Source organism: Amblyomma americanum, chromosome 3, assembly GCF_052857255.1.
Source record: "Amblyomma americanum isolate KBUSLIRL-KWMA chromosome 3, ASM5285725v1, whole genome shotgun sequence".
NCBI classification, from domain to species: Eukaryota; Metazoa; Arthropoda; class Arachnida; order Ixodida; family Ixodidae; genus Amblyomma; species Amblyomma americanum.
The window spans coordinates 147,929,473-148,073,651 of NC_135499.1; the positions used below are offsets into that span (position 1 = coordinate 147,929,473).

The 144,179-nt window shown below is 45.7% G+C and overlaps 3 protein-coding genes across 4 annotated transcripts in view; all 3 read left to right on the forward strand.

The window, feature by feature from the left end:
• Window positions 1-6,157: 6,157 nt before the first annotated feature.
• Window positions 6,158-71,952, forward strand: Polr1B (RNA polymerase I subunit Rpl135). Its single transcript, XM_077658255.1, has 26 exons — window positions 6,158-6,268; window positions 6,608-6,685; window positions 6,766-6,825; window positions 9,091-9,165; window positions 14,819-14,938; window positions 17,571-17,636; window positions 18,171-18,245; window positions 22,982-23,080; window positions 27,813-27,985; window positions 29,553-29,699; window positions 30,829-30,882; window positions 30,987-31,104; window positions 31,228-31,315; window positions 32,768-33,010; window positions 35,124-35,197; window positions 40,221-40,424; window positions 42,178-42,375; window positions 43,545-43,652; window positions 45,572-45,748; window positions 47,034-47,272; window positions 51,853-51,994; window positions 54,114-54,270; window positions 56,189-56,314; window positions 61,967-62,094; window positions 64,219-64,383; window positions 71,669-71,952. Exons 1-26 carry the CDS (start codon window positions 6,179-6,181, stop codon window positions 71,864-71,866), a joined length of 3,402 nt encoding a protein of 1,133 aa, XP_077514381.1. The 5' UTR covers window positions 6,158-6,178; the 3' UTR covers window positions 71,867-71,952.
• Window positions 71,953-73,619: 1,667 nt separating this feature from the next.
• CSN4 (COP9 signalosome subunit 4) lies at window positions 73,620-89,516 on the forward strand. The gene is made up of 11 exons (XM_077658256.1): window positions 73,620-73,765; window positions 75,789-75,868; window positions 77,145-77,296; window positions 78,458-78,561; window positions 79,054-79,207; window positions 79,821-79,971; window positions 80,987-81,071; window positions 84,544-84,629; window positions 88,535-88,650; window positions 88,766-88,850; window positions 89,237-89,516. Exons 1-11 carry the CDS (start codon window positions 73,689-73,691, stop codon window positions 89,368-89,370), a joined length of 1,224 nt encoding a protein of 407 aa, XP_077514382.1. The 5' UTR covers window positions 73,620-73,688; the 3' UTR covers window positions 89,371-89,516.
• Window positions 89,517-105,486: 15,970 nt separating this feature from the next.
• Window positions 105,487-144,179, forward strand: part of LOC144125140 (sodium/potassium/calcium exchanger 5-like) — a 49,120-nt gene continuing 10,427 nt past the window's right edge. Inside the window, exons 1-8 of one of the 2 annotated variants that reach the window (XM_077658257.1) lie at window positions 105,487-106,038; window positions 125,805-125,997; window positions 131,823-132,116; window positions 136,238-136,321; window positions 139,326-139,432; window positions 140,222-140,322; window positions 141,677-141,767; window positions 142,853-143,156. In XM_077658257.1, the coding sequence (XP_077514383.1) occupies window positions 125,817-125,997; window positions 131,823-132,116; window positions 136,238-136,321; window positions 139,326-139,432; window positions 140,222-140,322; window positions 141,677-141,767; window positions 142,853-143,156 (1,162 nt within the window). In that variant the 5' untranslated portion in view covers window positions 105,487-106,038; window positions 125,805-125,816. The remainder of the gene's footprint in view (window positions 106,039-125,804; window positions 125,998-131,822; window positions 132,117-136,237; window positions 136,322-139,325; window positions 139,433-140,221; window positions 140,323-141,676; window positions 141,768-142,852; window positions 143,157-144,179) is intronic. The other variant, XM_077658258.1, reaches the window with a different exon arrangement.

Below are 144,179 nucleotides of genomic sequence, written 5' to 3' on the forward strand. Positions count from 1 at the left end.
TCTCCAGCGTCGAGAAAGGTGCAGCGACAGAAAACCAAAACAAAGACGATGCTGATAGTTTCTTTTGATGCCAGAGGTGTCATACACCAACGAGTTCTTCCCACAATGGCAGACGGTGAATCAGAAGTTTTATATCCGCGTGCTTCCACACATGCGTGATGCACTGCGACGCCATCGCCCTGACTTATGGGCATCTGGACAATGGAGCCTTCTCCACGATAACGCAAGGCCGCACACTGCTCTCAGCATGACAAAATTTCTTGCCAAGCACAGCATTATTGTACTTCCCCATTCGCCTGACCTCCTGTTTCCTCGTCTGAAGAGAGCCCTAAAAGGTCGCTGGATGGGGAGTGTGGAGGCCATTCAAGACGCCACGACAAAGGAGCTGACAGCCCTGCCAAAAGAAGCGTTTTCCAACTGTTTCCAAGACCTCAAGAAGCGTTGGAAGCTGTGTATAGACTGCAAGGGAGACTTTCGAAGGGTTGCTGCACAAATGATTTCAGTGTTAAACGCATTTTTTTTAATGGACTCAGTCTTGGAACTTTACGGACAATGGTTGTATTATTGCCTAACGCATCATTTCTCTTCTAAACGGAGTAGATTCTGTATGTATCAATTTTTAGTTAACAGTGCAAAAATAAAAAAGCCTGGAGTTTCAGAACGGCAAAATGTGGGCTTTTACCACGATAATGAAAACTCCCTACTCTAAGTAAAACTGCACAGCCTTTAATGTTTTCTAACCAAAAGCATTACAAAGGCATCGTCTTGTGCTAGTTTTGCGAAATAGAAGCGCACAGCGCAGGAGCTTCTTGTCTGTCGATTCTTGTGTCATAAAATTCTTGCATCTGCTCTGAAGCACTTTCTAAGGAGAGCACATCAACTCTCAATCACTGCATCGTGTTGTCATGACCAGCTGAGCCAAGTAATACGCTTCTACTTGTAGCAGAGAACGTACAGTCATGGGTGAAAGTTGGCGAGCCCTTTGCATAGACTACTTCATGCTCGCACTCTCTCCCGTTGCACTGCTGCTGCCTATACCAGTTCGGAGGTGGCTATTGGTTAGATTCTTTGAGGCCTAAGGCAGCTACCATGGCTGCGGCCAATAACCAGCGTAGCTCCGGCGAGTCAGGAAGCTCTACACCCAGCGGTGGTGTCGGCGGGGGCAGCGGGGAGCGCCGACCTTTCAGCATGCAAAAAGTGAGGAGAGAGGAGAGAAAAATGCACGAGGACGGCGAAATTCAAATTTTGACCGCAAATAACCACCCGGCGTGGTGGCTCAGTGGTTAGAGCACTCGGCTACTCATCCGGTATGCCCGGGTTCGAACCTGAGCGCAACGGCCGCGTTTCGATGTAGGCGAAATGCAAATTAAAGGTACCCTTGTGCTGTGCGATGTCAGTGCACGTTAAAGATCCCCAGGTGGTCGAAATTATTCCGGAGCCCTCCACTACGGCACCTCTAGCTTTCTTCCTTTTTTCTCTTCCCTCATTTATCCCCTCCCGTACAGCGCAGTTCAGGTGTTTGCCGAGATGCGACACAGATACTGCGCCATTTCCTTTCCCAACAGACAATTTTCCAATTTTCAGTTTCGAAAATAACCCAGCTTCTACAAAGTACATGAAAAAATTATTTCTAGAGGATATTCGTGAAGTGGTGTCCTTTAACATCACAGGCATACCGCAACCTTAATAGATCTCGAGCCCTTTTCAGAGGGCGGAAATTTGGGCGAGTTGGTAAGTGTTCATTTTCGCTCTCAGCGGTTTTCAGAGGCCCTTTAATCAAAATTAATTATGTGATCAGTCGCTGCAAGGAATGCGGCCTTATCGCCATCGCCTTTTTGCTGTGTGTCGGAGCAGGTTTCGACGTGTTATACATGGCTAAAGGGGAGGTCCAGTCCCCAAAGCTCCCTGTCCTGCTGTACGCTGACGATTGCTGGCTGACTCGAGGGAGGGACTGCAAAAGCTCCTGCAAGCCGGACATCTGAGACTCCGGTTCAGCGCCCGCAAGAGTGCCGTAATGACCTGTGGAGCCCTCGAGACGCAAGATGTTGGGCAACCACATGCAACCACTTACACTGCAAAGCAGGGCGATCCCATCAGTATCTTCGTACCGCTACCTTTAGTGTGCAGCTTACCGCGGGCGTTGAGCATGAAAAACCTGTACGTGAGAAGGCGCTGAGAGGCCAGCGGGCTTTAGAGGCTTGTGCATAGTGGGTTTTCAGCCGCATTGAAGTTTTTCGAGGCCTGTGGAAGGCGGCAATGGTCCCCGGACTCACCTGTGGCAATGCGATGCTATGTCTGTCGTCTGCTACCCAGGAGTTCTCAGAGTGGCGGCAATGGGAGGTGGGAAGACAAGCGCTGGGCGCCCCCCGATCGATACCCAACGAGGCAGTACAGGGCAAGGTGGGGTGGTCTGCATTTGAAGCCCGAGAGGCGGTCGCGAATCTAGGCTATGAAATCCGGTCCTGGGCCCTTTGTCAGGAGCGATGGGTGAATCGGATACAATGCTACGTCGTATATTACTCTGGGATGTCCACAAGATGGAAGAAAAGAGTGAACGGCTTAGCGCCAAAGTTCGAGGTCCCTTTGCAGACTTTGGGCGAACTGAAGGGAACAAGCTTGAGCCGAGGTCAACTGAAAAAGCAGGTGTCAGTGGCTAAGACGCAGCACTGGTGGACGACCGGGGAGAAGAAGCCGGCCCTCCACATATATTGCGCGGGGAAGACACAGATCGAGCAAGAACTATTTTGCAAGAGCTCCGTAGGAAGTTCGCTGTTTTTTGAGGCGCGCGCTGGGGCGCAACGGACAAAGCTTTGGTGCAATTGTGTGAATGTTACCTATGTGTTGCATATGTTGTATGTGTTTATGTGCAAATGTTGCGTATTAAGTGCTCGCCTGGACAGGGTTGACCAAGAGAACACCAAACTAGCGTCACGTATGGATGCTCTAGAAAGAGAGCTGAAGGTAGAGAATGCAGAAAAGCAAAAACTTCTAAAGCAGTTTGGTCAATTGGAAGCAAAAATGGCTGACACCGTCATCGGAAGCGACATTGGCGGACATTCCAACACCAGCCACGTGGATGGGGCCGGTCTGCACTGGCATAGACAGCGGTAAGAAAGAAGGTCAAGCAGGTTCGGACAGGAACAGCTATGCACAGGTGGCAGCTAAGTTTGGAGGTGATGGAGAGAAGGGGAACAGGGTAAACCCGAGAAATGAGGTCACAGTCACTGATAACAGGCAGCAGAATCCAAAGTTAGGAGTGAGTACTCTAGTGCTCATCGCTGGTGGCTCAAGCATGAGGAGGTGCCAAAGAGCTACAGCGGAGCGCATCAAGGGTGGGAGGCGGATGGCAGTCGGGGTATTCTCGGAGAGGGCAATGAACGTGGTGCTGAGAGATGAAAAGAGAACTTTCTGAGAATGTTGCAGGGCACAGTTTGGTAATGGTAGTGGTGGGGCTAAATGATGTCCTGAATGGTGATGCCGCACAAGTAATGGAAAAATTAGCTGAGAGAGTTGACTGTGTACGGGCAATAGCCCATGCAAGTGCAGATTGTGGTGTGCACAGCACTGGAAGTGCAAGGACGGAATGGAGAAGTTGACTGTTAATCGAGAGATAAGGAAGTTAAGCCTGGAGAAAGGCGAAGTTGAAATGGCAGACATGAACAGGGAAGTGCATGGAGCAGGCTTTGGCAGAGGGTTTACTTGAGATGACATCCATATTAGTGGAAGGGTAGGAGCAGAGAATGGCTGGTACCTTGCAGGCTGGGCAGTATCTATTTTAGGGCGTTCACTGTGGCTTAGGGCATAGGGGTAGGTGGAAACTAAGTAAAAAGTGTTATAATGGGGGCTGAGCTGGACAAAATGGCCACTGGTAGGTCCAGGCAGAAAACTGCTAAAAAGAAATTTAACACCAACTTGAGTTACATAAACATGCAAGGGGGCAGAAAAAGAGCAAAATGGTTAAAAATAGAACAGCAGTTAAAGGACGAAGAAATAGGTGTGTACGCTCTATGCGAGATTGAGACGCATTTCAAGGATCTAGAAGATCCACCGTTCTTTGATGGTATATATGGGAAGGGTGCAACAGAACATCAACAGAGAAGAAGGGAGAAGGGGTAGGTATGCTGATACATCAAGAAATAAATTGGCAAAGAACAAAATCAGCTTGCAAAGAGCATGTCTGGGACGTACAATTGCCAGTAAAAGGACATGGCTAGGGGAAGTTTATTTAGGTATTTAGAGAGAGGGGACAGATGCAGCCAAGAAAACAAGGACCTAGCTAAGTGTCTCAATGACGATATAAAGCAGTTTGGAGACTGTGCTGATATTATTTTGCTGGGTGACATGAATGGCCACACCGAGGATCTGGATGGATACGCAGATTGAAACGGAAAGTTGATGCTAGACTTCTGTGAGTGGCACAACCTAGTTACTGTTGTGAGCGGCACAACCTAGCGAAACTAAATGTGAGGGACAAATCATGTAGGAATTCTGAAACAGGGAGACGACCATTTAATACTGTCTAATATCACAGGAGATCTATATAGCAAGCTCGCAATAATGAAAATAGACGAAGAGGGGAAGCAGAGTCTGGGAAGTGATTGTAAGCGTATTAGTCTGTAGTTGGGAGCGCTGATCAAAAGAGAAATGCGAAGAAGTCAAAAAGAGAGCATAGAATTAAACGACAAACATATAGCGTTAATAGCAGCTGGCATAGAGGAAACAATAGAGAAACGCCTCATGGAAAAGTGGGATTATAATCAGAACTACTCATCAGTACAAAAATGAAACAAGTAAAAGGGGTAAACCACTGGAGAAGAAAGAGGAAGCCACGAAGCTGGTGGAATAAGGAAATTAGGGAGGCTACCGAACAACGATCAGTGGCTTCAAGGGAACACAGAGAAGCAAAGGAGGCGCAGTTGTCTCGAGCAGAAATCGACCAAAAATGAGAATCTTTTCGACAAAAGAAACAGCAAGTGCAGATCCTCGTTCAGGCTAAAATAATGCAGTCCTCGCTGACTGGCTGAAGTTTGTGATTCAACTAGGGGGGAGGTGGGGGGGGGGGGGGGGGGGTGCAAGAAAATTTTGGCACCATATATGCTGGCTGGGTAAAACGAATCAATTGAAGAAAGCAGGAACAGATTCAAGATGCTGAGGGAAGATGTTTAGAGGGAGATGACACTGTCAACTACATTACATAGCTTATATCTGAGTCATTTAGGAGCGCCAATAGGATAATCTCCCCAAATGAGGGAGCGACACAGGGCAGCACATTAGAAAGCAATTGACCAGTTTTAACTGGAAAAAGGAGGAAGCAAATATCCCTAAATGCACATCTGCAGGGATAGATGAAATTCCAATTAAGCTGAATAATGAACCTGGTCCAAGAAGCAAGGAAACATTAAAAGCATTGGAGACAGTCATAACTAATAAGCGAATTCTGCTCAGCTGGAGACAGAGCAAAAAAAAAAAATAAGGGAAGGAGATAAGATGCACAAAATCCTTCCCACTGATAATCTGTTATGCTGGGTTTTCAGTGACCACTTTCAAAAATTCTTATAGGCTACTTCAGAAAGAAAGGATAACTCTTCAGAAGAACAATGTTACAAGCAGCGGGCATCAGTAAGTGTGAAAGACGAACTAATTAGTTACTGTGGTTAATTAAAATTTACTAGACTTTTTATTTAGCGAAGTTGAAAAATGAAAATGGTTTTTTGGGAAAAGGAAATTGCGCAGTATCTGTCTCACATCTCGGCGGACTCCTGAACTGCGCCGTATTTAGGAAAGGGATAAAGGAGGCACCGAGAGAAGGAAAAGGTGCCGTAGTGGACGGCTCCGGAATAATTTCGACCACCTGGGGATCTTTAACATGTACTGACATCGCACAGCACACAGGTGCCTTTGCGTTTCGCCTCTATTGAAACGCGGCCGCCGCGGTCGGGATTCGAACCCGGGTGCGGTGGAAAAATGGAAACAGCCAAAAGTCGACTGACGTTGTAGAGAGAAATTTCTGTGGAGCCTCCTACAAAGTAGGCTAGAACACTTACGGAGCTTTTTTTTTTTTTTTTTCGTAAGGAGCGCTCGAAACAAAAAGAAAGCCACATATCCAAATCCAAAGTTCATGCTAAATTTGGGGCTCGTCCACTGCTCAGTTAGCAACATTGAAGCGGTTGTTTTCAAGATGGATGCGTTTGTAGAGTTTCCCGAGAAACCGTCTCTAAAAGGCACATTATCTGATGGTTTTGGGAGACTGAAAAGCAAACAGCACAAGGTAAGCTGGCGGAGAGAAGATTCACCATCTGCGCGATTCACGCATATTGTTTGTCAGTTAGGAGAACGCTACGAAAATCTTGTGTAGTTTACTCTCATGCCGGCAACGTGCTTGTCACGTGGAGTACCCTTACTTGTTTTGAATGAATTTATCTTTCCTCTATGCGTATAATATCCTTTACCAGCTGTGTGGCGGTTGCCAATGTAGTCCGGGGTCCCGCGCTGATATTTTTGCCTGTGTATGCCTTGATCTGTTACAACCTTTCATGAAGCAACTTTGACACCTGTTTGCCAGAGTCGGACGGAAACCAAATGAAAGTTTTCTTTTCCTGTTTGGTAGGTCATACAAGATGTGAGCAAAGCGCATATAGAATCTTTTAACTACGTGCTAAGAGAAGGCCTGTCAAGAGCTGTAGCGGTAAGTCGCACTTTAAGGTAATGCTGCTTGCCAAGAAAATATCATTATGGTGATATCAAATACCCACTGTCATGTTTCAGGACATTCCACCATGCGAATTTGGGTTGCCCAACGGAGATCGGGTCAAGTTGGAACTCAAAGTACGGCTTTCTTTTACTTTATTTCGTATTCGTTATATGTTTTTGTGTCCTGGATGGATCCACTCAACAAACATTATAGTAGGATACAACCAAAGTCTGCAGTGAAGCTCCGTCCTCATTCAGGACCGCCGCACAGAATTCCTCCACGACAACAAATGTAGTTCATTGTTAAAACTTTTCTTGTTACTTAAACAAGGCTTTAATCACCAGAAAAAAAATTATAAGCTCTAGAATTCTCATACCTGGCTTGCTTATTATCAAACATTAAAAAGCTGATATCGTTTACTGTTGTGATTGGCTAGCGGAGGATACCGTGGCCCAGTGTTAACAACTGCTGTTTTTTTTTTCTTAAGTTGTATCCTACTATAGCACACATTCTGTACCATGTTTTGAAGGAATTGTAACTATCAGACCTAATCACTATACTCTGTTTCATACATAGCATGCAACGCTGCCGAAGCTAGCGCATCTCGTCGCATTGCCTACGTCCGCGCCCGAAAAATAGTTCATATGTCCAACGTATGGGCAAGGATCTGTCGCTGTGACGTATCTCAAATACCGCGTATTGCAATGCCCAGCACTTCGTTTTATCTCTGAACTACGTTATCGTCCAGCCCATCATCGAGACGTCAAGGAGTAAGAGTGACATGTGGCAGAGTGATACATGGCTGGCACACCGAATTGCACTGACTACATCCATGCCCTAAAAGTAGTTTGCTATCCCTAAAAGTTATAACAAAAGGGTCCAGTAACTGAAAGCCTACCTGCCTAATCCATAATTTGCAATGCCAAGTATGTCGTCTTATACTGTTCCATGTTTCCGTCAGAACCCTCACCGAGGTTTTGAGAAGTAAGAGTGAATATGCGACGGAGTATGATGGTTTTGCAGGCGCGCTACTTGCATAGCCTCTGCAGTGTTGCATGCTTATTGTGAAATGGAGTGTAAGCATTGTGAACAGAACTTGCGCGTGTGAGGCAAAACATATTAAAAATTTTTGCCATCCACATGCAAGTTCTGCTTTCAAATATGTGTGGCATAGGAATTCCAAAAACATACTGCATGGAATTCTCACATATTGACGAAAGATTCATGGTTGAAAACTTGTGTTAAGTTTTCTTGTGAAAGCGCAGTGTGTAGGGCACATGGTTTTGATAATTTGGCCACTTGTTGCTGTACGCGTCATGAGAGCCCACAAAATTCATACAAAAGACTGTACACATTCTTATGCAGCAGTGTCGATGTCTGCTGAGGATGTTGACTAACACTGGTGTTGTTGTGTACATGTGCCTTGGCCATCATGCTTAAAACATGCTGCCATTGGACACGAGGAAATCTGCAGAATCTAGCGGTGCTAGCCAACACACAGTGCACAAAACAATTGCAGACAGGAGTGGGAGCCTGCCATTTGATGAGAATTAACAAAATAAGCACATGTTTATGAACTGCGGTCCCAAATACATTCAGAGTCTTGTAAAAGCCTTTTATTGGGTGGGACAAGGCCAAAAACAAGAGAAGGGCAAGGAAGTGCACATCGGGTAGTTTTATTGCTTCAAGAACTGGTAGCTTGGCAAATCCTCCATTTTTTTGCTAAAGAGTTTTGCAGAAATTTTTTTGTGGTTAATGCCTTGGAGTCACATATTAGGAATAAGTGTTTAGACTGGATAGGTTTTCACAAGCTCCTCAAGCAGTTTGAAAATTGATTAAGTTGAGTTTAACAAATCAAATTTTACATGCAGATTTCAAAGCCACACTGATTGGTTTAAAGGCACCATGAAAAGCATCCCTCAGATGCTGACATTTCTAGCATGCTGGAAGGTAGAGTGCGAACTTGAGTCTGGGATGGAGCCCATGCTTGTGTGCAACCCAGTGCTGTAAATGCAACACTGTTGATGTTTAGCCTATCATGTGTTGGCCCCCATTTTTTATCTGTTTCTTGGTGGAACATTTGTCAGTACGCACTTCTTTGCTCTTGCATAAGGAATTGGCCGGTGGCGACATTCTATATCATTCTGACAGAGTATTAGTTAATTCCGATTAAGTAATTAAATTAGGAGAAGAAACTGAATGGAATGCAGGGAAAAGCTGAGAGTCATGGCTTCAGGGCCCCTTTAACATTGGTCTGCTCATATGTCCCAGATCATTGCCATGGACTATTTGCATCACATCTGTAGTATCACTTGTTTGCTGCAGTTAAATGGGGCCAGTATTTTGGGTTTACTTGTGTTATTATGTTGGTAACCTTCATTTTTCTGTATTATGTGCAGGACCCTTACATTGGCAGTCCTATGATCAGCAAAAACACTATTGGTGTAGTGACACCACAGGTTTACCCTGCTGAAGTAAGTAGCACCCAACCTGAGACCAAACCTGTGGCGCCTTTCGTTTGCTTTGTAATTAATTGTGTAATTGTTGCCATTCATGGGTAGTTCATAATGCAAAAAAAAATTTTTTACTACTATAGATGCCTAATTTTATTGCATGTTTTCTTCTTTAAGTGATGCTTTGGACATTAGAATACATGGATCATCACGTGGCATTTGCCTACGACTGTTAACTAATTTATAATTGAATTTCTTCTCTCATGCTCTTTTGGTTGCATCATCCAAACAATGGCTGTTACATGTAGTTGAACTTCATTTCATATGTATTTCACACTTATCTAACAATATACCGTATTTACTCGAATGTAACGCGAGTTTTTTTGCCGAAAGTAGAAAGGAAATGTCACCCCCCGCGTTGCAATCGAATACTAGGTTTAAAAACGCTATGAAGCGCACAAAACACACACTATTAAAATCATTTCATGTGTCAAACGTGTGCGTTGATCGTACTGGTCATTCGAAATCACGCACTCCAACTCGCCGGTCAACCACAGGTCACCACAGGTGGTCACCACAGGTCACAACTACTAGGACAAAGCGGCAACCTAATCGCAAACGCAAAAAAAAAACGACGCCAGTGAGAACATGCCAACAAGAGTCGACGCCAGCTAGAGTCACTGGCGTGATGAGAGGGCGCCACCTCTTGACGAATGCTCGCAACCTGTAGCGAGGTTGTGTGGCCTCCGTGACCGCAAAATGAAACAGCCATCTCGGAGGCACCGAGCGCTCGCAATCGCCGCCAAGACGCCAGCAAAGGAGCGAGCGATCCCACCGCCATTAGTCTGTTAATCCTTGCAACTGATGCAAAACGTGGCCACGTGACTAACAGGCAGCAGGGCATGGAGCAGCGCGCTTTGTTCGCTCTTTCTCGTGTTTGGTGCCAGTGCGTGTAGTTGTGCGTTCTGTGCTTCGAGTCTTAGGCCTATCCCCATCAAACGGTCGAGTTGTCTTCAAGCGGAATCGTGATAACGCGCTCAGTATACAGCTGGCTTCAAGTGAAACGCTATTCTGCTTGCTGAGAAAGTGGGAAATTCAGCGGCTGCAAGACGTCTGGATGTCAACGAATCGACGATCAGGGGATGGAGGAAGCATCGCAAGGAATTGTTTTACTGCAACAGCCTGCGAAAAGGCTTTCGGGGGCCCAAGAAAGGCTGCTTCCTGGAATTGAAGCGTCGCCTTGCTGAGTTCATTAGCGAGCAACGTTCCCGACTACTTGATATGCTTCAGTGCAAAGCACAGGAGCTTGCGCGGGACACGGGTTTGACCCAAAACCAGTTTAAGGCATCATGAGGCTGGGTGCAGAAGCTTATGCGAAGGGCCGGGTTCTCCTTTCGACGCACGACTTCTATTTGCCAGAACCTGCCCGGGGACTTCGAATCAAAACTTCGAGAGTTCCAGCGCTACGTCATCGATCTTCGTCGCTCTACCAACATGCCACTTGGACATATCGGCAATGCCGACCAGACCCCCGTGTATCTGGACATGCCTATGTCCGGAACAGTGCACAAGTCTGGTGAGCATGAAGTTCGCCTTAGAAGCACAGGCAACGAAAAAAATCGGATTACCGTTATGCTGGCATGTTTGGCTGACGGCCGCAAGCTCCCTCCATTCATCATTTTTCGCCGGAAGACGATCCGAAGGAAACTTTCCCGAAAGACATTATCGTGCGCTGTCACGAAAAAGGTTGGATGGACTCGAATCTTGTCATAGATTGGATTCAAAGCGTGTGGGACCGAAGGCCAGGCGCATTGCTGCATCCGGAAGCAATATTGGTTCTGGACTCTTTCCGAGGTCACCTGACACCCGGCGTCATACAAAAGCTACAGCGTGACCGAACGCATCTCGTTGTTATACTGGGTGGCATGACCTCCATTCTCCAGCCTTTGGACGTTTGCATGAACAAGCCCTTCAAGGATCGCTTGCGGCAATTATACTGGGAGTGGATTGAAAGCGGATCAACAACAACACATGCAGGTAGGCTGAAATGCCCAAGCACGTCTACCGTTGCCCACTGGGTTTCGGCAGCCTGGTACGGGCTGCCTCATGATTTGGGCTACTGCGCATTTAAGAAAGGCTCAATTTCAAATGCTCTAGACGGAAGTGAGGACGACCTGCTGTGGGAGGCAGCTAGTGACAAAGAAGAGTCAAGCTGTGATGATGACAGTGACGGTGACAACTGCAGTAAGGATGAGGGTGTATAAGAATGCCTCTTTGGCTTGTATTTCAATAAAGTTGTCTCTGACCCTCAGAACTGTGCGATGTCGGTTCCTCGCGTCACATTCGGGTTCTTTCGGTTTTTCTGTCGCACGCCCGAAGTCTACCCTCGCGTTACAATCGTATTTTTTTTCCCCCTTTTCACACCCGAAAATTCGACCCTCGCGTTGCAATTGTGGTCGCGTTACATTCGAGTAAATACGGTAAAGTGCTTTTTGTTATACTGGCCAGCAGACACAGTAATCAGTATTTCTCAAAACACTCAGCTTGACAGCATGTCCTTTGACATAGTCATGTGGACAGGTTTTGTCATTCGTAAAACCACCCTTTAATATGGGTATCCAGTGCCATGTTTGCATTCAAGAAATGGAATTCCACGATCCTTCGAGCACCTGTTCGATCAATGCTAGTTTTTTTTTGTCTTATAACCCCTTCAGGCACCAATTAAATCTGCGGAAAGGAAAAATCTTTTGAATAAATGACAGTCAGTAGACTAAGTAGAAGGTATGTGCAGAAAATTGCACAAAAATATTCATATTTAAGCATATTTTATTCGCGTCCACATTTGTGAACATAGCGCCTTAAACCTGATACATGAACATAAACACTGCTACATTTCCCTGCCTTTTCTAACTGATCGTTAGACATGAATAAATGTTTAGCTGTGAGAATGTACACTTAAGGAAATTATTCTGTAGTTCATGACTTATAAAACAGATCAAAGGAGTCATTTTGTGATGACAGGCAGAGGAAAATTCGGTATTTGGAGCCCGGGAGAAAGATAGCATCTTGTGGCTTGTATTACACATGGTTTTTGCAAAAATGAGAAATCATATTTAAAGGTCGTTGTTCGCTCAGTTTATGTCAGTGACCTGAAACAAACTGTCTCCTCGCTCTACCAATGTGCAGATTGTTGTTTTGTAGCCTTTGAGCTTAGCGGCCAGCTCTGAACTGACCATTGTGTGAGGGATCGGGTTCCCCTTTTTCATCCCTCCTTGCATAGTGCTGCCACTTTGTATTTTTCTCCATCTCGGGTTTCATACAAAATGTAATGATTCTTGCTAAAAACCTAACCAAACCAGACCAAACCAAACCTAAACCAAACCTAAACCTAACCTAACCTAACCTAACCTAGCCTAGCCTAACCTAACCTAACCTAACCTAACCTAACCTAACCTAACCTAACCTAACCTAACCTAACCTAACCTAACCTAACCTAACCTAACCTAACCTAACCTAACCTAACCTAACCTAACCTAACCTAACCTAACCTAACCTAACCTAACCTAACCTAACCTAACCTAACCTAACCTAACCTAACCTAACCTAACCTAACCTAACCTAACCTAACCTAACCTAACCTAACCTAACCTAACCTAACCTAACCTAACCTAACCTAACCTAACCTAACCTAACCTAACCTAACCTAACCTAACCTAACCTAACCTAACCTAACCTAACCTAACCTAACCTAACCTAACCTAACCTAACCTAACCTAACCTAACCTAACCTAACCTAACCTAACCTAACCTAACCTAACCTAACCTAACCTAACCTAACCTAACCTAACCTAACCTAACCTAACCTAACCTAACCTAACCTAACCTAACCTAACCTAACCTAACCTAACCTAACCTAACCTAACCTAACCTAACCTAACCTAACCTAACCTAACCTAACCTAACCTAACCTAACCTAACCTAACCTAACCTAACCTAACCTAACCTAACCTAACCTAACCTAACCTAACCTAACCTAACCTAACCTAACCTAACCTAACCTAACCTAACCTAACCTAACCTAACCTAACCTAACCTAACCTAACCTAACCTAACCTAACCTAACCTAACCTAACCTAACCTAACCTAACCTAACCTAACCTAACCTAACCTAACCTAACCTAACCTAACCTAACCTAACCTAACCTAACCTAACCTAACCTAACCTAACCTAACCTAACCTAACCTAACCTAACCTAACCTAACCTAACCTAACCTAACCTAACCTAACCTAACCTAACCTAACCTAACCTAACCTAACCTAACCTAACCTAACCTAACCTAACCTAACCTAACCTAACCTAACCTAACCTAACCTAACCTAACCTAACCTAACCTAACCTAACCTAACCTAACCTAACCTAACCTAACCTAACCTAACCTAACCTAACCTAACCTAACCTAACCTAACCTAACCTAACCTAACCTAACCTAACCTAACCTAACCTAACCTAACCTAACCTAACCTAACCTAACCTAACCTAACCTAACCTAACCTAACCTAACCTAACCTAACCTAACCTAACCTAACCTAACCTAACCTAACCTAACCTAACCTAACCTAACCTAACCTAACCTAACCTAACCTAACCTAACCTAACCTAACCTAACCTAACCTAACCTAACCTAACCTAACCTAACCTAACCTAACCTAACCTAACCTAACCTAACCTAACCTAACCTAACCTAACCTAACCTAGAAAGAATGTTGCGACCATCTGCGGATCTTCATTGCTCGGTGGCCGCACTTGTTTGGAGGTGCTTCTCCATCGTCTATTTTCATGAAAAACGCTTCAGCGCTAGAGTCGTCCAATGTTCTCTTTGTACAAGCATAGTTTTCAATGCCCGTAAGGAGTAAGCCCATTTCATACCACACGTGCACAAAAAAAACGGGGCGTTGTGGGGAGAAAACGCCACTTTGATGTTTTTGGCATTAAGTCACCATGTTCACATTTGTGGACGCGACACTCTGAACGTCCACTGCAGCATTTTTTTCTTCGTCTATGACAATGAAAATTGGTTTGCCGTTTCTACATTAACCTATCGACACATTCCGAGCCCTAAATTGCACTGTTCACGATAATTTGTAAAGACAGAATGCAAAAAGAAAAGCGATTTACTCTTCCCGCCAAAAAACGACATGATGCACTTTTTTTTTTTTACAAACGCATTTCGCTGTAGCCGCAAGAGATGACGCCACGAACTTGATATGAGGAGGCTTAGGTCGCGTTCACATATGTGGACACAGCGCCTGAAGGGGATAACTGTACTGTCCTGATACTTCGTTCAGAATTCTGTGCATAGCTGCAGAAAATAGACAGGTGGTTTTGTTTTACACTTAAAAACTAAATTATTTTCTTTAGGCAAACTGTCGAGGCAAACAAATTTTTTTTTTTTTGAGCAAGAATAGTCAGCGTCATTCGAAAGGGTTGAAAGAGTTCTTAAAAGCATGTTTTGGGTTAGTATGCTGGTGTAAAAAATGAAAGGAGGGTCCTTGTGGCTGACGTGTTTCATGATTCAGTTGGTGTGGCAAACTGTCAATGTAGTTTACTACTCACTGTATATGATACAGCTGGCAACCATCTGACATGTTTGTATTGATTGTGCTTGAATACAGTGCAGAAATCGAGGCACCACATACAGAGGCAAGTTGGATGTGACAGTCGTGTGGAGCATGAATGGCATTCAGCAGGACACTGTCAAGAAGACTGTTGGAGAGGTTCCTATAATGGTCAAGGTAAAAAAAAAGTTTTGTTTGGAATTGCATTTAGTACTTGTTTTAGTTAGAACTTTTGCCACATGAGTGCTGCAGTTTCTTTGGCACTTAGTGCAGTTGTTATCCCAAACGACAGTGGCCTGCTTGAGTTATATACCATTTTATACGCAAACTAGGTGTAACAGAAGCGCTGCATCATGCTCTTTTTTTCCTCCTACCTTTGTGCTCAATTACTGATTGATAGGTTTTTATTCAGTTTGCTTTGAAGGGAGCAGCAGAAGACGCATTTGTTATTGACAGAGTTGCTTTTAAAAAATTTTCCTGCCACTCGAGTCAAACTTGTGGTGTTTACACCGAAAAGAACTCCGTGATTGCCATTTCGAAGTGAATGTTTGCATAGGCTAGTGTCAGAAATCCCCCCCCCCCCCCCCCCCCCCAAAAAAAAAGGAAACTGTTGACGTAGTGCAGGCTACTTCGAAATCGGCCAGTGATTATTTTTTGGCTTTTTTTGGTTTATGAAAGGTCTTTTAGTACCTTTCTCGTTACAGTGCAGTAATCTATCGACACAGGTTAACTTCAGTTTATTCCCAGTGTACCTACAGGGCTCGGGTCATTCTCTGTCCTTTGTGTGGAATATTGCTTTCTTACTGTGACTTGTATGTTCTGCACCACGTATTATCATGGGTCAAGAATAGGGACGCTTTATCTGGCTACTGTCTTAGCTGCTTATTTTGTCAGGCATCTGTATTTTAATTAGGACAAACCATTTTTTGTTTTTGTTTTTCAACTTTACATGATCTAGCATTGAAAACCATGTTTATGTTATTTGATGTGCCATTTTTTTTTCTCCTGTATTCTGCTCGTTTCCTGGTATTCAGATGTGTTTCCTTGTGGCGAATTATGTCGGGCTGCGTCTCTTATCATAGTGATCTGGAACGAAAGCGCTGGCACCAATCAAATTCACAGCCAGTTTTTGACTGCCTAATGGCACGATGCAGTGACGTGCTGCGTGGTGCTGCACTCCGTTTTCTGACCCTGCAAGCGTGCCACGGTGGCTCTGTGTGGCCATCAGCGCATTGATTTTATGCAAGGTCTAGCACTGCACATGGACTTTGCCTCATGCTGGCAGTGGATTCTATGAGGAAAGAGCAAGTACTCCAAGATACTACTGTTTGGAAATGCCACGCTCTTTCACCAAGAGTTGAAAGGCGCTGTGGTGGCTCAGTGGCTGCTGACCCCAAGGACTGGTTCGATCCTGGCGTTGTGAATCGAATTGAATAGCAAATACTATATGTAAGCTGTTCGAAGTTTCATATATTTGTGCACCCCTAGTTGCAAGTGGTGTTGCATGCTTCAGAAGGCACAGAGGCCTGTAGAAAAGAGCAGTGAGGAAAGTCGTAGAGGAAGAACTGTTGGAGCTACAGCTGCAAAATTTTTTTTGTCGCCATTTTGTGCAGACTTGAGAAATCTGTTTGGATTACTGCTGATAAGCCGAATTTTTGCTTTAGTGAGGATATACAGTAGACCCCACTGTTACGGTTTTCACAGGACCGCGGAAGAGGATGTAGTAGCCAGGAAGCGTGCATGAAAAAAAAGAGGCTTTCCTTTTTTTTTTTCGCTTCTTGCAAGTGCAGCATGGTTCTCTGGCATTTGCAAGGTTTTGTTAGTCTTGTGATCATTAGCATGCACAGAATGATCTAAACGACTTGTGACCTGCATGAACAACTGTTGGTGGGAGGGAGGCAGCAGCGAAGTGGAAGAGCTTGTGAAGCTTGGGCACGCATGTACACTTCTGTGCTTTTTTCGCAGTGACCACTTTAATCGTACACAGTCTTCGTCTATTCCAACCTAGACATTGTGTTTTTAAGCTGCCCGCAACAAGAAAACGTGGATGACAGAAACATGCTCCGGTGCTGCCTGCACGGGGGTGTTACCGCTGCATATTTTCGTTTTCATGCTTCGTCTGTACGCGCTTGCACCGCAGCGGTGAAGGACTTGTGCTAACGGAACTGCCTAACAAGACAAACACCACCCAGAAGCGTGCTTAGCTTCGGTGTGAGTGCTACATGCCGAAAGCCACCGAACAAAGTGGCGGCCAAGCAGCAGTGGAGTCTAGAGCGCCGCTGCCGCTGTTCCGCGAGTGCTTTTACATAACCTGTCGAAACACCGACTAAATGTAGCGAAGTCGCGAAGTGACATTCGCGACACAGCATGTGGCGAAGCTGCCACAGTTGAGACATATGTATTACATGCGTTTCTGGGCCCGCCTTCACGGTACTGGCTCATGGAAGTATAGCAGCCACGAAAAAACACTGGACCTGGGACTATAATAGCATGGTTCTACTGTACAAGCTTCACTGCCCACATAGAAGTGACCACCAAACGGAAGCGCTCGGTCAAAACCTGACCTGTTTTTTGCGATGAAACAGCGAGTTCAAGTTTTGTTTTGTCTGTATCAGAGTGCGTTTTTTTAAAGTAAATATTTTGCCTTGGAATTCTAAGAAACAGTCATCACTCTTACATCAGGGTTATGCTGTCCTTAATTAACTTGACTTAACTGCATCTTGTGCTTTGTCTGCCAAAGTGGTCGCAAATATTGTTCTGCTTTGTACGAATTCTGTGAATATATTTTGTCTCTCTCCTCATTGTTCAGTCCCAGGCTTGCAACATCGCTAAACTGTCCCCTGCAGAACTTGTGAAACGAGGAGAGGAGGAGGGTGTGAGTATTGCAATTTCTTCGAGTTATGCGGTGCCTCACACTGTTTAAGATGTGTCTGTCGACTTACTGGAAGTTTCCAAAATTACAAGGTCTTTAAGAGCATGTAGGCAGTATTAATAAGCTGGAAAGGCCGCCAACAAAATGGAGAAGAAATTTTTTAGGAGATCTTTCGAAACGTTTCTGACAGAAGTCTTTCTGAAGTTTGACACAGGATTTTAAAATAGCTTGTTTGCAGTCAACAGTTCAGCTGCTGCGAGTTTCCCTTCTAGAGGTGCTCTTTCGTCATGTGGGAGAGCACCTGCCTAATAATTTTAGAGCTATCAAAACTGAAATTTCAATGCTTTATAAAATGTGCACATACTTATACAACACTTGCTTGAACAACAGTGTGCATGTTTTCCTGTATTTAATTCATGAAGCCATGACTGAGCAAGGTGAAAAGTACGTGTGAAAAAAAAGAAATCTTGGTGTTAATGTGGTTATGTATTGCTGCATTTTAAATAATTGTTGCATATTAACTCTTGTCTTTTTCAGGAATTCGGTGGTTACTTTATCGTCAATGGCAACGAGAAGATCATCAGAATGCTCATCATGACAAGGAGAAATTATGTATGTCAGCCCAGCATTATGTCCTATAATTTATGAGCGGTATTTCAGAACACTAACTTGCTCAGGCACTTTCAGTGTTGAATTTGTGAGAACTGCAGTGGAGAATCTTAAGTCCGTTTTTTTTTTTTGCACCTTTTGCACTAGGCTATATATTCTACTCTGTCAGGTGCTGATGTAATTGAGAGCCAGAACTACTTTAAAGAAAATAAGATGTTGCTCTTCTTGCAGCATACCATACTTGTTTATAATACGGACCATTTATAATAAATGTGTAATTTGAGGATAGTAGAAACCGAAAAATATGTGTATAATGTGAGTGAGGAACGCTCACCGAAAGCATTTATGTACTATTTGCACTGCATTTCACGTTTGTCTCGGTAACACGATGGAGCCATATGTGCCACATGCTTGTTCGTCAAGCACCTCCTCGTGCCAGGCACCTCCATGTACCTAGAGCTGGCTCGCTCCCCCTCTTGCACTGACAGGCTTGATCAGAAAATCACGCTTTGAAGAAAAGAGTAGCTCACACTCGCTCTCGCGGGAGCCATGTAGCCTTCCAATTGTAAAATGGTGTGCTCCGCTTCCGGTGCACATGTGGGACGGCAACTGGGTGCCAATATCTGGCATGTTGCAGATCATGGCACTGCACTTTGCAAGCATGCAGTGTGTGCACCCAGAAAGTATCCTTGAGTCGAGGCTTTAGTGATCATCACTGCCGGGAGTACCGTCCTCTGAGAGTCCCTTCTGAGAGAAATCTTCTCACAGAAACTCTTCTGTAGTATCGTTGAACACGTCGGAAGCACGACCGGCGAGCTCCTCGGAAATGCTGGCCCAAGTGTCCGTGATTCAACTGAGGGGTGTGGCTGGAGAGGCCCGTTTCAGCTGTCCAACAACTGTAACTATAGGCTGTCCCTATCTCATCTAGTCCACGTAGGAGCACTTGACGCGTTGGTGTTGATTTGGTAGCTACGATTACTTTCCTTTTAAAAGCAGCCAAGTTCAGACATACAGTGGAACCTCGTTAATTCGAAGTCCGTCGGACCGCGAAAAATCAACGAATTAACCGGGTTTTCGAATTATCAAAAATGGACGAAAAACGAGAAATAAACGTACAAAACGTGGCTGTATCAATACTGCGCCTTTATTTCGCCTGAAAAACGGTCACTTGAAGTAGTCATCGATGCGCGACTGCTTGGCGCGGTAGTTAGCCGCACCGTAGGCTGCGTCCTCCAGTCTGCTTACAGTGCGCAGCAATTCGCTGTTACCGCCGCTACACTCCACAAAACTGTGCACAACGTTCAGCGACTCGACGACTGCAGCTAAAGCTGGTGCTCGGGCGGGCTCAACATCGCCTTCAACTTCGCTGGAAGGCCCGTTGTCACATATTTCTCCTTCCAAGTCGGCATACGACGTTTGGGCATCAAGTTCGGCGCTCAAATAGTCCGCAAAGGTCAATTCGTTGCTCCCGTCGCCGCTTTCTTCGTCGAAGTCGGTCATGCGCGCACACAATAACTCTCCTTCATCATCCAGTGTGCAGCTGGCATCAGATGCATCCTCGGGACTGACATCTTGTTGCTTGGAAAAACCGGCGTGCATAAAGCAACGCCTGATCATATCTCCCTCCACCTGCTTCCAGGCGTACACGATTAGGCAAATGGCACCCAGTAGGTCCACGGAATATTGCTTACTGTTGTCGTAGCACAACAAGCTCCTTTTAAGTAAATGGCAGCGATAAATCTTCCTCGCTTGCAGAATAACGCCTTGGTCCATAGGCTGCGACAGAGCTGTAACATTCGGCGGCAGGAAGACAAGCCTAACTGCTGTCAAGTTCTGGATGTCGGCGTGGGCTGGGCAGTTGTCAACAACAAAAACAACTTTTCGTCCCGCGGCAGCAAACTTACGGTCAAGGTGCCTCACGTACTCCTCGAACAGCGCTGCCGTCATCCAAGCCTTTTTGTTGCTTCTGTACAGCACGTCATCTTTAGGAGGAAGTCGTGCGTTCTTGAAGCACCGAGGCTTCTCCACTTTTCCTATGATCAGCAGCGGCAGTTTGTGACTGCCGGACATATTCGCACCAAACAGAATGGTTATTCTGTCCTTGGGTTGTTTTTTTCCCGTGACTACCGCATTCTTTGGGGCAAACGTCTTCGTAGGCAGCATTTTGTAAAACAATGCGGCCTCGTCCATGTTGTAAACATCGTCCTCCGCGTACTGCTGAAGCAGCGGAGCCAATGTATGCCTTTTCCAATTCTCGACAACATTTGGGTCGACGCTCCCGCTTTCGCCGCACACTGTCACGAATTTGAGGTTATTGCGGTCTTTAAATCTGGACAACCAGCCGTTGCTGCACTTAAATGCTTCATGGCCCAGCCGCAGTGCAAGCTCATCGGCCTTTTCGCGCAGCAGCGTGCCGTTCACAGGCAGGTGTGATGCATTTGCATGCTGAAGCCACTTTATCAAGGCGTCTTCAACGTCCGGATACGTAGGAAAACGAATCCTTGTCCGCTTCGTCGAATGCGTCTTCCCGTAGGCCTCGAGGATCTTCGTCTTATTTTTCAATATAGTCGAAAGGGTCGATAAAGGCACCTTGTGCTTTTCCGCCAACTGCGTTTTGGAGCTCGTCCATTTTTCAGCCTCCTCAATTAGGCACACTTTCTGGCAGAGAGTCAGAGTTCTGTACTTCGGCATTTTCTTAACACCAACACCGCGCACGTGGTCAAGAACTAGCAGAGCACAGTACTCGCCTGGTCGCGGCACCGAACAATAAAGAACAACGAGCAGTGCCTGCCACAAGCGAGACAAACAACAAAAACGGAAACGGAACCAGAAAATTTTCGACCTAGTGGCACCTGCTTGTTGCTTTGTCAACTAAAGCTAGCCCCCAAAACCGGTGCAGATCACTGAGGCACAACAAAGCACCGGAAACAGGAAGTTGATTTAAAGTGCCGCCTGGCTTCTACTCCGGCAACTATACTGGCCTCAGAGACTGGCAATATGGAAAAATCACGGAGGCCATGGCTTAAATTGACGTATTATCCGGATGAGGGCGCGCTGGCTGTTCAAATTATCCGGCAAAATTTGCATACAAACTGTTGGGACCGCCGAAAACCTTCGAATTACGCGGGATTTCGAATAAACAGAGTTCGAATTAACGAGGTTTTACTGTACCTCTATAATTCGGCCCCCAGTTAATTCGGATAATTCGGCCTCCCTGCTCCCTCCTGTCAAAAATGTACTTAAGTCAATGGCACCACACACTTGTTAATTTGGAGTATAATCACGTGCGCATCGGTTAATTTGCACTGAAGGCATGCCAGGAATGGCGCTGAAGTCAGTTTTCGAGACGCGTATCGCTACTGTCATCATCCGGAAACCAGTGCCAGGCCAGAAACCTCCCTCCATTCTGAAACTAAAAACGTACGAGGGGCAGCCGTGCTGGAGTAAAACCTCATTTATTTGGCCCCCATTAATTCAGAATTTCAGACTGCCGCCGGAGTCCCGCGAAACGCCCAAGCAAGTCTATGGCTTCAAAAGCTCGTTTATTTGGACGCCGCGGGGCTTGCATCGGTCAATTCAGAATTCAGACAGGCCCCCAAAGGGCCGCCATGTCGAGACATGACGTGCTGGACAGGCAATCATCCAGATATTCATTGCATATTACATATTCTCTTGCACCCCTCTGATCTATGCGCAGAGGCAGGCATGTGGACGGCCGGCATGTTTACGTCAATAGGCTGAGAGAGAGTCCGGCTGCATAGTTTCGTTTTCGGAACTTCGTCGCCAGTCTTGTTGCTGATCTTTTTTTTTTGTTAGTTTTTCGAAGGCGTCATTTTTGAAGGCGCTTCCATCCACGTGGTATTTCCGTTCTTCCAGCGCACCGAAACTCCACGCTCGTCACGTGCTGTTCGCAGTTTGTGCGGTGAAGCCTCATCACTTGTGACGCCACACGCGAAGAAGCTCCAGCACTATCATTTTGGACACTGAAAAAGCCGCGGAGGACCTTACCATTGTGGAGCAGTTCTGCTTCCGCCACTCCTGATAGCATGTACAATTTAAAACTGTTGATGGAAATGCGAGAAATCGCTGTTTTCGTGCAGTTTTCGTTGCCCAAGTTTCCACAAAATCAATGTCGCTTTCACGTGAATGTTTTTTGGCAGCTTTGGGGGGGCCATTCGATAATACATTATATTCGGAAAATTCAGATGTTTTTTCCGCTTGCTTGATGTTTGAATTAACGGGGTTTTACTGTACTGTTTTCATGGTTCTGTTATCACGCACAGTGCAATTGTCCTGCTTCCAATAGTGTGGGTGTCACGAGGTCAGCATGGTAAAATGGCATCGAAGTTGAAACAGTCAACCGATGCCACCACAAGATAGTGCTTCCTCTCGCTGGAAGCCTGACAGTGATCGTGCTGAACAACAATGAGACTGGAACTGCGAATTTGGGCTGAAGATTGTTTGGATCTGCATATAATGCAAGTGGAAATTTGACATGCTAAAATCTGGAAAAAAAAAAACAATATACGAGGATTTTTGTGGTACTTGCATAGCATTGAAGTGCTTTTTATCATCCCAAGCGTTAAACTTTTACTGTGTTCAATCATAGGCTTATTGTTCTCATTGCATGACTCATTTTGAAAATTTTCTCGTCTTTTGCTGATGTGCATTTTTTCATGTTGTGAGCGGTATTTTTGGATATCTTGGGTAATACAGTGCCATTTTCATTTTTCCTCTAGCCCATTGCAATGGTGCGCCAATCCTGGAAAAACAGGGGCAAAATGTTTTCAGAGTATGGTGTCTCACTTCGCTCAGTGAAACCGGACCAGATAGGCACGGTGAGTCAATTTCTGCTCTTAGAAGCAACATTATCCTGCTAGTTAGATTTTATTGTTTTGAGCTGCTGATTCTGTTGTTGCGTTTGCCAGTCATTGCTATAGTGTAGTGTATTGTCATTTATAAATACAGTAGAACTCCGCTATAGTAAACTCGGATATAGTAAAGTGAAACTACGGTCCCATTTCACCTCCCATAGACGACCGTACATTTTTTTTCGGTTATAGTAAAGATTTTTTTCAAATAAAACGGCTATAGTAAAGAGGATCTGGCCGTGGCGACGTAGCTCCCACGGAATAATGACAACGGACATGCGTGAGGCTGATTTTTGGTGGTAAATGCATATCAAAGATTTTAAAACGGCGCTCTTTGAAATAGTTCCACCACCAAGCTCTGAAGCCGTGAGAGGAAGCCAACTCCTTGAAGCTCTTGGGGCTGTGAGGCAAAGCGCGCGGCGCGTATGGAAAAAAAGTAAAGGGCCTGTGAACGCAGAAAGGAGGAGGCGCGGGCAGGTCGGTGAAAAAGGAAAGACATTAAAAATACAGTGAAGGGAAAAAAAGCGCGAACATTCGCTGTATGGCAGTGCGAAACACAGGGAAACGGCGGCAAGAAACGGACGCGTGGTGGCTCTGCGTGAGCGGTACTGCCGTTCCTCAGCTGTCATGCGTTTAACTGTTGCCTCTTAAATGACTCTGAGGCTGCGGAAAATGGTGCCATGTTCGCGCTAAATTTTTTTTTTCACATGAAATTAACCTTGCGCTATATTCATAGCTGCATTGTATTCGTGCAAATGCGGTACTTCTTCAAGACGTAAAAAAAATCGAAAACGTGATGACATGAAATGTGATAATCAAAATAAATAATTATCACATTAAGGGGCAGTAAGAGCAGGATGGAAGGTATTTGTGAGTGTTTCTTTTATAAACCAACAGTGTGGTTAGTAAGTAGTCAATGAGTTACCAGAGAGCATCCTCAGAGCCATTCCATCATCAACAACTGATATAGTAGAGACCCTGATATAGTTAAGGTTTTTGCTGGTCCGAGTCACTTTGCTGTAGAGGGGTTCTACTGTATCATTACAGTAATCTGACAGAGACAAACTTGTGAGCATTGTTTAGAAACTACTGGTGGTCGGGGCCAGTGCCTCAAAGTATTAGTATTTTTATTAGTTTTCTGTGTGTTTCCTTGCAAAGCATAACACTTTGCTTTGGATGTTTGAAAAGAGTTGAAAGGGCATAACTCGAGATTCAACATCAGCTGTGTGGATATGGGGAATGTGAAGAATGCGTCTGGGGGTCCAGTTTTCAGTTTATATAACCACTGTGACGGCAGTTTATCAATAGGTCACTCAACTCGTTAATGTGATCCATTTAAGGGGGACGTGGGTTTAGAAAACATCAGATTTTTATCTTTGTGGTCTTTCCAGTTATATCTTGAAAAATATTCCTTGCAAACAGCACAGAAGTGACTTAAAGATTGTTTTTGTGACCGTAGGTGACAAAAAACTGGCTGAAACCTCTGTGAAATGGCCAATTTTCTCAGATGTTTTTTTACCTGGCTGCCCTGCTTGCACAAAGCATAGCATGACAATGGCTTCATGGATTTTCATGCGATTCATTTCATAGTGCTTCTTGATAAATTCTTTATGCAGTGATGTTCCTGTAGTTTTAATTACTTTCTCACTTTTTCACTGCCATTAATTTGACATGACGATAATGAGTGCATTGTGCAAGTGTGGACATCCTGTGTAGAAAAAAATCGGGCTGCTAAAAATATTTTGAGAATCTCACTTCATCAACCATTCCTTTGGGTAAAACTTGGGCGGGGACACTACCCTAAAAAGTGAACTTTTGAGCCGCTTGTTTGGTGTCATTGAAACTTGCGGGGCTGGTTTGTAACATTGCTGGGACCATCTCTGCCAAATTTCATTATTCGGCTGGGGGATCTTTTTTTAACACTGGAGTGCTGAAATAAAGTGGCATGATGTTCAATCTTGTAAGTCCATTTTTTTCTCATTTCCTGTTTTTTTTTTCAGTAAACTGCCAGCTCAGGAAAACTATCGTTCCTATATTACTTGATAATACTAGTATTGCAGCAGGCTTTCTGGAGCAAAATTTTGTGACTAATACAACTGTGCGCTCAGTTTGTCTATTTTTGTTTTTGCTTTCTTCGTACTAAAATGAGTTTAAAAAATGGTGCTAAATGAAAAACCAATGCCATTATATATATGGTAGCATTCTTTTAAAATAAAGCTAGACCGAGCAAAATAATTTCACAGTTGTATACTCTGGAAATTCCTAAGGCCACATAAAATAAAAAATTGGAAAGATTACCTTAATTTTTCGAACTATAGTTTTCTTAAGCAAGCATAGTCATCGTTGTCATAAAGGTTGCACAGCGTGCTTCATACTTATTCTCGAATAATGAAATTTGGCAGAGATGGTCCTAGAACCAATGTAAACTGTCCCCAAAGTTTCAATTAAACTGAGCAAGTGGTTCAAAAGTTCACTCGTTAGAGTAGCGTCCCCCCATAAGAATGACTGCAGGCTCCTACCATGTTTTGTTCTCAGACCAGGCTTTCTGCAAGTTTGGTATAGCAGTGAAGCATATAAAAATTTATAACATCAGAACTACTTGAGATATTTCAGTAAATTTTGTATTTAAGCATTCAATGGGCTTTTCAATTAGCATCCCAAATTTCATTGATACACTGCAAAAAAATAAAAAATTTCATCTTCACTTCCCCCTCCCCCTTTTCTTTAAACAGATCATGTGACTGATGGCAGTCGGTCACGTGTAGTTGCTGTGTGATGTCATTTCATGCAGATAGCAACCGCACAGTCTCAGCAGAGTCTGGTTGCTACAGTTGACACTGTAAAATAAATATTCATAGTGCTGACACAGCAAAAACTCGAGGAACTTCAAGGAACCGGAAAAGATGTGAATTATCTAATGACACTGAAGAAGGGCCGCTTGCATCATGGCAAATTTATTAATGAAATTGAAGTTCAGTTTTACTGAATTTTTGATTAAGGGTAAATTTATTTTGTGAAAGGCTGGGCAGTGGTTGCCCGCTTTTGAGAAGAGAACAGTGAGTGTGACTGCTTTTCGTCTTCCCTATAATAATCTACTTCGTGCTTTACTGTTAGAAGTGTAGAATTAGAACTACTACAAAATTATAAGGGCTTCTCCTGAATCCTTCACGTTGCGATAGGGTAGCGGTGAAGCCCCTTCACAAGCAGAAATGTCGCATATGAGGAGGCTTATTGCACAAGCAGAAAATTTTATTGGATGCGCGCGGGCAGTTTAGGTGCACTGGAAGAGCCATGAGGACGGATGTGAGGGAAACGTGCAGTGGCACTAAAGTGGTGTGAAAAAAAAAGGGGGAGGGGGGGAGGAGGACCAGGAGACATGCCAATCAGCGTGTGAAACGTGCAGCTGGGCTTGATTGGCTGGCTGATGTGCAGCTGATACTAGCCATCATCGCTGCAAACTGGAATGAAACTAACGAACTGGAATGATACTAAGTGGTTGGCCTATTGTTGTAGACGGGGCTATCCGTTCGTCATTACGCCCGTTGCTGCACGCACGGTACAGGTTCGCGAACGACTTGCCATGTCAGTCATGCTGAACATGGCCTTCCTTCAGGAGCCAGTTTGATTAACCGGTGCGAGACCCGTAGTGTTCAAACTAGTGAGCGTCTAACACCATAGACTTACTTCGGCATTCATCAGGACAATGCCGGCAGTTGAAATTATCCAGATCTCCGAATTAATGAGGCCCGTGTACTGTGCGATGTCAGTGCACGTTAAAGAACCTCAGGTGGTCGAAATTTCCGGAGCCCTTCACTATGGCGCCCCTCATAGCCTGAGTTGCTTTGGGACATTAAAACCTCATAAACCAATCCGAATTAGCGAGGGTTCAATGAATGAGGTTTTACTGCAGTTCTTAATTCGGAATCATTTTGATGCAGCACGTTATGAATTCAGAAATGAGTGTGATGGGACAAGTGCTGATCTCACGTTTTCAGGGCTTGTGCTTTTTTCCTTAAAGCTAACCTTCAATTGGGCTTGAGATAAAGGAGTGGGTTAGATGGAAAGCATTTTTACATTTGCAGTTATTGTGCGTCTGTTGGACTATTTCCATGCTGTTCTAAATATTTTCGGCTTTTGTTGGAAGAAAAAAAAAGTTTACCAGCAATTCATACGGTAATGAGTACACGTAATGGCTACCCTTTTTTGCAAACTGTGGGGCAAAGAATGCTGAATTCTTTTGTCTCTGTGACATTTTTGATTAGCTTTCAAAAGTGTTGTGATGTCATCTTCAAGTTTGATGTTATAAATGACTGCTGAGGACTGCCGAGTTTAGTGGAACATACAGCGGAAAATCAGTGGCACCAGCAGACATCTGTTGCTATAGTAAGCCACAAATATTTGTGCTGTCTCAAGCTTTAAAAAAAAGTATTAAAAAGGAATCGGCTCTTAGTCACGTAGCAGATTATGCACTAAATTTCATGCATGCATGCCAGTGCATTCCAGTCATGCATTCCAGTGCAGCCTTGCTTGTGCCTGTGAAAGTACAATATGCCATGCACTGCACTTTTTGGCATGGAGAATAACTCATGGCTCATACACTTCTAGGTTTTCAGTGTGCTCGTCATTTGGTTTGTTGAATGGGAACATTAATATGGGGTGATGTGGCAGATGTATACGTGTTTTTGCCCTCTCTGTGCAGAACATGGTGCTCCACTACCTGACCAATGGCACAGTGCAAGTCATGTTCTCATACATGAAGGAACTGTTCTTCATGCCGGTCATGATGCTGCTCAAGGCTCTCTGTGATGTCACCGACTACCACATCTACAGTGAGCTCACTGCAGGGAAGGAAAAAGACTCATTCTTCAAAGGGTGAGCAGACTTAAAGGAAGTTCAGAAACATACAGTCGAAACTTAATACATTGGGCACAGATATTAAAAACTATCAGATATATCGAACTCTAAATGTATACCGAACGCGGTTGACCGCAAAAGAAATATTGTCAAGCGCAAAGCAGAGCCCGCTCGGATGTCAGGCGGCAGGCTTTGCTGCACTACACAAGTGACTGGTGGCGGTGCGGCAGGCGTTTTGCACCACGGTTTGCGCTTTTTCTCGCGCTCGTCAACATCACACTGAAAATACGGAAACGTGTTTGGTTGTAAGAAGTTGTAGCCTTGCAGTAACCGTGCTGCGCTCCTGCCAGCTGTCGTGGAGGTGGTGAAGACAAAAATTGTTGCGAGACTGTAAAAAGAATGAAAATTAAAGTGTCCCTGCCCAAGGTGGTGAAGACGGCAATAACTTTCGCTGTGGTGTACCCTTTTCCACAGTGATATAGCTGTGATGCAGGAAGCCACTTTAGCTGGTGTTTGGCCTACTGCTGCTGCGTGCTTGCATCTCGTTGCCGGGAAGTCTACCTATCCTGACGGTCAGTTTTTAGTGGCATTGGGGATATCCGCGAGCACCTTCAAAATGGTGCAAAAACTTTGGATAAGATCTCCCTCTTCCTCTAGTAAGGATCACCTGAGTTGTTCCATCACTGAGTGAAATGCGTTGCTGTTTTCTGCAATTTTAACAAAATTTTGTATTACGAATTTCGGTTGCATTGAGCGAGCTATTTTCGATTTTTTACCTGTTCGCTATAATAAGGTTCAGCTGTATAATTCGTCATCAGCCACACTGTGTCCAGTGCAGGCTAAAAGCCTCTCTCAATGATCTGTAATGAATCCTGCCCTGCCCCAATCAATAACTTCCTAACCTCATCTACTGACCTCACTGTCTTTCACTGCCTGCTACGTTTGTTACACTGAAGGCTCATGCAAGTGAGTTAAAGCAGAAATAATTAACCAGAATAGGAGTTGACCCTTCCCATTTCTTCCTGCTTTGAAAAAGAAAGGAAAGTTAGAAATTATTAATCTTACCATTTTACTAAGCTGTCACTTTATTTGGTGCTTTTATCATGCAAAAGTCTAGTCTGAAGCATTTCAAAATGAGCTGGTTGTACAGTGTATTTTGTTATACTATCTTGATGGTTTAGGCAACTGGGAAAGCAAGCGAAGCACCCCAGAAAGCTTTGTCAGTTCATCATCATCCACCTCCTCATTGTAATTTATTTTACCCTTAAAGGCCTCTATTGAGGCATTACATAAGATGGGGGGACAAAGCTAATACAATAGGTTATTCTGAGCTGTTAAGCTGACTGAAATGCTAGGACTAGTGTGAAATTGAATCAGTGATCATTTTCAAGCTGTACAGCAAGCTCTGCAAGTCCCACCATATTTCAGCCCATTCAAGTTTCTAACAAACTTTGAAATGGTTGCACATTCTCGTGCACTTTGCTGACTTTAACACTTAAGGAGGGTGCCATTTGCCTTAGATTGGCTTGTTGAACAATAGGTCATGTTCCAAAGCCAGCCTTTCGTTTCTCATTTTCTCTTCCAGCTGTATCATCGCCATGCTGAGGCAGGTGCAGAACGAAGGCCTGCTAACTCGAGACCAGGTGCGAGCGTACATTGGGGAGAAGTTCCGCATCTGCATGAGACTGCCTGAGTGGTACAGTGACGAGGAAGTGGCCGTCTTCCTGCTCAAGTAATAGCTTTCCCATTAGAGCCTTTCTTATTTGGGGATATAAGACATAAATAATCCAGGGGTTCTCAAACTGAGGTTCTGTGGGCTGCATTAGTGAGGGCTGCATTAATGAGTTTTGCGAGCACCCATACTGGCCTGTCCTCACTTTCGGTACACTTCCGACCGGTGTGGGCAAAGCAGACATAGTACCTGGTTCATTTCGCAGCGTCAGCTCGTCTTAGCTTGTTGCGCAGTTTCGAAGTACTGTCTATGGAGCCATCCGCAGCAGAGACCTCGGCAGTGTGCCAAGATGCTGTGTGCCAGTAACGGCGGTGCACGTTTATGTTTTGATGAGAGCAGCGGTGGCGGTGGCTGCTCGCCTGGCAAACTGGGCAATGTGCCGAGACACTGCTGCACCAATGCAATGTATGTTTAGGACGTTGGCAGTCGTTCGCATGGCAACTGAGAGTGTGGGCTACACCGCCGAGCTAGCCAAGCCCAGACAAGACAAAAAAAAAAGCTTGCATGTCTCATCAGGTGTTTTTCCAGACGTTTCAATGGTGTCGGCTGCGCTGGGGCAAAGTTTTGCTGCCAGTGAGCTATTTGCGCCGAAAAGCCAGTATCTGTCGAAATCAGAAAAAAAAGAAAACGACACCGGAGCAGGGAGCAGCAGATAGCCGATGAAAACTAGATGAGGTGTCATGTGATTCCGTGAGCAGCTCAGCCAGTCAAGTGCGTGGATATGGGGGAATGTTTGTCTTGTGACTAGTTTTCTGCGTCCTTGTCTTGGGCTGAGAGGTCCAAGCATAGTGAGAGCTGGGCATTTGATAAAAAACTTGATTGCTGAAAGCAAGAAAACAAACAAATACGTTCAAAATTCATGAAACAACAAAAAAAAGCATGAATGGTCCATTCACAATATTTTTCGAGATTTTGATAAGGAAGGGCGGGGTGTGCGGGGTGTCCTTGGGACATTTTGAAGGTTGTTGGGGTTCCTTGAGGCAAATAGGTTTGAGAACCCCTGAAATGATCTAATATTATGGGTTGCTTATACTATTTCATTAGCTGTCATTACTGTTAAGTGACTCCACTAAGATTCCTTTGCTTGTGTGTCATTTGTTGAATGTAATTTTATCATTCTGCTTTTTAGGCATTGCATTTGTGTGCACACGGAGTCAAATGTAGACAAGTTCAACATAATATTGTAAGTATTCATCTCAAAAGCGTTTCAGTGCTTTGCACCTCAGCTGTGGTGCAAGACTGTTAGGAAACTTCAGCTGGCTCATGCTTTTTTTTTTTTTTTTGAAGACTGATGATAAAGAAGCTGTTTGCTGTTGCAAAAGGAGAGTGTGCTATCGAGTCTCCGGACAACCCAATGAACCATGAAGTTCTGCTTGCCGGGCACTTGTATCTTATGGTGCTCAAGGTATGACTCCATTTGTGATTTCGAAGGTTTGATATGGAGGCTGCTGTTTTTATTGTGGATTGGGAGATGCTAGTGCAGGTGAGAACTGTTTGTCACTGTGTTTTTTCTTATTTACTTTCACAGGAAAAGCTGGCTGGGTTTTTGTACTCCATAAGACAAAACATAGAAAAGAAAATTAAGACAACTGGACCGTCATACAAACTCACTGTGGGTGAGTGCTTTCACTAGTGCTCTTTCGCATGTCTTACTTCAGATATATTGATTTGATTTGATAAAGGAAGTGCTGTCTTAGTAATTGGGATAATATTTGATTTACATTCATTTGCATTCTCTTGATGTAATCATAGAAGTGCCATGTAAATGCTAGGAAGTGAAGAGTCTTTATGCTGCACTTATATCGCATGTGATAACACTGCAAGCAACGACTGCCTTTTGGTATGATGTGTCATTTGACAAAGGTTACCTCAGGTCATTATGGAAGTGTAGAAATTTCTTGTACAATTTAATGTTGGGTGGTATGCATTTAGTGTAATACAATATCCTCATGCTGTTATAGATAGTTCTGAGGAATTTGAGCTATATGCAGAGCCGTGATATAACATCTCTCACGTAAGCAGGCAGTAAATTGGCTACACTTTTCTGTTTTAATGACCTTACTGCTAAAGCAAGAAGGTCTTTTTCGTGACCGTGGCAATCATTCAAGCACACCAGTAAAATCTAAGGAAGTATACAAAGGAAACCAGTGAAGTTTAGAGAGAGGTAGAAAGTTTTAACTAGAATTTCATCTACATCTGTAAAAGTGCTTGGAGCCATTTGTATACTCGGAAATGAGATCTTAGTTTGTGCTGTTTCTCGTGTGAAACTTATGAAGCTTTCTGCCAAAAAAAAAGCAATTGTATATGTTAGGTAATACATTATGTGCACCAAAGTACTTGTGTGAGGACAGTGACCCATTTGGATACATATAACACACCAGATATTATGACATACACCCTTTTTTTTTGTTTTGGGGGGTTGGGGCATTAGCGCAGTTTGTATACAAGTGTGTACAGTCGGGTCTTGGTATAGGGAACAGATAAAAAATCATAAGTTAGTTTGATATAGCTGAAATTCGTAACATAACATTACTTTGCAAATCCATGCAAGAGTAACCCACGCAAGAGTAGTGCAGCGACGGTGACTCGGGCGGTCTCGAATAGAAGAACAGGGAGACTTTTTCCAAAGTTTTAGCGTCGGTTCGAAGGTGCTTGTGGTGATTCCGGAGGCCACAAAAACCAAGCATCAGTTAGGTCAGCTTCCCTGCACTGTGCTCCCATAATATGATGTGGACAGGCCAAGCACCAGTCAAGGTGCTTAACTAACAAATTAACTAACAAATTTCTTAACTATTACCTCTTAAATGACACTGAGGTCATAGAAGGCGGCACCATGTTCACATGAAGTTTTGGTTTTCTTTTGAAATCTAACTCCCCTCTCCCCTCATTCGCATTATATTTGTGCAGTTGTGGTATTCCCACAAGACTTCGACGAAATCGAAAATATGATAACATAAAATGTGCAGAGTCTAAACATTTTTGTTGGTCCACGCAATTTTTCTATAGAGGGGTTCTACTGTATGTGCGTACCACACACATTCTCAGGACATTTTGCCATTTCCATGTAGCCAACTTCAGCCGGGCACTGGCGACCACTTGGGACATCACGTCTGCCATGAACTACTTCCTGGCCACCGGCAACGTGATTACAAAGTCGGGCCTGGGCCTCATGCAGTTCACGGGCACTACAGTCATTGCTGAGAAGCTCAACTACTGGCGATACCTATCCCACTTTCGTTGCGTCCATCGGGGTGCCTTTTTTGCTGAGATGCGCACCACCACTGTACGAAAGTTGCTACCAGAGGCCTGGGGTGAGCCAGTACTGCGCTTTGTAGCCTTTTTATTACCTTTACTCATATTGTCTTGAAAGAGTAGGGACATCAGACTTTTGAGCGTTCTTTTTATTTTTAAACTAACAGCTGCTAATTAAACATAAATGCCTGGATACAATGTTCATGTAATACGTCCACACAGTGAAGGGATGGGGAAGCGGGAGAGGATTGGGGATCTGGGAGGGTAGTGGGGGGAGGGTTTTACGTGTGGGATGTTGCTTCCTTTTAGAATTGGCATTTTTTTCATCGCGCATTGAGCATAATGCGACTGATATAGCTGGGATTTTTCACTCGGGATTTCGGAGCAATTATCAAGGATTTTGTGAGCATCATGAAGAAACCTAGGGTTGTAGTAGAGTATAATGCAACTGGTGTAGCTGTGTTGCCTGTGAGAGGTTTCATTATGAGTGTATGAATGAAATTCTAATCTTGTAATGGTAGGGTAGAGTTTACATCGGTATTCCGACATCTAACAATCAGCATACAGTTTAGAAACTGTAAATTTTTAAAATAATGCGGAGAAGATCTGAACAGCTCTATTTCTAGTGCTTGCGGAATTTGGTCTCCCCTTTTTGTTGTCTTTGAGTGCAAGAAACTTCACAACGCATCCAGTCTGCTGATGGCAATGGTGAAAGTAGCCGGTATCTCTTCCGCGTTGTTTTAGGGTGGTTTGCCCCCTTGCACCAATACACTGCAGGACAGCCGTCACAGCGGCTAACTGTCACTCTTCATTCTGTATTCCTTAGACCTGACTTGCTTCTGTGTAAGCGCATAATTATAGTTCTCAGATGCTTCGCCCCCTTGCCTTTAGGTACTAAGAAGCAGCAGGCTTGTTTCTCCTATTTAAATTTCCTCTTTTTTTTTTTCGGCTGCTTTGCCTTTTTGCACCCGAGCTGTACACAGAGAGGCCACCGTGGCAGGCGACTGCCGCCACATCCTTGCTCATGCCTTGTGTCCCCAGATTCGGCCCACATGTTTGGTTGGCCGCTAAACATGCTACACAACCAGAATTGGTCGAAATCTCGAACATAGTAACCAAGAAATCGTTTCATGCAGGAACATATTAACCAGAAGACAAGTGTAATTCTAAGGGACTTTTTTATTGCCCAAGATGTTGAGCATATTAACTGCAAGCATATCTTCGAGGTTCTGCTGTACCCATAAAATATGCTTCATGCATGGATGGTTTGTCTGAAATATCTGTTAGCTTTGCACATTTCTGTCATGAGCTTATGGTCTTATGGCCTTGCAAAACCATTCATAGTAGCTCGTCCCCCTGAAGAGCCTTGTGGTAACCATGTCAAGCACAGTGTCAAGATGATTACACATACAAAAACATACAAGGGCATCATGTGGCTCCATTTTTTTTAGCTTTCTTTTCAGCTTTCCATATTTGGACTGTTCTCGAAAAGGTACATCATTAATTGATAATAATTTGTTGAAGTTGTGTACCTGTTAAGAATATTAAGGAATTCTAATTCTTGCACTCTAAATGATTGAGGTGCATTTTTTATCATACATATAAGGCTGTTAGAACTGGAAGAGCTTTGTGGATATAGATTTAATGCCATGCATAAAAGGCAGATAATAATAGTTATTTCATATATATAATGGCTGAGAATTAGTATGTTGTGATGACCTTTGCATTTAGATCAGACTTTTACGTAAAAGATAAAAATGGCGAAGTAAGAAGATGAGTTAAGACTATGAGGACATGTTTGTTTTACTATAGCGGGATCAATATATAATGACAAATACTGGCCTTATTGTAAAAGCAATATTCTGCTATTAAAACTCAAGCATGGCTGCCATAAAAGCCCATCCAATATGTAAAAAATAACTGCCTTTGAGATGTGAGTCTTTAAATGTGGAAAGCTTATAACAATCATTCTCAGAATTTTTAGATGAGGTTGGGGCACTGTTATCCTCATGGAACATGCTTATTAGTGCTGATTACTGCAGTTTAAAGGATGTGCAAGACAGCGTGGAAGCCAGGTACGAAGTAACCATGGGGTAAAGGTTATTGGTCAAGCTCATCATACTGTTTTGGTTAGGCAGGAAGTTTCATTGCTGTGGCTTTCTTTCGTTACAGGTTTCCTGTGCCCTGTACACACACCTGATGGTTCTCCCTGCGGCCTGTTGAACCACATGACAGCCCTGGCTGAGGTAATGTGTTTTGGCTTCCTGATTAGTTTCTCGTGGCACACATCAGCAAGTTTTATGCATGTCTTGGGATTTCTTAAAGGTGCACTAAAGAGGAATCTGGACTCCTCTTTTTACCACGGGAATTCTATCTACACATTCCAGTCATTCTTAGAAACTTCGAATTATTGTCCTGTGCGGCCGATTGCCCTAATTAAATTAGATTTAATGACCCGGCTCCAACCTCTTTTTTTTTTTTTTTTAATTCAGTGCGGTAGGTAGGAGGAGTCAACCAACGCATCAGCAAGACCCGTGGCGGCTTGCCGCTCTGCCATCGGCGGAGTGATATGTAAATCAAAGAGTCCACATGTATTTTCATTTCTGTCGGCCTAATTTGCAGCTATGTTGTCTGTGACTGAAACTGTTTATTCACAGAAACCTAAAAAACAAGACAAAAGCGAAAGCGAAGCCGCCACTGGACTGGCGAAAGGCACTCTACGCGCTGCTTGACTCTGCCTACCCACCGCGGTTAGTTAAAAAAAATAGGTGGGAGCCGGGACGTTAAATCCGATTTATTTAGGGCAGTCGGCCGCACAGGACAATAATCCGGAGTTTCTAAGAATGCCCGGAACGTGTAGATGGAGTTCTCGCGGTAAAAAGACGAGTTCAGATTCCTCTTTAGTGCACCTCTAATACCCCTGTCACACGGGCACTTTCGATCCTCATTGAGTCAATGCTCATTGAACTCAATGCAGATCGACGGTTGTCACACGGCCACTTTCAAGCGCAATCGAGCTCGATCCTGCTTGACTCGATGCCGATTCCTCAAGAGTGCTTGAGGTTCCAAGCACAATCGAGAACACTCTCGTTCTCATGAACCTATAAAAATAAACACTAGTTAACAAAAACAAACCACAATTGTTGTTGTTGTAATTGATTAAAATGTAATACAGAACATTTTTCAGGTACTATGCCTGCTTGTATGCAAACATTTGAAAATAATCTCTACACCACGCTCCAAGCTTCGCCGTCAGTGTAAACAAAGATGGAGTCCTCCTGCTCGTCGGCGCGGAAACTGTGGAGCGAGCGCGAGACAGCCGCTCTCATCGGCTGCTGGCAGGGCCGCCTAAATAATTTGCGGCGCCAGAAGAGAAACGCCGCTGTCTATGCAGAAATCGCGGAGGCGTTGCGGGCCCTTGGGTTGCATCGCACAGCAGCAGAGGTGCACCACAAAAACCTGGCGCAGATATGCAATGTACCGATTTGGCTACGGATTTGGCTGCCGCTGCCCTCGACTGCACAGTGTTGCCGGACATCGCCATGTTATAGCTGTCGGCGGAACATTTGGCGCCACCTAACACACATGAGGGAAACTTCTCAATGAGCATTGAAAATGCCCGTGTAGCATCGGATGTTTCGAGCATGCTCGAAAATCTCGATGCAGATCGAGCTCAATGAGGATCGAAAGTGCCCGTGTGACAGGGGTATAAGGAGGGAAGAGGGTCCTAGAAAAAAAATTTTGTTAAGTGGGAATTTCGTTTAACTAATTTCTGGTTACTGAGGTTGTTCTGTGTAGGCAAAATAAAAAGAATTGCGAGGGTGGTCTTCCTGCTTTAAGAATTTAACTCAGGTCTTCAGAAATGGCCCAGTACATTAATACTACTGTAAAAACTGGACTTTAGGTCGGACTGGAACATAGGTCGACCCCCCAGCTAACCACTTCTAAAAATAAAAAAAATCTTTTTCAATGGAAAAAGTACCGAAAGACACCCTTACCTTGATACAAATGCTACTCAGGTTGCACAATGGTGACAGTGTTTATTTTCATTTAAATGATGCTCGTATGTACATCCGGCCAATTTTTTAACAGTATCGCGTGCCCATCGACCCGCGTGTTTGTTTCTGGCACACAGAAGTACGGCGCCCTAGAGCAAAGCCCTACCTCTTCATGAATCGCCGCACCCAGCATGGCGAGCCCTTGATTTGCGCCCTCGTGAGTCTAGAGGCACACGCGATCTCTACCGCTTTCACGCGGATGCATTCAGCAGTCACAGGCAGCGATCTTGCACGCAGCGCAACCATTCCTTTCAATTCTGGATATGCTGTGGTCCGCCCATGAAATGATGTTTTCTTCTGGTTGCTGCAAGTTGTAATACGCAGCTTCTGCCTCCACCAATACTGAATGCTCTTTTCAGATACTCCAAATTCGCGCTGTGCCGCCAGGCTTCCGTGAGCTCCCACATACTCAATCGCGCTTTTCTTGAAGGCGATAGTGAATTGCCGTTGGCTTCCACTCATTTCGAAACAAAAAGTGAAAAAGCAGCCTTTAACCAAAATAGCTTTGCAACTACGGAAACGCAAAATGGCGGCACTGCTGTTGATGGCGATGATGATGGAGGCTGTTGAGTTCAGCTGCCCATTGTTGCAAGACTTCCATAGTTTTTCTGCCAGTTACCGGTATATAAGACGGGGGTCGACTTTTCACCGTGTATTTTTGAAGAAAAGTTCGTCCTATATTCCGGTTTTTACGGTAATTATATCATTCTTAGCTTTGTCAACAATCGCCTTTCTGTATGACAAGTGAACCATTTCAGGCAGTGCCAAGACCAATTAAGCACAGTGTGGCTGGATGCGGCTGGATGCCCACTGCCTCAGGAATAGAGAATATTTATGTTCTCTCTCAAACTTCATGCCAGCCCACACAAAAAAACTCAGCTGGTGCTTGATATTTGCTTCACAGGAAATCACAAGAAATCATCTAGGAAGTCAGTATTGCTAAACTGGAATAAAATAAGCCAGAAATGCAATGATAGACAAGCACTACTATTTTTCTGAAAAATATTGTGGCTTTATATATGTACTGACATGGCAAAGTAATGACTGTGCCAAAATGATGCAACTGACTCAGCAAAACAATATATTCACCCAACACACAATGGTGCCGTTAAGGGGAGATGCAGGCTTTGAAATGAAAATTTTTTTATTAGTGATGTAATGAAATTAGACGTATATATGTATTTCTTTCTCCTGTTTTCAAAATGTAATTAATTTTAGTATATCTCGATTAGCTCTCATATTATGGGAAAATAACTGAAGCCTAATTACCGTATTTACTCGAATGTAATGCGAGGGGTGACTTTACATGCTGCCCAGAGGGAAAAAATAAAACCACGAATGTAACGCGAGGCTTAAGGCCGCAAAAGAAAGTACCTTTAACAGACATCGTGGCCAACGTGTTTACTCATCTTCCTCGCTTTCGGAGGCCGAGTTCTCGGAAACGGAATCCTCCTTTTTTTTCTTTTTCCGGTAACTTCTGCCGTATCGATGTTGTTCGCCGCAGAGAGAATCCATTGCTCTTCATGAACGCTTGGGCCCACCCACCAGATGCCCGAAACTTACCATCTCTTGAGCAACTTGCCAACGGATCAGCTCGACACTGACCCCCATGAGACGGTTGCGCTGCTCGATAATAAAGTCCGCCACTTTTTCTCCAGCTCGACGTGATGGCCATGGTAAGGCCCACGAAATCCTTTGTGGTCGGGCTCACGTTTAAAAAGCCCCTCCTACTGCAGCCGCCATCCGTGTATGGTTGACTCGTTGAGGTCAAGTCTTCAAGCTGCCGCAGAATTCCCGACCTCTTCAGCTAACAGGATCGCTTTTCTCTTAAAACGAGCGTCATACTGAGCACGACGCGATGCCATCGTGTGCACTGAATTAGAGCGACGCCACAAGAACACGACGAGACGACGCGTTCAGTGCGAGGTAGCAACGAACACAAAAAAATGACAGAGAACAACGCTTTGACTTTGAATGGATGAGGATTTGGCTTCCGTGGTACCCATATTGCCAGCATAAGATTGCAAAACTGCAGAAACCGAAAACAAGTTGATTGCTTTGAAATGGCTGCACCGCGGCACTGCTTTAGGGCAATCGAAGTGCGGTATTCGATTATAACGCGAGGGTAGACTTTAAGGGGGAAAAAATCCGGGAAAAAACTCGCGCTACATTTGAGTAAATATGGTAGCTAATTTCTTGCGGGTCCTTAAAACACTTTCCATCAATCTTTTTTGGTTCCAGTCGAAATCGAGCTGTAGTAGTAGACCTGCCATGCGCATCTATGCTATTTATATTCTTTTTGAGGTATATCATTGTATAAGTATTTTCAATTATGTTGAAGCTCCGTAATTACCAAATATAATTAGGTGACATTATTTTTCGAAAAATTTGATATGTTCAACTCAGCCATAAAAAATTATCACAGCTCCATAGTTCTGTTCTTTTTGAATTCAGCAGCATAAGATTAGTTGAAATTGCGCTATAAAATTATTACGTAAACTTCTGTAAGGCTAGTCATGTTGGCAAAAAACGCGAAGCTGAGAAAATGTTATTTGAAATGTGTGCGCCAGTCATTCGGAGGTCGTTGCAGAGGCCTCGGAAAACGGCGAAATGCGGACGTTACAACAGGATTTCTCAATAAATGAGTACTACCAGTATGTAGGGAAGGAATACAGCTTTTGAATAAGACCAGGATGACAGCCATCGGGGACGCGGTTGCGGGAAGCGAAGGGCGCGAAGTGCTGCCGCATTTTGCTCCGTCCTCGCCGTTTTGTCGCTTTGGAGGCGTCAAACATATCGATTTTTTAGTAGTTAGAAGTTGAACGAGACCTTGAAGCTTTGCAGGTAGGTACTTTAGAGTATACTGAATCCGAATATGCCATTTCTGAAAAATAAAAATTTTCGCATTTTTTCATTATTTCAAGACCCACGTCTCCCTTTAAACCCCATGAAACCATAAAAACAAACCGTTCTCTTTGTTAACTGAATTCCTGATAATCGGAACATATTTACCTCATCCCTTGAGGTTCCATTTAAAGAGTGTCTACTGTACTATAAGTTTCAATGGAACCATGCAGTTATGTTCATTTAGCTGAGTATTGTGTCTTCAAATGTATCTCACCTGCATTCTTATCTCGCTCCTGTGCTGTTCACTGAGAACACTGAACCTTTCATAGCTTTTGGTGTCATGCTTTCTACTGTTGTGTCACAGGTGGTGAACCAGCAGTACTCAACCAGCCACCTGCCCTCTCTCCTTGTCAGCTTGGGTATGGCACCACTGGATGGCATCAAGCCAAACGTTGCCAAGTCATATGTCATTGTCCTTGATGGCCGCGTCCTGGGATATGTTGAGGATGATAAGGCAGAAGTCCTGGTGACTAGCCTCCGCACTCTCAAGGCCTGTGGACTGGAAAAGGCAAGTACCGTGTAAACGCGTGTAAGGGCCGCACTTTTTTTTTTTTCAAGATTTGAGGGCGAATTTTCGGGGTGCGGCCCATATACGCGATTTGCGAAAAAAAAAATTTTTTTTAAGTAAAAATACACCAATCAGGAAATCAGCGGCATTTATTCTACGTTCAATCGCCACTCGCGGTGTACTCTGACTCCGAGCTGGTGCTGTGCTTTCGTTGCTCTGGTGCACGCTCATCCCACAAAAAGTCGCGCAACACGTCTGCTTTCAACTCGTAGCCGTTGAGCAGCTCTTCGTCCAGTTCGGGAAACTTGCATGGCTTGCCTCGGAAAGCGCGCTTTTTGCAGCTTGTGTTCCTCAATGCATCCTTTTGGTTGCACCATCGTTGGACGCGCTTCTCGGCCACGTCGAATTTCGTGCCTGCCGCACGCTTGCCGCGTTCTACAGCAAACTCCCAGCCATATAGCTATTAAGGTGCTTGCCCATCCTGCTAAAACTGCTAAAACTACAACGCTCGGCGGCAGCACGCAAAAGCCACAACTATGGTGAACCACAACTCCCATGCCTTTGACAGCCACAAAACGCTGCAGCTGGTGATACTGACGCCGATATGAATAGCGGGAGCTCGTGGCGGAGGAAAAAGTTGACAATGATGATCATGAGCTGCGGCCTCTGGCGCCTTCTGTGTGTGGGCAGCGCGATCAAGTACGCTGTTGCTCGCAGCTGGAGCTGATCGCGGAGGCCACGGTGCGAGCATTTCGAAGGCTATTTTTGGGTCGTGTGGAAAGTTTGGGTGTGGCCCTTACACGGATATTATATTTTTCTAATATTCCCTTCCGGAAAACAGGGTGCAGCCCTTACACGTGTTTATACGGTAGTTTGGTTTTAGATTTCACTGATGTGTGTTCTTTGATACCACTCACATCTGGTCAGGATGGAGAGCTGTTCCGAATTCTTATATGCTTACAAGCAAATGAACATGGACATCTTTAAAATGTGCGAGTGCACATGCTTTTCATCTTTTTTTATAAGATAATGTAAAACATGAGCCACAGTAACAGTAAAACACTATTTCGGATATAACAATGAATAACTGTGGCACAATCAGCTTTACCTCATGCCCTGTGGTGAAATAAACCGCTTAGCAATGCTGTCATAGCACATTTATTGGTTATAACTAGGTGTGTGCGAATATTCGAAATTTCGAATACGAATAGAATATTTTTGTTATTCGTTTTGTATTCTTTTCGAGAAATCAGTATTCGGAGTTTTCCGAATATTCGAAAATTACCAAATACATCAAGGTTGTGCAAGTACAGTTGCCGACCGATTTTCCAGACTTGCCACTTGGAGCGCCACTTGCAGGGGTGCAGCGCTGTGTGATCTGTCGAATGTTCTGACGAAGGGAGTTCGGTAAACGTGCGCGACAGTGCTATACTTTTGCATGGTATTTTCCAAGGAATGTTCTCACTGTTCGACATAAGCAATAATTCAATACATCTGGGTGTGGCTGTAATCTCTGAAAAAAGTAAAGCAGACAAAATGTGTCTTCCAGGGCATCATGCTTCTGCTAGCATTTGGCTGTAGATGAAAAAATGGAAAGATTGCCAGCCGTTTTTTTTCGTGCTGAATTCTTTTGCCTGTGCACCTGGGGTTGGCTGCATTGCTTTTCTGCCTTTTTTTTTTATTGGTTTGCTGTGTGAAACAGCACCTTGCAGCTGTGTGTTACATGTAGGTCTCTCCTCGTAATCGCTTCCAGGTGCCCCCGACACTGGAAATTGGCTTCGTACCCAAAACAAACCAGCCATCTCAGTACCCAGGGGTGTTCCTCTTCACAAGTGTTGCACGCATGATGCGCCCCGTTCTCAACTTGGCAACCAACACGACTGAGTGGATAGGCACATTTGAGCAGGTGCACCTGAGCATCTGTGTGGTGCCTGAAGAAGCCTATGAAGGGGTGAGTAGGCTTCAAAGAAAAAATTTAATGTAGCATAGCTGGTGCCTGTCTTATGTACCATATTTACACTATTATAAGTCGACCCGCGCTTGTCGCATATCAGGAAAAAAAAAAGAAGGGCGTGCCCGTCGGCGCATTCCGAAATGAAAATGTATTGTTCACTGGACTACTCATCCACACTTGCATCATCGTCCTCACTAGTGCTGCCATCTTCATCATTGCTGGACTTAGTCGTCCAGCGAAATCCCGCATTTCACAAAAAAAGCATTTCACGACATCGTGTGGAACAGACGAAGATTTTGCCTCGCTGCAGCTGCCTCACCTGCATCACCCGTTCCTAAACACCAAACTTGCGGCCCAGTGTGCAGTTGTTCGTTTCTTCGGCATAAAGAATGACAGCCGTCTTGAATGCAGCCGTGAACGAGCACAAACGTATACCGGCCCCAGAACACGACGGTTGGCGAAGTAATACATTAAAAATACATTAAAAACTGTTAAAACATGGCCGGTGACCAAGTCAAAAGTGTTGAACAGAGCCGAAGAGAAACTGCGTGTGCGGCATCGGCGCTTCCATCAGCTCGTTCCGAGTGGTAGTGCCCGCCAGGATTGGAACAGCGGCCCTTCCATCAACTTTCGACACACCCATAAGCGCCGAGTATGCATATAAAAGTAAAGAAAAAATGAAAAATGAAAAATCTTTCCAAACAGGTCTGCAGAACAGCCAAATGTTACGGGTAGAGCTGCAGAGCAAACATAAAATTGCAGCCACATCTTTATTTATGGTGCCATGCTTTGGTATTGATTGTAAGTCACACACCCCCCAACTTCAGATTTTCAAATAAAAAAAAAAAGGTCGACTTACAATCGTGTAAATACGGCATGCTGTGAGTTTGCATCAAGATTTTTGTGTGCTTGTTTGAACGGTGTCGATGTTTTCTTTATGGGAATGCTAAACATTGCAGAACTGAAAAATCGAAGAGCCCTTAAACTGTGTAAATGTGCTGTCTTTCCCAACAGAGGAAGGCAAAATCGGGCACCAGGTTCTTCACTTTGAATTAAGTGATGAGGCAAAGTACTTACAGATGTTGTATGTGCCTTCTGTAGATGTTTCCTATGGGCATGATTGTGGTACTCGTATGGCATCTTAACTTTATATTTTTTTCTTTCAGGTAACCACTCACCAAGAGCTGAGGCAGACTAGCATGTTGAGTGTTCTAGCTAACATGATCCCATACTCTGATTTCAACCAGAGTCCTCGAAACATGTACCAGTGCCAGGTAAGCATTTTCCTTTGAAGTGCTCCTCTCAGAACAGTCCTTTTCTGTGATGTAGTCGGAGTGTCTGGCCTATTTCGTTGACGCCACACCTGCTTAGAGAGTGAATGAGTGAAGTCCGTCAGCGCTACACCACCAATGTGATACTGTGCAATCCAACGATACCAGATAAAACGATACATCGCTTAGATTCTTAGCTTTATCAATTCTCCCGTTGCCCCCGTGTAAAAGTAAGCCACATGTGTAATGATACAAGTAACGGCGAAATAACGAATACAACGATAGAATTCTGGCCGGCCAGAAGGTTGTTTACTTGTCTTAAGTGCCGCAAACAGATCGGCGTCGAGAAATCCGTGAGGGGGTCAATCCTTGCGGCCTTAGGAACCAAACTCTATCTTCGTCGCAGTCGCTGGCGGGAGGAGGGAAGAGTTTGTTTGGCCGCTGCCACTTTTCTGGGTGTATTGCTCGGTTTCGCGCTGTCCACAGCGCTTACTTTGGCAGCGCGCCAAGCTGCTTTGCGCCGATAAATCATGGCATGTTTATCTTTCGATGGGAGCTTTGGTGGTGGTGGCTTGCTCGGCATGCTTAGTGAAGCGCCAAGGCGTTGTACATCCTTGACAGGAGCGCCGGTGGTGGTGGCTGCATGCATGGGGGAATAAGTGAGTTTTTTTTGCCTGTCCACATATAACAATAATTGGTTAATTTTCCGGTTCTCTCAATATCGTTGTAAGTGGATTGCATTGTACAGCCCTTGTTTGACATACATGCTGACTTGTGCTGCCTTAGATGATCAGATGTTGCCCATTACTCAACTAGTTTATTGGCTTATCGTATCACTTGTAAATTAAGATTTGTGGGCTTTAACATCCTGAAGCGACAAATGGGTTATGAGGGACGCTGTAGTGGAGGGCTCCAGATTAGTTTATTTAGACCACTTGGGGTTAGAGGCGTGTGAATACAGTCGCCGACCAATTTTTCGGACTCGAAAGGACCCGAAAATTGGTCCGAAAATTTATGAAGTACAAAAAAATCACTTTATTGTGATGAAATCGGCTTTAAAATGTCAGATTTTACCTTGCGGAAAATTTCTCTTGCTGGCGACGATTTGCGCCTGTATTTGTGCCAAAGTTGTGCTTTCACTGTACACGCTAGACAGCAAGGTCACGGCATTTAGTTGAATACTTCCCACGCTTCTTTGATGGACCCGGCGGCACCGGCGGCGCCATGTTGTCCACAACCCGAGTGTGCACCACACCGCTCGTCAAACACACACAAAGACAAGGCACTTTTCGTTCAAAGTAGTGGAACCGCCGGACGCAATCACAAAAAACGGCGAACGGATGTAACTTCGTGAAGACTGAGCGCCACTCTGTCGATGCAGTCGGAGAAACCCAAGTGACGAAACGCCGAATGGCGAACGTATGAGACCTGTCGCGGTGGCTCAGTGGTCAAGGCGCTCGGCTACTGATCCGGAGTACCCGGGTTGTATCCCGACCGCGGTGGCCGCATTTCGATGGAGGCGAGGCACTTCCTTCTTCATCTTCGTCCCTGGACGTGGATTCACTCTCTCCCTTCTTCTCCACTCCTCCCCCACTCGTTTTCACCGGCGCGTCGCTTAATGTGCTCAGTTTAACAAGCTAAACCATACTTACTCATGTAATTTATGCTGTCGCATAATTTCCGCACCCCTAATTTAGTGCCTAGGTTTATTAAAAAAAAAACTTACACATTTTGCACTCCCTGCTGCATCAGACCACCAGCATACAAGCGGGCAAGCTTGGAAAGATTGGCGCAGCCATGTTGTCGCGTGCAGCTGCAAGAGGTGCATGTGGCAAGGAGGGGAAAATTGCGCACCGTTTACCCAGCTTGCTCATGCTCCACAGTGAAGCTTTGTCAAATGACATACCTTTTTCTACCTTCAGATGGGCAAGCAGACCATGGGCACACCGTGCCAAGCACTTCGATACCGCTCCGACAACAAGCTGTACCGTATCCAGACACCACAGACTCCTCTTGTGCGGCCAACAGCCTACGATCACTATCATATGGATGACTTCCCTACTGGCACCAATGCTATAGTGGCAGTTATCTCCTACACGGTGGGTGCTGCTTGGGTGTGAACAATTCGAAGTTAGGTTATGGTGCGTAAATGCAACAGCATATAATTCGGAGATTTTTTTTCTTGATTTTTGCCATCAAGCAGTTCCCCCAGTACACACTGGATATAGCGTCCTGTTGGTACACAAAGTGTTACTGCAACAAATGCGTCACCTTGCCTAGCTTTCATACACTCAGCGATCGGCATCGCCCAGCCCTGCTCTTTTACTGAAAAAGCAACAACAAAATTCTCCTGTTGCTTGCTGATGGGTCTTGAGACAGGTGGCAGCACATAAAACAAAGGCAGTCATTTTTATTGATGTTGATTTAGCATTCTGCTACTTCGCTGTTTCTGTTTCTTGTAAAAATGGATACTGTGTCAACACCTACAGTAAGGTTTTGGTCTTTCTTTATTTTGTTCTCCACTGGATGTTGGCATAAGTCTATACTACTCATGTCTTAGCATAGAATTGGTTCCTTCTCAGGAATGTACTAAACTGTTTTTGCTATCCAATGTTGTGAGAACTTCATTAAACACTATCCTTCATAACTAGAAAAACTGAATAGGTATCTATAAAATGGTTTTTCATAGTTGCTTATGCAGCCAGATTTAAACTACGTTTGGTATGTAAGTAGCCGTATAATTTTGAATACCCGTATCACATATTGAAGGGTTTTTTCCCCCATTTTTAAATGTCATATTGCAAACTATTGCAAAGTCCGAGAACTATGAAGAGACCACGTTATCACTGGAAGGCAGAAAAAAGGTTGATTTAATGTTTTATTAATGGAATCTGGCCTGGCTTTGCTATTTCTTTATTAAAAAGTCTGCCTAAACTCTTCTATTTCTAGCACTATCCACTGCACATTTAATTCAAGTGCAGCACGTGGAAATGTACTGACAAGTCTGGGTGTGTCTCCGTCTTCCATGCTTGTTTTTCAAGTGGTGCTTAACTCTTTTGTTAAAATAAATGCTGTAGACATAGCAGAATTGCGTGCAACGGGACTGTTTCGATTGCGCGCTGTCCCCGACTTTGACGCCTTGCTCGGAGCGTTCGTCGTCACACCCTCAACTTCAAGCGCATTAAAAAAATTACCCTACTTGTGGCAAAAATACAAGTTATGCAGAAAATGAAAGTTCAGTGCATGAACAACAAACCAGATGACTCAGCAAGTCGTAACAGCCGTGGTCGTGCTGTCGTAGCATTTTCCGATCGCTGGTGAGCAATACCTAGTGCCGTGGTAACGATTTCGAGTTCAAATGCTTTTCTTTCTACTGCATCACAGGGCTATGACATGGAGGATGCTATGGTGTTGAATAAGTCATCGGTGGAGCGGGGTTTCAAGCATGGCTCCATCTACAAGAGTGAGGTGGTGAACCTCCGGGTGTTGGCTGGTGACACGGGCAGGCAGGTGTCACTTGTCTTTGGTCGCAAGATGAGTGACCGGCATTTGGAGGATCACATTGACCTTGATGGCTTGCCCTACATAGGCACCAAGGTGGAACACAACCAGCCTGTGTGCAGGTGAATAGTCTACCTAATTTGTCAAAGGAGTTCTTACTCTATGTGTGTGCTTACTAGCAATTGAGTTTTGAAGCATTTTAAGCTTATGCTGCCTTTATAGTTTTATAGTTAATAGCTATATAGTTGCAAAGTACTGTCACATAGTGGTGGCAGTCATTTGAAGTACAGTGAAGTCGAAACATGAACTGCTAATTTCACAGGTATACGCCTGCAAAAGAAAAAAAACACTCAGTGACAAGGTTTCCTCCATAACAAACATATCTGGGCGTTTCTCCGTAAACTGTGAAGAAATTTGTGTGTTGCAATGGCATGGTATGCAGCTCGTGATGTCATGTTGTGCCACCTTTTTACATTACTGCGGGAACTACCATGCGTGCTACGTGTTCCTCGTATCCCGAGTCAGTTTGGGACGTTAAACCCATAAACTAAAGCAAACATCACAGTATTTCAGCTCGCTTTGTTCTGTGGTGGTGTGAAATGTCGTAGGACATGTAGTGTCTGATATGTGTTGACATAAAAATGTGCTCCAAAAAGAAGATTAAAAGCGTAATAAATATGTTGCAGCGCAGTAGTTGCAAGAATTTTTCTAAGTTGTAGCAGCTAGAGATGACAAAAGTAGGCATATGTGAATAGTGAGTTTTCAATTTTAAGTGAATGCAAAGCAAATAGTAATTGCTTTGTTTGAATAGTTTCGAAGTGAGGGGAATATTTTCAATTCGCTTGGAACTGGACATGTAGTATTGAAATAAAGAGGCAGCTTATTAGAGCTGAATACCACGTGCCGAAATACATGGTTTGCAGAATGCAGTAAGGGTACTGAAATAAAAATAAAATGAAATAAAAATGATAAATGCTCTTAAACTTGCATTAGGCAATGATCAAACAGCAGCAAACCAAAGTGCACTAAATATCATAATCTCAATCCTTTATCATACAATTCTTTATATGCTACAGTCAAAACTCGATTTAACGAAACCCGATTTAACGAAAATATCGATTTAACGAAGGTATCCTAATTCCCCCTCAGACGCCCATAGGGTTCAATGCTTTGACTAACCCGAAATAACGAAACCGATTCCGTGATCTGTCTCGATTTAACGAACCTTTTTTCGAGAAATAAAGGTGAAAAAGTGTTAATTTTTGGTCTGTTTTGTAGACAGCACCCCAAAATTTATTGATTGCAAGTCAGCGGTAACAGCGCGGAGCATCTTCATCCCGTCGCTTTTTTCAAACTGCGCGGCGCAAAACGAGTTTTAATTGAGTCGAGCTCACGAGATGGCGCCAGCAGTAGAAAAAGTTTCGTGCCACATTTCATAGATGGCGCTGTTGCAGTTCGCGTTTTTTTTTTGTGTGTGTTTGTGTGTTGTGCTCTGTGTTCGCTCTTGTGCGGATTTCCCCGTGCCTTTGAACGCACGTCTTTGTCAAGCTCAGCTTGTTAGGCCTCCATCAGTCTAGCCTTGCTATCGTGAACGCGGACATGGTGTGTGCGAGCAAGCGCGCCGCTAACCCTCCTGACCTAACCCTCCTGGCACACACGAGGGGATGGAAGACGCGCTGGACGCACTTCAGACCTACGAGAAATCGGTGCGGCCGTTGCTCACAAAGCGCACGCAGGCAAAGATCACCGACTTCTTTGGCGGAAAATAAATTTGTAGTCCCCTCGGGCCTTTCTTGTCGAGTAAGAATTTTTGTTGTTTCTTTTCATACACGCTAGCGGCGCCGGTCGTGGTGTTGGCGCTACCCACTCGAAAGTAGCGTGGGGGGTCATGACGATGACCATACGGACCCCCAAAGATTGCGCTAGTTGTATGATTACCAACTTTGGCGCCAATTTGTCATTAGCTGTGTGGCTTGCCGTCCCGTCGGCGGTATTTAGGGAAGATTGTTGCGCCGCTAGCCGAACCGTCCTTTGGGTCGGTGCTACCGGCGTGAATTCGTCACGCGCGAGTGCGACGAAAAGTGAAAATGGTACGTGCTAACCGATACGACCGCGATAAGCTGGTACGGTTTATGCGGATGCAAAATGCATTATGTTCAATGGGTGCTCAGTCGGGGACTTGACTTTACTACTTTTAAAACGAAAGTACTGTTTAAGCGGGTACGTTTTAACGAGGTTTTACTGTAATCGAATGTACTGAATTATGTGCCCAAGAAATGCCTCATTCAATTTAACGAAGTTCTCGATTTAACAAAATAATTCACGGCTCCCCTCAACTTCGTTAAATCGAGTTTTAACTGTACTGATTTTAAATTTATAAGTTAAGTTGCTGCCATATTTTCTGGAAGCTGAAATTTTGAACACAATTCATGCTTGCATGGCACTGAGTCGTGCACCCCACAGAGTCCAGTGTACAACTGTGGTTGAAATTTCGGACACATTGCATCTGACTCCGCAATTTCTCTGACCTTCGCACAATACGTAAAAGCTCGTTAATTCGAACTTGGTTAATTAGAACTTACGGTTAATTCGAACTGACGCCCAGGTCCCGGCACAGCCTTGTGTATTTCAATGGGGGAAAAAAACCCGATAATTTGAACAAGTCTGCATCCGCTACGGTTGATTCGAACTGGGAGCCACTTGTTCACACTGCTCCTCGTAGATAGAAGTTGACCCATAGTGAGTAAAACACGCTCCAAATTTACCAGAGATGTAAAACAATGGAAAAGAAAAAAAAGCCGGGTGCACGAGGCTCACGGAGCCCGCGTTCCGGTGCATGCCGTAGCAGGTTTTCGCTGCCGGAGCACTCACCTGTGCTGCTGAGCCGTTCCAGGTTTCCGTTGTGCCACGGTCGCAATCACGTGATGTAAACAACGTAGTATGGTGGTTCGGGTGCTGATGGATTTTGTTGGTGCCGCGAGCGCGAGCTACGTGGACAGCAGCGGGGAAATGTTGGAGCCCTTGAGTGACGCCTGTATGAGGCTGTCTGCTCCCAGCAGACGTCGCAGGGCTCACATGCGGTGAGAACAGCCGACAGTGATGAGTCCGACGGCGGCGACGAGACTATGTCACCGCCAAGTGCACATGAAATAGCGTCGGCACTTGATGTTGCAGCATGCCACTTCTCTGTCAATGTGAACTCTGACGTTGCGCAGGAGCTTTGGGCAAGCTGCAGATGATGCTGTTGGAGTCTCGACAGAAGAAATGCAAGCAAATACAAATCACTGATTACTTTTAATTTTGACAACCCTTCTCCATAAATAGCGTCATATATTCCAGCACTAAAGCTCGCTACTCAAGCGAATGCATTCCAGTACTTGTTTCTGGTGCATAACTGGCCGATCAATTTATTTCATTTTTCATTAGGACCGGATCGATTTAATTATCAGAATACGCCCGCCACTAACGTGTAGTAGCGCCTAGCTAGCGGTAACGAGTCTAGATGTGAATGCTTCGGGTTCTGCCCGCGCATCGGGGCGCTATAACTGCTCATTCTAGCGCCCATTCGATAATTCGAACTTCTCATAATTCGAACAATTTTCCGCTCCCTTTCGAGTTCGAATTAACGAGCTTTTACTGTATACGGTCACGTGACCACACTGCACGTGCACTTGTGCCGCTGCCGGAGGAGGCTATGGCTACGGCCCGAGTATTCAGTCATGTGAAAGTCGTATGCGATAAAGCACCATGCATGTTGCAATGCGCCAATCAGAGGACGCGGTACCCATGATTCTGGGATGGCCTTTTCCTTAGACCAACCTCGAAGCGTTGCATGTAAGCTGCTTCGGGTGGAGACGCGTCAGCAGCACGGGCCAGCACGAGATGCGAGCATGGCTCTTTCACCCCTCGCATATGCGCTGCTGCGCAAAGGTGCGAGGTGCACCTGTCTATGGAGAGCAGGTTTAAATTAAGCTTTTCTGAGAAGAGCCTTTTTGTCTAAACGCTGTGAAAAGGAGAAGCGTGTGAGGCGCACCTCTACTCTAAGATCACGAACGCAAGAAAATGGCGATGCTCTTTGAAGTGGAGACTGTGCACCCATGTCAGAATGCTTCGCCATCCTGGCTTTCTCATCACAGTACCTACAATAACTGGCATTTCATTTCTCGTCTAATTTTAACCGTTGAAAGCTGTAAATAATAGGGTATCACCTACTTCAAAGTTGGTATCTGACACAGCAGCTACGAAAGCCAACGCCGATGGAGCGCTCACCTTGGTCATGTTGGTAATTCTGCATTCTTATCTTTTTTGCCATCTTTGTTTTTATGGCATGCCATGTGGTGGTCTTGCTTTTGCATCTGGAAGTTGTCCCGTCATGTGCGCTTGTCGGCGATGTGCTGAACTGTGCAGCTGTCGAAGGCCAAGCTTTGGACAAGTGCCAACATCCAGCATGGTGCAATCACACGGAAGTGTGAGAGCATACATAAGTCCACCGACTGCTTCTCCAGCAGCTTCATTTTTTTAAATCTTTGAACTTCAAAAAACTTCAAAATTATTCGAGGTTTTTGACTATTGCTATTCACTTCGAAGCCTGAATCGAATACTGCATTATTTGCTTCGATATTCAGTACGGTCGAATATTCGCACAACCCTAGACAAGAGGCAGCAAAATGATCACCTGGAACTGTTTATTGTTTTCTTGCAGCTTCATCAATGTTGTGACTGGAGAGACCAAAGTGCATAAGTACAAGAACATGGAGCCTGGCTATGTGCATGAGGTCAAGCTTCTTGGAAATGACACTGGCACGGATGTTTTGCAGAACATCTGCATCACCTATTGGATACAGGTAGAATTGCACTCCTATTGAGATCATTTAGTTGTACGGTGAAACCTTGTTGTACCTCACAGGACTGCGGAAAAACTATGCGCAAAGCTGTCGTACGCTGTTAACGAAATCAGCTTATATATAGCTTCTGCCCTGCCAAAGGTTGATACCTGAGGTATTCCATGAAGGAAGGTACAGCTGGAAACTTTCATTCGCATAGGACCACACAAATCTATTTTGTCTGCTACTTGTGTGGCCTCACAGTTTTAGAAGTATTTCCGATTTCCTGTCGGCAAAGCATATAAGGCAGTGCAATAATTTCCCCCCGCAACGAACAGTTTTTGGAGCGAGGTTACACACCAACAAAGCTAATTGACCTGGGCTCCGTCTTATCTTGGCAGAAATCTCACTTGCCATCTTGTAAAATGACATGCCAAAGTGTCAACTGTTTGAAATGCAGTAAACACTGAACAAGCATTGTGGGAGCTTGATGTGCATGCGCAGTACAGGCAGGAATGTTGTGAGCCAGGTTTCCCCCTAACACGAGATTCATGTGATTAGTGATAGGTGAACTCGCTGTAATTTGTCATACTCATGCCTGCGCATTTACCTGAGTCTTTGTGTTTTAGCACCAGGGGAACACGTAGCAGTTGCGCATTTACCATGTTATGCTGACCTGTGGTAATTTGTGGTGGTCATTGGATTATGCATGCAGCTCTCAGAAATAAATGGCCATCTCAATTGATTAGTTTTAGAAAGTAATTTGCCAACTGCGGTGATAAACTACTCCCCGTTAATTCAGATAATTCGAACAAGGAGCGCAGTCCTGGCCGGCATCCGTGTAGGACTACAGTGTCGGGCACTCGTTAATTCAGGCGGGGGTTGCGTCAAGGTACAACCCGCGCAGCCAGCGGTCAATCAGTTACCGTATCTACACGATTGTAAGCCAACATATAATTTTAGGTTTGAAAATTCGAAGTTTTGTTTTGTGTTCTCATCAAGAAAATATCGACCGAATTCAAATAGGCACACAAAATGTGCAAATCTTGATGCAGACTTACAGCACACTGTATTTACACAATTGTAAGTCGACCCATTTTTAAAAATTTGAAAATCTGAAGTCGGTAGGGTGTTTGACTTACAATCAATACCAAAGCATGGCACCATTAATGAAGACGAAACACAAGATATCAGGGATGCTACTGCGTGGTTGCAATTTTATGTTTGCTCTATGGCTCTACCCAATAGCATTCGGCATTATGCACGCTTGTCCAGATGGATTTTTCATTCCTTTTTTTACTTCTAACTGTGCACTTGGCACTTATTGGAGTGTCGATAGTTGATGGAAGGGCCACTGTTCCAACCGCAGCAGCACTGCCACTCGAAATGGCAGCGCTTCTGGTGAGTGTTGGTAGCTCATGCAAGGGCCAATGCCACTCGCACATAGTTTTTTTTTTGGCTCTGCTTGACGCATTTTACTTGATTGCCGGCCACATTTTACCGCTTTTTAATGTAGTGCTTCGTCAATCATCATCTGTGCTGCAGGGCCGTTAAGCATTTGGGACTCATTCATTTCATTTCATTTCATGGCTACATTCAAGATGGCTGTCATTCTTTATGCCAAAGAAAACAACTACTGCATGTTGGACCGCAAGTTCCGTGTTTCAGAATGGGGGATGCAGGTGTGGCTGCATCAGCAAGGCAAAATTTTCAGCTGTTTCATGGGATGTTGTGGTGTGGTTTTATGCAAAGTGCGGGATTTTGCTGGACGATGACTTGCTGTGGTCCTTTGCGACATGGGGCATTTCGCTGGACGATGACGCTAGAAAGACGAGCTGTGGGACTACAGCAGTGATGACAATGGCAGCACTAGTGAGGACAATGGCGCAAGTGTGGACGAGTAGTCGAGCGACTGATACATTTTTATTGTGGATGGTGCCCACGGGTGCCCCCTCCCCCTTTTTTTTCCTGATGTGCAATATGGGGGATTACATTCGAGTAGACTTACAATCGTGTAAATATGGTAGACCTCCCCGAACCTGAATCGCATGGAATAGTGGTGCCTGCACTGTTGCCTGCAGATTTACTGGCAACTGAATTTGTCCTACATTTACACTCATGCTGAACATTTTGCTTTCAGAGGAATCCAATGATTGGAGACAAGTTTGCCAGCCGTCATGGCCAGAAGGGTGTGTGCAGCCAAATGTGGCCTGTGGAGAACCTTCCATTCACTGAAAGTGGCATGACGCCCGACATCATCTTCAATCCCCACGGCTTTCCCTCTCGAATGACCATCGGTGAGAAGCAGCTAGTGTGGTTTTCCTGGTTAAGGTTGTGTCATGCTTTCAACATTTGTAAGAATCCACGCAGAGCTGAAGGCAAATGAGACGAGACTCAATAAAAAGGAAAACCAGTTTAATATTTAACTTAAACTACTGGTGCCGGTGTGGCTCGCCAGACAAGATGCAGTGCAGCAATTCAGCCGGCTAGTCTTTGCTGGAGCGGGTGCTCAAACCATGTGATGTTCTGCGCTGGGTTCAGGAGATGGCTGGCAGTTGCCTAATTGGGAGACGGTCAGGATTTGCAGGAGGTAGCGAAATCCCTTTGCTGTTGCCTTGTCCTTGACGAAATTGGGGACCAATTTCAGATCTCTCCTATTGCTTGTCCGCATCAAAGTGGGGTGGAGTTGGAGTGGGCTGCGAGCTGCTCGTGGTGCAGGCACTCGCCTTTTATCCCCACTCCCAAGGTCTTCGCTTTCTTCCCTCTGTCCTTTCTGAGGTGTTCTGGCATTGGTTATGTACGTAACTTAAATTTACAAGAGGCTAACATACGTGCAGGCTTTAGGAATGTCCTTTTTTTTTTTACCGCAGTGATAACAGCCACTGGCCACCGCAGCGGTGGCCTCCTAGTCGTTTGAGCATCCGCCTCGCATGTAGGAGGTGCAGGGTTTGATCCCCAGAGCTGCCGGGTACCCACCGGTGATACGATTGGTACAAGCTTTCCCCCGCTTGGTGCTCGGCTTCTTTACGATGAAATGCTAGGGAATCATGAATCATGTCTTTGACCTCACCTTGAGTAAAAAAAAAAAACCTTGTGCCATGGCACTCTTTGGCCACAGATGCCCTTGCACCATAAAAATTCATCATCAGCAGCAGTAGCCATTGTAGAATGGGCATACCGTCAAAAGTTTCTACAGTGTACAGATGGGTGTGGGAAGGAGGGAGGGTGCTGCATGTTATGTTCAGAATGTAATGTAAAGGCTTACACTTTGTTGTAAATGCAGTCAAGCCTCGATATGACGAACACGGATATTACGAATTATTGGCTGTATCGAACTATTCGTAATTAATTTTAACAAACGTGCAATTTTTACCTTGTATTTCGAAAGCGGTTGGCCATGAAACGGATATATCGAACTCCCCAGTTCCAAACTGTGCCCTTTCAGACGGCAGGTAACAGGCTTTGCCACACTACACAAGTGACTGATGATGGTGCAGTAAGCGTTCGCGTCAAGGTTCGATCATTTATCTCGCACTTGCTAACAGCAGCACGGAAGATACAGCGGCGTGTGGCATTGGAGTGTGGCAGTCAGCACACATTCACACCTCTCGCACCCATCAACAGCGCCCTGGAAGCAGTGGAAAGGACAGTTGTATGCTTGCAGTAACCTTCCTGTGCTCGCATCAGCTGTCACGAGAGTGGTCAAAACTGGGATAGCTTTAGCTTTGATGTACAGCTTTCCATGTGACACGGCTGTGATGCAGGGAAGCCAGTGTAGCTGGCGCTTGACTTGCTGTCGTTGTGCGCTTGTGGTGCTGTGCGGAGAAGCCAACCTAACTGGTGTTACGATTGTTTGAGGGCTCCGTAATCGTCACGAGCACGTTTGAAACGTCACTAAAAGTTATGAAAAGGCTCTGTATCTCTAGTAAGGATCACCTGAGCTACAACCCCTTCAATGACTAAATTGCTCTGCTGTTGCATGCTTTTCGAAATTATTTATTATGAATTTCAGCTATATCGAACTGTTTTATGAGTTTTTATCTGTTTGCTGTAACAAGGTTTCACTGTACACCTACAGTAATAATGCCAATTGTGCCAATTGTGGCATTATTACTGTCATGCTCCAGATGTGCTCTTTTAAGTAGATAATGTGGTATGATATGACTGCAGTCCTTTTTTCAATTGGCTAGTTGTTATTGTGTCAACTTCTCCCAGGTATGATGATTGAGAGCATGGCTGGCAAGTCCTCCGTGCTTCATGGAGTTGCACATGATGCAACACCCTTCAAGTTCTCAGAGGAGCAGCCAGCATCTGAATACTTTGGCGAGCTTCTTCAGAAAGGTGAGGCCTTGCTTTGGCTGTTGGCATGCATATACAGTAAAAACTGGTTAATTCGAACTCTGTTAATTCGAACTTACGGTTAATTTGAACTGACGGCTGGGTCCCGGCACAGCCCTGTGTATTTCAATGGGGGAAAGCTCCCGATAATTTGAACAAGTGGGCACCCGCTATAGTTAATTCGAACTAGGAGCCCCTGGCTGACACCGCTCCTCATAGATAGAAGTTGACCCATAACGAGTGCAATGCACTGCAAATTTACTAGAGATGTAAAACAATGGAAAAGAAAAAAACCGTGCGCACAAGGCTAGCGCCGCTGATGCTTTGGCGCAAGCCACTCCAGGTTTTCGTTGTGCTATGGTTGCTAGGTCGTGATCATGTGGTGTACACAACGCACTATGGCAGTTAGGGTGCCGCTGTGATGCTTTTTGTTGGTGCCGCGAGCTACGTGGACAGCACTGTGGAGACATTGGAGCCCTTGAGTGACGCTGATATAATTGAGGCTACATGCTGTCAGCAGACGACAGAGGGCTCACGTGCTGTGAGCACAGCCGACAGTGATGAGTCCATCTGCGGCGACGAGCCTATGCCACCGCCAAGTGCATGTGAAGTAGCGTCGGCACTCGATGTTGGAGTACGCTACTTCTCTGCCAATGAGAACTCGGACGTTGCGCTGAAGCTGTTGGGCGAGCTGCAGATGATGCTGATGGAGTCTCAGCAGAAGAAACGCAAGCAAATGCACATCACTGATTACTTAGAATTTTGACAGCTCTTCTCCGTAAATAAACGTTTTGGAGCATAAATAGCGTCCTATATTCCAGCACTAAAGCTCGCGCAAATGCATTCCAGTACTTGTTTCTGGCGCATAATTGGCCAATCAATTTATTTAATTTGCCATTAAGACCGCATGAATTTGATTCTCAGAATCGCCCACCAACGTGTAGTAGCGCCTAACTTGTGATAACGAGTCTAGGTGTGACTGCTTCGGATTCTGCCTGCGCGCCGCTCATTCTAGTGCCCATTTGATAATTCGAACTTCGCTTTATTTGAACAATTTTCTGGCCCCCTTCGAGTTCAAATTAACAAGCTTTTACTGTATCGGGTCGGACAGAGTGCGTGCAATAGAGCTGTGTGCTGTCACCAAAGAGACGGACATCCCACAGCACATTACTTGCCGGCTGGAGCAGACAGCTAGACTGTGTAAGTGCGCAAACATCAGTCACTTCTCAGGCCAGCTTAGCATCAAAAAGCACTGTTAAGTTTAGGTAATAGGTAATTAGCTCAAGTTGCTATCTAGGTTTCTGGTAGTCTTTTAGTCGGGCCACTTCTTGTGCGGCACGTATGTCATGGAAGTTGTGCTGTGCTGAGACTGCAGGTAATTCTCAATTCTAGACAAGCTGGCAAGGGTATAACATCAAGGCATGGTGCTTGGTCCACACATTTCACATTGTAAAGATTCATGAGTGATCATGACAGTATAGTCTTGAAGAACATTCTGAATTTTTTCTGTGGTTTTGCTAATACCCCTGTCACACGGGCACTCTAAAGGCACTTTGAACTAATGCTCCTTTACGCTCCCAAAGGAGCACTACTTCAAGGGAGTTCATCCGTGCTACACGGTCGCGGAATGACCTTCGCAAGAAGTTTTTAGCGCCCTCATTGGCGAAAAGCTTTATTAAAATTGCACTGCACATGTAAATACAGAAATGTCACATTTTTTTAGTAAATTAGTTTTATAACCGTATTATGTTAAAGCAACGCAATTTTAACTGCAATAATGATATGATTTTCCAAGTACAGAGCATAACATCACAGTGCTGGCCACACTGAGCCCAACTCGCTCAGTCTCGCTCAGGCCCAGCTTCGTCCTTCGGTTGTTCCCTTTGGTTCTTTTACCCCTGCGATCGTTGTTTTTGTGGTCACGTTTTTCTGGTGTGCCTTGTGTTCGGCGGTCTCCATCAAAATGAGGGACGATCCACGCGACGACGCGAGAAAACATGGACGACATGGCGGCATATTTACCGTGGCTACCGTGACGCTCGTATATCTGGGACGAGAGTATGGCGTGGTGAGACTGCCACAAAACAAATGATCTTATATTTTAAAACACCACTAATCTTATGAAGTGAATTTATAAAATGAAAATTGAACGTTTCTTTTCCCAATTTATTTATGGTGTTAATTCGCTGGGAGAGAGTACTTCCTTGAAGCCTCAAAGGACGAACTCGAGCTGCCTTGTTTCGAAGCTCCTTTGAGCTAGGTGTCCTTTGGCGCGTCCGTGTGGCAGCGCGCGTTCGTCCTTAGAGTAATGGAGCATTTGTTCAAAGTACCTTTGCAGTGTCCGTGTGACAGGGGTATAAGTTAATTTGAAGGTATTTACCAAGCACTGATTATCATGTCATTAGGGCTGAATGTGAATGGCACAGACTATAGATTTCTTATCTCCTGTATTTGCAATAATCTGTGAATGACAGTGTGAATAATATGTTAATCACATTGTTACTGCTGAATATAGTCGTTCCTGGATACAGTCAAACCTCGATATAACAATGTCATACTTGCGCCTGAAAAATTCATTAAATCGCGAATTTCCCTAAGTGAAGATTCCTGTTTCAGCAGTCCAAATAAATTTGCTGATTCTTGAACACTTCTGGCAGATGTCACCTTGTAAATACAGTAAAATCTCATGGTATGATTACAGTTGATCAGAATTTTGCGATGATACGTGTTTTAAAAATGCCTTGGCCACAGTGCCTTATATATTATAGGGTACGATTTGCATACAGTTCACAATGACGCGAACACATGAACCACCAGGCGCCTGCCAGCGGGCGCTCTGCTATGGTGCCATTCAAAAAGGGCTAGTAATTGCTGACATATTCAGGGAAAATAGGTCCAGATGAGCATTGTGGTCTTTCTAGCCAAAAATGATTAAGAAAAAAAAAAATGGGACGTATCGAACCCTAAAGTGGTGCCTGTGCGAGTGACAGGCGCCAGGCTTCACCACGCTACAGAATTGTTGGCTGGTACACGACAGATAGCGCAGTGGGTTAAAAGTTTCATTTCCATATTCTAGTCGAAGAGGCTCCTGGTACATGCATGCAATATATGAGGACGTCATTAAACCGGAAGTGAGGTATAAAATTACTTCGCAAATCGCGTAAAAAATACATGGCTTTTAAAGGGGCTGAGATTGGGAAACGGAAAAAAAATGTGTTACTTCGCGAATTTTGTTAAATCAGGGTTCATTATATCGTGGTTCGATCGCATATCGAACTTGAAGGAGATAGCGAAATAGTTCAATATATCAATAATTCGATATATAAAATATAGAAATGGATATGCTTATCTACAGCTTAGGAGCAAAAATACAATACACCTACGCTAGTGGCACACTTCCTACAGTGGCGGCCTGCATGCTAGGGTGCTGACAGTGCGTCGCTAGGCCTGGTCTGCTTTGCGTCGAAGGAGTAGTGGACGGTGACTAATTTGGTACTATCCACCACCTATTCTAAGAGGTCTAATCCTGTTCCAAGTACACTATAATCAGAATAATGTCTTTTTAAAATTAATGCTTGATTGGTTTCTGCAAAGCCCTTGGAAGTGAAGTGGATGAAGCAGGTAACGCAAATGTAATGCCCCATTGGGGCCTTTAAAGGAAAATAAATGATGATGAAATGCTGCCGGTAGCCTTTGATCAGCTAGGTTTGCTTCACTGCACGACAGCAGTGTAGCGTAGAAAATTGGTGTGACAATACGAAGGTTACCCCCAAACAGCACTTCACGTTCCCTTCATCACACTGTTTTAAAGTGTCTTGGCATGGCTAGCGCCGCCAGCAGGATTCCGAAGCCACGAAGCCTATCCGCTCCGTTCCCCAGTAATTGTTAATGGAGCGCTCTCTGTTGGGAGACGCCTCAAAGCAAAAACGAAACTTCTCCCGGTGGCTAAACTGAGAGGCGAGTCATGTCTCCCAAAGGTCGGTGGTAACTCTGGGAAACATTTAAATAAGTTTTCGTTTTGCACAGTGTCGGGAAATTGCGCGTTCGATGTCGCCGAACAGTGCGTCAGATAGCAATGCCGAGGAAAGTAGTGAGAGTGCCTTTTAGCGTGCAATAGCAACACCAAGCTTTCTGCGGACCTGAAGTGGATTACTGGCAATAGTTGTGCACATTAATGAATCCCAGGTGGTTGAAATTATCTGGAGCCCCCCCTTTACGGCGTCCCTCATAGCCCGAACTGCTTTGGGACATTAAACCTCATAAAACCATAAGACCAAAACATTTTTTGGTTAAAGAACTCTCCTTACATTCTAGTAAACACAGTGTCTGGGATGAACTGTATCTTTTGTTGCTGTTACACAAAATCTATGTCAAAAGAAAGTGCGTGCTTGTGCTTTCAGAATAATTGCTCTTCCAGCTGTAGTAAAAGCTTGTTAATTCGAATATATTCAGATTATTCAAGTTCGAATTATTGAATAACCACAAAATTGATAAGAACCGTTTGCATCACGGTAAATTTTTTGGTGAAAGACTGTGCAATAGCTGCCTGCTTTAGAGCTGAGAACAGCAAGACAGTGACAGCAAGTTTATCGCATGAGCACTGTTGGGAGCGACGAAGCCAAACAGCTGCAAAATGAAAAGGGCCTCTGTGGCATCTTTCGCGATGCGACACGGTAGCAGTAGAGGTGGAGCCCCCTTACAAGATGCGGTGTCGCATGCGACGATGCTTCCATGCGCAAAGAACGAACAGCACTTGATGAGCATGTTGTTTTGGGGTGTTGTTTTGCCACACTGGAATAACCACATCGTTGGCAGCGAGAGAAACACGCAGTGGCACCAGTCAGTGTGTCCTAAACGGCGTACAGCTGGTCTCGGTTAGCTGGCTGGTGCACAGCCAATAGCCACCATCGCTGCAGGCTGACGCGAAGCTCAGGAAAATGAAACCAAAACAAAGCAGTCGGACTATTCTCGGGGACGGCTGTCCATTTATCGTCACGCCTGCTGTTGTGCCTACGTCAGAGGTACACGGGAAACTCTGCAGCATGCAATTCAGGATTGAGTAGGGCTATTTTGACGATCGCTTGCCGGGCCATTCGCACCTGGACGTGGCCTCCCTTCAGGAAACTGTTTGAATTGACAGGCGCAAAAAAGGTGGCGCCCAAATTAGCGGGCGTGTGATGCCATAGACATACATCGGCGTTGACCGAGGCCACGCCTGCTGTTCGAACGATCTGGATTTCTGAATTGATAAGGGTTCGAATTAACAAGCTTTTACCGTATAGGGGAAGAGCATACGTGCATGTGTCTCATAAGCACCTGATATTTGAAATTTACTTCAGACTGGAGGTTCTCTGTGACATGTTCCCAATGTGGAGTGCACCCTGTATCCATTTTGAGTGCACCGATACGGTTTTGACTTACCAGCTGTTGGAGGCGCTGTTCAGCTTAATAAGTAAAGCAGCTGCCTGATATCAAGTGGTATCAAGTTTAGCTTAATCAGCAAAGTAGTGGTCCTAATATCAAGTCCTGTATCAGAATGCACTTTTCTTTTCTTCAACTGCAAGATTGAAGAAAGCTGTACTGCTTTTCTTTCTAGCCATACAGCTATGCCCAAGTGGATGCTAATGATACCTACAATTGTTTTGTACATTGCAGCTGGCTACAACTACTATGGCACTGAACGAATGTACTCGGGAGTGGATGGTCGTGAACTGGAAGCTGACATCTTTTTCGGAGTGGTCTACTACCAGAGGCTGAGGCACATGGTTGCCGACAAATACCAGGTGAGCTGAGGCACTGCCCAGCCCATCATTTTATTTTTACCTTGAGCATCTTGTCTGTTCTCATTATTCATGGAAACATTGCTGCTAAATTCACTAGATAATTCCGAAATCCAGTAGCAGTAATGGATTCTTCTCATAATTGCTGCCACTGTTGCAGCCTGCACTTCATGCTCGAACACTGAAATAAAATGTGCGGACGAAGTTTCCTCGTTTCATCCTTCTTACTAGCCATCTCCTGTGCAGCTGGCATGTTGGTTCGCAGACTTGTTGGTTCAAGGCATGCACTGTGTTTAGGTGAGGCCTCGCTAGCACTGTCTAAATTTTTCTCTGCGTGCTTCTCATTCGCTCTTACTCCCTTAGTGTGTTTCTGTCTCTTTTTGCTCTTGCAGTCTTATCGAGCATGGATGTTACACCTTCATTCAGATTATCACATTTTCCCCCATGAGGTCACTGTTTCTAATCAGTGGTGGCTCAGTGGTTAAGGTGCTCGTCTACTGGGCTGTAGTACCCGGGTTTGAACCCAACCGCGGAGGCCACGTTTCGATGGAGGCGAAAAGCAAAAGGCGCCTGTGTGTTGTGTGATATCAGTGCACGTTAAAGATCCCCAGGTGGTCTGCACCTCTTTCTTCCTTTCTTCTTTCACTCCTTTCTTTATTCCTTCCCTTAGTGCAGTGGTTCCCTGGTTTCCTGTCCAACAAGATATTTGAGACAGTTACTGCATCATATCCTTTCCTCAAAACCAATTTTCAGTTTTTTCCTTCAGTTCTTCCCGTCCTGACCTATTTACCCTGACTTCTTTTCCCCGCAATCTTTGTCCACCAGTTCTCTCCACTTCCTCTTTGGCCATGCCGTCTTCCCTTTGATGTCCACATCTAATAACCTTCGTCCCTCTTCACAGGGCCCTGGGTCCTGTAGCTTTGCTCCAATGTTTGTAACCTAAGCTGTGCCTCTTAATATGGTTATTCTCTACTAGGTCCTTTATTGCCGTGGCACATATTCCCTGTAAGCAGTCTCATCTTAGTCACTTCATCCTCTTGTCTTCTCTTCATTCTTTCTGTTCGGATATCCTCTTTATTCCTCCTTTTTGTGCAAGTCTTTTGCTATTTAAGAGGTGCTGTTATGTCACTGCACACCCTGATCTGCCAGTGCTGGAGCATAATCTCAGTGCTGGCTGCCTACGTCTGGCAGTGTGGTTGAATGTGGCAAAAAGCTAGGTCATGCAGAAAGAGGGGGTACCAGCTCCACTCTAGCAGCAGTTATGCAACCTTGAGGGAAATAACTAGAAGAATGAGAATTGGGTGGAGCACATATGGCAGGTTCTCTCACACCATGAATGACAGTTTACCAATATCCCTCAAGAGAAAAGTATACAACAGCTGTGTCTTACCAGTACTCACCAATGGGGCAGAAACGTGGAGGCTAATGATAAGGGTTCAGCTCAAGTTAAGGACAACGCAGCGAGCTGTGGAAAGAAAAATGATAGGTATAACGTTAAGAGACCGAAAGCGGGCAGAATGGGTGAGGGAACAAATGCGGGTCAATGACATCCTAGTCTAAAATGGGATTGGGCAGGGCATGTAATGCGAAGGCAAGATAACCGCTGGTCCTTGAGCCCTAAGGATAATGGAGTGGATACCAAGAGAAGGCAAGCGTAGGAGGGGGTGGCAGAAAGGTAAGTGGATGAGATTAAGAAGTTTGCGGGCATACGGTGGGCGCAGCTGGCAAAGGACAGGACTAATTGAAGAGATATGGGAGAGGCCTTTGCCCTGCAGTGGGTGTAGTCAGACTGATGATGACGAAGCTAAGTAAAATGTGCTTAAGGCTTCTGCTGTAGGTCTCAATGCCAGAGGCACTTTTATTTCACTTTTACGGGGCGTTATGCATTGTTGCAGTGTGTTAGTTTTCACTTGTTGTCGCTTGTGCACGCCATATCTTGGACATTCAGCTGCTCATTCACTATTCATCAGCCTGTAATTCCTTCTGTTGCGTCTGGGTTTTCGTGGAGGTGAAATGTGAAATTTTTCATTTGGTCATGTTACTGAAGAGCACTGAGGACCAATTTTGCTCCGTGTGTATGCTTTGCAATAGACTGTCTCTTTAAGGCACTGGCTGGCATCCACACAGGTGCGGACCACTGGTCCCGTAGACACACTGACCCACCAGCCTGTCAAGGGTCGCAAGAGGGCTGGTGGCATCCGGTTTGGAGAGATGGAACGAGACTCTCTCTTGGCGCATGGGGCCTCATTCCTGCTGCAAGACAGGCTGTTCAACTGCTCTGACAAGTCCTTGGTATGGCTGAGCAGTGTAGCACTGCACTCTTTTTTTCCCACTTGGTGCTACTTGGTGCGTAGCTCTTGAAATCGATTCATTGTTTTTCACTTTAGCCAAATAGCCACTGTGGTAAAACAGCACTTTGGTCCTTTACAGGTGAAATTGTGGTTTAATAGCTACACAACGGTACTATGGTTTGAAAGAACCTTTTACCGGTCAACCTCAATAAATCAAACATAGAACGGTAGATTCCACTTGCAAGCAGCTCTGCAAAGAAATGTGGAGGTTTTCTTTTAGATCTGCAGCTGATGCATTGTTTATGAGCCATCATTAGAATGGTTGCGAGTCCACTGAAGCATTCCTCTAGCTGTGGTTTCCTAAAAAATTTCTTCTAATATTTCAGGCTTTCGTATAAGATAAAAAGCGGAGATTGAGAAGGGGGGGTGCTTATAAACAACAGTGTTACAACTCCTAAGCCGTAGTTGCAATTAAGTCCTAGCACCTGGAAAGTTTGTGGCATGCACATCTCTTATATTTATGGTAGTGCCTGGTGGGTCTTGGTGTTGCTCTTTTCAGTGTTCGCTAATGTAAGAAATTGTAAGAAATTGTATTGCTTCTGCATTCCTGATTACTTATCACGTCAGCATATACGGTATAATCTTGTTACAAGAGAGCTCATAGTTTCCAAGATTTCAGTCTGTTGTAAGAGAAGTCTGCAGAATCAAAATACTATTACAGCAGACTTTGTTACGAAAGCATAGGTGAGTCTGTTATAACCAGACTGATCTAGCCGTACATAGCTGCATACAAGACCTTTTAACGCGATAGCGTTAAGGAGCTCGTGTTGCAGAAAAGCCGGTGTCGTCGGTCGTGAGCGAAAAATTCCTCCTCCTCCTCACAATGTACGCCACTGCCCCAACAGATTGCTCGCAACGGCAGCGCCTCCTGCTTGTCTCGTTTGGGCGCAGTGGGGCCGTGCGAGCACGCAGGAATCACGCGGTGAGCGGCGAACAACGCAGCGCGCATACAAAGCGCGTTCACCACAAAGCTTGCGGCTTGCTGCCCGTTCGTTCGGCGCGGAAGCTATGCTGGTGTTCGTGGCATTGGGTTTGTCGAGAACGATGTGCCGACGAACTACGACTGCAACTTGAGTCCCGTGCGTTTCGGCAAGGCGCCTGGCAGCGCTTCTATGGGGTTTGCCCCTCTGCACGTCCATTTCACTGTACGTAGTAAAGCGATTTGTCTAATGGGCAAGGCGTCGCGCCGGACGGGCGATGGCGTTCTGTGAACTCCCTGGCAATGCTGCAACATGCTGTTGCGTTCCACTCTTAAAGAGGAAGCTTAAGCATCCTCCGATTTTTTTATTCACTTTTAACACCTTTAAAAGAAGGTAGCTGTATGCAAATGAAAATTGGCTTTTGAGGAAAGGAAATGGCGCAGTAATTGTCTGGCACCTCTGTATAAGGGAAGAAAGGAAGGTGGGATTGAAAGAAGAAAGAAAGAGGTGTTGTAGTGGAGGGCTCCAGAGTAATTTGGAACACAGCGCATGAAGCCTTGGTGCTTTGCCTCCATCAAAATTATTAGCCAGGCGCTCTAACCACTGAGCGCTTGCGGCAGGGTTTTGATATTATACAGTGAAAGCTTGTTAATTCTAATTTTTGGATAATTCGAACTACACTACGTGGTCCGGCCAAGCTCCATAGAGATCTGTGTATAAAAAAGCCTGTTAATTTGAAAGCGAGTCGGTTCCGCTACGGATAATTCGAACTACGCGCCGCCGCGCCTGGGCGGCTTGGCACACAGCATGTGGCCAAAAAAAAGCACCTCTGCATAGTTAGAGGCTGCGCATGTCCTAAACGGGGACAGAAGATGGAACTAGATAAAACCGTGGAAGAGTGGATAAAGCCTAAATGGCGCTATCACCGGCGCGGCCGCAGGGGCGCCTGCCAACCCTCATTTCCACGCAGCCTTCGAAACTCGCAACTACTCGTTAATTCAAGCCCTGTTAATTCGGAAATATGGATAAGTACTGTCGGCGCGGTCCCAGCCAACGCCCATGAAAGGCTATGACTTCGGATGGGCGCTACAAGTTTTGTGCGAAAAACTTTTTTTTCTCTTTGCGAGTGTCTTCCATCCTTCCACCAACGGAAGCACGCGGTCAGCCACTGGCTGGAAGCGGCCAGCGTGGGCTGTCAGCGCGGACCAATCAGGGCGCGACCGCATCTGACTTCTGCCCGCAACATGGCCGTGCCTGCCAAAGCCATAGAGTTTCTTACTATTAACTAGAGGGAAAGCTGGCGGCGCTGCACCTGAGCCACCATGGGCGCTCAAAGCATCATGGGGCGATGAGCTACTTGGTGCGAGACAGTCCGTTTTTTTTTTTCATGAACAGAGAGTGGCGTTACTGAGTTGTCCCGTTCCGTCCACGGCTCAGACGACTTTGGCGCAAACGTAGTGCGCATAAGCCATAGTAGCGAAAACGCAACAGCACACGACGCAAATAAATTGTTTCTGTTTTTTTAAATGTCATTAAAAAACCTTTTACAAAGTGTTGAAGCGACAAAATTTTTTTTTCAAAAACATATTTCTTTTTAAAAAAGTGCCTGTTAAGCACGAAATGTTGGCTTTTGTTGTCTGCAATACTTGGCCAATAGGAGAGCTAGCCACCGCTTATTTTGGGCAAACTTTATATTTACATGCTTTTCTGCTCATTTGTTGCAAATTATGGACAGAATATTGAATGTTAGGACAATCTTGATTATCGAACAATGCTTGTTTTTTCATTATTTTTTGGGCAAAAGTTGTGGTTCTGCAGTCGGTAGCTTTCCGCCCCATAATGCTTAGAGCGCCCATTGTGGTTCAGGTGGTCTCGAAGAAGCTCCATGCAACTTCCATAGGCGGGCACCAGCTTTCCGTCTAGTTAATAGAAAGAGACTCTATGGCCAAAGCGGCCTCTCGCTTAGAGCACTGTACTCTCGCTTCACTACGAAACTCGTCGTTGCCGCCACACTGTGCGTCATGTCATGTTCACTGCAAACAAAAGTCACACGAAGCTTTCGCTTTGTCTGAAGATGCCCGCAGCACAAAATTTTAGCGATGAAATGCGCCAGATTTTCAGAATGCTTCTGGATTTTCAAAGCTGCTAGGTTTAGCCATTACGCGTCGGTTGACGTCAGGAAGCGTGGGAGGTTTAAACAGGTTAACTGTTTTGGTTCAGAAAGGGGTCACAAAGAGTAATTTGTCCTCTTTGTCGTCATTGAGTAAATAATAGCTTAATTGTAAATGCACAGCTGTTCTTTTCAGCATTTTACTAAGCATATGGAATCACGCCCTTTCTAAATCCTGGCGGCAGCGGTCTGGCGGCAGCCACCCGTTTTCCGCTGCTTGTGGTGCTGCACGGCGGCGGAGCGGCGGCGTTCCGCCGCGCCGCTCAAAATCTGCAGCGCAGGTTCGCTCCATGTGGGTCGCCGTTAAGGCGAACGTACTGAAAATGAGGCTTGCACAACCGGACAAGCGCTGGCACTCCGCAAAGTTCACTTCTCCCCCTTGCTAGAGCTAACGTCAAAAGGTAAACACACCGTGCTGTTATCACTGCGCAGCATCTTGGCGCACTGGGCGCACTGCCATAGAAATGCGTTGTGGACCGTGACGTTGCGAAACGGAGGGAAGCGTTAACGACTGACGCTTTTTTTTTTCTTCAAATTCTTAGGCAAAAATCAGCGGTGGGTGGGTTCATTATGCGAGTGGGTTCGTTACGCGAGTAAATACGGTACATATACCGTAATGCAAATTGTTCTTGTCAGTTTTTTCGAGGCCATTCGATAATTCGAACATCGGATAATTCAAACTTTTTTCCCGGTCCCGTGAAGTTCGAATTAACGAGCTTTTACTGTAGAGCTTTTTATGACCCTCGGGGAAAACCAGTTTTCTCGGCTGTGGGAAGTATGCGGGCTCTGTCCCGTACCATGAGCACAGCCCACTGCCCGATATGGCGGCGCCCATTGACCTCTTTTTGAAAAGGTCTATATTTGAGCATCCATTTCTGGTGGTGATGTGAGCCAAGCCAGGGGTTTAAAACGCACATAAAAATTGGGGGAGGGGAAGAGGCCCATGTCCGGCAGTTGTGGCCTATACGCAAGCCCCTTGTGTGCATAATTCTATGCATAGCGTCCCTAGTTTTTGACATTCAGCTGGCGACCCTAATGTTGCGAGACCGAATCCCGGCCGCGGATACCGCATTTCATTGGAGTGAGTGCGGTGGACCCTCCAGGCCACTGCACTGGGTTCCTACGACCCCAGGGGTGTAATCGGTTCTGCCATTGATATTTAGAACTGCATGCTGTAGCTGCTTAGTTTGCAAGGACAGAGAAAGCATGTACTTGCGTACAAAAGCGTTTCCTGAGCTTGGGGTGTATGAATATTCAAAGTTTCGAATAAGAATTGAATATTTTTAATATTAAGTTCATACTAGATTCAAGAAGCTGATATTCGAGAATGTCCGAATATTTGCCAGCGATTGAATACTGCGCCGACTTTCATGAATTTGACCATGGGAAAACCAGAATATCTGTTCAGATTATCTGAAGATCGAGCTTAAATCACCAGGAAAACAGTACAAAGGCATCCCCTTCACTTCCTTCTCTGTTGTTTATCGCGTGAATGGATCTCATTCGGACAGTGCTAGGCTTGGACCTCATGCGAAATTCTGCAAGTGGGCTTTCTCACATGACACCTGATGCGAACAAGGTGGCTGACCACCCGCTTCGAACCACCGCAAGAAAGTGCACTGTTTTCATTTTATTCTATCATAATATGTTATGTACATGCTGCTCACACCCATGGTATTTATCCTGTTGCTTTCACAGCTCTCGTAGCTTGAGCTCCACCAACTTGTTTTGGTCAACTATGGTATGTGGGAAAGCCCACGTGCGCAAGTTTGCATGGAGCTCCCGAAGGGGCGAATTAAGGCGTCGCATCAGGTCAAGCGACTGTGTATAAATCCTGCCTGTTTCATGTGGTGCTTTGTAACCTGTGCACCTCGTACGTGTGCATAATGGCAGGTGCGATGACGGTTCAAGGGCTCCTGTCGGCAGACCAGGAAATAGCCTTGCCGCGTAGTTTTGGTTTCTGAGCTTCACCGCTAGCCCGCGGCTACAGCAGCTGTTGGCCCGCTGCTTGCCCAGCTGCTTGCCGCTTCGTACACCAGCAGGCGCATCTCTGGTCATCTTTTCTTTTTTTTAGGAGTAGTCTTGCTGTTCTGATGCCAATGTGCATTTCCCTTGCCTGCTTACGTGTTGCTCTTCCAGCACGTTGAAACTGTGCGCTTGTCACACAGGCTTTTCGGTGTTAGTGCGATGGAGCCTTCTCATAAGGCTTCTCCGCATTTTAGCATTTTCATAATTTTTTTTTCTGGGGCCTAGGATATTTCGTAAATCAACCTGTATGTAATCCAGGCATTTCTTCCGAGCTCTTGAAATCCGAATTCAGAGGGTTTTGCTAGCCCTCATTGCATTTTTAGCTACTATTCACATCAATTAATGGATTCCATTTTGTTACTTATTTTGCGTGACAAGATAACAGGTTACATACTGTTTTCTGCATACATTTCTGTGCACATCATGTTATTTTACATGGTGTTGAGATTGTCAAGTTTTGTTTATTTCATCTACAAAAACCATGTACTATTTAAAAAAATTAAGGGCAAGTAGTTGTGCCTGTTTATCTTTTTCTGATTTCTTTTTCATACTGTACTGAACAGATATTAGATTCCTATTCGAAAATTTCAATATTCGCACACCCTTAGTCACGACACAATGCTCTGCGGTTTCAACAGTGTGAGCATCTTGCTTCCCCGCAGTGCCATACATTTACATTAAGTGCTTGTTTTTTGGGTGACACAAATTTGGTGTGTGCACAGGGCACATCATATCAGTGATAGAAGATGCACATGAAGGTTTCAGGTAGCCATGAGAACCATGTGAAAACCACTGTCCATGCAAGTTAAATATAATGCAACTATACACGATGTAGCCTGTAGCTGCTCCCGCTCAGCGAAATGCAGCTGTGCTCGGCTGCCCAAGCCAGCATGGTACTATGGTAGATGGCTAGATGGCACTACTTCACCGTTATCAGGGATAGAAAATGCACATGAAGGTTTCAGGTAGCCACGAGAACCATGTGAAATCAATGTTCTTCTCAATGCAACCGCTGATCATGCAAGTTAAATATAATGTGACTATACACGATGTAGCCAGCACCCATGAGAGAAAGTTCGATATGTGGCATTATATACTGTAGCTGTCATTAAAGATTAATGCTGTAAGAAGTGGGCTTGACTGAACCTCTACAGTATCTCTGTGGGAGTAGCAAGGCGGCTCTGTGGTGTTGGTTGGCTTCCTAATTAAAGGTGCACTAAAGAGGAATCTGAACTCGTCTTTTTACCGCGGGAACTCTATCTACACGTTCTGGGCATTCTTAGAAACTTCGAATTGTTGTCCTGTGTGGCCGATTGCCCTAATTAAATCAGATTAAACGTCCCCGCTCCCGTCTTTATTTTTTAACTCAACGCAGTAGGTAGGAGGAGTCAACCAACGCGTCAGCCAGTCCCGTGGCGGTATGCCGCTCTACCATCGGCGGAGTGACACGTGCATCAAAGAGTCCATGTGTATTTTTATTTCTATGGGCCTGATTTGCGACTATATTGTCTGTGACTGAAACTGGTTATTCACAGAAACCTAAAAAACAAAATAAACGCGAAAGCGAAGCCGCCATTGGACTGGCTGAAAGGCACTCCGCACGTTGGTTGACTCCGCCTACCTGCCGCGTTGAGTTCAAAAAAAGGTGGGAGCTGGGACATTTAATCCGATTTAATTAGGGAAATCGGCCGCACAGGAGAATAATTCAAAGTTTCTAAGAATGCCCGGAACGTGTAGATATTGTTCCCGGGGTAAAAAGACGAGTTCAGATTCCTCTTGAGTGCACCTTTAAGTTCAGTACAAATTTTTTGTGCATGTAAGTGGGCCTATGCATTTCAGTATACATTTTTTCTTCCTCATGAATTTGCTATGCACTGTTCATTTGTTACATTATGATGGTTCAGGAAATGTTCTGAGTGCAAGAAATAAGTCACTAAAATGAATCTTTTGGTTTTGGAGCCACATCTACTGTCATGTCACCTTCCTTGCAGTTTGAGCTGCAAGCAAGAGGTCATGTGTGAGGAAAAAATTTCATGGTTGTGCGTGCATTAATTACTCACCTCAGATTGATGCGCATTTTTATGATGATTGTGGTCTCATTGCTGTAGGCATATGTGTGCTGCAAATGCGGAAGCATGCTGTCACCTGTCATCGACAAAGCGGAGAGTGACATGGTTCGCAAATGGACATGTCGGACGTGCCAGACTGGTGACCACATCGATATCATCAGCATCCCCTATGTGTTCAGGTATCTTGTAGCAGAATTGGCAGCCATGAACATCGGCATCAAGCTCCAAATCAAGTGATATGTTATGTGCCACTATATGTGTCGCTGTACATAATGTAAAAACTGAAGATGCTTGGCATTATATAATAAATGATGTTATATACATCTTTGCTGTTCTGAAATTTTTACTGTGTGGCACATGTGTACTCCTTGTTGAGTGAGAGAAAAGTGCGCGCTGACAATTTCTGCTAAGGGTAAGGATGGCAAGTTTGTTTCCTTCACTCCTAAACGGCTAACGGATATGTGGTAAAAGTCTACTGTGCAGGAAGACATACTGTCTTTCATTTGGGAATATACTGCGCCCTTTGCGCTCCTGCCCAATTATGAGACCCATCTCTCAACTAGTGTTGATAAGGTAAGCCACTCTCCAGACTTCAGTTGTGGAGAGAACTGTGCCCTGCTTTGTGTTTCTGTTTTGTACCTTAGAGGTTGAAGATGTGCGTAACATGCCTTATTTTCCCATTTTGCCTGGACTGTCCACAGCCACTGGTTACACAGCGAGTCAATCAAGTGCTAGCATACATGGAATGGCTGCGTGTGACTGGCATAGGTAACTTTTCAACTTTCCCCACTGTGCCCTGCTCCTGTAGTTATTTGGTTCTCTGCCGTAATGCTGGCCAAAGGTTTCATCAGGTTATAGCTTGTGTTATCTAGTGTGCCTCAGGAACTTCCGTCCTTCTGTACATATATCCAGTCTTTGCCAAAAGCAACCAGGCAACATGGTTTGCTTCTTGGCTATATTGTGGAGCCTTTATGGCACCCCTAAAAGCAAAAAGGTCTTTAAAGGTGCAGGCAAGGATTCTGCTTGCCTTACACAGGTTTATAAGGTACAGTTAAGAGATTCCATAAGTGCTCCACTGCACGGCTAAGAAACGAACCTCGTTGCCTGTTTACTGCACTAAGCATCTGCATCTGAATCTGGTAAGGGGTGCAGATGCCCACAACGTGGGTACCTATGGTGGTCGAATATGGAATGTGGGAAGGAATGCTGAAGAAAGCACTTTGAGGCCATCTGAAAAAACTTGCGAGGATCGGCACCTTGAGAACAGTCTTTTTGGTCCAAAAGTTTGAAGGCAGTTGAAGACAAATTGTGTAGGTTATCAAAAGTCCCCGAAAGGAGTGCCACAGCATGTGCGACAAAGAAAGTAGCGTAGCCTCTAATTTTCTTTGCACCGCGCATACTGTATCACATCTCCAGTGTATGGATTTGCAAACGTTTTTTGAGCAACATGACCTTCCATGCAGTACTTGCAAAGGTCAAGAAGCTCAACTGCACGCTGCACGTGTCAACCCATGCATAGACTGAACAATGCAAAAAATGCAGCGACCATTTCTGATAAGAAAGGCTCTTGGCATAATGTATCTATATATGTGTCGCCAATTGTTTTGCTGCTGCTTGGGTTTCTGCCACATATGCTTGCTCGTGTTTGCTCTCTGTGCTGTCATAAAAACCAACAATGTATTGTCTCGTTTCTTTTGCTGCGTCCACTATTTGTCAAACCACCGAGTTTTCTATACCTTTGAGAGTAAGGCTACATGAAACAGCAGCATTTTATTAGATGCAACACCACTAAGAATCATTTCTGTGCGAAATTTTCTTAAGTAGGGAGTGGTTTAGCTGGATGAAGCCTTTCTACCTGTCCGCAAAGGTGATGCAGCTGCTGGTATTATACGACACTGAGGACACGAGCTGTTCCACAGGTCGTAAATGCACGCGGTTTAGGTGGTTGAGGTTCAGTTGAACCTGCCGAACGTCGCCGTGACATCCTGACTGTCCAGACCATCCACACCGTGTCCAGACAATCGCCGTAGTCGCCATCGCCATCGCGATCATATTGAAAATGGCGGCTGCAGCGTTTCGGCAGCAACTTGCGAGCTTAGCGGTTGCCGGCGGTTCGCCAAAAGACCAAGCTGAAAGGTGAGGTTATCTTCGTATTTCTTCTCTATTCATGATCAAATTAGCTTCGTATTGAGCGTATGCAAACATCATGCTAGCATGAGGAAGCGTGAAGACCCCGCTGTTGACGCTGCTTCTGCATAGGTGCCTCTTGGAAAGACGAAAGAGACGAATTTCTTTTTCTGCCTCAACACGGGAAGTACTGTTGAATGTGGTGGCCTACTTTGGGACCTAAAGGGGTTCTGAGCAGTTCACACAGCGCTGTTTCGTGACAGTATCTTAACTAACGCAGTATCGTCGCTGGAAGTTTTGTCTTTGACATCTCATCCAGTTCTATGAATAAATGTGTGAAGTCGCCGCCTACATCATACCCAACTCGGCGCTCCTGCAAGCAGGTTGGATAAAAATGACCTTCTTTCTGGCAAAACAAAGTGCGAGCGGTGATGAGTGCGCAAACTAAGTACGCACGCGCGTCGATGCACTCTCTTCGATGATTCAATTCAAATTAGTCTGAACACTTGAAGAAGCAGACCAGTTTTTCTAACAAGCGTAGGTTCTATGAGAAAACAAGAGTTCGATGAAACAGTTTGAATAAGTGCGACACTTTTACTTTGGCACAATGGTTCACGTGGAATCTTAACAGTAGTGCATATCAAGCAAGCCTCGTCGGTCTAGTGAGCGGCGCGAGCCAAGCAGAGTTAACCACCTAACGGACATTTTTTAAAATGGAATGTGCTCCTAAATGGGCTTTTTACTTAAAAATGCAGAAAACACCATAGAGAATATTATCCTTTGATACAACAAGTTTTATTTGTTATATGCTTATATGTTCTTTGAAGAGGAGGCTATTACAAAGGAAGAACAGAACAGAAAGGAAGGGCCCAAATCAAAAACTTCAGCTTCAAAAGCACTGAACTGTCTAGTGGCTCTGGCAGAAAGGCTACATCAGGTGTGAGCCCGGGTGTTCCTTTCAAGGCAAAACTGGGAGGCACTGGAGGACGACTCAAGTCAGTTTGGCACTAAGGCTACCGGTGATGAGGACCTCTCTGTCATAATCTTTGACTTCTGATGCGCTGTCAAGGAGGTCACCACTGTTGCCTTCACTTCAAAAACATAACACAGCAGCATAGCCATCATTACTATAACCTGCTGCGGTGGCTCAGTTGGTATGGCGCTCGGCTGCTGACCCGTAAGACGCGGGTTCGATCCCGGCCGCGGCGGTCGAATTTCGGTGGAGGCAAAATTCTAGAGACCCGTGTACTGTGCGATGTCAGTGCACGTTAAAGAGCCTCAGGTTGTGGAAATTTCCGGAGCCCTCCACTACAGCGTCTCTCATAGCCTGTGTTGCTTTGGGACGTTAAACCCCCATGAAACCTCAAACCAAACCATTACTATCACTGAACTCTGAGGCGTCAGAACTGGCCGCATGGCCACCACTCGTGTTATCCACGTTATCCACCATGTTCTTGCCTGCAGTGTAAAGTTTCCAATTTCAGCCAGATATATACTGGCAGTGTTTCAGAACCCATACTGCCATTTTGTTGTCAGCATGAAACTGCATTAGACGTGTCCTACTCTCTGTCAACTGGACACAAGAGTGCCACAAAACGCTTGACGAGCTGGACTGATCATAAGCCAAAAGTTATTGTTGGCTTGTGACGAAGCTGGTTTGTCAGTGTCCAATTAGGGCGCTAAGTTCTCTGTCCAGCTTGAAATGTTGTTGACCCCGTATAAAGGGGGTAGATGTTTTGCTTCCCTTCACTCTATGCCCTGATGGACGGCTAGATTGGTTGGTGTGTGTGCCAGTGGCAAACTTTTAATTGAGATTTCAGTATTCATTTGAAATGATTCATAATGTCTGCCTCCCTCTCGTAGTATCAAGTCATTTCGTGGTAGGTGGGAGGCTTGGCTGAGCTAAGTTAAAAAATAAGTAGAATCTCACTAGGAGATTGCTTTTGTGACTGCTATATTTGAACTCTTCCTCTTGGTACTTGTAATGTCAGAAGAGCTGATAGTAAAATGCACTTTGCGCATTCTTTTGCAGGTATAGAGCAGTACTAGAGAGCATTTTGAAGAGCACTGATCAGGAGCTCATTGAAGGACTGAAGGTTTTTGTCGAAGCTAGTAAGTTCGAATATGTTCTGTCATTTATTTCCTGTGTGGATTGCCGCATACACCTTTATGCAAGGCTTCATGTAATCTTAACAGATCTAATGTGTGTGTGCTGCCTCAGAATGGACGGTAGTTTGCAGAAATTTTGGTCTTGTTTTAATGCTACATGCACTGTGACGTAACCCTGATAGCAGCTGCGAGCATCTTTTACAACAAAAGCTGTTATAGGGAGCCCCCAGGAAAAGTCTTGCATTGCCCCTTATTTGCTTTGCACACTCCTCCCCCACCCCCAAAAACTCACTTTTCAAAGGCTATATAAAAATAACGAGCTTGTAGCCGAGCCATTATGAGCACCTCGACACAGATGGTAGGCAATGTAGCAGAGGGAATTTGTGTGCATTGCTGGAATCTGGATATTCCTGTTCGGCCCTTCGTACTTCCTGCTGCTATTTTTGCCCATCTGTTCACCTTGTAGTTCATATCTAAATACTCCCCTTACTACTGCAAGGAAAAGTTGGGTATGCACCTGTTATGAGATGCATTGCCAATGCCCATCAGGTGTTAGTAATAAAGTGGCCTCACTTATTACCATTCCAATTATTAGCTGTAAATTAAAGCTCAATCTAATTGAATATGTATATAACACAGCTTCTTAAGCTGGGGGAATTCTCATTTGCAGCTTTACAGAAGCAGTGGCAAGCTTTTATAATGGTGTGCAAGTGATGGAAGCTTGTAATTGGCATGAATTTCAGCAATGCTAATATACCTGTGCTGTGATGACAACAGCTGCATTTGAGTTCAGTATTAGTCATATACATGGTGCACATAGTAAGTACCTTAAATTTTGTCATATTTAAGAAAGACTCATGTAACTTGAATGTCCATTTAACAAGAACAAAAATGCCAACGCTGCTCTCATTTCCAGCTTTACAGAAGCAGTGGCAAGCTTTTATAACGGTGTGCAAGTGATGGAAGCTTGTAATTGGCATGAATTTCAGCAATGCTAATATACCTGTGCTGTCAGCAGTGTGCTGGTGGGGATTTTTAACTTGCTTGGTGTAGTACCAGTGAAGTGAGGTTGTATGATATAAAATTGCTCGGTTATTGATTAATTAGCTGGTCTGAACTTCCTATGCATGCATTCAGTTGATGCATTAGTCTTGCTGGCTGCAAAAATTTCCACCAGTTTTTTGTAGCCGTTCTTTTTTGTTCATGAGGATATATGAAATGAAGCATCAAAGAGTGTTGTGAGCTGCTGTTTATTGTTTTCCCGGCATTTCATTGGCAGTTGTTAACGAGAATGTGAGCCTTGTGATCTCTCGTCAACTGCTGACTGACGTTGGCAACCACCTGACTTCACTGCCGGATGATGTCTCGAAATCAGTTTCTCATTTCACATTGGACAAGGTGCAGCCTCGAGTCGTCTCTTTTGAGGAACAGGCAAGTTGCAGTCATGCTTCTTTCATGTAGAATCCCCCCCCCCTTCTTCTCCTCTTAAGTTAAGACATACCAGGTAGCATCATTTTTTAATAATGCTTATTATGTGCTCACCACTGAGTTCCTATTTGTGGAAGCAGTTGGGCTAGTCAAATATCTTTTTTTATGTCTAGAATGGCGTGCAGTATTTTTATTTTCAGAGCATCAGCATTGTTCCTTCTGATTTTTGACAACAGCTACGTTTGAGTTCAGTATTAGTCATATACATGGTGCACATAGTAAGTACTTTAAATTTTGTCATATTTAAGAAAGACTCATGTAACTTGAATGTCCATTTAACAAGAACAAAAATGCTAACGCTGCTCTTAAGTGATAATTCAGTTGTTGACTGACATGCCTTATGTCTTCAGCCATTTTAAGAGAAGCAAGTTTTCTTGAGAAACTGTTAATTCTGACCCAGTGCTTAACTTTGTGATACACCTCGGCCAATTTCTCATTCCAGAGAAGAAGGCTAAGGTCTTTATTTGGCTTGTTGGAAACCTTGAGATTCTTGCTCAGCCAAGGATGTTCGCTCGGGTTACCCGACCTTCATTAAAGCTTGTACTATTAGCCATTTCTAAAATTTTTCTTCCTTTGTCACTAGGTAATATGAACTAACTCTTTAGGCCCTGTACACCACCATTGTTTTTCACATTTTCTGCAGGAAACAATTTTTCTTTACCTTGAGATTGGCACATGATGGCCTGAGATGCTTGTGCCCCACTAAACCCAACTCAACACAACAAATAGAAATACAAGCCTGCACAAACTTTTGTGTCTAATAACTTATTACATCGAAATGCTAGCCGAAAAAGCATGTTAGTACATGGCAGCCACTGAAATGCCTGTGTTGGTGGTGTTCGTTGGTGGGGGGTGGGGTGGGGGACCTGAATAGCTCTGTACTTGAGTGTGTAAACACAGTTTACTAAGAAGCTGGGACCAGATTACAATATTGTGGGGAAAGTGAAGCACCATTGGCAATGCACATTGGCTTAGACTTTTGAACTTATTTTTTGTGACTTTGGAGGCTCACAGTCACATAAATGCTCAGTACATCCTCCCAGTGGGTGTTCAGTGTTTTCAGCTGAAGTCTTGATGGGCTTCCACTTTCCTTTGCCCCTGCAGGTGGCAACTATCAGGCAGCACTTAGCCGAAATCTATGTGAAGGATCAAAGCTGGAGAGAAGCGGCCAGTGTGCTTGTCGGAATTCCACTTGAAACTGGACAGAAGTAAGCGCACATCATTTCAGGGAAAGGTTTTCGTGTTCTTTTCTAAACAAGGTTGCCATTTTGAGGTTCATTTTATGCTTGTCTGTGTCGCTTGCTCCTTCAGGATACTGCATGCAGAAGTTTTGTTTACAGTGCAAAAATCAGTGATGCTAATCGATGATGCATAATTTTGCTTGGTGTAATACCTACAGACTCCTTAAACTTTCATAGCGGTATTTTTGGGGAATTATTGTTTATTTTAGTAGTAGCATTACTGCTAATTGTGCAGGGAATGCTTTTTTTATTTAGTAAAGGGTTTCTGTCCTTCACAATAATTAAAATCATGTCTAAACTGCATATTAATCTTTCTAAACAGTATTTTTAATGTTTTTACCAGACTAGGTGCCTATTACTACATGAACAGACTGTGGGCATTCATGTTCCATGCTCGGTGAATGAGAGGGCATATTTGATGTCCACCTATGTCAGAGAAACACTATGATGCTCCTGCAGGCAGTACTCTGTTGACTACAAGCTTGAAACATATCTCAAAATCGCTCGCCTGTACCTGGAAGATGAGGACCCTGTTCAGGCTGAGGCATACATCAACAGAGCCTCATTGCTGCAGGCAGAGACCAAGAATGAGCAGTTGCAGATCTACTACAAGGTGAGGTCCTGTAAACAGGGATAATGTTTCTGCGACAGCCTTGCTGTACCTAGAACAAATTTCATGTGAATGGTAGCCAAGTACTTGCTTGTGCATTGCAGAAACGCTCATCCATTTGCAAGTTTTTCGTTTGCTGTAAGCTTGTGTTGATATAGGTTAAATGTGGGGTGTGGTAATAAAAGAATTTATTACGCAAGTCTAGCTCTTTTGCCTGGATTGGAGGGTAAGAGAAAATAGTAGTGATTGAAGGGAGAAGTGTTCCATTTTGGGTGCTTCACTACATAGAGTCTGTGAAGCAGTAACCAAGCTGGGATCTCTTGTTAAATTTGTTTGTGTGGTACAAGCATCAGTGTAATGAACATTGTATACTTCTTGTAATTGGAAATGTTTTAATCTATCGGAGCAATGACAAGTGTTGTACTGATTGAGGTTTTGTGTTGTTTTTGAACAGGTTGTGCTACAGTGCTGTTTGTATTTAAATGGCATGCCTTTGTTTAGTTGCATTTGGTTTTTGCCCGTATTTTATTATAAATTGAGCTATTTTTGTGAGGCCAAATGGGAATGTCCTTTGTGGCAGTAATGCATACTAAACATGATCATATTTTCTTGGCAGGTGTGCTATGCAAGAGTCTTGGACTACAGGCGTAAATTTATCGAGGCGGCCCAGCGCTACAATGAGCTCTCTTACAAGCCAATAATTCATGAAGACGAGCGAATGACTGCCCTCAGGAATGCCCTGATTTGCACCATCTTGGCCTCTGCTGGTCTGTTGTTTTTTCTGTTTTGCTGCTGCTTTTTGTCGCACAGGTTCTACTTGCTGATTGCTGCACTCAAATATGTTTACTGCATGTTTTCACTTCATGGCACTGTTAAGCAAAGTGGGTCACTACTGCCTAGCTTTTGTAACTTCCTCAGCATGGGGGGGGGGGGGGGGGGGGAACAGTTCTCCACAAAACGAATCATCTCTAAAATGAAGCCACCAACCTTTATGTTGTTCATCTTAGACGTTTTGTGTGTCTAGTTTTATGCATGGTAACAACAGCTGGGATGAAATGTCTTGGAAGTGCCTAACCAAATATAGTTGATCCAGAAGGCATCACAGGGTTGTGCTTTGATATGGGTTGTAGTATACATTTCTTTCCAGAACTGTTTGTCAGTTTCTGTGCAGTCATCTGGGCTGCAATATTTATTGCTTGACAAACCTCATTCTTAGCAAACACAGTAGAATACAAGTGACATCTAATCTACAAAGCAAACTGAGTGGAATAAGCCCACAAGAATGCACCAGACTATTTTAGTAAAGGTAAGAGTCTAGTGAGAGCCATCACTGTGGTTCAATGGTTTTGCATTCAGTCGCTGATCCCGAGGTCGTGGGTTTGACTTTGGCTGTGGCAGCTGTATTTTGATGGAGGCGCAGTACAAAAAACGTCCATATGCTTTGTGATGTCAGCGCAAGTTAAAGGACCAGAGGCAGTCTAAATCAGTCTGCAGCCCTCCATTATGGCGTCCCTCATACTCGTGGGTTGCTTTGGGATGTTAAACCTGATAATTTATAATTTTTCATTGATTTAGACGGAATTCCTGATTCAAGTTCAGCCGTACTGAACTGTGGTGTGTGTTGTTTTCTTCTGTTCTGTATTTCCTCCCCTGCGTCCTCACTAATGATATGACTGTGTGCTTTAAACTAAATATATGCCTGCTGATTGAATTATTGTTAGTGCTTGTGGTATTTGTAATCCTTGAAAGCTATAGCATACAATTTCCTGAATGCACTCTTAGGTCAGCAGCGGTCACGGATGCTCGCCACCTTGTTCAAAGATGAAAGGTGCCAGCAGCTTCCTGCCTACAACATCCTGGAAAAGATGTAAGGTTTCGTTTTAGTAGGATGCACTTTTTATCCTTATTTTTTGGTCTTTTATCTGTATTTGACAGCGTAGCTTCGTGAACAAAACTTGCATCATCTTAGTCTCTAGTCGATCATCCTGCAACACATTTTTCTGTGGCAGATTATTTACCAAATCTTGTATGCGAACTATGTGACGCATGGTAAAAACCACTAGGTTGCTACATGGTGGCATGGCTTCAGGGTTCTGCAGCATTGCAAAATATTTCATTTCAGTAAGTGGTATTGCTAGTTGGGAGAAACAGTCCAGTGTTGCACCTGAGTGGTGTTCCAGCTTTTATTTTTGCCCGAACTCGATTGCTTTGATTCTAAGAAGTTCTTCGGAGCCTGAGGTTTGCTACCTTCACCCATAATTGCCATTGCTTTGATCACCATGATTGGGGAGGCAAGGTAGATACAGTTGAACCTCTATGTAACGAACCTCTATGTAACGAATTCCTGGATTTTACGAAATTTTTCAATTCCCCAGCACATCCCCCATTGAAGCCCATGTATAGGCGACCTCCATGTAACGAACTCGTTGCGGCAGTCGACCTTGATGTAACGAATCCGTGGCTCTGATCATCGAGCTGTATCTTGTAATGTTTTGCCCGAAATTTGACCGGGCAGTGCGCAACTTTAATGAATATTGTTTAAGTAAGTTTTTATATTAAAAGGTAAAGTAGACCGCGAGCAGAACGCTTGCAATCGCAGCAAACAAGCAGACCTCGGTGATGATGATGATGTTGAGCGCCGCTATCGCCGCTCCGTGGCAAGCGTAGCAACTTTTAAGCTTTCATTTTGTAGCTTGACACTAGGTGGCACTACTATGACAAATTTTTCGTGGTGTTGCGGCGCAGTTATGGTAAGCCTTCTTCGTCAGCGTGTTGACGTGTGTGTGTTGGTGTGTGTTTACGGTGTCGGTTCGTTACGATGAGTTCTGCTGTGAGGAAACGCAAAGTTTTGTTGCTTGAAGATAAGCTCTCGATTTTGAATGCGGTTACCGCCGGCGAAAAAAAGAAGGATGTCGCTGCCCGCTTCAATATACCAGCCAGCTCCCTGTCAACCATTCTTGCTGCAGAACAAAGCATCCGCAGTGCGATGGAGTCGGGCACAAGCGCCCAGAAGAAAAGACTGAAGACGTCGACGTATGCTGATGTGGACAACGCCGTGTTTGCATGGTTTTTGGACAGACGAGCACAAAACGTGCCCATAAGTGGCGCGATTTTGCAGCAGAAAGCCATAGATTTTGCTTGTATCCTGGGCCACGACGACTTCAAAGCGAGTAACAGCTGGCTACAAGGATTTAAAAGCCGGCACGGTGTCGTCGGAAAAGTGGTATCTGGCGAGTCTGCCTCCGCAGACAGCGATGCTGCTGCCTCGTGGGTGGCCAAGAAGCTTCCCGGCATTTTCAGCCACTATGAAGCTGCCGACATTTATAATGCTGATGAGACGGCCCTGTTTTTTAAATGTTACCGAGCCGCACGTTCTCACTGAAAGGAGAAGACTGCCGCGGTGGAAAGCAAATTAAACTCCGCGTGACGGTTTTGCTTTGCGCCAACACTGATGCCAGCGACAAGCGAATCCTGTTTGTTATTTTCCGCAATGCCCGATCCGGATGTTTTAAAGGAACAGGGCGGATGCCAGTAAAATATGTGGCAAACTCCAAAGCTTGGATGTCGCGGGCAATTTTTTACGACTGGCTGAAGGAGCTCAACCAAGATGTCAAGCGACAAGTTCGCAGCATTTGTTTGCTGCTTGACAACTGCTCCGCGCACCATGTGGAAGGCCTACAGCTTTCTAAGGTCGAGCTGCAGCATTTGCCACCTAACTGCACTTCTCTGGTACAGCCCTTAGACAAATGGGTTATTAACAGCTTTAAATGCTGTTACCGCCGTCGATTGATACAAAAGATGCTCCTGGACATCCGCCTTGAACGGCCAACAAAAGTGGATATCTACCAAGCAATCGGAATGCTTGCTGCGTCGTGGCAAGAGGTCGAATCACAAGTGATCGCCAATTGCTTCGCCAAGGCTCAGGTAAATAAGGCCATTCAAGCTACAGTCACTGAAGACGAACTTTCAAGCCCACCCGAGGTCGCAGAAGCGTGGGATGAACTACGCATGAACGGTGGGGTGCCCGACGGTGTCGAGCTGTGCAACTTTTTGTTCGTGGACAACGGCGCCGTGGCTATGGAAGAGATGACTGATGCGGCACTTGTGGAAACCGTTAAGGATAGCCTTGAAGGTGGCGGTTCGTCAGAGCCTGATACGTTTTGTGCTGTGCCCACCGCGAGGGAACTGATGGACGTGGTGGACGCTCTGCGCCATTTCGTCGGCTCGCAGGACGATGAAGCAGCCCTGGATGCCTTAGTTTCCTTGAAGCGCCGAGTAGTGGCTTCAATTGGGCAAAAACAGCAAGCGAAAATTACGCAGTTTTTCTCTATTAAATAAATTCTTTGAATGGCGAGTTCACTTGAATTGATATCTGTCGAATTTTTATTTAGTTTTGGCATGATCCTTACCAGTCTTAACCCAAAACTGCATCTAACGAAAACCTGGATATAACGAAAAATTGCGAACTTTTTTCAATTTCGTTATATCCAGGTTTGACTGTAGTTTCTTGACACTCACAAAGTGAACAAAGGAGGGGAAAGCCTTGGGGTGCCTCAGATTGCTTTGGTCAGTGAGAGTTGTGCCTGAAAATGACTAAAACATTGAGGGTAGTAATGACGGATTCCGTATGTTGTGGTGCGGCCTTTTTCAGAAACGCCCAGGCCACTGAGTTTACTAATGGGCCGCGTAGTGGGGCTCTTGTAGCGATTAAAGTGACGTATTACCCACAAGATTGCAACAGAATGCATCAGGGCTTGGAGAGATATGGGAGAGGCCTTTGTCCTGCATGATGACGAGCCAAGTGAGGGTGGTAATTCCTCTTGCAGTTGAGAGGTGCCATTGCAGAATGAGCCTAAGCACATGGACGGGAAGCGCAAACCTAGTGACCTGTACAATATTTATAAAGCCTGTACACAATCTTAACGTGGTGCCCTCTGTATAATGATAAGTCAGTTTTGCTACTGTGCCTTGAGTTCGCAGATACTGTACTTTGGGCAGTGTGCTTTATTAATATTATAAGGGATGCGATCACAAGAGTGATCGATTGTATGCTGGATACAAAATACCATATTTGCTTACGTCAAATGGCTTTGCCGCTGTTCATCTTTGCATGCAAGGCCTTTTGCCGTGCTGGTAATTAGGGTAGTATTTTCTGTTGCATTAACTTTTTTTGCTCTGTGATATAGAAAGAAGTGTTCACCAGTAATGAAAGCAGTGCATCAATTTAGTTTGTGTTTAGCTCCTGCTTTGAGCTATGATTCTATCTTAGACACTGGTGTTCCGAAATGTACTGGCAGGTCATTGGCAATCTTTTTCAGTTCCTTTTTTTTGTGCTGTAGGTACCTTGACCGCATCATTAGGAAAAGTGAGTTGGATGACTTCTCAGCTCTGTTGCAATCACACCAAAAGGCAACTATCGCAGATGGTGAGTGGCAGTTCTTGGGAAGAATTGCTTCAGTGTGGCTGGAACTGCTTTTGTTGCAGACAGGAGCTGCTCAGTACAGTGAATACTGCTGCATCCTGCCGTTGCAAATCATTGCATGGCACTGTTCCTTTCACCCAGAAAAAATGTCTTGCTGGCCATGAGTTGTTGAAGGTGGCACTTAGATTTAAAATAGTTTCCACACAGAGAGTTATGACATGGAATGCCTAATTACATACACGTGTTGCTGTTTGTTCTCAATTGTATCCATGCTGTGGGTAACACCTTGAGTTCATGAATCCTGCTGCATCTTGCTAAAGCTTCAAAAGACAAGGTTTAGTGTTTGCAGGAAGCCACAATACTAGAGTAAAATTTTATATTTTATTCTGTTATATTTGTCTCTGAGCACAGAAAGAAATGTTTCTTTGAATGCTAAAGGGGTACCATATTTACGCGCATAATTTACGCGCATAATTTGCGCACCCTTAACTTATCACCCGGGTTTACAAAAAAAATTTTTTACTCGCATATTTTACGCACCGCGCTGCGCTAGACCACCATCATGCACGTGGGCTCTACCCTATGGCTCTACCCAGTAGCATTCAGCTATTCCTCATGCTTGTTTGGAAGGCTTTTTGGATCTTTTGTGCACTGGGCATTCATGGTGGTGTCAGGGGCCGCTGTTACAATCGCGGTGGCACCAGCGGCATCGCCACTCGGAGCGGCCAGCAGCGCTTCCAGGGAGGGTCGGCAGCTGATAGAAGAGCCAACACCGCTGTTTGTTTGGCTGATGTATGTGACTCGACTGCCGGCTACGCTTTTCTTGGTGGCTCTGACGGCTTGTGTTTGGTTGTTCGATCATGTCTTGCGATGGAATATCACAACTATACGGCAAGTTTCAAACTGCCTGTCAGAGCCTTATCACGGCGCGGAGCGGCAGAGCCAGTGAGAATAATCGCCTGCCACAAGTTTGCCCATAGGCGACAATCGTTGTGTCGGAAAACTTGTGCGCACGTGGCTATTCTCGCTGGCTTCTCAGCTCCGCACCGTGATAAGGCGCCGACAAGCAGTTTGGTCTACGCTCGTGCGGTACTGTTAAAGAATTGTGTGGTGTGATAATTGATTTAATGATTCGCGGTTGCTTTCCCGGACGAAGTTGCGAAAGCAAACTTACAGAATCCAATTGGCTGGGTCGCAAGCGATGACGCTGTTTTAGCGTCTTATTCAGCTTTGTGCGTGTACCTTCATGCCATCCCGCAAGGGGGGGGGGGGGTGCGTGGCCTTTCATTTAGAGTGAACTGTTTTTCGGGGTCCGGCCAGCGTAGGGTGCGGGTCCGGGTGCTGACGTATATGCAGCAACATACAATATACCTATATTGCGCGTTATGACCTTTGTGGAGTTTTGTAAGTCGCGCTCGCGAAATCCCCACGTAATTTGCGCACCCCCTTCTTAGAGCCCTAATTTCTGAATAAAAAGTGCGCAAATTATGTGCGTAAATACGGTATATAGAAGGTGTGCATCACTATGACCCATTAATCTGACATGGTAGAACCTTGTTGATTCATTCACAGTTCATCCGATTTTTCGAAAATCATGAGCTTTAAAATTGGCTCATAGCATACACTGTTTTTCTTCTGGTTAATATGTTCTCGAATTGTACAATTATCTGGCAGGTACGTTCATAATTCCGTCAAGTTCTGACCGTATGATACATTCAGTGACCAGCCATAACATGTGAGCATGTCGAAGTTGGGTTTGCACGATGTTAACAGAGCCCGACGATAGTCAGCCATAAGGGCAGCTTGTTTGCTGTACATCTTCGCACTAGAATGAAGCATCCAAAAACAGTGACAATGACAATGGAGGGGTGCTGGCTGCTTACACCCTTGCTGTCACCAGACGATACGTCGTGAAGTTTTTTTCATGCTCAGGGCAATGAAAATGCGGATCGAAGCTTAAAAACATCAGAAAAGCAGTTGAGATCTTGCACCAGCAAGCACTGACACCGGCCTTTATGGAAAGTGAAAAGTGTCAAAAATGCTGTGTACAGTTGAACCTGGATATATCGAACTCTGAGGGAAGCGTGAAATATCGATATATAAAAACTGGCTGTAGGTAAGCTTGTCTGTAACCTAGAAGCAAGAATATGTTGCACCCACGCTAGTGACGCGATTCTTTCTGTGAAGTGCCACCCGTTTGGTGCGCTGGCAGCAAACCGGTCACTGCACATTACTATGCCTAACCTGCTTAGCATCGAAGATTCAGTGGACAGCTCTTTGGAACTAAGCACTGTCTATTATAAGATGTCTAATCCTGCTACCAGTACACTATAAATAGAATATTCGCTCATTAAAATTACGGTAAGGTACAGTTAGTTCCCAAGTTCCCACAGCGTCTTCAGCAGCGAAGCATACCAGGCAAGGATCACTGCTAGACTTTTGTGATAGAGCTTTTTGCTGGACTAGTTGGTCTATTCTAACATAAGTGAAGCAGCGTGAATGAAGGTGCCCAAATGTGAAACGAAGACATTGACTGCTTGTGATTACCTCTGCCACTGCCTTCCTATATATTGTGCACGTTTCGCTCAATAAAAATCAGTTGTCAGTTCAGCGCTCTTTCCCGTCATCATCATCATCAGCCTGACCGCCCACTGCAGGGCAAAGGCCTCTCCCATGTCTCTCCAATTAACCTTGTCCTTTGCCAGCTGCACCCACCGTATGCCTGCAAACTTCCTAATTTCATCTGCCCACCTGTAGGGCAGCTGTAGTGCAGCAGTATGGTGGCCCCCATATGCAGATCATAGAGGATTTGACCGTAGTTTAAATGAACTGATGACTATTTATTCTTGAAAGGATGGAGAGGGTAACTTTATGGCGTCAGGATTGTTAACCTAAGTGGTCAAGCTTGTCGAGCCCCAGCATTTCAGCATATATTAAATTTTTTAAATCATTTGTGCATATACATGCAGTGACTTTTTTTTCTGTAAAACGATGATTAGCTGCGGCTGGTTCATGGCCACACTTATTGCGACTTGATGCGTGAAAATTATTTACATTGTTCGACATTTTGGCGGCCATTGATGCCGACAGCATGCAGTTGGCTGTAATTTGGTGGCGACGCCAAGGCTAGCAGACAACTAGGCCTGCACTCTACGTTTTGGAAGCAGCCAGTGCCAAGCTGCACTTGAACTGATGCTGCATGCTCGCAGCACCGCCGCGGAACTTGACGGAACTAGTGCAGCCAGTGTAGCCAAATCGGAAGAGACCTGGAGTGAAACATGAGTGCAAGAGACTGAAGGCTACCCTCAAGCACACACCACTTTCATCTCATCACATAATTTCACAGTGCTAGCGCTGCTAGCAGTTGCCCAAGGCCACACAGCCGACGACTCTCTATGCGCGAAAAGTGATCGAAGTTCGTCGTTAGAAGAAGCAGTACATGCAGGTCGCGGCATGCAGTTTGATATATTGAATGGCCGGCGAAATTAAGAGTTCAGTGTACTGCACAACTTTCCTATACTTTTAAACAGGATTTTCAAGGGGATAATCTGTGTGTACGATGTAGTCAATAATTCGAAATACCCGGGTTCGATATATCTGGGCTTGACTTTACTGCTGTCAGATTTTTAAAAATCGTGGTGGTTTCGAATGGACCGTTTTCCTGGATAATGCTCTTTTTGCTCGTCACTTCTTAGGAAATGTATCAATGAGCTTCTTTTGTAGAGCACATTAAAGAATGTGGGGCTTGTTACTCGTCGCTTTGTAAGCATCTGCTCGTCATTTCTGTGCCAGACACTGCTATGCCTTTTGTTTATGAACATTGTTTGCCTGCAGCCCACTCTGTCTACTTTGCTTTGTCTGATATGCTAAACAGCTTTTCTTCTTTTGCTTTGTCCTGTTGTTTGCAGGAAGTACAATCTTGGACAGAGCTGTTGTAGAGCACAATTTACTGTCAGCCAGCAAACTTTACAACAACATCACTTTTGAGGAACTTGGTGCTCTGCTGGAAATACCCTCATCTAAGGTAGGATTCATTTTGTTTGTTGTTTGGTCATAGGTTGCAGAATGTTCGACTTGTGTAGACCTGTGTAATTGTGTTGCAGATGTTTTCATTTTCTCATATGCTTTTGCTTTTTCAGGCAGAGAAGATAGCATCACAAATGATCACTGAGAACCGAATGAATGGCTACATTGACCAGATTGATTCAATCGTTAATTTTGAAAGTAAGTTTTGAAAGCGAGGATACTGAGTGGAATACTTATAAAACTGAATTTCTTGCATTTGCATAATTTTTTTTCTGCAGCAGAGCACTGGGGATGAGTAAGGTGATACCTTAGCATGATTAAAAATAATCTGACAAACTGCATTGCTTAACTGTGCACGCTTTTCATGATAGTTTTATGACATGCAGGCTGGCACATTTTCTTGCTACATTTTTACTTCTGTGCATAAAAACTGAATAGAATATGTTCAAAAGAGGTGGAGTCATGTAGTGAATATCTAAGCTCAGTTAGTACCGGCACACGTAAGCGGGATCGTTGCAATGTCTTGCCAGCAGACATCTCTTCTTATAGAGCTGACACAGCTGTTGCCTGTTTTCTTTCATCAGGTCGTGAAATTTTGCCATCGTGGAATCAACAGATACAGGGCCTCTGCTTCCAAGTGAACAACATCATTGAGAAGATTAGTTCCATTGCACCAAACTGGATGAACCAGGCATTGGAAGAACAGATGGCATCTTAGATTGCAGAGATGATTGTGAATGCTGGCACCTTCTAGGCAAGAGGGCTCCTAACAGCATTGTTTTGGTCAAGTTAAGCAGACACTGTGCTGTGAAGTGCGCTGGTTGCACATTTGTGGAAAAAATAAAGCGAGTTGTGTTCTTGATAGTGGATTGTCTCCTACTCTGTTTCGTTGCTTCCTCTCAAGCTTTTTGTTGCAGCTACATTTCAACGCTTGTGCTGTTTGCTGGTGACTTTCATGTTCGTGCAGTGAGCTTGACGCTCATGTGACAGACTGATGCCCAGAAAATGTGCTTTATGCAACTGCAGGTAACGGTTCTTAATTTGTCACAACAGCATGGTGGTAGAATTGGCGATTGTAGGCATGTCAAATTGTACCATATGGGAATTAGGTGCTCCATAGGTGACTTCTCATACTAATGTGTTAAGACACATTGCTGCATTGAAGGCACAGTTTATGTTTAACGGCAGATTACTTTTCTCAGAGTTGCGTTTAATGCCCGTGTGCTGTGCGATGTCAGTGCACGTTAAAGATCCCCAGGTGGTCGAAATTATTCCGGAGCCCTCCACTATGGTACCTAATTCTTACTTTCTTCTTTCACTCCCTCTTTTATCCCTTCCCTTACGGCGCGGTTCAGGTGTCCAACGATATATGAGACAGATACTGCGCCATTTCTTTTCCCCCAAAAACCAATTATTATTATTAATTGCTCTCCTGGCAGTCCAAAATATGGTGTAAACTATTTGTTGTATATGCTACACTCGGTTGATTAGCTGAATTCGTAAAATACTAGGCGGTTTCAGTTCTCGGGCACTGCGTTTCCTTATGAAAATATGCCCAAGAATTGGCAGGGATTTCTGCATTTCCAGTTCAAACTGACACGCTCTTTCTAAAACACTGAGTTGTACTGGAACCGAGCCAGCAGCTGGTGCAGGTGGCAATGGTCTCTTGCAGATGTGTCGAGGCGTGGGCGCAGTGCTCGAAAGTGCAGCTGTTGGCGGTGCACCTGCTCGTGTATGCCGCGGCTGGAACGCGCTGCACAGCCAGTTGCTGACGAGGGAATGACGTCAAGTGCGGCAATACTAACGGCCAGACATTTACGCTTTTGCGCAAGATGGGTCGGGTGGAGCTGAACATTCTCCGACTCGAGCTTTTCGGAGTTTTGAGCCACCTTTTTTGGCGCTCGGTCGCGCCGACGATTACGTCGGCGCAACACAACGGCAACACAGCAACGCGGCCGGTGTTTAGGATAGTGAAGCAGTGGCGATTGTGTTCTGCTTGCTTGGAGGCGATGTTGGGCTTTAAATTAAATCTAACTGGCATTTATTTAGGTGAGAATGACATACCTAATTTTGATGCGTGGCACGTTAAGTTTGTTTGCGCCATTTATGAGTAAAATATACCGAACCTCCCGAGACAAGGTGGATAACAGACGACACCTTTTAAACGGTGGTAAAGGGGCTGCGTGAGAGCACACCTGGTGTCGCCTACCTCATTAAATAAAGGTAAAAAGAATAAATAAATTGTTGGCACGTTCGTTTTTCGCATCAACATGCGAATGCGAGGTTCTGGCGTGTACCCTGAGCGCGACAGTTAATGCGCCTTCCTGTCCTCGTAACCGCGTCGAGTGTAGCCAATCCCCAGGCAGGGCAAAGAACATTAATAGTAGAGACGCCTGGGAGACCTTGCTCCGGAGCACAGACCCTGAGCTCCAGCTCACCGCCGTCCGACTGGCTGAAGAGGCCGCCGGGATACAAGAGCTCCTGGCCAGCATCTGACGCGACTACCCCATGCGGCCGGATCTCTCCTGATCCTCCTCCCTCAACTGAGGGTATGGGACAGGGGAGGTCTGGATGAGGTGGTCTCATTCTGTTGGAAAATAAAGGTTTTTTTCACTCACTCCCCTTCCCTTGAGCCAGAGAGCTTCCAGGCGCTTGAGGGCAGGCCGCCACTAAATTTTAAAGATAGGTTTTGAAAGGTAAAAGATGGCTTAGTAGGTGTGTTGGCGGACGTCAGAAAAAAAAAAGGTGAATCATGCCAAACTCGAGAACTAAGCGGCAAATGCTCATAGGAGGCCCTGCAGCCAATGGCGTCGACCGATTTTCATGACGTCGCGATTGATACAATCCTCTATCATGCTAGCGTGACAGGGAATTAACCTTGCGTGACTTGGGACTAATCGCGACTCCATGAGAATCGGTCGACATGCAGACAACGTAAATACGTCCCGAGTATTACCTCAGGATGTCCGCGTCAGGATGTCAGATATCCTCAGGTTGTCTGTAACTGGTCCTCAAGCAGTTCAACTGGGATCCATTTGTCCATCCGTTGCGCATCTCAGGATCGGGTTTGGGGACGTTTTCAGTACTACTTCAGGATTTGTATGAAGACCTTTTTTTTTCTTGGGAGTGCTGTATTCAAAGCTAATTTAAGCGAAGGTAACCAGAATAAGAAAAAAAAAACGGGTTTACCAAGGGGCGCAGAGAGTAGCTCTCCGGCGTTGAATTCCGCTGTCTGAATGGAAAAGATGAGTGACCCAAAAATCTAAAAGTCGAACCCCATCAGAAGCATGCTATGCATAAGAACAAATGTAGAAAAATATCTCACGATATCTTCTTAATGCATATCATTGTGGTTAAACAATTTCCTTCATTAGATCAACATTGTACACACATCGTTGAATAAACCTCCAGTTTTTAATTCATGAGAGCTGAGTGGGAGAGATAAAGCTGGCTTGATCTCAGCTTGGTTCCACAGTACTCGATTGTAGGACATTTGAGGAATTTTCATCTTGTAGCCGTCCAGTAAAGTACAGACTGAGGACATCCTCATGAGGACATTTAGCCATCGATGCACTCGAAAGGTTCTCAGAATGTCCTGTTAGGGACATTCGTGTTGAACTGTTGTTGTTGTTAGCCTATGAAAAGGTGGCACATACCCACACTGGGGGATCGGCAAGAATCGGGTGACTATTCACCTGTATTCAGGTAATCAAAAAGAAAAGCACGCGGGAAAGCAACACCGGAGGATTCTTCCTCATGAACAGAAAAGGGATGAAAATTTTGACTTCAAAATTTGTAATAATAATAATAATAATAATAATAATAATAATAAAGAGAGGAACTGCATGGAACAGAATTATTAAGCCAAAATGTAATAATTGAGAGGAAAGAAAATTTTGTAACCCTTAGCATGGCAGTCGGTGAGATTCTAGCAGGAAATTTTGAACAGTGGTACAAACAGATCACGGTGGCCGAACACGAATGTGGTGGCACCAAATGATAGCAAGAGCGGGCTGCTTAAATTAAGGCCAAGGGGCCGCAAGGGCTCCTCCAGCAACGTTCTTCTCAAATAGGTGTATCGGCGACAATAGAGCAAAAAATGCTCAATAGATTCAGGCTCACGGCAAAATGCACAAAGGGGAGAGAACGCCAAACCCGACCTGTGTAAATAGAAATTTAGGGGAGGTATACGGCACCGCAGCCTCGTCAGAGATACTCCAAGCTGCCGAGATCGACAAACTTGCCTGTTCCAAAAATATCTGAGGTGCTGATAATCCGCCGATGTTACAAGTGTTGTGTCTTGCGTGCTTAAAAGCGCCCGTCGCTGAAACCTAGACGCTGTAATATAGGCTGTAGCCGGGATGATAGGCAACACGGGGCCACTTAGGGAAGCCTTTGCGAGCGTATCAGAAATCTCATTGACTGTCACACTGCTGTGACCGGGAACCCATACTAAATGAACAAGACTGAAATGCGGAGGAAGCAGGGACAAGAATTTATTGAAAATGGGTCCGTCAACATGCACGGCGAGGGACGAACACAGAGATAAAGAATCGGTAGTTACTGCCACTGCGGTAATAGAGGGGTGTAGCTTGCGCAGGGCAAGTACTACTGCCAGAAACTCTGCTTGAAAAATAGGGGTGAAACCTGGAAGCCGCAGTGAAAAGGACCAGTCTAAATGTGAACAGAATATTCCCACACCTGCCTTTTCATTGCACGGCGACGCGTCGGTTGCTATTACAATATTTGCAGGTAAGGACCTTAGATGATCGTCTGGCAGACCATTTAGAATACAAGGTGGCAAAAGTTTTGCATTTTGGGGGTAAATATCGTCGAAAACAATGTGGACAGCGGGCCCTCTGCATAGAGCCGGAAGGATGTCATAAATTTTCACATCTAAAGGCTCAAGTAATCTTTGCACAAGCACAACGTATACCTGTGGGGTATGAAAACGAGACCAGAGGGCACTAAAAAAGGAGGTCGGCTGGCAACAGAAAATGCTTTGTGAGCGGTGGAAATGAGATTCGTAGATTCTTAGGTAAGTCTGAACAGTTAAAAATTGAAGTCGAGATAAGAGAGGGGTAATGCGGGCTTCAAGGTACAGCACATTGGTAGCCACAAATTTTGGGAGGCCGAGGCACATCAGAAGTGCTTCCCTTTCCAAAAGAACGAGAGGACGAAGTTTGTATGTAGCCGAGCCTGAAAACAACACAGATCCAAATTCCAAAATTGGCGTGACGTAAGTTTTGTAAATCATTAATAGCGTATCTCTTCGCATGCCGTACCGGTGACTGCACAGTCTACGCAACATGCCCACGGCACGAGCCCCCTTCACCGCTACATGGTCAATGTGGGGTCGCCAGGTGAGTTTCTCGTCATAAATGACCCCTGGGTATTTTAGAGATTGAACCTGCGGTATTGGTTGTGAGTGGCAAGCGAGAGAGACCACTACAGGATTCTGTAGACGGAAAACAAGGATGGCGCACTTGCTAACATTTAACTTCAGCTGTAAGCTGCTCAGCCAGTGCTCAAGTGTACTCAGATATGACTGCAACAGTCCATACAGGAAATGTATATCCGGCGCAGCCGCAAAAAACGCAATGTCGTCCGCATAGACGTAAGTGCGTACATGTTGATGGAGAGGGATTGAGCTCAACAGAATATTAAAGAGCAGAGGAGAAAGAACAGCTCCTCGTGGTACACCTCTGGTTTGTTTGTACCTCTCTGAATGGACACCATTATGAACGCAAAAGAATTCCCTATCATAAAGAAATGCAGATATCCAAGCAACTATATAGTCTGGAAACTGAAGAGACTATAGCCTATATATTAGGATGGCGTGTTCTACTTTGTCGTAAGCTTTGGCGACGTCTAGCGTAACCAAAGCCGCGACTTGACGTTGACGACGAGCAAGGAGAATTCTGCTCTCAAGATCAGCATGTGCATTCCATATCGAACACCGTGGCCGGAATCCGAGTTGACACGGGCTGAGTATATTTTTGCTGTCCACGAAGGCTGAAACCCGAATTAGTAACATCAGTTCTATTAATTTTACTACGTTTGATGTTAAAGGAATTGGCCTAAAATTATTCAATTCATAGCCTCCACCCTGATTTTTAAGTGAAGGAATCACCTTGGCCAGCTTCCACTCAGGAGGTATCCAAGCGTGTTTGATGGAGTAGTTTATGAGGTGCAATAAGGAGTCGGGAGACTCCTCATTGCTAATATAGACATTGTTAATATAGAAGGGACGCTACGGTGGAGCAATTGCCGGCAGATAAAGCAAGGCTAACCCCACATGTAGCATTCAACACCTAAACTCAACTCCTCATATAGAATCTTGAGCATCTTTGTAGTGACACCATCAGGGCCAGGAGCAGCCGCTGGTAATCTCTGTACAACTTGGGAAAGCTGCGATAGATTAACTTCTGAGGGATTATTATTTGGCACCACTGATGCAAACAAAATTGGTCGCAAAGGCAGTAGAGACGAAAACCGGTTTTGCATGTCCGTGGCAATTAATTCAACCGCCTGGATAGCTTCTTTAGGTGATACAACTAACGACTTTAAATTACTAGAGGACGTGAGCAGTTTTCTAGACCGCAGAAAGCCGAATAGTGCACGTCGGTTGCCCGACTTAGAAAAATAATCGAAGTGTTCTGAGTCATATTTTTCCTTCGCACAAAAAACTGTGCGTTTAAAGGTGGCTGCAAAAAAATTATAATCACTCCAGTTACTTGGGCATTGGTTATTAAGAAGCTTTTTCCATGCTGCCTTCCTCCGCCTGTAATCTCTTGTACAGTCCGCATTCTACCAGGTAGAAGAATTCCCTTTTGTTGGCCGCACCAGAAACTCCGTCTTTTTACGGCATTCTTCTATAGCCAGATATGCTGTTTGACTGGTGGGCCTCGGCGATGTTAGACACTGACGCAAAGGCAGTGCGCAACGCCGTCTGAAATCTGTCATAATTTATACGTGGCTGCAACTGAGAAGACGCAGGAGTTACACGACATACGATATCAAAATGAATAGGTATATGGTCAATTGAGGTGCCGCAATCAACAGTCGACCAATCCGTTAAGCCAATGCCAGAACTAGTGAACGTGAGACCTAAAACAGATTGAGTCAGTGCGCGAAGATAAGTGGCCGATCCTGAATTTAAGCACATTAGGTTGTGATCAGAAACCCAGTCCCAAAGGCGTTTGCCGCTGTTAGAGATGAGGGGTCTTTAAGTGAGCTGACTCAGCGCCGCAGGTCCCTTCTTCGAGTGACGTTGTCGGACTTGGTTATGAAAGAAGCTGTACGGGGGTTTGTTTACATTATTTACAAGATTTAGGAACCCATTGGAGGGTGATGGGGGAAGGTCGGAGGATCTGAGAAGATCTGAGGATGATCGAGGATTCCTTCCCACGGGAAATTCGCTCGCGCATAGAGCGCCTCGCGCAGAGAGGTTGTGCCGTGCGTGCACAGTGGGTGCCCGGTCACTGCGGCATCGCCGGCAACGAAGAAGCTGACGACCTCGCGACCGCTGCACACCAACTACCTGCCAGCGATCTGCCCCTTGCGCTGGAGGACGTGCGTGCGGCCATTCACGACCATCTCCGAAAGCAGCACCCCGACCCACGCATCGCGGGAGGTGAGCGCATCGACAGTGTCACCGGCTGTCGCGCACTTACACGGTCACAACGTGCAATGATCCTCCGCGCGCGCATTGGCTGCGTGTGGCCCGGGGAACGACGGGTGCGTCACGGAATCGCGACGAGTGATGTGTGTGACGGATGCGGTGCAGTGGAAACACTAGAACATCTGCTCCTTCGCTGCTCCGCGTTCGCCGATGCTCGTCGCGATATGCTCGCGGCCTATAGGGCGCAGGGCATACTACCAGACTCCATCAAGACGCTATTGTGGCCGCAGGGCAGTGCGCGCACTCGTGAGCGAACTTTGGTGAGCCTCTGTGCATTCCTCGAACACACGGGCTTGACGTCCCGTCTGTTCTCCGTCAGGTAGTTACACGCAGTGACCGAACGCTCCGCGAGTTCTACCTTGAACGATTAATAACTGGACGCCCCACTCCAGTTGTAACCTACACAGTGCTGTGCGCGTGTGTGATTTAATTCCTCTAAAATGAACTAATCACGCGCACAACCTGGACACATTTCTTATTGTGTAAATAGTTTGTACATATTACTCCTCCCCCTGTCCTCTCTTCCTGTCCCCTCACCTCTTTCATTTCATTTCTCCATTCTGCCTGCTGTCCTTTATTTCCGCTGCCCCAGCTCAGGTGCTTCAGTATCGATGGCAGATGCCGGGGCTAGCAAAAATCTTTTCCTTCCTTTTTACTATTATTTTTAATAAAACCACTACCACCACCACCACTCGTCGTCCGGTTTTAAAAGGGTCCGGTCCCTAGGGTTCCCCAGGTTCGAGGAGGTCTTCGCCAGGTTGGGCGTGGCCTAACTTGCGCTGTCGTACACACACACACACACACACACACACACACACACACACACACACACACACACACACACACACACACACACACACACACACACACACACACACACACACACACACACACACACACACACACACACACACACACACACACACACACACACACACACACACACACACACACACACACACACACCACTTCACATAGGGACACGCCCCGTCACATGTCTCGTCGGAGAAAGAGAGGGTGCCGCTGGACCATCGCCCCCTCAGAGAGAGCGTTGTCTTCGCGTCCGAACGAGAGTTCTCACGCTGTCAAGCCGGACACGTCTTCCGGGAAGTCCGAATGGGCGAGGTGCCGGTGAGCCGGCACAGTAGAATGCGTGAGCCACCCCTGTTCGAGTTGGCGGTCACTAACTGCCTCCGTAGCAACGTTGTTTACAAACGGCGGCAGAGTCGTCCGTCTCGAATCCAATAACCCAAGCGGGGACAGGCCGTAGGAACCAAGATCCCTATCGCCGTGCAGGGACCCCGGCTGCAGGTGTCCCGGGCAGACTACGCAGCTAACCCAGACGGGCTGTCGCCAGAATCCTTACACCGCATAGATTAGTCCTGAAACCCCACGACACATGGTGAAAATTTAAGTCGCCAGCCACGAGAACTGGGTATTTAGAGTTAGCGATTAACAAGTCCAGAGGTCTAATATCATGTACTCAAGAGGGGAAATAACAATTTGCTATGGAAACTGGAGAGCACCCAGGAAGTACAAAGTCTAATGCCAAAATCTCAGTCAGGAGACATTTGTTGAAAAGATACCTTAGCCCTGTGGCAAAATTTTGAAGAGACTAAAGTTAGTAAACCACCTCCTCTTGACTGGTGATCTAGGTGAAATGAACGGTAATTTTTAAAATGAAAATGTTTGTCGGTTGAAAGCCAGGTTACTTGCAGAATTATGACATCCGGATTAAGCTGGGTAGAAATGCAGAGCAAATCTGTGGAAGCTGAAAGAATAGAGCGACAGTTCCACTGTGGAACTCTCAACGACGCTATGGTTGCGAAAGCCTAGCAGCAGCAACTGCCTGCCCCAAAATGGTATCCTTGGGCTGGGTGCCAAGCTGTTGCTTCTTTGATTTGGGCTGGGTACGTGGAGAAGACGACAAATGAAACATGGGGGACCCGCTGCGCTTGAGAACCCGCGCATCAGGCTCCATCATCTGAATAGCACGTACCCACGGTGGGGGATTGGCCAGGGAACATTGTTGATACAAACGCACACATGGGTAAGGAGTGGAGTAATTGGATAATTTTGTGAAGAAGACGCAAATTTGGATGAAAAAAGGTGAAAAAAAGGAAATAAAAAATCTGTGAATTCACATTTTTGCATATTAATTGACCTGATGCAATTATATACCCGTGAATAAAATCGCACACAACTTTCAAGGCTTATCCCTTGGCGCTTGCGCCAAAGGAGAGTAGGATCGGAATAGATAGAGGGAGCCCCAGTCGATCGAAGGGGATCTCCAAGTATGTTCTACGGAGAGAAGCGAGCCGCCGGCAAAAGAGGAATAAGTGATCTATTGACTCTATTTCGCCACAAGACTCACAAAGGTTGGTCAGCGATAACCCTGATCGACATAAATAGATATTTAGTCGTGGTATTCTGCAACGCAAGAGGGTCATGGACACCTCACATTTCCTCGAACTGCACATCCGCACACTCCAAGGAAATGCCAGGTGTTGAAAATCCGCTACAGCAAGGAGAGGCTCATGGCTTAAGTAGTGGAGGCGCTGGAACCGTTGGAAGCATTCTGCAGTCAAGAAGACAGTATTAGGGACGAATGGGACAATAGGTCTCCCAAGGGCGGACTTAGCTAAAAAATCAGCCCTCTCATTAGAAACAACGCCACAGTGCCCAAAGACCCAGTGAAAACGAACTTCTGTAATATGTGGTGGAAGAAAAAATCGAAGGGAACGGCTCATAGGGGTATCCCTAGATTTTTCGAGCGCTGTCAAGACGGAAAAGCTGTCTGAAAGTATAATAAATAACCTGAGAGATATTGCATGAAATCCTGATTAAGGCCAACTCAACGGCCAGAAATTCGGCGACAAAAATAGGGGTATAGTCAGGGGCCCGAAATGAATAACTCCAATCAAGAGCCATTGAGTAAATGCCAATGGCTGCTTTTTCATTTTGCTGGGAGGCGTCTGTAAAAACGGCAATATGGACAGGAAAATTATCCAGATACTCCTCAATCAGCCCTTTAATACACTGGAAGGCAGATCTTTCGCATTCCCTGGGAGGGTGTCATCAAAGGAGACCACAGTGTCAGCGCGACGGGGGATAACCGGTACTACAATTTTTGACAGCAGGAAATTAGTGAACACAACCTGAGGAAGCTTGTACCTAGGCCAAGAAGTACAAAAGAATAGAGATGGGTTCGTTGTGAAAATGGGGTTAGCCAGTCCAGAAACACGCTACAAAGACTTTAAAAACGTCCGCACAGTAAGAAGCTGAAACCTCGGATTAAGATCAGGTATCCGCGCCTCCAAGTACAGCACAGCATTCGCCACTGATTTAGGCAGACCTAAGCAAAGGCGCAGAGCGCGGCGTTCCATAACAAACAGGGGCTCAAGCTTGTACTTTGGGCACCCAGAAACGAGAACAGAGCCGAATTCAATTATTGGCCGCACTTAGGCCTTATAAAGAAAGAGCAAAGTGTCTCGACGCATACCAAATTTTTTGTTGCTGATCCTAACCAATCGGCCAAGGGCACGCTCACCTTTAAGCACAATGCTTTTAATATGGGACCGCCAGTATAACTGCGGGTCATATAGTATACCCAAATATTTAACCGAATCAACTTGCGGGATTAGGATAGAATGATACGACAAAGAAATGTAAAGAGGGGATGACGGTGGAAAAACAAGGATGGCACACTTGTTGACATTTAAAGTTAGCATCAGGCTGTCGAGCAAAACTTCAAGAGAATTTAAATACTCCGGCAACAATTGATACAGGATGAGAATATTTTTGGCAGAAGCGAAAAAAGCAATATCATCCGCACACACATAAACTTTGACCTCCGGGTGAATAGGGATATCACGCATTAGTATGTTAAACAAAACGGCGAAACAACGGAGACTTGTGGGACACCTCTAGACTGGGCGTATGTGTTAGAATTTAACGTACCCTTAGTGCAAAAGAAAGATCTGGTCCTTAACAACTCCCTCATCCACACGAAGAGGTACGAAGGAGGTTGTACATCAGCTAGCTTTTGAAGCAAAATAGTGTGTTCAACGCTGTCGTACGCCTTAGCGATATCTATAGTAACCAGAGCAGATACCTATTTTTGCGTCATAGCAACCCTAATACGGCTATCGAAGTCTACGTGCGTGGTCCAAATTGAGCACCCACTGCGAAAACCAATCTGAGCCTTACTGAAGCCTCGAAGAGACAGAACATGATTCGAGAGGCGGCTGAAGACTACCCGTTCTAAAAGCTTAACCAAATTTGATGTGAGAGCAATCGGCCGAATATTGTCGAGCTCAAAACCCGTTGTCTGGTCTTTCAGCAATAAAATTATTTTCGCTGCTTTCCAATTTTGTTGAATCCAGGCTTTTTCCAAAGACGAATTGACAATCTGCAAGAGGTCCAGGGCAAAGTCTTGCATTAGTATCTTCAGCATGCCAACAGTCACTCCGTCAACCCCAGGGGCAGCAGACTGCATACAATTTACTATATATACTTTAAATCAGATACAGAGACCTCAGTAAAATCTGCACTCCAATAGAATGGGGTCGAAGGAAAGGCAGTGCGAGCATGAAAACGCGCAGCAAGGACATGAGCTATGGACCCCAATTGTTCTTTTTCATCCCGAGGGGGCAGCACTCTGGATTGAGCGATATGAGAAGTGGGCAGCACGTTAGTACGTTCTGGGTATCTATAGAGAGGTTTCCGATTGACTCGGTTGGACAAATAGGTGTTCAGATTTGCATTGTAGTCATCCTTAGCCTGAGATATGGTTCTTTTAAAAGATGCTGCAAAGAATTTGTAATTGATCCAGTTCTCAGGGCACTGGTTATGCGCTAGGCTCTTCCATGCGGCTTTCTTCTGACGATAAGCTTTTTCGCATGCTTCTTTCCACCAGTTCGAAGGAGTCTGTGCTCTTCGGCTCTTTCGATCGATGACAAAAATGCCAAAAGGTGAGGTGTTGCAGTATGTGACGAGTCGTTGTTTGTTTGTTTCCCCTTGGGAAACAGAAGATGACCACGAAGTGCCATTTGCTGGAAAAAATAAAGTGATTTGTCAGCATAAGTGTGTCTTATTTATATGTAGCTGTGTGTCACAAGGGGACGACGGAACCCACCCCTTCTGCGCACAAACTTTACAAACTCCCTCCAACACCCGCTCTACGCATTTGCTCACCACCGGTTGTGCGATGCCGACGTGCGCCTCGCTACCAACGGCAGCCTGAAAGCCGCCCGTGGCAAAGAACCGCAGTGCACACAGCACCTGCCGCCGCACCGACAGCGCACTCGCACGCAAACCTCCCAGTTCATCGGCGAGTTCGTCGCATAGCCACTCCACAGTCTGCTTCTCCAGTCGAAAAAAACGTAGAAACAGCTCGTCTGGCAAGTCAAACGTAGTCAAACGCGTCTTCGTGCGCCCTCCTTCGCCGTTGCTCGCGCTGGCGCAGTCGGCTCAGTCGTATCGCCGCGTACACCGCCGCCATTTTTTGTCACAAAGGCAACGGTCAAATTGACAGCCTCAAAACTGTGACAAAAACTGTCAAATAGCGGCTGCATAATTAGGTGTGCAACGTCATCACTTCTTCCACATCCGTGACGTCATCTGCAGCCACCCATGACGCAAAAAAGCAATATGGCCGCCCGCCACAACCGACAAATAGGAGCGAGGCTTATTGAGACCTTTGTGACAAGTTTTTGACAATTTTCCTAATTTACAGTTACGTAATCTGGCCCCTGACCTATTTGCGCATGCGTAAATGAATGCCTTGCGTCGACCAACATGTATATTTCCGAAGCATTCACAATAAAATTTGTCGGAAGTTCAGCTCTCGTCCTCGTCTCGTTTTGTCCGTGGTCCGCTTTTTTGCGTTGCTGTCATTTTCCATTTCATTAGAACCTTGTTCGCACCAAGTTGGAATATGCTGCCTACAACTGGGACCCATACCAATCATATATCCTAGAACGCGCTAGAACTAGCGCCGAACAACTATGCCCGTTTTATTATCCCAAACTATAGCGGCACTGCTATAGTGTCGCGTCAGTGAAACGGTGGTTATCCTTACCTATAGCCTATTACTGCGAAGAAAACTAACCCACCAGTGTTTGTTCCACAAAATCTATTACCATCATTTTTACGCAGTCATTTCATTGTCGCTGCCAACTATCGCTCTTCGCGCGTTGATCATGCCCTCAAGGTTGGTTGTACCCATTGTTACGCAAACACTTTCTGTTCTTTTGTCTTTCATACGTCTACTGACCAGAACCGCATCTCCCCGCAAACATCGCTTGCACCTCTGACTATGCACTCTTTCGTCAGCTTTTTCGCAGTTATCTTACTTGCGATAGTGAGACTAAAGTTTGCTTTGTGTGTTGTTTTCGCCTTTTTGTGCACTTTGACTACATTCTGTTCAGTTTTTCTGTGTACACTTATATTAATGCGCTGTCTTTGCCACTTTTATGTAACCTTTGTTTGTTTAACACAATCCCCTCTGAGAAACCGCGGCGCTGCTTGTGGGTGGAATAAATAATATATTCGGTATATGCAAAGCCCAACTTTAACCCTTTAGGAAAAGCAGCATCCACCGGGTCATTGTCGTTTAGGGTAAATCTGTAAAGATAAAAACTATCATCAGACACCCGCCGCGGTGGCTCAGTTAGGGCGCTAGGCTACTGATCCGGAGTTCCCGGGCTCGAACCCGACCGCGGCGGCTGCGTTTAGATGGAGGCGAAACGCTAAGGCGCCCGTGTAATAATAATAATTGTTTTTTTTTGGGGGGGGGGAAAGGAAATGGCGCGGTATCTGTCTCATATATCGTTGGACACCTGAACCGCCCGTGTGCTGTGCGATGTCAGTGCGCGTTAAAGATCCCCAGGTGGTCGAAATTATTCCGGAGCCCTCCACTACGGCACCTCTTTCTTCCTTTCTTCTTTCACTCCCTCCTTTATCCCTTCCCATACGGCATGGTTCAGGTGTCCGCCGATATGCGAGAAAGATCCGCGCCATTTCCTTTCCCTAAAAACCAATTTTCATTCGCGCGCGCGCGCGCGCGCACGCACGCACGCACGGAGAAACTCCGCATTGGAGAAACTAGGCGTTGGAGAAACTCCGCGCTAGAGAAACTCCGCGTTGAAGACCGTGCTTCAAACTGATGGGGAAGGGTGACGGTAATGGGAAAGAGTGAGGCGCTCACTCCAACCCAAGCGCCTGACAGAGACAGTAGTTATTATTGCAAGCACTGTTGAGCGGCTCCTGTGGTTTAAGTATACATGGTTCGCTAGGTGTTTCCTGTTCTTTCCAACAAACTTGCAGCTTTCACACCTATAACTAGGCATGGTGTGGAATCCAGGCTTTGTGTCGCTTGCTGTCCTGTCTGCAACCACAGCAACATAGGACAAAGCAGTCAACTTTACTCTTGGTGTAGCCGCGCACGCACGCACGCACGCACGCACGCACGCACGCACGCACGCACGCACGCACGCACGCACGCACGCACGCACGCACGCACGCACGCACGCACGCACACACACACACACACACACACACACACACACACACACACACACACACACACACACACACACACACACACACACACACACACACACACACACACACACACACACACACACACACACACACACACACACACACACACACACACACACACACACACACACACACACACACACACACACACACACACACACACACACACACACACACACACACACACACACACACACACACACACACACACACACACACACACACACACACACACACACACACACACACACACACACACACACACACACACACACACACACACACACACACACACACACACACACACACACACACACACACACACACACACACACACACACACACACACACACACACACACACACACACACACACACACACACACACACACACACACACACACACACACACACACACACACACACACACACACACACACACACACACACACACACACACACACACACACACACACACACACACACACACACACACACACACACACACACACACACACACACACACACACACACACACACACACACACACACACACACACACACACACACACACACACACACACACACACACACACACACACACACACACACACACACACACACACACACACACACACACACACACACACACACACACACACACACACACACACACACACACACACACACACACACACACACACACACACACACACACACACACACACACACACACACACACACACACACACACACACACACACACACACACACACACACACACACACACACACACACACACACACACACACACACACACACACACACACACACACACACACACACACACACACACACACACACACACACACACACACACACACACACACACACACACACACACACACACACACACACACACACACACACACACACACACACACACACACACACACACACACACACACACACACACACACACACACACACACACACACACACACACACACACACACACACACACACACACACACACACACACACACACACACACACACACACACACACACACACACACACACACACACACACACACACACACACACAGGAAGCACATTCAAGTCATCCATTGAGACAGCATTTGATTTTTATTCTACGCTTGCGCGTTTTCCCGCCGAACGTCCAAAGCAAAATGTGTCAGATTTTTGCTTTTAACGCTACTTCGAATTCAGCCGATGGTGGATGCGCCTTGAGTACGATACACCCCACTAAGAGATTTTCAGGCAATGTCGCTCGCAGATGAGACCGGTGCGGAGACGCATAAAAACACCACCACGCCCACAGCAACACTTGTTTTCAGCAGCGAGTCCCAACCAAAGCGCTATAGACACGGCCGCATTTCATCCAGCGACAGCGACACAGCAATCGCAGCAGCTGTTCTGCAAGAGAAGAGCGGCAGAAGCGCCCCGTCCCTCTCTCTCTCTCTCTCTCTCTCTCTCTCTCTTTTTTCAACTCTCCCGGTTTCTCTTTTACACTCTTCCCTACCTCTATCCTCTACTACGTCTATCTTGACTCTCGCCTCCATGAATATACGGCTGCTAGCAACAGCGCGTGGCTGCGTTTTAATCGCGGCGCTCGAAACGCTGAGTCGGCGGTTGTGCATAGGATCCGAAAGGTTGTCCGCGCGCAAAGTCCTTTCGCAATTGTCCCCCGCGCTTCCGCCTGCCCTCTCTTTGTGTATACGGATATCTGAACTGAACTCGGCGCCCAGCCAGAAGAAAGAAATAGACAGGGAGTGCAGATGACGACTGAACACGAGAACTTCGAGCAGACGACGGTGAGAGAGTGACGTGCAGACGACTTCATAAAGGAAAATCGGCGCGGCCAGTGAGAACTACCGTGTTTTCCCTTCTTTTGTCCTCCTACCGTCGCGACGCTTTTCTTTTCTATTGTTTGCTCCTTTCCACTTCGTCACTCGTTGACGGAAGAACGGCACTGACGGCGCTCCCTACTCTGTGGCGACGAAGATAACGCTACCGTGTCGACACTCGGCGTCGTCGTCCTACGCAGCGGGCTCTCCTCTGCAAGGGCTCTTATGCGGACCGGCTTGAAGAGGTGCTTTCGTCGACTGTGACAGGTGAGCGGCGCGTGCTGTTGAACTTGATGTGGAGACCATACGTCTCCAGCGTACGGGCTGCGCCGTTGAGACATGGTTTCGGAGGTGTACGCTGTTCCAAGCAGTGGAAGTTGCTGCAATAGGAAAGCACTTCAGCACATATCAGTGGACTTGTGTGCACGTGCGCGAATTTTAAATCAGTCATTAAAGATGTGTGTTTGCAGGATGCGGGAACATACAGTGGCGCCATCTATCGCCAGCGCCTTCTTGGCGTCGTGTGTAAGATCACGTGGTATTTTTAGCCTTCAGTCAGAGCATGTGCTTCGGCGGGGTTTGGTGTTTTGAATTGTCATATCGACGCAACAGGCTTATTGTGGCTTTTGTTTTTACTCGTAATTGCCTTGAACGTCAGCACGAATGTTTTTTGCTGGTTGGACATATTTCACTGGCTTCCTTTGACACAGGCGAGGTGCGAAGTTCGACTAAGAGCCCAGAGTAAGTAGCCGTACTTCGCACTTCAAAATAATCCTTTCTCGGCGTTGCGGAAATGTACGAACATACAAGCCTGCCCCAGCTCAGGTGCTTCAGTATCGATGGCAGATGCCGGGGCTAGCAAAAATCTTTTCCTTCCTTTTTTGCTATTATTTTAATAAAAAAAACCACTACCACCACCGCAAGCCTGTACAAAAGCGAAGCGTTGTTCAGATCGCTTACGTACGTACGCGTGGTTCATACGCGTGGTTCATACGAGGTTCATGCGAAACGTTCATACAAGGCGACGTAGTTGTGTGCAGCAAGACGAGCAAGGAGATTCAAAGCTGAGGTAGTTATCGGGTGATGCGCTTTGAGAGGGTCAAGGTTGAATCTTAGAACGAACTACAAACTTCTTTCGGAGTGTTTTTCACTGCAAACCTGCATATCGTTCGTGAATTTCTTCATTGGAGTCAATCGCAACGATGTCCTTCGCGGCGATATGAGGTGTCATCTTAGGTCATAAGATCCCTGGCGTTTGATGCTGAAGTTTGAATTGGAATCCCACACCTATTGCACGTTGCACATAAGATTTCTGTGACAGGTTTTGCTGCTTCTCGCCGCCGAACATTCATGCGCATAAAAGGTAAGCTTTATTTATAAGCTGTATATTAACCGCTGCTTTTCTTTTGGGGACCGACCGTGTAAATAAACACCATAAATATGGCTCGGCGGAATAGGGTTTTAAAGGCGCGTAACAAGCGCTGACTGCCTACCCCTCACTAGAAACCGGTTGATAATTTAGAGCATTACTGCGTTTTGTGTTTTAAATGTCTTTCAGTGGGCACTAAATTTTCTTTAAATCATAAGCATGTCTAAAATATCAAGATGCATCGCTTTCTAAGCGTAAGTGTGAAACTTAGCTTCTTTTCCGTTTTCGTGTGCAGCATAACCTGCAGTCACTAACAATCAATTTTCCATTTACTTGTAACAAGTTAGAATACAAAGACGATGAAGAATGAAGATACTGCTCTGAAAGGCTCGGAGGTGCAGCCAGTTGTCGACGCTATTTCTCGAAAGTAACTACCGGGTGACAATCATGCGTTTTTAATTTTTATCTCGCCAGCGTGTTTCTAAATTTCACGCAATGTGCGTAGACGTTCTAATCCGCTGCGCTTATCTTCAATGATGGACCACATCAGGGGTGAATTAACTCGACATGGTGCAATCTAGATCTTGTACCATGGCGCCCCGCATTTCGCAACCTTGAGACCGAAACGGGCAAGAGTAGCGCTCAAGTCTTCCTGCTTAGCGGGAAATACTGTAGTCGCACCATACCTGCGGAGCCTTGCATGCGTGCTTGCAATGCTCAGCATAGTATCCTGCCTTCGTTTGGCGTACGAGCCCCTAGCCTTTATTTCTTTTGCTTGGAACATTTGGCCACGCGTTGCAGTAGCGTCGAGGCGTATACTGCAGAGGCGTACCCGGTGCGGTACCGCTAGTGACGTCACCCTCCACGTCACGAGTTCATCGCGCTTCCCTTCCTCCACCCCCCTTTCCCCCGTGCGCCATATTCCTGTCGAGAAACACAACAGAAAATTTTATGTCGTCGCAACAAATTTTCTGTACTAGCTTTGTTCTATCTGCACTACTTTTATGTACTTTTCTGTACTAGCTTTGTAGTAACAACAGAGATATTTGTAGTAACAAAATTTTCTGTAGCATTGAGCTGTACACTGTCGTAGTGACAGAACTACAGAAACATACTACAGAAAAATAATTCAATATTACAGAAACATCTGTCGCTATGACAAAACAACAAAACCGTTCTGTCGTATTTGGGACAAGATTTTGTCGTTTTTTTTTTCGACTCGATCATCTGCCCTGTTTCAGTGTGGGGCTCCTTGTGTATCACGGGACAGACAATTCTGTAAAACATTGCACGAGTTAACGTTTTAATGGATATGTTTACTCGTTTATTTAGCAAAGTGGTGGCGGGGTTGGATTAGATAAGAGGCAATGCATGTCGGCACGTTGGACGATATCCAAATGACAGTCCCACGTATTCGTTCCCCATGCGCCTTTCTATTCTCGGAGCCTCCGTTTGTTGTAGGAAGACGTTGGGTGCCAACGACATACTCGTAAACTAGGCTACTCGTCTACATTTAGAAGGTGGTACATTCTAAGCTAATCTGCAAAAAACTGAACCAACTGCACCAGTTAGTCCTTGCGAGCAACTTCTAGTCCGTGGGGTTAACCCTTGCAAAAATTTCTTTTCACAGTCTATAGACCGTCCATACACTTTTGTCTATGAAGTCAATAGACCTCCTATAAACAAATCCTATAGACAGTCTAGACGACCTATAAATCTATGGCCATACACTTTTAGTAGATTTTTTCTATAGACAGTTTATAGACTATGATTTGACAATAGGAAACATCTATAGGAAGACAATAGAGTCCATAAGAAGTATATAGACAGTCTATAGACCGTTTTAATAGAGGTATAAACTAGCTGATGGCTGATGTTCCCTTCACTTTAGTTTACAAATGATTAATGGCTGGTTTTTGAGGGTCTGATGGTTGTGGCCACGCATTTAGACACCAAAGGACTAGCATCTGTAGCATTTTCTACGACACAGATTGACACAGCGCAACGGAACGAGGACGAGAAGAAACACGAAACACAGGACGGGCGCTCACTACCAACTTTTATTGTGTCGAAGAAAGTATGCACCAACTAGCCCACGTCAGAATCCTCTTAGATCTGTAGCACGTTTAGTACTCTCAGACTTATTCCTGCCCTAGCACACGTGGGATGCTTTACGTCGGCAAGTGCGCTCGAAAGTGCGTCTTAGAGCCTAGACCCGTGTGCTGTGCGATGTCAGTGCACGTTAAAGATCCCCAGGTGGTCTAAATTATTCCGGAGCCCTCCACTACGGCACCTCATTCTTCCTGTCTTCTTCCACTCCCTCCTTTATCCCTTCCCTTACGGCGCGGTTCAGGTGTCCAACGATATATGAGACAGATACTGCGCCATTTCCTTTCCCCAAAAACCAATTATTATTATTAGCCTAGACCCGGCTGTCGAATTTGCACTGGAACGCCTACCGCAGAAGCTACAGCCCGCGTTAAGATGATGGCAGTGAGCTGCAACGATACCTCCGTGGCGTCGCTCTCAGGAGTCCCGCGTCGGAAAAGGCAAGGTCGCTGTAACCTGCGATCGCGTGCTATCTCCTCTTTTGGCGGCAGCAGCGCTTCCTGGAACGCGTTCTGGCACCCCGTATTGTGGAGGAAACGGATGAATGGTCTTTTGTTCTTACCTCTCTTTCTGAGGTGGCATTGTTTTCCGCGCAGTGCGTTGATGTGACAGAACGCGCTTATTTATGACGGCGGCGTTGTGAAACACTTCCGCATAGCTGCTCAGCTATACGGTACTTGTCTTGTCGGTATCGTGCTTATTTTTCGCCGCTCCTCGCCGCTTCGATTGGTCTACGCACGGAACGTTAATATAGGTGTCCGCCAGGTACATACATTGCTTTTCGCATGCTGGCAATCCTTTAATCCGCCTTAATCCGGCGTAATTCATCTGATGTTAAAAAGAGAAACATAGATGGTGCTATTTCTCTGATCTTGTCGCTTGTGGTTTTTAGTAACCATGAGCTACCATAGCCTGCCCTTCTACCTGTGCTCTTGCTCTCTGGTGATTGGATGACATCTTGAGAACCAGCAGTGATTCACACGCTGGTCGCACAGTGTGACAGTTCTGTCATTGGGCATGTGGTGCTCATGATTTCATTCAGCTAGGCATTATGGGGTCAGCAGTGATGTGGGCTTAAGGGAATTGGGCAACAAGATACTCAAACGCATAGCAGCTTTGAGACTTGATAGTATTCTATAAAATTTTGTCGCGCACAGAGAACGCTTTTGGCATATATTTCTACAAAGTGCTAGTCTTCAGCCACTCTGACTGTTTTGGGACAATTTTTATATGTAAACAGATAAATGCGTGGATGATTGATAGATGACTAGACCTGTTGATTAGACCTTGAAATGCCTTGCTTCTTGCTTTGTATAAGCAGTGAATAAAATCGAACTTGTTTGCTAAGAGGAAAGCTTGACACATATTGGCAGGCTGGCTGGTTCAAGATACTTGTAGCAGTGCACATATGGACGGCGCTTGTTAGCAATTACGGACAGCGCACGCCCCCCCCCCCCTCCCCCCCTATCGCCCTCCTCACTTGCGATAAGTGGCTCAATTAGGTAGATGGACATTCAGGTGTTTCCAAGTCGGTACGGGAAAAAAATACGGAGGGTACTTGAGACTACTTACGCGCTTTCAATGAGAAATTATTGCTTTTTATTTTTATTTCCCGTTTATTTTTTCTCTTCCTTTCTAATGGCCCACCTGCTCATCAGAACACAGTCGGGAGACAACGCATACACTAGGTTCACCTTTGTTCGCCAACAAGAAACGCAGTTTTGTACCCTACGGGTGGAGTGCTCACCTCGCAGTCTGAAAGACCTGGTTTTCAATCCCCCGCATCTTCGGAAAAAAAATGTATTTTTCTTTGATACCACGGTGACGTCATCCGGGATTTTTGGGACCATGCACTGCTGCTACTCAACGCTGACGCTGTGTTTCATTGCCGATGAGGCATATAATGCTTTCGCAATAAGAACTCTCTAGGAAAAGACTATTGCTAAGGGTGATAGCAATCCAGCCCGCTAGCGCGAAAGCAGAGGGCGCTGATAAGAAATGAATTCTCGCGACGCCTAAGCGTCTTCTCATTTGCGTCCGCCTTTGCCGCGACCGGCGTCCAAAGCAGCAGAACGCACGAGCTACGTGGTGGCCGTCAGCCGCACCGCTTGACAGGAGCGACGCTACCGTTAACGTTATGCTTGGTTTCCCTGGCTGTACTAAAACTCAAGCAGGTTGGAAGCACACGTGGTGCTAGGCGGTAAGCGAAATGATCTGCTTCAGTGCGCGACGCTGTGAAAGCTTAAGCGGCGGTTAGTCCTTGACAAAGCACTCAAAACGAGTTAGACAGTGCTTAAAACGCGGACGCTAAGCTCACCAATCGTGCTTCTCCGCCAGAGAGAGAACCCGCCGCGGTGGCTCAGTGGTTAGGGCGCTCGACTACTGATCCGGAGTTCCCGGGTTCGAACCCGACCGCGGCGGCTGCGTCTTTATGGAGGAAAAACGCTAAGGCGCCCGTGTGCTGTGCGATGTCAGTGCACGTTAAAGATCCCCAGGTGGTCGAAATTATTCCGGAGCCCTCCACTACGGCACCTCTCTCTTCCTTTCTTCTTTCACTCCCTCCTTTATCCCTTCCCTTACGGCGCGGTTCAGGTGTCCAACGATATATGAGACAGATACTGCGCCATTTCCTTTCCCCAAAAACCAATTATTATTATTATTATTACGCCAGAGAGAGAGAGAGAGAGAGAAAATCGCAGTGGGTTAATTCCCATATATATGCAAAATTTCGTTCTCTATTTTATATATAGAACCCTGGAAATCCTAACATCCTTCCTCGGGCAGTGGTGCAGCGTTTAAGCGATGCGCCACTGCCGTGCAATGGCAGGTGCTGCCACCGGTGGTGCTTGTGCGGCCCAGGTTGCTGTTCCCGAGCTACCAATCGTTAATTTAACTGCCACCTGCCACGTTGGGCAGTTTGTTTACTATCCGCTGGGCAGGTTGTGATGATTCCGCGAGGTCACATCACCTAGGTTGCCTGTCTGGCTCTTGCTCTCTGGGCACCACCTGCCGGAGCCACGCTCGTGATTTTTCGCTGACAACGCCGACGCCGACAACGCCGACACCGAATTTTCTCGTCAACGGGGCCTTTAACGCTGTCGCGTTAAATCTAAAACCTATGCGCGCAGTTGCGATGCAAATTGTGTTTTAGTCTCGAAAGAAGCTGGGCAGAATATACTTCTCCGGGCTCTACGTGCCTGACTTAGCACGCACACAATAAGCGCCCTCCATAGCGCTGCTGAAAACTGATTTATCCTCCATTCTGTCGCGCGCGGAAAACAGGTGTGCTCTCTGGCGCTCTCAGTTCGAGCGTGCACCGCTATACGCAGAATCGCGTATTTACTCCTGTATAAGACGGCTCTTTTTGTAAAGCCCATAAAAAAGCATTTGGGTGTTTTGGGAGGGACTGTTCGCATGTATTTACTTTCGCAAACACTAAGTCGTTGAGCCATTTTAGAGGATAGTGGTTACAGTTAATTTTTAGAGAAAACTGTAATAGTGACTTTAATGGATGCGTTTAGAGACGATGGGAGCCTTTTTGCCGGTAGAAAAGGAAGCATGGGCCTGAGTCAGCCTTTGATGCCCATTTCAGAGAAAGGATTGCCGTTTGTGTAGATTGATTGCACGTCACTGTTGTTTCGAGCGGTTGGCTTTGTAGTATCCATATCCGTGCTTCTTGTTATTGAACACCGAAAAGTACGCCCTTCCGAGACTTCGGACGTCCGGAAGGTTGGAAAACTCGCTGGCAAAATTTCAAAGAAGGTGCCATGATCTCGCTGGTAGCGATATCAAACCCGGAGCTGGGCGATTGTGCGTTTTATTTGTTTATATTTGGCTTTGCCCTTGCGACGCCCGAGCTGCTTCCCACGCATCCTTAAAGTAGTTCCGCGAAGGCCGATAATTTGCGCGATTGCGACGAGCATCTGCGCTTGTCGTCATGCTCTGCGAGGATGCGGTAAATGCGTCTCCCAGCGTGTGCTCGGTGTTTTGCAACCGCTCACGTGCTTCCTGACGCATTGATAAACACTGCCCTTGAGGGCGACGTACTTGTACGACACAGTTGCCTTGGCTGGCTTACATGATTGGAAAAAGAAAGTGCAACTACTCTTTTTTTTTTCTCCAATACGGCACCTCTTTCTTCCTTTCTTCTTTCACTCCCTCCTTTATCCCTTCACTACGGCGAGGTTCAGGTGTCCGCCGATATATGAGACAGATACTGCGCCATTTCCTTTCCACAAAAACCAATTATTATTATTATTATTATTATTATTATTATTATTATTATTATTATTATTATTATTATTATTATTATTATTATTACTCTTTTTCGTTTAGCTTATCTCGTTCGGAGTTCAGTGACTCTGCAGAAAATATCGCTTAGTCATAGCAAATGGATAGGTATAGAGATGAACGGAGCCTTAAAAGGCTTTGTTTTACCAGGGAAGGCAGGACGTGTGTTTTTGGCGGAGGCTTAAAGACTAGTCATTACCAAGTACTCAGGCCATTTGCATGCATTGATGGCGGCCACCATGGCTCTGGCTACTCGGCTGGTTGTCTTTGTTTTACGGGCTTTCGCTCATACACTTACTTATTTGTTCAGATATACCTTATATACGGGCCTCCGAGAAGGTGCACTAAGTCAGGGGGCTACGTAGTACAGGAATATATTTATAAAAAATTACTACATAACAAATACACAGAGTGCAACAGTAATGACTGATTGAAAACAGCAAATTAGAATTAAAAAGAGTAACTTCACCATTCACACGAAAGGCATATTAGTAAAATAAAGAAAAAGGACAAACTATGCGACATGATACGCGGTAAGTACTAAGCTCTAACGATCATCTGAGCACGCAAGCAAAACGAAACAAATAGTGTGCATATATAATCAGACGACAGAAGGCAATGACAGTCGACACAAGGGCTTCATAGTGCCTAAGTGCATGAAATGCGTGCTTGTGAAACGCATTGCTTGGGCCACTCGATTCTTCTCTCATAGGCTTTTACCGCCAAGGAGGTTCAAGCTACACGCGCGGTGGAACTCACGGGGCACACACTGGAAGCAAAGCGATACCGGATAGAGATGGAAAATTTCAAGAAATTTTGAATTCTCGGAACAAAATCGTTTTTTTTCCCCGTTTTGGCCGCCGCGGTGGCTCAGTGGTTATGGCGCTCGGCTGCTGACCCGAAAGACGCGGGTTCGATCGCGGCCGCGGCGGTCGAATTTCGATGGAGACGAAATTCTAGAGGCCCGTGTACAGTGCCATGTCAGTGCACGTTAAAGAACCCCAAGTAGACGAAATTTCCGGAGCCCTTCACTACGGCGTCTCTCATAGCCAGAGTCGCTTTGGGACGTTAAACCCGAAAAACAGTAAACAGTTTTTAACGCGTTTTTTTTTTCATAAAGAGACGAAATTTAAAAAAAAGCAGAAAAAGAGGACGTACATTAAGCACACTTTATTTGCAGTTGAAAAATAAATAATTATATTTTTGAACCATAACCAAGATGCTGCACAGCCTTTTCAGGAAAAGATGGCGACACAGTGCATAGAATACAATCGACGCTAAGCATAGCATCAGTGTAGCTCGTCACTGCTGGGAGAAGAAATGCTTGCTCGTGCGCATTTCCCGCGTTGGGATTGGAGTGCACGTGCTCAAGATTTTCCACGCGCTCTCTTGCGAGCCTGTCGCGCAGGTTCGTATGCACATTACCGAACTGCGACCAGTTTCATTCACACGACGCAGACGACAGGGAAATTCGGAGCTGCCGACATGCGACTGACGTCAACGGTTAATCGCTTCAAAGACCTTGCGGATACGTGGTCAGCTCCAGCCGCTTGGCACACTCCCAAACAGCTTTTACAGTGCGTAGTGAGGTGAGACTGTGCTGATGACTCTGTGTGGAAATTCTGCGTTTTTTTTCCCTCTTCTTCTGGGCCATGAAAAAAAAACAACGTTTTTTCTTCAATTTTTCAAGGTTTCTTTTTCAGGCACTTACACCTCTACTAACGAGTCGCTTTACGATATGCTACATTACGCGTCTTGTCCACGTTGAAGACCTCACTAGACACAAAATAATCACGTTTCATTTTAGAGCGAAAACTCTACTTCACGACCAAAGCTTCAGAATCCGGGTCATCGCTGGAGCCTTGACCTTGACCTCGAATAAACAAATAGATATTGCCACTACTGAAATTGGCCCGCGGCGGCGCGAACAGATTACCTTCGCTGGCCACTGCACGAGAGCACTAGGCTATCGCCGCAGCCGATCGCGCCTCTTGTTGTTTTTGTTGTTGTTGTTAGCCTATCAAAAGATGGCACATACCCACACGGGGGGATCGGCCAAGAATCGGGTGGCTATTCACCTGAACGCAGTTAATAAAAAAGAAAAGCACGTGGGAGCGCAACACCGGAGGATTCTTCCTCATGAACAGAAAAGGGATGAGAGTTTTGATTTCAAAATTATAAGAATAATAATAAAGAGAGGGATTAAATAATAATGATTAAGTCAAAATGTAATAATTGATAGAAAAGAAAAGCTTGGAACACTTAGCAAGGCAGTCGGTGAGATTCTATCAGGAAATTTAGAACAGCGGTACAAACAGATTTGTGGCTGAACCCAAATGTGGTGGCGCCAAATGATAGCAAGAGCGGGCTGCTTAAACTAAGGCCAAGATGCTGCAAGGGCTCTTCCAGCAACCTTTTTCTCAGAGAGTTGAATCGGCGACAATACAGCCAAAAATGTTCCATAGATATAGATTGCACATCGTCGTCTTCATCAACTTCCATCTGCGGCGCGAACAGATCAGATCAGCTTAACCTCGATGAGAGCTTGACCTGAGCCTAATACCGTCGCCATACGTGCCGACGACCTAGCAAAGCAAAACTATGCGCCAGTCAGCCTAAACACATGCTTTCGCACGTCTATCAGGTTTAACTATGTTAAAACGCTACCACTTTTATTTATTTCATCGCACATATCCGAACGAGCGAAGGCGTCATACAGTGCTCGCAGAGACCTGCCTATGAAAGTCGCTCGTCTAACTATAGACGGTCGGTCTGTTTCTGTCTGGCATAGCGACGGGGGCTCTCCCATCGTCATCACGCGCGCTGTTCCGCGCACGTCAGAGTTGCGTAGGCGATACGAAGTCAAATATTCATGATGGATACCCGAAAGGGAAGGAAAAAAGCTTCATTCGAGGCTAGTATTAAAGCCCATGAGAAAGAGCGCTTGAGAGCGCGATATTCAGGCGATGACTTGCTGTGCCGGCCATATACACCTCGATACGGCCTCCTCAACGATGCGCCTATGAGTTACCTGGTGCAAGTCCAGCAACGTACGAATTAATGAGCCTCCCACACTATAGACTCACACGGGTGTTCGGTGGGACTGTGCCGACAGTCCGAATTATCCGCATTTTCATATCAATGGGAGTCGAACTAACGAAGTATTACTGTGATATGGACCTGCGTGTAATTTGTGTTTTTATGACAGTTGGGCGCCAGATGTTTCATTGTGAACTGAAGTTGTGACTATGAGTCAAGTGTGGTCACATTTTAGGACGTGTTCTCATTGCCGCCTTGGAACAATGAAATGAACATAATTCGTCACTTGGCAAACAAACCTTGGAAATCAAGTTTTTTTCGCATTCTCTTACCGAACCTTCGTACGCTCTTGTCATTTCTTCGTCTCGTATGAGGGCTAAATGAATGCTTTTATTTTTTTTTACTCGTGCACTCTTTTAGTCTGCATTGCCCGTTATGATCCGCGCCGATTTTTAAAACGCCTTCACCTGTCTCGAACACGCTTTAAAAAATCCTTTATTTGATCATGCAACATATAGTACTCTGCCTTTTCTATAGCTTTGCAAGTTTGGAAAGAAAGACGCCGGGGTCTCAGCATTTATTTTATTTTATTCAATACTGCCAGCCGGCATTAGGTAGCCAAGGCAGGAGTGGAACAAACATACATCGTTGATATAATGCGATGCAACAAAGCAAGCACACACAAAACAAAAAGCGAGCACAGAAGCAATAACAAACACCCTGCGCTTCTTAAGAATACAAAAATGCAAAAGTAAGAGCATGAACAAACACACTGCGTCTATAACAGCGACACGACAGCAGATAAGAAGGAATCTTGGTTTCTCAAGCTGACCACGTCAACGGGGAAACCTTTTCCCGCCAACCTCAGACCGCGACGCCTCGTAGGCACGGCATCGCATTGCATCGGTACGCCCGTGTGAGCTATATGCGGCGTGTAGCTACGGTCGCCTACTCTACGTATGTTGACTCATTTCTCGGTGAATCATTTCATGCGCATATTCGAACGTCGCATTCCGTGGTAACCGAATTGGAGCGAAAATACTGGATGTAAGTATATACGGTGGCGCAGCGTTTAAAAAAAAATGCCGCTTTCTGCCTGGCGGGATTTCAAACATCATGCGTCACGCAGTATACTTTGCATGTTTTGTTCCAACACTTCAAGAGTAGCAGAGGGGTAATTACGTCGTGGCGCTGTGTTGTGCACCCTGATTATGAAAACTCTAGCTCCACAAGGCATTCGTAATCCACTTTAATTTAGACGCCACAACGTTACTGCGCGATTATGGTATGATCAAAGTATATTAATGGATAGTTCTGAAGTTAAGAAAACTAGCGCTGAGACTCGATCGAGCCGGGCGAGCTTCACCCGGATATGTACGACTGCACTCATTCACTGAGTTACGTAGGTCTCTCTAGCGAAACGCCTGGCGTAAAGTAACGCATGTGAAAGCTGTCGGAATAGTATGTGATTACGCGGTAGCGTGCATAGTGCGCCTCGATTGAGAGTTTTCCGTAATGTACGCGTGGTGGCCAGCCACCAAGCACGACGATGTCGTTGATGCGATCCCGGTATTGGCGGCCGCATTTCTTTGTGCGTTGAAGAACCCCATATTGTAGAAGTTACTACGGAGCATTCCATTATACGGCGTGGCTCGTAATCACCGCAATGAATTTTGGCGCTTAAAGCTTAATTGTTAGTTATGCGTGAACGATGTAGGTGGCGGTGCTATTACGGGATTACTCTACGCTAAACCTTACCGAGATTGAATACTTCATGCACTTATTGTCGCTGCCGCATAACCTTCCCGCCGAACCGACGGTGGAGGCATGTTGTAGCTTCGCCAAAATCTTTTTAACGGTTGCTTATGTTGGGGGCAAAACATTTGTACCAGCCAATGAATAGAGGCCGACGTTTAGACAGCCGTGCAAGTCGAATTGTCAGGGCATTTTTAAACAGCTGCATGCACTTTCCAGCCTGCAGACGGAGGTTCATCTTTACGCATTACAATAAAATATCGCCTCCCGCTAGACTTGAAACTAGGAAAAGAAAACAAAGGAACTTGTAATGGAGGATTATCAGTAACAGGATATTGGTAAAGAATAGATATCTTAGCATGCAAAAAAAAGAGAAATTCATACAGACAAAAAGGGAGATATAGCGGGACAGAAAAGTCGTGGCGAAGAGGTTCGCTGGCTTCATCTATTTTGCAGGCACTTGCAATCTGTATTCGTTTACCCGTGAAAGTGAGATGAAATGCATAGCTTCTTTTCTTTCGAGGTGCGGATTTTTACGGCTGCGGTCGCGACATGTTAGCTGCTGCCCTATGCTCTTCGTAAACTTCGGTCACGTCCATCGCGGGCTGCAGCTGCTTTGGCAGGCGGCAGCTGAGAGGCGCTCACCAGATGCATCACATCCGTTACTGCAGCTGCGTCAACGCGCGATTTTGGACGACAACAACAGAAGAGGGCTTCGTGCATCCGTTGCAAGAGTGAGTGCTGGCGAGCTGAGCCAATGCGTCCGTGTTTGAGCCACTTGCTTCTCTCCTCCATGAAGCAGGAACACAATTTTTTTATGGGTTTTGAATCCGTCGCTTCAGTTCGTCATGATTGACAAATAGTGCTTCCGCCAAGACCGATTGTCAGGAAGTGGCCAAAGAAAAGCTATTTGGTTTCCAATTTGCGCATCCGGGCATCAGCAAACCATTGTATATCACTGCATATACGAAATACCGTTTATATTTTGTACAAAACAAACCACATATCCATATTTCGAGAGTTGTGGTTCCGTCGGAACAGTGAAACACGTTTTTATCTTGGAGTGTTTAACTTATATGGACGAGAAAAGCCATTGGGGCTTCGAATTGGAGACAGTTTCTCAACGCCGCCGACAGTGCAGAACATACTTTGTTCCCTGAAGCCCAAGCAGGAGTGGAAAACAAATATAAAATATTTCAGTGTTAAACTGCAAATCAAATTGCAACCTTAACCCTGTCTCCGGACCCGCCGCGGTGGCTCAGTGGTTAGCGCGCCCGGCTACCGAGCCAGAGTTCATGGGTTCGAACCCTTCCGCGGTGCCCCCGTTTCGATGAAGGCGAAATTCAATAGGTGCCCATGTGTTGTGCGATGTAAGTGCACGTAAAGATCTCCAGGTGGCCGAACTGATTCCAGAGACCTCCACTACGGCACCCCTTTCTTCATTTCCTCTCTCGCTATCCTTTATCCCTTCCCTTACGGCGTGGTTCAGGTGTCGACCGAGATGTGAGACGGGTACTGCGCCATTTCCTTTGCTCAAAAAATCAATTTCCAATTTTTCCCTCTCTGCGGCGCAAACTAACACTAACTTTCTGCTCCTCACTTTTAAAACATTCCCTTTCTTGAAGGACTGCAGCCTTTGTATCAAAGTCTGAAAAAAAAAAAAAGGTTTACTTCCGGAATTTAACAGGGCTATTCTATTAACGCTTTACGGAATTTTGTTTCCTTTCCATTTCCTGCCCAACCTATTCCCGGGGCCATTCTCTCCCCAAAATGCTTTCCCTTAGCAGAATCGCATATCGACGACTTTAAACACTACGGCTAAACTAGCTGCTCTTCTCTTGTCTAAGGCACAAACTGGTATACCTTTTGAGATCGTTTAGCATTGACGTTGTTCCTGGGACAGAATAGTACGATGCGTTCCTTCTCCGCGTAGAAAGAAAAGAGAGAATGAACAGGAAAAAGGCTGAGATATTAACGACAAAAGTATCCGCACGTGACAGAGCAGCTGCAGCTTGTCTCCGCATCTTTTCGTTTTGCGCTCACGTGACCGCCGCTGTATGGCGCGAAGATGTGAATGCCGTCACATTCTGATGCTTGCTCCCGGAAATCTAAATCGGAGCTACGCAGGAGAAATTGCACACGTAGCGCACCCGTTATTACATTTGCCGAAGTTGCGAGCAGTATTCCATTGAAGGAAGAGAAGAAAAAGGATGGAAAAAAAAGGGGCAGTTTTGCCGCCCCTCTTTGAGTGGACGTCTGCAGCAAGAAGTGATCGTTAGCAGGCATAATGACTACTTAGAGGCCCTTTTCGTGACGCCCGCTCAGACAGATAGGCCTACTTGCCTTGCGGCAACTCCACAGAGGGCGCTATATACGCGGAGATCCCTGCTCTCTATGAACGACGAAGTAATGGCTGTGCGAAGAGGCGCCATTGTGTTGTCATTGCAAACAAAAGGAGCTTCGACAGAGGTTCGCCAAGATAGCCATTACCTGACCATTGTGGTGGAAGCAAGAGAGATAAGTGGGGCTTGCATAAAGCCTCTTGTTCTGAGCAGAACTCGAGTGCAACTGTCTTCATAGAAGACAAAGAAGAAGGAAGACGTAGTAACGCTATTGGTGCTGTCTGTTTCTGTTTCAGTGTTTGGCCGAGGTGTTCCCTGCAAACGGCTTGGCGCAAACTATTTGTTGGTGTTAATACGTGACGTAAACATGTGCGGTTAGAGTATATCAAAGAAACAATATGGGTATCCGTACGTATTATCGAGGAAAATAGAGAGATTTAACATTGCGCAGACGTACCAGCAGGGACGTATACGGGATTAGCGGAGGCCCCGCTGCGCCCCTGAGCACACTCAGGGACATTGTGCGTGCGCGGCTGACGTCAGGTGATACGGTATACGTCTCCGCCAGTACGTCTCCGCTATGCTAAATCTCTCTAATATTTGTGGACTACACAGGAGCTGCACTGGAGCTACACTGAATCTACACTAGAGCTACTCTGGAGCTACAAATGGAATGAATATCTGATTAGGTGTAAGTATCGATGCTCACTGCCGAGGCCGAGAAAAATGACGATGCCGTGCTGAAGGAAAAAAAAATTACGCCTTACATGTTCAAGTTTCAAGACATGATTAAGACAGATTACGGCATTGCGGCATGATTGCGGCATTTTAATGACAAAGAGATCACTCCCGCCAGAAACGGAGCTTTTGTAAGCGAGAAAAGGCGAAAAAAAATAATTACAGATGTCGGCATAGCCGACCGATCTTGCAAGTAAAATACGTGCGTAGACACCGATTTTTTGGGTGTGGATCCCGGAGGCTATGCTTCGTCACGCCGCCATTCACTTCAAGAGGGCGGCAGCCAGTTCTTCTCGGTAACATGTTTGAATGGAGTTGCGGAAAAATTTGTAAATGCAATTTTCTCAGCCAAAATGTATTATTTTTTGCTGCCGGACAAACGTTAAAGGTGCACTAAAGAGGAATCTTAACTCGTCTTTTTACCGCGGGAGCTCAATCTACACATTGCGGGCATTCTTAGAAACTTCGAATTATTGTCCTGTGCGGCCGATTGCCTTAATTAAATTGGATTAAACGTCCCGGCTCCCGCCCCTTTTTTGAACACAACACGGTAGGTAAGAGGAGTCAACCAACGCGTCCGCCAGTCCCGTGGTGGCTTGCCGCTCTGCCATCGGCGGAGTGATACGTAAATCAAAGAGTGCACGTGTATTTTTATTTCAGTTGGCCTAATTTGGGGCTATATGGTCTGTGACTGAAACTGTTTGTTCGCAGAAACCTAAAAAAACAAAATAAAAGCGAAAGCGAAGCCGCCACTGGACTGGCTGAAAGGCACTCCACGCGTTGGTTGACTCCGCCTACCTACCGCGCTGAGTTAACAAAAAAAGGCGGGAGCCGGGATGTTTAATCCGATTTAATTAGGGCAATCGGCCGCACAGGACTATAATTCGAAGTTTCTAAGAATTCCCGAAACGTGTAGATAGAGTTCCCGCGGTAAAAAGACGAGTTCAGATTCATCTTTAGTGCACCATTAACATACCCAGAAAGAGCCAAAAAATCGTTCTTTGATGCCGACGATGATGAATTTTCACAGCGCAAGGGCATCCGTGGCCAAAAAGCGCCATGAGAGAAGGTTTTTATCTTCTACTCAAGGTGCGGTAAAAGACCCATTTCCCAAGCATTTCACCCTAAATAAGCCGAGCACCATGGCAGGGGAAAGCTTGTACCCATTGTATCACCTGTAGGTACCCGGAGGCATTCGGGATCGAATCCCGAGGATCATTCTTTACTACGAACAGTGATTGGACAGTTCTCCTCACTGTCCCTTTAAGGTGCAACCTTTGGTAGGCAGCTGCAAGCACACAGTCGCTCGTGTGTGTGTCTCTTCTGACCGCCGTCTGTTCAGGCCTAAATAACCACCAACTGGCCCGAGCTTTCATACTTTTCTTGATTGTTTGGTGCCGTTGTGATGCACGTTCTAAATCTTTCAGCCTCCTGTATGGTCAATAGGCTTCTTGCTTTCGCGACATCATGTCTTTTGACGCTGTATTATACATGTCCAACATTCTTGAACAAAAATTTTTAATATTGTAAAATTGTAAGGTACTCTTATCGAAATATTGAAGGTAATGGTCCATTTTTCCCATGTGTAGCAAAATATTTCTTTTAAAGTTTTTACATCAAGACTGCTCCATGCAATAGCAAGAAAATGCAAGCCTGACGACAGGAGATTTGTGGATATATTGACTGTTATAGTGAACTCTTACAACATATGAAAAAAATATGTTCATAAACTTTGCTTTTTATGCTTTTATGCTTTTATCCAAATTTGTTGGTCATACTTTGTGACGAGTATCGGGGCGTAACTTTGAGCAAGTTATATATGCTTGCTCTCATAAATGTCTGCTGAATACAGAGCCGCGTGGCTGTTGCGGTTATACGTTTTTGCTGTTGTGGATATTAGGCATAGGACCACAGTGTGACTCAAAATAGTATAAGGCGACGCTTAGTATGACCTCCGGTAATGTTAAGACATTATCTACTTCCTGTTATTTATTATCCTATTTGATCGCGTAGTGAATGAACTGCTTCTGTAAAAAAAAAAAGTCGTAACATGAGAGGCGCGTTTACTACGCGGAGTAAAATTTACACGTCTTTAAAATTAAAAAAATTCAAATTTTAATTACTATTTGAGGGGTTGCGTTTATTATTCGAGTGGGTTTGTTGTTCGAGTAAATACGGCGTTTATATTTACAGCGGTAAGCCGTTACACATCTCGCAAAGTGCATATGTGGCGGCATAACGTTACAGTATGTACTCCCCGGGTAGCGTTAATAATAGGCAGTGCAGCACCGCCATAAGAAAATGATTGCGCTCATAGCAAAACGACATTGACAAAGAACAACAGACGCGCATGCCATTCTGGGAAATGTTTACTTAATGCATACTTCTAGCTTCAAGAGTGGAACTTTAGAGACAAGACAATGCATAGTGGAATGAAGAATTGACGAGGAAAACGTACGGGGAGCGAAAACGCTAAAGCAAAGGAAGCCGCCGTACGTAGATGAAATTCGCAGCGCGGGCTGATTGTCACCGGTGTCACACACTTATCATCCAGCTAGACGACAGCGCGCCTACGTAGAACAAATATAAATATCTCTGGAGCGCTGACGTTCCCTCCTTCAGGTTCGCGGTAAAACTACATTCTGCATTGTCACTAGGTCAACCAGGCGCTGTGCAATCGGGCCTCTCAGCCTTAGTGATGTTCTGTTTGGAGAATTTTCTATTTTTCAGGGAATTCTGGGAGTAAACTATGGTGCAAAGAGAACATTTATAAGTTTTTCAGTGAATTTGAAGAGGAGAAAGTTCCTATTTTTTTCCAAATTGCTGTATTTTCTTAACTACTGGGGAGAATAATGGTCAGAAAAAAAAGGTTTTTGGGTCTAATTAAGGGATTTTTCGGTTCCGGAATACAACATCACTGCTCAACCGTTACATCTATGAGGGTGTTAAAATTTCGCATATTATGTGGAGCGTTAGGAGTTTACTGGCTTCCGTCTACTAGCCTGCCTTAATGACGTGTTACTCTGAACACAGCATTCATAAAACGCAGGAGCTATTGCATAAAGCAATTTTATTGCATCAGAGTCGCGTAAAATGGACAGAGGATGCGTCTTGATGGCTACTCGGGCGTGTAATGCAAGAAAGAAACAATATCGCGTCGCTGTGTTGTTTCAAACCCCGAAGAGCGTTTCTCGATAAGAGTTGGCATTTGAGTGAACAGACGTTTTCACACTTGAAACTTTAATGCCTAATAATGTAACCCTGCGACGAATGTTACAGTTAGAAATTCATATGTAAGAACTCTGTGGGATGTCAGCAGCCGGATTGTCGCTTTTGTTAATTTGCTGAGCAGACTAACTGCTCCTGAGGCAGTGCTTGAAAATTAACTTACGGAGTCTTCAGAACGCGTTGACGAGAGCAGTTCTCAGCTGAACAAATATTGACGCTTTGATGCCGAAGCTGGAAACGAGGGATATTCACGAAGCGTCTTCTTAGAAAACGTGCTGACCGTAATGGAATGTAAACAAACGCCCCACATTAGGAGAGCAAATGCGATATTAGTTTCATTATACACCAAGGTGTCTCCGGCGAGTCACTTCCTACGGCAGTTAACTGCACTGAGGCCAATGACCTCACGCTTTTTGCAATGTTTGTTATCTCTTGCACACTAAGGTAATCAGTGTGTCCAACGGCAACGCGTTTATTTTTTAAACCTGTGCACTTATTTCTCTGGAGCGCAAGGCAGGCAAACCGGCAACAGGCACGGACAGCTAGGCATAAACGCGGTCATAAACCTTGGCCTTTCTTCTTGAGAGGCACTTGAAAAAGACGTATATCTTGGCAGGTGCAGCGCAGATAAAGCGTACGTAGATCAAGTGACGGCTGGAAGGAAAAGCTCTATGAGGGGGGCACCCGCCAACAGGCGGCCCTGTCTGGGATGCCAGGCAGCCACCCAAAGGAGCGACACCGTTTCTGGCACGATTTTCGGAGCCTTGACATCAAACCGATTCGCTTTCATTGACATTCAGAGCAGAACTTTGTCCCTTTCTCAGCAAATTTTGCTCTTCTTAATGTCGGTACGTAGCTCTTGCAAAGAGGTCAATACAGTTTTGAGACCGGTAGAATCCTTCAGTGTTGTTGCGCAGTGGCTTTTCATATTGAAGCATTGTGGTAACCGTCAAGGCTGTAGCCGCAGGACACTTTTACGAACATTGAATGGTTAAAGTGCTCACAGTGTGTACAACTGTTTTTGATGAGAAGTGGACATATTTGGGAAACCTGCCTACCTTACAAACGGCAGTACGGATGGCAGAGGTGCCGGAAAGTGAGAGTAAATAATTGTCGCCATGAAATCACGAGAAAAAGTTTTCGTTTCTATTTCATGACTGCAGGACGAACGTGCTATGGGCCATGGGCCGCGCTTTGGGAGCGCGTTTTGGGCCGACGAAGTCCTTCACGGCCGACTATGGTCGCTGCGGTTCCTGACGACGGCCCTTCTAGTCCTCTCCGGGCATGCGTCAGCAAAGAGTCTTCAAAACCACTCGGCGACAGCTGTGTTCGACATCGACCGCCCATTGTACAAAGGTATGGGCACGTGTGCAACCGCTACGATCTCGTCTTCAACGCAGCGAGCTATGGAAATAAAAAATGGTAGGAGTAACGCTAAGAGACCGGAAGCGGGCAGAGTGGGTGAGGGAACAAACGCGGGTTAATGACATCCTAGTCGAAATCAAGAGAAGGAAATGGGCTTGGGCAGGGCATATACTGCGAAGTCAAGATAACCGCTGTTTCTTAAGGGTAACGGAGTCGATTCCAAGAGAAGGCAAGCGTAGCAGGGGGCGGAAGAAAGTTAGGTGGGCGGAGGAGATTAAAAAGTTTGCCGGGATACGGTGGCCGCAGCTGGCAAAGGACAGGGCTAATTGGAGAGACATTGGAGAGGCCTTTGACCCGCAGTGGGCGTAGTCAGGCTGATGATGATGGCGATGAAAAAAAAGCACCTCTAACGGGACTATGATACGCATCTTATCAATGTAATAAAATATATGAACTATGAAGGGCCCTCCGCTAGAGGAATCGCCTTCCGCAAGAATATTTAATGTCTCGCTAGTGTCTCGCTGCATTCGACTCCGAGGCTTTCCCTAATATTCCGTCATCCCTATTACCGCGCTAAAAGCTACATGTCGTCGCCGGCAATGCGAAGCACTTGTAATGCTGTGCCCAGCAATTGCGTCTTGTGCACATATCCCCCTTTTTCCCCCGGTTGGCATGTAATCTTATTGCTGCTGGCATAGGCATTCGACTCAACACGATTGCCCGCCTTGTTTTCACAGTGCTAGCTGTTAAAACGAAGTTGCCTCGGCTCCACGCCGAGAGGTGGCGACGACGTTGAATCCAGTTTGTCCGCGATCACGTGACCGCTTCGTGTAGTACATAGCCCGTACTTTGCATCGCGCACTATCTTTGTCGTCATCAGCTCGTGCGTGCAGTCTAAAAAGACACCTCCAAACGCATGGGGGAGGAAAGGCTTGGAGAGGCCCTCACTTAGCAAACTAGATACGGGAAAAATTATACCAGAAGTCACGTGTTTTCGCGAGGACTACTGCGACCCTTTGGCTCATCGCGCCAGTGGTGGTGGTGGAAAGCATTTATTCGATATAGGTATATACAGAGAGGCGTTCGGGGCCTTCTCTTAGTGGGAAGCCTCCTTACATACTAGGTGGAGTCCCTGTTCCGGGACCCCATTAGTAGAAGCCGCCGTCCGGGCCCTCTGGACCAAGGCCCACTGGGCCTGGAGGTCCGAGCAGCCAAGCAGGGCCGCCTCCCAGTCTTCTCGGGTAGGGTGGGGGCTTGTGGAAAGGGCTGTGTTCTGCTGGCAGGCCCACACCATGTGGTAGGTGTCATCCACCTCCCCAGAGTGCGAGCGCCGCCCAGTGACCATAGGGTCGAAATGTTTCATTATAGCCGGGCATACAAGAGTATTCGTAAAAAGTCGGAGGAGCACGCGTTCGTCTGTTTTCCCAAGCCCTTTTGCCGGGAATGGGTAGCGTTGATGTTCATGCTGATAATATTGCAGAATTTAACAAAAGTGGAATAAGGGTTGTCCCGCATCCGAGGCATCAGAGTCGGTATGATGTACCCGGGAGATGAGAGTTCGGGCAGCCGCGTGTGCGGCGTCATTCCCTCGAAGACCCTGATGCCCTGGTGACTAGATGATGTGTTTAGGGGTGGGTTCCGTAGTTCGAATGCACCAACGCAAGAAATATGCTGCTAGGGGTGCTATGCGACCGGCTTCGTAGCTTCGGCACGCTCCGCGGGAGTCGGTGAGGATGTGTTGGGAAGCAGAATGGGAGATGGTCAATGCAATAGCCATCTCCTCTGCGTGAGTGGGGTGAGCTGCTCTAAAGCTGAAACCGTCCACCTGCCTTTGTGCACAATTACAGCTGTGAACCACCCCCGAGGGTCAGGGCCGATAGTATCCACGTAGAAGACGTCGTGTTTGGGGCCGTACTTGTGTACCAGAGCCCGTGCTCGGGCTGTACGGCGACCGTCGTGAGTATGAGCGTCCATCTTAGAAGGGACAGGTCGTACTAGGGCGTGGTAGCGCCGCGGCGTCGCCTCCATCAACTGTCTGTCAGCTGCGGCGGCCCGGCGCGGCGTGAGATCATCTGCTCGTCTTGACGGCGCATGCGCAAGCGCGCTGAAACGACGAGCCAACTGGCGAGGCGGAGCCCACATTCCGATTTCAGAAAAAAGTGACGTAACGGCCTCTCCATAATTATTTCCTTCCTTCATGGGCGAACGCGTTAAAGCGATTCTCATGAAAACATCCGGCAGTGGCTGGATGGAGCGGCATGCTGCGCGCATGCGCAATATTTTGCGATGTTATAGCCGTAGCTTCGTTATAGCCTTTATTGATCGAGCTTCCAAGGGCAATCGTCATTCATTCGTTGCATCCATTATTTATTTATAAACCGTTTCGGTATAACGAGGTTCCACTGTAAAAGGAGCCGCGTCTTGTTAAGATGGTGTACACAGTTCCTTGCTGCTGGTTCTTGCCTGTGCAGAAGGAAAACAAACTCAGAGCAAGTCAGCGAGTGGCTGATATATGAGAGGTGGTGTTTAATGCCCTGAAACTGCACATTGTCTATGAGGGATACCGTAGTGGATTACTCCAGATGAATTTCTACCACTTGGGGGCTCTTTAACGTTCGCTAACATTGCACAGTACACGGACGTTATTGCATTTCGCCTCCATCGAAATGTGGCCGCCGCGGCCAGAATCGATCCCGCTAGCGGGGGCTCTGCAGGCGAACACGACAGTTACTCACCTCCACGGGTTGGTTAAATAGAGTTGATTATTAGGTATCGCTTACCCGTACCGTTATCAATTACAAATTCGTTCTCAGCACCGTTTTTGACAGATTATTTTTTTATAAGTTTTCATAGAGACCCAACAATAGACCTTAAAAAAGAGGGTGTGATATTTGTTGTGTACGGTGCAGGGCACACAATTCTCCTAGTCATTTGTTTTAGAAGGTCACGAAATTTCAAAGGCGCGTTCCTCCTGAGTTTAGAGCTGAAAGCTTTGTTCCCGCTTTTAAGCCCGAAGATACAGCGCAAGTACTACTTTTGAGCGCTCAAGAGCAAAAAAAAAAAAAGATGTAAAGGAAAGAAGCAGCAACAAGAGGAGAGAGTGATTGAGGGAACGAACAGATAAAGCAGGTGAGTGCTTGGGTGATCAAGGCAGGCCGACAGGGAGGCTAATAATAGGACTTATCACAATGCTTAGAATCTGATTAGCTGCTTAAAGTGGACGAATGAGGCGAAAACGGCGAAAGGAAGTCATTCTCTGCAGGTTATGTATGCGCATTTTGAGTGCCGTCTTGTGCGGCACTCTTTGAGGAACTGAAGGGCGTCCATCGACCACCTTCCGGCAGCACAACACGTGTCCATGCTTTTCGGAGCAAATGATTGCAGCCTATCACTGCGGAGAGCGGCGTGAAGAAAGCACATGAAATGTTGCCTTGTCTTGTCAGAATATCTCGGGGCTGTACACGCGTTTCCTGTAATTGCACTTTCGGTCACTGCGCATAAAGAGAAGGACTGCCTCTTCTCGGCACCGAGGCATAGCAGCGGGCATGGGATTCAGGTTTAAGGAGTCAGGATTAGAATAAAGTTTATTTCGCGCACGACAAGTTCCAGCAGTGAGCGAATGAATATAGGTCGCTGAGAATCGCTCAAGTTCAGAGGTTTGCATATAAATTGAACTTGCTGCCCTCGTGCAAGCGAACAGTTTCCGCGGAGTAGTTTCTTGGAGAAGGTGTACCATTTGTAACATGTCTCGCAGTGAAATGTCTGTATTGTGGACAAATGAGGCAGTTCCATCTTGTCACACACAAAAAAAAGTTTCTTGTTTGACACAATGAACACCAACAAGCTTGGCCATAGTCAGACTGACGTTCTAGTGTGAAAGCGCTACTTAACATGGTTATAACCAAAAATATTCGGTGAAGCCTCAGAGTAACTCGATTAAGCTCGGGTTAGGAAGAGCGTCGCGAAAGCTGCAGCCAATGGGAGGAAGCTCGGGCAAGTTCGGAAGAGCGTCGCGCTAGCTGTAGCCAAGGGAAGTGTGACCTTGAGGCTGACCTCGGAAGGTCACCCACAAGGTCCCTTGCTTACGCACGTCTACTCGGTTCAACTACGATAAAACCATACCACATTTTTCTTGCTTTGGAGACCATTACACTCACTCACTCACTCACTCACTCACTCACTCACTCACTCACTCACTCACTCACTCACTCACTCACTCACTCACTCACTCACTCACTCACTCACTCACTCACTCACTCACTCACTCACTCACTCACTCACTCACTCACTCACTCACTCACTCACTCACTCACTCACTCACTCACTCACTCACTCACTCACTCACTCACTCACTCACTCACTCACTCACTCACTCACTCACTCACTCACTCACTCACTCACTCACTCACTCACTCACTCACTCGACTGGGAGGCGGCCCTGCTCGGCTGCTCGGACCTCCAGGCCCAGCGGGCCCGGAGACTAGGGACTCCACCTAGTATGCAAGGAGGCTTCCCACTAGGGGAAGCCCCCGAACACCTGTCTCTCTCTCTCTCTCTCTCTCTCTCTCTCTCTCTCTCTCTCTCTCTCTATATATATATATATATATATATATATATATATATATATATATATATATATATATATATATATATATATATATATATATATATATATATATATATATGAAATGAGGGGCTCGTTTGACAAACATTAAGGAAACCAACAGTCACCGAAAACCCAGGTGCATAGGGGTGCATAGAAATTAAAACAAAAATAGAAAAAAATCCCCTATGCACCTGGGTTCTCGGTGACTGTTGGTTTCCTTAATATGTTTCTCAAACGAGCCCCTCATTTCATTTGTTTGTCTGCTAATAGCTTAACGGGGGTCTCGGTTCTGGCAGTCTTGATGCCATAGGTAGCATAAGAGGGCTCTCGCACAGTTTCTGCTCTCGCCATTAGATGACGTTCTACGTCACACTTGCGGTATTACAAGACGTGCTACGTCCACCGCTATGGACGAGGGTGGCGCTGGTGTACACTCTCAAGGTTCGCTTACACGCAAAAAACATAAATACCTACGAAAGCAGCAGATTGGACAGCCGTCGCCGTAGCTCAGTTGGTAAGGGCACCGGACGCGATATTCGGAGGTCGTGGGTTCGGATCCCACCGGCGGCATGGTTGTTTTTTCTGCTGGTTTATAAATAATTTTCTTTAAAGGCAATTGATTGGCACAAGAAATTAAAAAAAATAGAAAAAATTCCCCTATGCACCTGGGTTTTCGGTGACTGTTGGTTTCCTTAATATATATATATATATATATATATATATATATATATATATATATATATATATATATATATATATATATATATATATATATATATATATATATACATATATATATATATATATATATATATATATATATATATATATATATACATATATATATATATATATATATATATATATATATATATATATATATATATATATATATATATATATATATATATATATATATATATATATATATATATATATATATATATTAGCGGTGGTCCTGGGTTCGAACCCCGGACCGGGAAGAATTTTTCTTTAACTACGAAGTTTCTGAGACAGCTGTATAGCTTTCCTTTGTAGCCGTAAGGCTTCGTTGGGATGAATTCCAATAAGTAATTACTCTCTTATTACAAATTTGCTCCACCCTGGGGGATTCCCATAAACATTTGACCTACATTATATAGAATAAATGCTTTTCACCACCACCACCGCTCTTAACATTTTCCTCGTTTTTTGCGCTTGCTCCCCACAGGCACCACCTTGGGTCCCGCTCCAAATGAGACAGTCGCGGGTGCCTTCTACTTCCCTGCGCCTGAAGACGATGTCCAGAACGCCTCGTCATGGCTGCGGCAGCGTTTGCCGGACTCCGCGGCGCGCCTCTGCGTTCCCCCCTCCATCGACGAGTTCCCGCGGGACCCGTTCACGGCCGAGCAGAGGCAGCGGGGCTGGCTGGCCGTGCACTTCGTGGCGCTCGCCTACCTCTGCTGCATGCTGGCCATCGTGTGCGACGAGTATTTCGTGCCCTGCCTGGAGCTGCTCTCCGACGGCGAGTGCCTTTCTTTCACGTCATTCTCGAAGGTGACGAGGAGGAGGTCGTGACGGTGCCGTAATTTGGTGCCGTGATTGGGCCATGACGTTTGTCGGCATTGCAATGAGTGTGCCGTGAAAGTTCACGCGGTTCTACTAGTTGGTTGTTGAAAGCGAGCGGATCTGTTCGTTGAAAATGTGCTTTGCTCTCAGGGCAGGATGGAAGCTTGTTTGGCTTTGACTGCATCAATACAGGTGGAACGCAGTGACCTCCGCTCAGGTGGCGTTCATACATGAACTGGCGAATGTATAGTGTGGGGGAAAGGGATGGGAGGTCACAACCAATTTTAATGGCCACCATCTTAGATTTGAGAAACCGAAACTATGCTGGCATTTCGTCCCCTGACGTCATACTCGCATAGTTCCACCTCTATCCATTATATTGAACCGTGACGTCATCATTGGCGTGTGGCAGGTAGTTGTTTCTACAATGCTATTGTAGATGGCGCTACAGGTATCAATGGGAAATGTGCTGTTTTCTAGTTGCTGCCACAGATGGCGCTGTGATCTCAGGGCGAATTTTTAAGCAGGAAATTGCCAAAGAAAATATCTATGATAATTGTAGGGGAAGCTCTTTGTTGTTTGTGGCCAGGACGGGAGTTTTGCGGACTATAAGACATATAGAGTCAGTACCAGGAGATAGACACGTTGTGCGTTGCGAGCGGAGAGGAGGAGGAAACGGCTGAACACTTGATACTTTTTCTGTAAAGGGCTTCACCCTACAGTGGAAAGCAGCGCGGCTGATTTGTCCAAGGCATTGAGGTTTAAGGACAGTGAAGGGAACGTATATTTTAAGCGGGTAGAAATAACCAAGCGAAGGTTATCTGATTGGGGGCTAAAATCAATACAAGAGTAAAATTTCATGTCATGGCTAGGTGGCTTGTGCCACCGCCCGACTTAAAGGGTTTAGCCGTATCCATCCAACCATCCATAGGTAGCAGACCCCACGAAATCTCGAAATGTGATGAGCAGTTGCTGCCACAGATGACGCTGTGATCTCAGGGTGGTGGCAGACCCCACGAAATCTCGAAACGTGATGAGTAAGAGCTAACACTCTTAAAATCGCAAATGATTGACGTGCTTGCTCCCCTCCTGCGAAGTAACGGGTTTATTGCTCTTGCGCGCAACCGCTCAGCTCGAACCTCGAATTTGGTTAAATAATGCCCCATAATTTGTAAGTAGACTGATCTCAGACGTCCGTCCGTGGGGATATCCTGGCCAACAATATAACTGACTATCGATCAATTCTAAAAATTGCAAATGTGAAAACATCTTTTCAAAGTTATAAGAGCACTTACATCCAGATTCTGTAGTTGGAATTTCTACTCAGTGTGTAAACTAGACTGCAGCATGAATCGAAGCAACGAGGAGCACAAAGCAAGTGCTGCGATCTATTGTAACTTTTTGTATTTCTCATATGTTCTCATTTTCAAACATATTTTTTTTTTCAACCGCGATGACGCCTTAGTGGCTTTGGCGTTCGGCTGCTGATCTCAAGATCACGAGTTCAAACTCACGTTTAAGAACCTCAGGTGTCTAATCAGAACGGATCCTTCAACTACACAGTCTCTAATAGCCTGTGCTGCTTCAGGACGTTAAGCTCCTGTATACCATGTCAATTACTTAAAAAAAAAAAATTGGCGTAAAGTATGCTGTTCATAAAACGCACAGTTTTATGGCACAGCAGTCTTGCTCGTTACCGCATTCACTCTGGGAAGTGCTGCGTGTCAATTTCTATTTTTGTGTGTGCAGGACTGATAGAATTGAAATAATTTATCAACACCGAGACAGCTAGAAAACAGGATTTAAGGATGTCGAGGTAACATCGCAACACGTTGGCTGCCTTGTGGCAGTTTTTCTTCCCTCGGAGATTTCGGCTTTCGCAGCGGAGGCAACGTGTGTCGTGTACACTTTGGTGAGAGTACACACCGCTGCGTACATATTGCTACGTACACTTTGCTGAGAACGTCAGGTTTTGAGTGTCGTTAGAGAGCCTATAGCAAACCCCCGAGTGTTATCGACGCGCAGACTCATCTCCCACAGATTCTGCGCATGCGCCATAGCTCCGATCCTTTATTGCGCACTGCACACTTTAGTTGTCGCAGCTCGAAGCTGGCACGGTCAGAAGCTGTACACACACTGCGGCAAGGAGCAACCCCCGTCCGTACAACTCTGCCAGTGTCCATAAGCAGCGCAGCTCACACCTCGAAAAGCATTACGCTGCTTAGGCACCAGTTTTCTCGGTGCTGTCCTGCCATACAACCATTTCCAAGCGTTCTTGATGACGACCTTCGAACATTTGAGGTGACATTTTGTGCGTAACTTTACAGGCCTGAGGAATATGAGAACGAACAAACGTTTTTCCAAAAATTGAGAATTTTTTCTGGTTACATTTTTTCTTTTTGAAATTTGAGAGTGGCTTTTGGGCATTATACGCCAAGAGAAAAAAATAGTTGGAAAATATAAAAAAAAACTGTTCACTCATAATTATGGAGTGAGCAACAAATGAATGCTCACACCTCGTTCTCTCTTATATTGCTGACGACTGTACCGGCCACCGCTCCTTAGTGCCACTGGTCTCGAAATTAAATCTCTCTTCACCCGTCTTTAGTGGATCCGCCGGGTTAAACATGACAAAGAAGGCGTTAAGGTATGTCAGGAGGTATTTTAGAAGCCTCTCCGTTTTGGAGGCGACATGGTCCAGAAAATGACACTTCAAGTATGGGATTTGTTCTGAAACGCATTTAGGCACCAGCAAGTGAATGAAAGAAAAAAAGTGCAAAGATAATTTCTCTATGCGAATTTATTTTCTTCGCGACCCTGGACCGTGGACTGAGCGGTACGCGTGCCTACTTTCCGCTCCAACCGGCGACTATTGCCCCGACGCTGTGTGAGTCGAGCGGCTCTTCTCGATGCGTCACCGAACCGTCATGTAATGACGCAAACTTTGCAGGATACAGGACGCTGCTGTCGCTGCTTTTTTTCTGTGTGCCGATGGTGCAGCGCGTGACGAGAGGTCGGAATGACGCGGCAAGCGTTTCTGCAACAACCGCGCAAAACTTTACATGCACAAAAGTAGCCGAAACAGGTTGTGTGCAGTATCATTTGCTGCTATAGCTTGCGTAAGGCTCAGTAAGCGTAAACAGACATCACAAAGAATGGCGTCAAGATGCAACAATGCTTTTGAGAGCGTTTGGAATGCAGGCACGTTTGACACGTCGTTGGAGGCGACATACAGTTGAAATAAAGTGTTTCTTTTTTTTATTAATGTATTGTTCGACTGCTGTCGGGTGCAATCTGAATTTCCAACCGTGCATTAGGAGAATACCCGGCTGTAGAAGCAGTTCACTGCAACCGTATATTAAGACAATGCACGGTTGTAGGATCAGTTTGAGCGTATTGTGACAAGTTCCACTCGCCGCGGACACCTCCGAGTGATAAACGTGGCTGAGGAATTGGGACCTGATGTGTATTCAGGTCCCAGCATGGCACTGAATGTTGGCAAGGAAGAAACTGCCTAAAGTGCAGCAGGTGCTACCAGACGGCATAAGCTAGCATTGAGAAAAGGCATTGAAGACGCACGCCGAATAGTTGAAGTTAGCTGGTGTACCTTTTAGCAAGAAGAGGGCAGACTGGCTGAGGGAACAAACGCTGAATGACATCCTAGTCGAAATCAAGAGGAAGAAATGGGATTGGGCAGGTCATGTACTGCGAAGGCAAGACAACCGCCGGCCCTTAAGGGTAACGGAGTGGATTCCAAGAGAAGGCAAGCGTAGCAGGGGCCAGCAGAAGGTTAGGTGGGCAGATGAAATTAGGAAGTTTGCAGGCATAGGGTGGGCGCTGCTGGCAAAGGACAGGGGTAGGCATGAGAGAGGCCTTTTTCCTGCAGTAGGCGTAGTCAGACTGATGATGGCGTTATGCATTTTGCTGGGCAAAGCTCACAGCGGACGGACGGATGGACAGAAAGGCGAGTAGTATGTCGAAGGAGTTTCTCTTGTGGGCTGTAGAGGTACTGCAGGACTTATTTTGTTAGGTTTTACTGTTCGTGCCTCACTGTTACTTCCCTATTTCAAACCACAGCGCTGAAGATATCGTCGGACGTCGCTGGTGCTACGGTCATGGCAGTGGGTACTTCGTCTCCCGAGTTGTACTCAGCCATCATTGGTAAGCATGAGATTTATTGTGATCAAAACAGTCACGACGCTGCCGAGAGAGAAAAATCACTGTAAGATTGCAAAGATAGTGGCAACTGTGGCAGTAATCTGCCTTTTTTATTTGAAAATTACAATTACAGCAAATGTGAAGGGTAGATGTATTCTGTAACAATTAAATTGCAGCTTATATTCTTGTTGACTAGAACGAATAATCATAAGTAAAGGTATTTAGTGAAGGTGAAATCCTGGTGTGGTTGGAAACTGTGAACAGTTTGTAGGTCACAATTTCTCTTTATCCTTTTTTGTCGCTCATCGTTACTTTATTGGTTTCCTAGAATTTTTTTGCATGTAGGACGGTTATTCAATCATGATTGTTTCTTGTCAGCTATCAGTAAATGCGGACAGACGAAATTTAACTAAGGAAAACATATATTCGTGTATGCTACACAGTACAGTTCTACCTCAATCCCGCCGCGGTGGCTGAGTGGTTATGGCGCTCGGCTGCTGGCCCGAAAGACGCGGGTTCGATCCCGGCCGCGGCGGCAGAATTTCGATGGAGGCAAAATTCTAGAGGCCCGTGTACTGTGCGATGTCAGTGCACGTGAAAGAATCCCAGGTGGTCGAAATTTCCGGAGCCCTTCACTACGGCGTCTCTCATAGCCAGAGTCGCTTTGGGACGTTAAACCCCACTAAACCAAACCAAATCAGTTCTACCTCAGCTGACAACCTTGATTGCTTTTCAATGTGAAGGTGTTTCAATGAAGCGCGAGAATGCACAGCCGTCAGTATGTGCGTGCTTTTGAAGAGCAACAGGAATGTTTTGTAGCGATAGCTACATCACGTCGGACGTTGCGGTGCTACGGTCATGGCTGTGGGCGCCTCATCTGTGTGGCTGTGGGCGGCGCAGCCACAAAGTGGCGGCGCCGCCACGCTGTCACGTGGTTGGTCACGTGGTGCGGATCAACCGCAGCGGCGCGGCGCCGTGGCTGATCACGTGGTTCGTCACGTGGTTGGTCGTTCGGCGCGCCGGAGAAACCGAGCTGCAACAGCTGTGCGCATGCGCCGTGTCAAGTGGGATGAAGATGAAGAAGGAACGCCCAGCGATACGGAGCGTCGAAAGACTGACTGCAATTCAACTGAGCGAGTTCCACTCGGCCAGCTGTAGCTATCGCGTCACTCCAAGTTTAACCAGAGCTAAACTACAGCCATTTTTTTTAATTTGACGATGATATGTGCGTGAGAATTTTCACCATATGGTATTAAGAAGGCCTGACATGGAAAGTTGAAACGTAGCCGGGCGTCAATGGAAGCGAGTAGTATAGTAGAATGCCCATAATGTGAGATCACTGGTAAGAAAGATAAGAAAGAAAGAGATCAAGGGGCACGAATTTCAGAGTCAGTTGTCAAGAATTTCAGGTTGTGCGATGGGATTACATCTACTCTTCACATTTGCTGTAATTGTAATTTTCAAATAAAAAAAGGCAGATTACAACCACAGTTGCCACTATCTTTGCAATCTTCCAGTGATTTCTCTCTGTCGGCAACGTCGTAACTGTTTTGATCACAATGCTTGTGTAAGGGGATTATGTGTGATATGACCCACTGAGCATTAATGGGCCTCGTAGTGACCAATACGTTATGGTCATCGCTCATGACCCTTTCGCACCATCCTCCATATCATTTATTGATCTCGTGGTTGATGACATTTTGCCATGTAACGTTGCGACGTGATGACGCCATTTCATGTGGCTGACGACCTCGAGATGTCAGGGGAGAGTGTGGTCAGGCGATAATAGCTGTCGTTGCAAAAGAACGATCAGGATCTTCCAGAAAACAAAACTTCTCAGAGCTTTGGGTTCTCTTTTTGTGTTTCCCTCCTTAAGATGAGAATCGGTGCCACCTGGACATGAACTTTGAACCATGTGGCAGGAAGCTTTTCCACCAAACTAATCGCGGATGATGAAAATATGGGTTAATTATTATAACTTGGAGATTAAGACGCAGTTTAAACGGCGGAAGCATTATAACTCATCGGCACCCCAAGAGACGCCTTTGTAATGGCCGGCTGGCAGTGAGACGTTTGTAACGCTTTTGGCCAGGGTTGAATAGGCAATAACAGATTTTCTGCCATTTGGATACTCCATTTGATGAATTATAGAAGAATCACCGAAAACGACTGGCGCATCATGGAAACAATATCCGTTGTTTTGTGGCGAGACATGCATAAGGCTCACATTTCCCTAGTTGCGTTAGTGGTAGCTCACTGACACGGATGCTAATCTCCTCACATATTGCCTAAATCTTCTTATATTTTGCCACATTTCCGCACGTTTCTACCAAGGACGTTAATTTTCAAAAGCAGGCATTTCCTTGAAGATGCCACGTAAATTAGTGAGATGTACTAATGGCTCGGAAACTAACCGTAAGATTTCGACGAGAGTGGAGTATGCGGATGCAAGAAAAGTCTGTAGAAGTGTCTGGATGTTAGCAGGAGCTGCATACAAAAAAAGTAACAGTCCAATAACTGCGCAGACTTTCATGTTTTTCCGAGAATTGAATGTGGATGAGGAGGAATCTTTATAAAGTACCCCTCGGAAGTCATTCACAATCAGTAGGTGTCGTATACGGGCAAAGCATGGTCACGGACTGTTCCCAGGCCGTAAACACGTTTCTTCTTGTGGCTCAGTGTGGCAAAAAAAAAAAAAAACACCAACTGCTCACTGAGGGCGTACGTCGTCCTCTAGCGTCAAGGTTAAGGACTCCACTAGACGGCAGAGTGGACAGGCAGATACATCTTCGACAAAAGAATAGAGACCTGGCTAGGAAAGAAATCCCTCAACTATTATCACCGCTTGGCCTGGAACGACTGGCATGAAATGCTTTTTTTTTGTGGGAAGACATATTTCTTTGTTTTCGTGCACGTTTCTTGATGGAACGGCGTGGAGCTGGCGAGGCAAGAGAGATGCCAGTGCTAAGCCTCTCTCTTTGTCAAGAATAGAAAATTAATCACGCAGGTTCCTTTGTAACGGAGGGAGACATCGGCGTCGGCGCCATTGTGGGCTCGGCAGTGTTCAACATCCTAGGAGTCACCAGCGTGACGGGCATCTATTTGCTCTGCACGGTGAGATAGCTGCCTGCCAGCGATACAATTACGTACACTCCAGCGAGCGGCCGACAATTTTTCTCACAGCGGTGTTCTGCCTGCCTTACTTGATGCTTGTTTCTGAGCTGCATGCTCATATACTTCAACCACTTGCCAGCACAAAATAAAATGAATGGCCCGAAACGTCTCTCCCCCCCCTCCTTTCTCACTTTGCCGACGGACCTTAGTCTTGTAATGGCGTTACAGGCCATCAAACGAGGCTGCGTGCGCACGGCCTGCGAGATGTTTCCGAAACGTGCCGGCTATGCTCACAACTGCAAGCGCCAGGCCGGGTGACAACGTGGGGCCTTTTGTGAAGGCTAGCGACCGGCGGGGCGCTCATTGTTCTCAAGGCAGCCTAATGATTTTGGCGGTGAGCATGAGGGCCACTTTCGGCTGCTGTTTGCGTCCGCTGTCATAGAGAAAGCTGGGAGCAGTCGCGCTTTCGGGCAACTGCTTTAAGCAGCACGCCTCAGGGGAGATGGAGAAAGGGCTTTAGGGTAAATAATAATAGGACGCTGGTTTGTTTTGGGTGAAAGTGTTTTCGGCTCGGTGGCTTTGTTATAGGAACAGCACTGAGCTATGATTTAGTCTTTATGTTGTACAACCAGGCGCTCGGCAAGGACGTGGTCGAAGAAGTAATACGCCGCGTATTCTTCTCAAAAATTAACAATCTTTTTGAGACACAATACGCCGTGTATTCTGTTGCAAGAAGGTTATGAATGTTTGAGGATATAATGCTGATGATGGAATAACACCCCTTTGCAGACAGTACAGCTGGAATGGTACCCTATTGTGCGGGACTGCCTACTGTACGTGGCCAGCGTCAGCGTGCTTGCGGCCTGCATCGCCGACAGCACCGTCTACTGGTATACAACACGCACAGTTCGCTCTCTGTATCTATTGGGGAGCGCAGTTTGGTGCTTTCATTAAGTAAAGGTGGCCGAGGACCATATCATCTGCATAGTTTGAGTAATTTACTAGAATGTTGTTGGAATAATCAGTTCTTGTCGCGGTTGTCGAGCGTTAGTTTTAATAAGCTGAATCTCTTACTGCCTTACAGTAACAGGGAGGATTCCAAGGGAGCGGGAACGGTTGGGGGTGATAATATCAGAAAAAAACTTGTGTGGTAGAGTGACCCTGGATCGATCGGCCAGGGCTAATTGGAAATCAGTTCAAGAGGCATTTGTCTTGCAGTGGACCTGATGTTTTGTCGAGCGAATTGTAATTTGTCTCACTGATCACTTTCGACATGATCTTACGGTGCCTGCAAATTTATATGTTGGTGTCATAGCTGTGTTCTTAAAGGGGGTGACGTAAGAGCACGAAGACTTATTTTCTACGGCAGTGGCAGGATGCTCTACACAGATGCTCCAGTGATATATATGGCGATGTGGAGGACTAGGAAGTGCTGCAGCATGGTGCAGTGGAAGGTGTTTCACATGGTTCAGGAAGTGACTGAAGGGTTGAAGGATGAAGAATGCAATTGATTTGCTAAATATAAATACAATTTAAGAGCTCATGCTGAAGAAAGGAGTTCTGAAGAACTGAAAAACCTGGAGAGGGAAGCTCCTAGGCTGCTTCGAAGACCGACAGACACTGTTGCTCATGTATTTTTTTATTCGTTCTCGCTCTCATTCTGTTTGCGCCCTTGGCGAAATACATTAGACAGTTTGTTCTCAGTCTTCACTGCATGCTAGATTCCTTCACTCAATCTTTGGGTGACTTTCACTTTTGGAAAGATTTTTGACCTGTCTGTATTGCACCCTGGGGAGCACTTTCCCTCTTTTTTTTTTACGCGCCAGTCATATTATAAACAGCCGCCGCGGTGGCTGAGTGGTTATGGCGCTCGGCTGCTGGCCCGAAAGACGCGGGTTCGATCCCGGCCGCGGCGGTCGAATTTCGATGGAGGGGAAATTCTAGAGGCCCGTGTGCTGTGCGATGTCAGTGCACGTTGAAGAACCCCAGGCGGTCGAAATTTCCGGAGCCCTTCACTACGGCGTCTCTCATAGCCTGAGTCGCTTTGGGACGTTAAACCCCCATAAACTAAACTAAACCAAACCATATTATAAACTTCTCAGAGTACATTTTGCACTACGCTTTCTATACGCAAGCCCCTTAAAGCAGAAATAACCCTTCATGGCGTCGCGGCGTAAACTCTGTTGTTATGCATGACACGTGCTTCATCGTGCCGTGTTCATGTGTGCACATGTGTCTGTGCAGGTACGAGGCAGCGTCCCTGCTGTTGCTGTTCTGCGTGTATATCCTGGTGATGCATTACAACCCGCAGCTCAAGAGCCTGGCCCTCGCTCAGGTGCGGTACTGTCGATTAAACGTGCCGTTTTTGGCTTGGCAGTACGCAATGATGATAAGGTCATCATGTGACGAGTAGCTGGATTTTTGGGGACGTTAACCTTGAAAATTTCTTGCGTTCGACGCTGCCTATTCAAGAGCACCGTTATTGTTCTGTCTCCTGCAGATACAGTTTTAGGCCGAACATAGCAAATTTTTTATCTGAACAGCGATAGCACTTTGTTTAAAAAGTACCACTGTTCACTGGACATGCTCAGTATATGCAGGCCACAAAACTAAGAGCAACACGCCCGACAGAAGATTAGACACGACAGCATGTGTTGCGTCTGCCATCGTGGATTAGATAAGGGTCCGGAGATGACGGAGATAATGAATTCTACAATAGTTCGAGCCTTGGCTACTATCCTTGTCAAAGAAGACAGGTAACCAGGAAACCCTTTATCGCCAAACGCTAAACTTGGGGTATTTAGATCTTACTATGTCGGATAGAACTGAAGAAGTAAGAGGCAGATTCCCCTCAACGGATACCCTCCAGCCAATGGCGTTGACCGATGGTAGTGGGCTGCCGGTTAAACCAATTTCACGGAGCTACCTGCCAGCCACATGCGATATCACGCGAAGGATTAGCCGCGTCGTCATGCTAATTGGTCGACGGCATTGGCTAAAGAGCCTCCACTGTGGGATGTTTGTCGTTTCGTTCTTTCACACAGGATACGCTAGTAACGTGTGCTCCTTTTCTGTGTCTCGTCCGTGTATCTCGTCGTTTTAAAGAAAGTCGTACAGCCCCCCACTGCACTCTTCTGAATTTCGTTCTTGAGTTGCGTCCGACTATAATGTACTATTCGACCTGATAATTTTTTTGTTATTCTCGAGCTCACTGCCGGTTGCTGTTGGTTCCTACTAACTTGGCGGTGCCAGGCACTGGAGAACAATACTTGATCTTCAAACAGCGTGATGTCAGATGTGAGGACACATGCATGGAAGTATGGTCTGTTATAACTTTACATTCATAACACGCAGATAGTCTGGAAAAGCAATAATGGCTCATTATCATCCTTGCACGCCTTCACGTGACTACTCATGCAGGTAGACGACTTGGTGGCATACATCAAGTCTGAGAAGGCAGGACAGCATGGGAGGAACAAGAGCGCAGCGTCGACAGCGCCGCCCTGCGCTTCCACAGCGAACGAGGTGGCGGCGCCTCTTCTATACCCGAAGAGCGGGTCTTTGCCATCGACGATGGAGCCAACCGAAGCAAGCTTGGTTAACCCGAGGAGCGGGAGCCAGGCGAGGCTGAGGTCCACAACTGAAAGAGGCTACGAGGACTGTAACAACGCCCACCAGTCGACGACTATAGACCGTCACACCACTGTGGTTGAGATTAACGGTGGTGAGACGAATGTGGCGCAGCCAGACATGCTATGACTGGAACTAGTTGGTTGTACTATACAGGGAACAAAAGTCTCCTCGACACGCGAAAAGCAGTCCAGGTGCATAGATGCAATGTCCGCCAAAGGCTACGTTTTCTTGCTGCCATACTTGTGTAAACGAGTATGACTTTCAGGTTCACAGGTGTGGTCTCGAGTCACTTGCAGATGACAACGCTATCTTTGGTTTCCGCATAGACGTCCTGTAGACTTTTGTCCCCGATTGTACAGCTGGCCAAATCTTTAGCTGCGTGCGTGACGGCCGCGTTTTGCGTGCTTCTGCAGCTTATGACGGAGCAAACTTGCGCAAATATCAGATTAAGCAAAGGCTCACTAAACCCGTGCTTAATATTGAGCTTGCTTCGTCGCAAAGCCAGGAGCGCAGAAAAAAGCGGCTGTACATGGCCGCTTGCTACTGGCGGCTTATAGACCTTTCCATCGGGCGAGGGGGCGTTGAAACGCCTCCTCTCTGGGCTGTTGCAAACCAGTTCCGCTGCCGCTTCCACCGCACTAGCATGGGGTGCAGATAACAGCCCTGCGAACAATGCGGAGATGCCCAGGGAGCCCTCATTGGAAAGGTCTATAGGTGCACTATGGAAGCCAACTGTAATGACGATACACCAGAGAAAGAAAGTAGATAGGACACGCTGGCACCTGGTTAGAAATGACGCAACGCAGAAAGGGACGTGCTCTCTTATTGCGAACATACGTAGACACTTCAAGCAGTGTCCGTGGATGTTTATTTCATGTGGCCTCACTTCTATGCAGTGCTTAGCAAGTAAGTTCGTAGCAAGACATTTTATTAGCTTTTTTTTAGGAATGTTGCATGTTGCTGGTGTGATCGCAGTAGGAACGGCTACCGCTGTAGTCGTTGCGCTGATTCTCTTTAGAATTCGATAATAGCATGTGTGGATACATTGCGTTTCTCCGGTTGCTAAAGCCACCTGTTCTTTATATGCTGGAGGGGGTGTTTTTTGATAGAATTG

What these genes read in the sequence shown, in the direction of transcription:
- Polr1B (XM_077658255.1), top strand. Translation starts at nt 6,179, where the DNA reads ATGGATGCGTTTGTAGAGTTTCCCGAGAAACCGTCTCTAAAAGGCACA. An exon ending in GTGGCCGTCTTCCTGCTCAA is followed by an intron (nt 29,700 to 30,828) that starts GTAATAGCTTTC and finishes TCTGCTTTTTAG; the next exon opens with GCATTGCATTTGTGTGCACA. An exon ending in TCCCTCTCGAATGACCATCG is followed by an intron (nt 54,271 to 56,188) that starts GTGAGAAGCAGC and finishes AACTTCTCCCAG; the next exon opens with GTATGATGATTGAGAGCATG.
- CSN4 (XM_077658256.1), top strand. Translation starts at nt 73,689, where the DNA reads ATGGCGGCTGCAGCGTTTCGGCAGCAACTTGCGAGCTTAGCGGTTGCC. An exon ending in GAAGGTTTTTGTCGAAGCTA is followed by an intron (nt 75,869 to 77,144) that starts GTAAGTTCGAAT and finishes TTTCATTGGCAG; the next exon opens with TTGTTAACGAGAATGTGAGC. An exon ending in CCACTTGAAACTGGACAGAA is followed by an intron (nt 78,562 to 79,053) that starts GTAAGCGCACAT and finishes ATGCTCCTGCAG; the next exon opens with GCAGTACTCTGTTGACTACA.